Source organism: Cibotium barometz, chromosome 62 (genome assembly GCF_041138505.1).
Source record: "Cibotium barometz isolate CiBa-2024 chromosome 62, ASM4113850v1, whole genome shotgun sequence".
NCBI lineage: Eukaryota > Viridiplantae > Streptophyta > Polypodiopsida > Cyatheales > Cibotiaceae > Cibotium > Cibotium barometz.
The window spans coordinates 3,114,831-3,259,009 of record NC_141107.1 but is presented as its reverse complement, the minus strand read 5'-3'; the positions used below and the strand labels follow the sequence as shown (position 1 = coordinate 3,259,009).

Below are 144,179 nucleotides of genomic sequence, written 5' to 3'. Positions count from 1 at the left end.
TTTATCTCTCCTCTCTCTTGAACCAAACCAAATCAAAAGGGAACCAAACCGAATCAAAAAGTAACCAAACTAGGTCCAAATCTAGTCCAAATTCAACCAAACTGAATTTAGAAAATTCTAGAATTCAGTTAGCTTTGGTTAGAGCTTCCCTCTTCTATAAATAGAACATGAGTCCTTTGAAAAAAATGGAAGAATTTTACTATACTAGAGTTATGCTGAAATAATGCTAATTTCTACTATTCTCTAAAATTCTCTCCAAATTGAAGAAATTGGAGCTTCCCTCTTTCTTCAATCCCCATTGGTGTCTCCATCAACATACTTAACCAATTGATTGGTTGGGGGCCTCTACCGTGAAACAAGAATCAAGCAATTTGTAAGGTAAATGGTGAATTTTGATCTTTTCTATAATTTCTCAATGCTTCTCTCTTCTCAACCCTCTCAAGCTTGAGAAGCTTAATTGGAATGGTTTTTGAATGCTATTAAAGTTAATTGATGAATGGTAGTGAAGAGTTACATAATTTGATGAATGCTATTGAAGTTAATTGATTAATGATAGTTAAGAGTTACATAAATTTCCATTTATGCTTAATTCAAATGGTTTTTATGTGATTTCTCTCTCTCACTCAAGAAATGGTCATACTCATGACCCATTCTTAATCCAAATGAAGCTTTTCATAAAGCTTTTCCTTAATCCAAGATTAATCTATGCTTGAGGCCAAATTAATGGCTTTTTTCTATGCTTTTAGTTTATGTATTTCATGAATATTGATGATTCAATCCATTATGGATTAATGATCCAATTAGGGATCATTCTAATTATTTCCTTAATGATAAGCTTTATCCCTTAGAAAAATTGCGATTTATGAGTCATAGCAGCGAAGCTATGGCAAAATTTTTATAAAAATTACTCATAAAATAATTTCATTCAAAGCATAAAAAGAGGACTTCCTACCATATTCTAGGAATTATCATCCTAGATTAATTGAAAGATATTCATTGTAATCCTAGAGAAATTGATTTTTATATTACATAATTGAATTTCATGCATAGAGGTATGCATAAGAGATGAATATTTTATTATAAAAGAGTTACTTTTAGCTTAATTGAAATTCATGCATAGAGGTATGCATAAGAGATGAATATTTTATTATAAAAGTGTTACTTTTAGCATAATTGAAATTCATGCATAGAGGTATGCATAAGAGATGAATATTTTATTATAAAAGAGTTACTTTTAGCTTAATTGAAATTCATGCATAGAGGTATGCATAAGAGATGAATATTTTATTATAAAAGTGTTACTTTTAGCATATTTGGATTTCATGCATAGAGGTATGCATAAAAGAATTATTATTTTAATATGAAAGTGTTTCTTTTATCATATTTGGATTTCATGCATAGAGGTATGCATAAAAGAATTATTATTTTAATATAAAAGTGTTTCTTTTATCATATTTGGATTTCATGCATAGAGGTATGCATAAAAGTTGATTATTTTATTATAAAAGTGTGACTTTTATCATATTTGGATTTCATGCATAGAGGTATGCATAAAAGTTGATTATTTTATTATAAAAGTGTGACTTTTATCATATTTGGATTTCATGCATAGAGGTATGCATAAAAGTTGATTATTTTATTATAAAAGTGTGACTTTTATCATATTTGGATTTCATGCATAGAGGTATGCATAAAAGTTGATTATTTTATTATAAAAGTGTGACTTTTATCATATTTGGATTTCATGCATAGAGGTATGCATAAAAATTAATTATTTTATTATAAAAGTGTAACTTTTATTATATTTGGATTTCATGCATAGAGGTATGCATAAAAGATATTCTTTTTATACTAAAAGTGTGATTTTCATCCTAGAGGGTGCTGACCATACGGTGCTCAGGCTCTGGGTCGCCTAGGATACCCACGCGTGCATCGAGGAAGATATTGGAACAAGGAGTAAGAGTTGTTTTTCTGAAACCGGGCATGGATCTGGTTGATTGACCTTGCTGGTCTTCAATGGATGAGTCCATGGCTCTTTTTATGGATCTGTTGGTTGATCTTGCTGATCTTCAACGAGAGTCCATCTTGATTTTTATAAGTGATTATATTGCCGAGTATTATGGGCTAGGAACTATTGAAAAGGCCCCTGAGTGGACAGGTGGTGAACGTTCTAGTTGCCAATGATGCCATAGATACTCTGATGAAGGAATGATGGGAAATTTGAGAATCAACCGGATAAATTGGAAGACTGTGATCAATGGTACTATGGTTTCATTAAAGGATTGTTTTAAAGTTAGCTGATGCTAAGAAAAAGGCAATTTCATATTGGGTGTGTAAGTGGTGTGCCTAATTTTATGTTTGCATGAACTTCCGGCTAGGGGACCTTGGAACTCTTTTCCTTGGTACCCGGGACAAAACCTAACCAAATTCCAAATTGGATCCCATCACTATAGTGGTTGGGCGGTTGGCTAACCCATGGGATCGGATGGGGTTAGGCTGGACTGATGGATCCGTAAATCAAGACTCAATTTCTGTTATTACGATAGATAAAGTAAATCTCGAATAGTAATTGTTCTATGGATACGAATCAACGGCTGCGCCTCTTGATGGGGAAAAAAGCGTTGATCCCAATGATCCAAGTGCAAGTTTCTTCCTTGATCTGTCTGAGTATCTTTATAGGTGCAGTCGGATCAGCGTGATCAGTAATGATCTTGACTACATTAGAGTAAAAAGTTATCCTGGTGGAATCGCCCGTGCTTTCCGGGTAAGGGAAGTTTTTCCGGGTTCGGTTTTGGAAAAACCGATGGATTAGTCTCTTGTCCGGATATCCGTGGACGAGGCCCCGAGTGTGAGACCCTTGTCCCACGCGAGAAGTGCTACTTCCGCTGCTAGTACCCTGAATCCGTTGCTCGGTGGGGACAGGGATCTCACACAAGCTATTAGGCCTGAAGATGATTTAAACTAGATACATATGATGGCTACAATTGATATTTGGGGAGCCAGAGGATTTACATGGGTTACACCTAATGGTGAGGAGCTCCTCAAGTTTGTGCTACCTTTTGATATTGAGGTAATTGGTTATAGTGAACTTGAGTTCACATGGGATGACTTTGACACAAGCACCAATGGCAATGAGGAGTCTGAAACAATTACTGGAAGAAAAACCAACTCTTTAGATAGTATGAGCAAAATAGAGCTGATAACATCAAGAAAAGCAATGGGAAGTGAAATAAAAACTGCAGGAAGCAACTCTGAATCTGATACTGAGTCCCAATTTGAAGAAAGGGATGAAGCTCTTTAAACACCAAGGAGTATCTCCAAAAATAATGAAGATGTAAATGCTATGTAGCCAATTATCATAAAAGGCTGCAACAAGAGAGAAGAACTCTAGAGGCAAAGAAGCTACGGAAAGATCTAGCAAGGAAGTTGTTTAAAGAAGTAGAACCTTACCAATTGATTGATGAAACTCTTTATAAAAAGGTAAGGATGACATATTAAGGCACTGCCCCAGCGAGGATTAATACTTATACATCATCAAACACACCAATGGTGGGGGTGCTTTTCACCAGATATTAATGCAAGAAAAATACTCCAATCAGGATATTGGTGGTGGCCCATGCTCTTCAACAATTGTGCACTATTTGTCAAAGGATAGGGTGTGCTCAACCACAAAAGAAGGACATGATGCTTGTGCACCCTCTGAAAGTTCTAGAATCCTTTATGAAATGGGGCATTGATTTTGTGGGACCAATCAGCTGCACCATGTAGCACCAATGTACATTCTAATAGCTATAGATTATGTCACAAAATGGGCTGAAGTAAGAGCTTCAAGAAAAGAGGATAGTATGGCTACAACTAAGTTTCTTTATGAGAATATCATTAGCCACTTTGGTTGTCCTTTCAAGTTGGTGAGTGATTACAGGAAACATTTTATAAATGATGTAGTCCAACATCTCACCAAAATGTTCATGATCTCACAATAAAAGTCCACTCCATACTACCCACAAGAAAATGGTCAAGCTAAGAGGACTGTAGCCACCAAGCCTTGCCCACACTGGGATGGGCCACCACAACAACATGATAGTGTCACACTGCCACATCGTAATAGTGTTACATCGTAACATTGTAACATCATAATAGTGTCACACCATAACACTGTAACACCACCACAATGGGTCACCCCAAAGGAACCATCTAGAAGTAGAGGTGCATGCATTGAGATTGAAGGCACTGCACTAACACTCCAATGGGCATCTCCTAGGGATAGGAGATTCTACAAAAGGCTGCCATTTCAAGGGCATCTACCAAAGATAGGAGATGCCATCGACCTTCCCCTCCCCTCCACATGACTTGCCCACAGCCTCCTCTCTCCCTCTCATGATTCACTCAAGATCCCCCCCCTCCTGACTCGCCCATCATCCCCCATGACTCGTCCATCCCACTTTCCCATCCCAATCTTACAACTCGGATGACTAGCTATCGTTTTCCCATCCCACCACCCTCTCGACTTGCCTACCCCATCCTCCTCCCCTCACAACTCGACCACACACACCCGAATCCAATGACTCATCCCCCCCAACCCTTCTGACTCCTCTCTCTCTCTCTCCTTCACGACCCCTTCCCCACCACTTGCCCCATCAACCCCTTCCCATGACTCGCCTTCAGAGACCCCTGTCCCCTCCATGCAATGAATTCAAGGGTGCTAGCAGCGGAAGTAGCACTTCTTACACGAGGCAGGGTCCCTCACTCGGGGCCTCACCCACGGATATCCGGACAAGAGACTAATTCCTCGGTTCTAAACTTCCCTCGCTCGGAAAGCACGGGCGATTCCTCCAAGATATTTTTACTCTAACGTAGTCAAAAGCCTTAACTAACTGAACTGATCCGACCAAACCTGTAAGTCCCATAGTCAGATCAAGGAAAAGATTGCACTTGGATCATAGAGACCAATGCTTTTTTCCTCATTGAGAGGCACAGCCATTGATTCTTTTCCATAGAACAATTTTTATCCGGGATTTACTTCATCTATCGTACCATAACAGAATTGAGTCTCATTTTAGGGATCCATTAGTCCAGCCTAACCCCATCCAGTCTCGTGGGTTAGCCAACCGCCTAACCGCTATAGTGATGGGATCAGGGAAAAGAGTTCCCAGGCCCCCTAGTTGGATATTCATGTAAACTTAAAACTAGACACACCACTTACACACCCAATATGAAATTGCCTTTTTCACAGATTCACCTGTCTTTAAAATAATCATTTAATGAAACTATAGTATCACTGATCATAATCCGCAAAAATATCCGGTTGAATCCTAATTTTCAATTTTTCCTTCATCGGTGTACCTATGGCATCATTACCAACCAGAATGCTCACCACCTGTCCACTCAGGGGCCTTTTCGATAGTTCCTAGCTCATAGTAACTGGTAATATTTTCACTTATAAAAATCAAAACGAAATCTCTGTTGAGAAGATTAGCAAGATCAACCAACAGATCCATATAAAAGAGCCATGGACTCATCCGTTGAGGACCAGCAAGGTCAATCAACCATATCTATGCTCGAATTCAGAAAATAACTCTTACTCCTTGTTCTAATATCTTCCACGCCGTACGTGTGGGTATCTTCGATGATCCAGAGCCCGAGCACCGTATGGTCAGCACCCTCTAGGATCCTTTGTAGGTCACCTAGTGCTTTACTCATAGGCTACTTTCTTGGTCCCTCATCCACCGTACCGGAAGCTCACCATTTAAATCAAAGAGGCTGGACCTTGGCCGATCTTGCTACGTGAGACGTCCTCCGTTGACTCTCCATCAGCTATTGCAACTTTATATGTTAGGTCTCCACGACCTCATTCACAAGACGATCAAAATGCTTCCCCAGCTTTCTTGACATAAAATAGTCATTTAAAAACAGGTCATAAATACAGTTTCTATAACGAACTCTCGTCTTTCCACATTGTTCCACATCAATCCTCATTTATTTCATAAGTATTCCCATTCTCATCACATCATTTTCCATCTCATCACATCTTTTCTCATTTATCCGCATCAGATCTCATCCACTCACATCTACCCATATCCACATCTTTTCTCATTTATCCGCATGAGATCTCATCCACTCACATCTACCCATATCCACATCTTTTCTCATTTATCCGCATGAGATCTCATCCACTCACATCTACCCATATCCACATCTCATCACATCATATTCATTCATATCACATATCACATCTATCCCAATTTACATCACATCTCATTCACTCACATCCCGATTCACATGACATCACATCTCATTCATTCTCATCCTGATTCACATCACATCACATCTATTCACGTCCATCACATTCATTCATTCATATCCACCACATTCATTCTCATAACCATCCCATCACATGCATTCTATCCACATTATATCACATTACTTCTATCCACATCATATCTCATTCATACACATCTCATCTCATTCATACACATCTCATCTCATTCATCCACATCCATTCATTCATACACATCTCATCTCATCTCATCCACATCCATCCAATCATTCACATGTACGACTACTCACATCTATCCATACATTCATATCTATCACTTCACATCCACATACATTCATGTCACATCACATTCTTTCAAATACTCATCCACATCCATTCTTCACATACACATCCACATCCATTCTTTCACATACATCCACATCCATTATTTCACATACTCATCTAAATTCATTCTTCACATACACATCCACATCCATTCTTTACATACACATCCACATCCATTCTTCATGTACACATCCACATCCATTCTTCACATACACATCCATATTCATTCTTCACATACACATCCACATCCATTCTTTACATACACATCCACATCCATTCTTTACATACACATTCACATCCCGTTTCACATCACATTACATCTCATCCATTCATTCACATCTATCTGATTCACATGACATCTCATCACATCTATTCACATCACATCTCATTCATTCTGGTGTAAGACGGTCCTTTAAGAAAACAGGGCTTCTAAGCAAGTTTTTAGTTTGATTTTCTTTTGAATACAAGAGTATTTCTTGAATCAGTATCCCCAAAACTCCTTGATCGGAGTTCTGAATTTCATACCAGAATTCCTCGAATTCTATAACCTTGATCCACAGATCAATTCGAAGGTTCTCAAATTTAGTTTCACATTTTGTGGGAGTTTTGAGTGTATTTTTCTAAACTGGTCACACCTTCTTTCCTTAAAACTGACGAAAGAGTTTGGTCTTGGTCATAGTCTGATTCAAGGTTCGAGTCAGATAAGATTTTTCCTGATCTATCTTTCTTGAAAAGGTTTGATAATTCAGTTACTATTTTACTAAATTTCTTTCTTTGAATATTCACTTAGCTGATTTCTAAATTAGTTACGAATTCCAATGAGGAATAAATTAATCATTTATCTGAATATTTCGATCTAGATAGATTTCTTGAATTTCCTTTTTACAATCCGTGTGAATATAAAATGATAGAAATTTCTCTCTTAGGGAATTTAATTATTCATTTATCAAATACATATAGAATTTAAACATAGAATTTAATAGAATTCTAATTTTGATATAAAAAATCTTTATGCATCTATTTATGCATAAAAAAGGGTTGTTGCAAGATCAGGGTGTCCAGTTTTATCCAGTTTATGCTGGACTGGGACAATGCTTGGAGAGTAAATTTTGGGGAGCAAGGTACTTAAAATGAGATCAAGCAAATAATAGAAAGTATGCTTGCCCTTAAATTAACCCAATATAACTTAAATTAATATAAATTAGTCTAATTAATCAGAATTAATAAAAAATATGATGAAATGATAAACAAATGATCTTTCCATACTTAAGAGTGATCCAATTTTTTTTCCATAGATGCACCATTACAAGTACACTAGTCCCTATAGGTTTTAGATGATTCACATCAAAAATGTAATTTTACTCAGTACAGTAGTCGTTAAGGTACTAGGGTTTCTAGTATCTGAGACTCTCACTTGCTTGGGCTTTAATTCCAACTCCTCTTCTGCTTTTGTAACTAAATCACTAAATTCTTGGACTTGCTCAATCTCCTTCTGAGGGTCTCAGGAGGATAAGAGCCAAGTTCTATTATATGTGATTTAATTTTAGGAATTATAGGTTCCCATGGGGTCTTCTTTCCTATGCTCTTGGTTTTGGATGGTATCTTCTTGCCAAGTTCAAAATTGGCCCCTGTGTCCAAGGAGTCCGAGTCCTCATCCAAGTCCCTAATAAATACTGTCTCTTGGGAGTTCCAAGATTTGTCTTTTTTTTGTATTGAGGCCACAAATTATTGCTTGAGAATATATTATGCTAGGTGATAGTGTTCAAAGGTGTGGGATCTAGATTTTTTAAGATCTTCCTTTGTTATGAGTAGCTAGTGGCATGTTTGATGGCATAGCTTGGTTGAGCTGAGGAAAATTTATAGGGCATTCTGAAACTTGATGGGGACATTGACAGTTGGTAACATTAAAGAGGCATTCTCCTTCCCATTACATTGATGTCTCGGCCCCTTCCCATAGTGGCAAGTTGGTGAAGCTCCATGGGGTCCTCAAAAAGTTATGGAATGGGTTCAACATCCACCTCATATTCTTAGTAATCAGTAGGCTCCTCAAAGCTTATTTGATTAAGAGGTGTCACCCTTGGTGGAGGTGGAGGTGGAGGTGGTTGTGGTCCTAAGACTGGTGGAGGTAATGGTACATTAGGTGCATTGTGCATGCCTTTTGATAGGAGTTGTTATGTGGGATTCTCAACCATTGCTTAATTTTTTATAGGACTGAGAGTTAGCGTTTGTGTGGTGATGCCAGCAAGGCTAGCTATGGTCTCGTTGTGTTGGCAATAGCAATCTTGATCTTCATGACCATAGCGCCCATAAAAGCCACAATTACCATTGTAAATGAGCACTCAAGATTGGGCATTTGTTGGTGGTATGTCCTTGATGACAAATGGAACACCAATGAAGTTTTCTCCTTGGGTACATGTGCACATTGTCCAAAGCTTTTCTAGTCTTCATTTCCTCTTAGAGAGCTTTTGAGAAGTCAGTCCAAGTCATTTCCACTAAGATATTGCCTTTCACTATAGGTTTTGAAGTGGTGGTACTACAATCTCCCCGCTAGCTACTAACACAACAGACTTGGAATCTGAAGCTCTGACTCTCCTTATCATCAGGTTATCCTCCTTAAGTTGGATGGCATTAGCTGCTGTGACATCCTCCCATGTGGTGATACCTCTAAATGATCGAACCATTATAGATATCTTCATGTTTAGGCCTATGGATGAATCGATAAAGAAGTTGATTATTGGAGAAGCACTCATGTAGAGCACAACAAGAGTTAAAATGCCTGAGACAACTAATAAAATCACTCAATGGCTTGTCTTATTCTCACTCATATTTATGTAGCTGTGAAGACATGCTCCACAATGCTCTCTCATGCATGAACTGCTTTAGGAATAACCATCGAAGACTAGTAAAGATTAGAAGTTCTTCAACTCTCAGGGTCTGATACCAATCACCAACCTTGCCATCATCTGCTGGTGTAAGGCTAAAGGTGTTGGTCTTTGCAAGCTCATTCCTCTCACCTAAGGCCTCCAGATGTCTTCAAGGATCGCCCTTTTGATTGAATTTATGCATGAGCTTTGTGATTTGTGCAGGCTTTCGAGAGCTACTCTATTCGTTATCTCTCATTACTGACCATATACTTTCGGCCACTGCTCTCCCCAATGCTTGTGCAAGGCTACTACATCAACTAGGAGGGCTGCTTTGCTACTGTAGGAAGTATTAGTACAACAGGGGCAACATGTGCTACGAAGGGCAATTCCTCACACAGGCGTACATGAATCTCAGAGGAGTAACATGAGTCCGATAGGTGGGTGCCATACATAAATTCCCATAAGGTACCGATGATGACATATGAGCCAAGGGTGCCATTGGTCTAGTCGTTTATGAGGATGCCCCCCTTGCTTTAGGTCACATTGGAAAAGTAGAAGGAGATGCAAGGAATCAAGAATTTTAGGTGAAGGTTCCTCCTTTTGTGGCCCTAGTAGAGATGATATTGATGTGTTAACTAGGCCTAGAGCCATTATTGTAGGGACTGTTGCCAACTGTTATCGTCATTGTTATGACCTAAGGGCATGAAACTAATGGAAAATGTTACGTGGTTGGTCATAGGTGGTGCCATTATGAGTGGTGTAATACCAATACCATAGAGTCTGAAATTGTGCTAGCAGCATCTTGAGTGGGTACCTCTTTGTAGTCTCGGAATGTGAAGCACATGCCAATAGATTCTTGGAATCTTGAGTAACCTTGAGGAACAATAGCAACAGTCAAGGCTTGGTCCATCATGTAACCAAGGGAACACACAATGAGATGATAGATAGATAATGAATGTGTATTGTACAAAAATGATAAGTATACCCCAAGATGGGTGTATACTAGCACATGGGGGTTAAAAAAACCTCCTAAAGAGGGAAAAAGTGCCCCGGTTGGTCCTAGTGTGTTCACACACATCACTACTACCAATATGGCTACAAATCCCTCTTGGTGGAGAAGTGGGGCATCAATCCCCATGGGGGATTTTTAGCCATATTTGGTAGTGATGTGTGTGAACACACTAGGACCAACCAGGGCATTTTTTTCTCTTTAGGAGGTTTTTTTCCCCGTTTTGGTATGCACCCATCTAGGGATATACTTATCATTTTTGTATAGCACACATTCATTATCTATCTATCATCTCATTATGTGCTCCCTTGATCTTCTACATTGTGTGTGTGTGTGTGTGTGTGTGTGTGTGTGTGTGTGTGTGTGCGTGCATGCGCGCGCCTACAACCCTATTTTCGACATTCGGTATAGTGCCCCGGCTGGTCCTAGTGCGTTCATACACATCACTACCAAATATGGCTATAAATCCTCCTTGGAGTGATGATGTGAACATGGGGTGAGCTGGAGATGTGCAGTTCACCCCATGTTCACATCATCACTCCAAGGGGGATTTGTAGCCATATTTGGTAGTGATGTGTGTGAACACACTAGGGCACCTTTCCCTCTTTAGGAGGTTTTTTCCCCGTGCTAATATACACCCATCTTGGGGTATTCTTATCATTTTTATACAACACACATTCATTATCTATCTATCATCTCATTGTGTGCTCCCTTGAGCTTCTCCACTATGTGTGTGTGTGTGTGTGTGTGTGTGTGTGTGTGTGTGTGCGCGCGCGCGCGCGCGCGCACCCTGAGAAATTGATTGCAAAGGGAAATCTTTGAAGTAATGGTCGATTTCACAGCCATGACATTGTGGTGTCACTAGCAAGCATTTCGTTTGAGGGCATTCAGCCACCCTATGGGGTCCTTGGCAGACGAAACATGAAGATTTGAATTTGAATTTCAAATTTAGAGGGAAGTAAGTGGGAGGCAACTAAGACCCCCTCATTAATGCTAGGTAGGTGGGAAAAGGTTAAAGTTAGAGATTACCTCTAAATTAGTGGATTTCAACTAATTTAGAGGCACTCTAACGTAACTAATGATTAATCTTCTTAATCTCATTGTTAATCACTCTTTAACCATCTTCTTTGCCCTCTAATTACTCCTAATTGGTGAGGAGTTTAAGCATGGAAATTTTATAGGTGGATTAGTAATGTTTAAGCTAATGCAAAGATGTGATTATCCCTAAATCATCTCACTAATTAGGTTTCTAATTAACCCGCTCAAAAGAAAAAAAATTAGACAAAAGAGATAAAATTAGTGCTAATTCTTGCTCTGATGGGAGTGGACTAAACATAGATTTGGGTCAAGACAAATGTTTAGAGCATTAATGCCACTCCAATTACTCTAATTACAAAGCAATTAGACTCAATTTTTTGGTTTTTTGCTTTCTTTAAGTTCACATCACACTAACCAATAGTAAAAATTAAGAGATAGTTTATGGTTTTTTAGGTTTTTTGATGGATTAGTGTTCTATCTGACAACTCTAACCTACCTATGCAAAGGAATTAAGCAAAAGAAACAAGATTAAGCTAAAAATTAAGAAAAATGGTCTAGGTTTAATCAAAAATCCTCTTGATTAGACTCTCTAATCCCCCAAATCTTAAGTTTTTTCACTCAAACAAGTAATAATCCTACTCTAAACACAAAGCTATACATGAATCACAACAAAAACCACGCAAACATCAAAATACATCAAAAAATCAAAAAACCACATGCCAAAGGGCTGTGGAGGCTCCGTCGGATTCAAATCAAAGATGGCGTAGACAAGTAGCAGATTGGCTCTCCCTAGTAGCGACACCACAGATGTTAAGGAAACCCTACCCTAACGTGTCATGGAAGTTGCCTATTTGCTGAGCTTGAGCTACACTCAAGATCTCCACCGTAGCCGCTCGTCACACCGACGTCCTCTTGCACTCGTTGTCACACCGAGGTGGTTGCTCTAATCCAATGGGTGATGCAAGATCTCTCACAAAGATCGTGTGGGATCTCCACGAAAGAGGATCGCATTGGTAGCCCTAATTACTCAAGAAAGAGGGAGAGAGAGGAAGCAAGAAGGAACAAGTGATTAGCACTAATCACTCCCAAACCCTGACATTAAACACACCACATATGCTAGATTAGAGTTGCAAGAGAGAGGGAGAGAGAGAACACTCCACTTCTGTTCCAAAAATGGGAGAATGAGTTACAAACAAGAGAAATTGTCTTTTATAGTTCCAAGCCTTTTTCCACTAGGCCGCCCGAGAGTAAGTGACCCGGGGTGCCCGAAACATAGTTACAAGGCTTTTCGCTATGGTTTCGCCAACTGACTAAGATCCTCTTGTATGTCCTTCAAAGCTCAATACCTGGGAGAGTCTTTAGGGGTTTTCCTCATCAAATGATAGGATTTACAATACATAGTGCCGGTGTTGCCCATTACATAAGTGTGCGGACATAGTTGTCATAGGAATGTGTTAACCAATATGTGGTTAACAAATGGACAGATGTAATGGACAAAGAGATGGCTGCATTGCCTGCATTGCACAAGAATCACACTTGGGATCTATGTCAACAAGAAAGCCATAGGCTGCAAATGGATTTACAAGCTAAAGTTCAATGAGGCAAGAAAGATAGACAAGTGCAAAGCAAGACTTGTGGCTAAAGGTTTTGCTCAAAAACAAGGGGTTAATTATGAAGAGACATTTGAACCAGTAGCCAAGATGAATTCCATCAGGTTAGTCCTTTCTCTCGCCTCTCTTTATAAGTGGAAATTGTAGCAAATGGATGTCAACAATGCCTTCCTCAATGGCCAACTTGAGGAAGAAGTCTACATGCAGCAGCCTCCAGGTTATGTCAAAGCAGGAATAGAGCATCTTGTTTGCAAGGTGCAGAAGAGCTTGTATGGTTTGAAATAAGCTCCAAGAGCCTATCATGGAAGAATTGATGAGCATCTCAAAGCTCAAGGGTTCTAGAAGAGTAATGCAGATTACACTCTCTACTACATGGTGAAAGAAAAGTACATTATTCTTGTTCTTCTGTATATTGATGATCTAATTTTGATAGGAAGCAATAAAGCCATGGTTGCACCTATCAAATCCAAACTCTTAACTGAGTTTAAAATGAAAGATCTTGGATACCTACAGTATATCCTTGGGATTGAAGTAGCCAGGACCATAGTAGGTGGTATCTTCATCTCTCAGTAAAAGTACCTGTAGACTATTCTCAAGATGTTTGGTATGGAGACTTGCAAGCCAGCATCTACACCAATGGAATCCACTATAAAGCTGACAAAGGATGAATGAGAACATTCTTCTGATACTACTTTGTATAGGCAACTCATTGGTTCTCTCATTTATCACTAGGCCTGACCTCTGTTTTGTAGTAAATAGTCTTGCCTTGTTTATGTAAAACCCCAAATTATCTCATTGGTTCTCTCATTTATTTGACTATCACTAGGCTTGACCTCTATTTTGCAGTAATTGTTTATGTAAAATCCCAAATTATCTCATTGGACTGCAGCCAAAGGAGTGCTTAGATACTTGAAAGGCACTCAGCATTGGGGTATCTTATATGCAAGTGACACACTACATCTACATGGGTTTAGTGATTCTAACTATGCAACCTGTCTAATGGACAGAAGAAGCATTAGTGGAAATGCATTCTTTATTGGTGGAGGAGCCATTTCATGGTGTTCTAAGAAGAAGAATACAATTATCCCTTCCTCTACATATGCTAAATAAAAGGCTTTAACCACCTCAGCTTATGAAGCTATGTGGCTGAAAACAATGGTTGTGTGAACTTGATCTTGGAGTTGATGGTCCTACTCCTATTCTTTGTGATAACATATCAGTTGAAGCCATAGCCAAAAATCCAGTCATGCATCAAAGGACCAAGCATATGGAATTCAGATAACATTTCATCTAGGAGAAGATAAGTGACATAGTGTTGTTGCAGTACCAAAGAGAATGTTGTAGACATCTTCACTAAAGCCCTAGGCAAAGAATGTTTGTAGACATCTTCACTAAAGCCCTAGGCAAAGAGCTCTTTTTCAAGCATAGAGTAGGCCTTGGCATGATGGAGCTTCCCTTAAATGAAGGTGTTTGAAGAGTACAAGAAGGCTCCACAGTTGGTCCATACTTGGAGCAAGGGGAGGCTCAATAGTCTTCCACAAAATAAACATGTTTTAGATTTTTTAAAATTTTTCATTTTGTAGGTATGAGTCAACAGTCTAAATCAGGTGACTAAATCATCTATTTGAGTTAGCTAGCTGAATCAGCTATTTGAGTTATGCTAAAGTCGGCTTCCAACCTATGGAGTTTGTGAGAGTCAACTCACTAAATCAGCCTTTTCAATCAGCTAACTAAATCAGTTATCTGAGTCAGCTAACTAAATCAGTTTGTAGTCAGCTATCTAACAAAGGCTCAGAGATGTTGCTGATCTTGAGAGAAGGTGTTAAAAGATAAAAGTTCACACCATCTAAGGTTTGCAAAGCCTTGGAAATATGTCGTATGTTTGGTAAAAGAATTCCTACATCAAAGGAAGAATTATAGGTCGTCGTCTTCTCAAGAGATAATTCTACAAAGCTAACTGATGCAATTTAGCTAACTGGATCAATGACAAGATTATGGAGATAAAGTTGAGATCACAACCTGTCTATCTATGGCGACGAGCTATTCACTTACCGAGGTCATTATAAACGCGCGTCGTCTTATGTATGCAGCTGTGCAGATAGTGAACAATAGTGAACAAAAGCCACATGTTGGAGTGTGTAGTCTAGCCCAACACAGAGCACTGTACTAATTGTAATATCTAAGCTTATTAATCTCCTTAGCACTAGGATAGGGTTTTGGGGATTAATCCTTCCACATTAGAGTCAAAATCTATCATTTGTTATATCCCATCTGATTCAATAATATAAATAGTGTTGATTCAGTTTAGCTTGGTCATTCGATCTGATTGTTTGTCGTTGTGTTGTATTTCCTTGTCCCCACCATTTTGACACTTTATATGGTGAGCATTCATCGCGCTAGCCTTATTTCATTAATGTACACATGGTGAGCATTCATCACGCTGGTCTTGTTTCATTAATGTACACATGGAGAACATAAGATTGCACACTTACACTCCATTCACAACTTTGTGGAGTATATATATATGCTTGAAAAAAAACCTTACAACTCTGCAAACAATAGCTTCATGTGAGACCCCTGCCCCTCCTCTCCGAGGACGCTGGCGGCGGAAGCAGCGTCAACTTCTCACGTGGGGCGGGGATCCACACTCGGGGCCTCGCCCGCGGATGTATGGACAAGAGACTAGCCCGACGGTTCCTCCGAAACCGACGAGCCCGAAAAAACTTCCCTCACCCGGAATGCACGGGCGATTCCGCCATGGGAAAATCTTCTAATAATAGGGGAATTAATCTAACCAGTCAAAGTCTTAACTAGTTAAACTGATCCAACCGAACCTAAAGTCACATGGTCAGATCAAAGAAGAGACTTGTACTTGGTCCATAGAATCATCGCTTTTTTCCTCCTTTAACGAGGCACAGCCGTTGATTCCCTCCCACAAAACAAGGGTCTTCTAACAGGACTAAATCTAACTAACATAACTAATTGTAGCTTAATTGTTTCGCAAGAATCTCCTGATCCAGCTGGCCGGCCCATGGGTTAGCCAACCACCCGACCACTGTATTGGTGTGATTCCTTTATAAAGATTTGGTTATGTTTTGCCGGGTACCGAGGAAAAGAGTTCCCAACCCCCCTAGCCGGCTTTCAAGCAAAATTTAAAGTAGGCATACCACGTACACACCCAATATGAAATTGCCATTTATAACCGATTTGATTGTCTTTAAAACAATCCTTCAATGAAAATCATAATATTACTAATCATCATCCTCCAAAATTCTGAGTCCATTGTGTTACAAAATGTGTCCTCTGGACTCTCCATTGAAGACCAGCTGGCCAACCAACGAGATCCAATATCAAAATTTGATTCACAAAAGTCATTTTTTTAGCCCATCTGAATCTTCCTCGACGCACGCATGGGTGTCCTAGCAACCGCGAGCCCGTGCATCACCTAGTCAGAACCCTCTAGGATCCTACTTAGGTGTCCTAGCACTTGACTCAGGGACCGCTTCGTTGGTCCTCGCCCATCGTAATGGAAGCGCACCATTTTAACCGTACCGAGGCTTATCAAGACCTCAGCAAGCTTTGCCACAAGCGACGTCCCTCAACGACTCCCCGGCAACTGTTGCAACGAACCTCCTCTTAGTAAAACACATGCCAAATGCTTCCTCCAGCATTCTGGCATAAAATAGTCCTTTAAATGAAAAACAGAGGTTCTATGCAAGTAAAATTCCCAGTTTGAGATTGGTTCTACAAAACCCCTTTTTCTTTAATTCCTAATTTCATAATGAGAATCCTTGATCTCTCATCAGGATAATCTACCTATCATTTGACTGATTGTCCAACTAGATTCTTGGTGATTTCGATCAAAGGAAAACTAGTTTAGTTCAATGGTAATCTATTCTTTGTATTTTGGAACTGAAATTGGTCACGAAGTTTTTGCTTGATTCAGATCTAGAGATGGACAAGTAGGTTTACTGTCCGTCCCTCTCTCTCCTAGTCTATCCAAAATCATTCGGTTTAGTTCTAACAAGGATTTTCTTCAGATAAATATCTATTTTAGGTAAATACCAATTTAGTGATTTAACCACATAAAATATATAAAGATATTCTTTCTACCATTTAATTTCTCAACCTTAATTCCCTAGGTAGAATTATGGTGAGAATTCATCTTTTGACACCAAAAATTAATTCAAATCTTTCTTTTCTTAAATATCATAAAAATTTTCTTTTAACTAAATACCAATATCTATTTATTTTTTTAATAAGCTTAAAATTCCTCTTTTTCTCATTTAATGAGTGCAATCCAAATGTCATGGGAATTCCTCTTTTATCATAAAATAAATCTATCTAAAATTCCTCTTTTAAATTAAATAAAAAATATTCAATATTCCAAATATACCAAGAATTCTACTTTTACCATTTAAATGATTGAATTCCAAATATGATGGGAATTTCTCTTTTATCATTTAAATTTTTCTTATGCATAAAAATAAATTTAACTAAAATTTCTCTTAAAATTAAATAAAAATATCCATTAATTCCATTATACTAAGAATTCCACTTTTCTCATTTAAATGATTGAATTCCAAATATCATGGAAATTCCTTTTTTATGATTTAAATTTTTCTTATGTATAAAAATAAATTTAACTAAAATTTCTCTTAAAATTAAATAAAAAGATCCATTAATTCCATTATACTAAGAATTCCACTTTTCTCATTTAAATGATTGAATTCCAAATATGATGGAAATTCCTCTTTCATCATTCAAATATATTCATGCATAAAAATAAATTTAACTAAAATTCCTCTTTAATTTTAAATAAAAATATTCATTATTTTAATATACCTATTTTTCTCTTTTTTCATTAAAATACATGGATCTCCATTATCATGGGAATTTCTCTTTTATCATAAAAAATAAAATTACTAAAAATTTCTCTTTTTCTCTAATTAACTATTTATGCATAAACTATTTCCATGGATATGATGAGAATTATTCTTTTAGCATAGGATGACTAATCCTAGAATATAGTAGGAAGTCCTCTTTTCATATTATGCATAAAAATGACTTATTTATTAATTTCTAAAAATTTTACCATAGCTCCGTTGCTATTACTGATAATTTTTAATAATTTTGAAAAGAATAGAACTTAGTAATACAATTATGATAGATTAACTATCAATAAATCTAAATCCAATTTATGGATCTAGATCATAAGTTCATCATAATTTATGTAACATAAATTTATGCTTCTATTTGTGGATCTAAATCATAAGTTCATCATAATTTATGCTTTTATGTAACATAAAAGCATTAAAAAACCATTTCTTTAGCCTCTAGCTTAACTAGCATAGAGTTTGATTTTAGAATTAAGAATTGCTCCATGAGAAGCATAATTTGAATAGAGAATTGGTTATAGGAATGACCATTCTTTGGGGGGGAGAGATATATACTTAAAAAACATCCAAAATTAAGCATAAAGATAATCTTTTTGTGATTAATCATTAGAATTCATTAGAGAGCTTCATTTGCATTGAAAAACCATTCATTTCAATACTTCTCAAGCTTGAGAGGGGTTGAGAAATAAAAAACATTTAGAATAGCAGAGAAAAAACCATCAAGTCACATCTTATCTCTTGTTTTGCTTGCTTCTCTATTCTTAGAAGAAGCCCCCAACCAATCAATTGGTTAGTATGTTGAGAGGAAAGCTCCAAGGAAGGTTGAAGAGAGAGAGAAGCTCCAATCTCTCCAGATTGTAGAGAATTTTTAGGGGATAATAGAAAATATACTTATTCTAATGTAATACTGGCATGGTCTAGTTCAGAGATGAGAATACAAAAGAATGAGGGTCTATTTATAGGTGAGGGAGGCCACTAACTGAGTCCAACTAAGTTTTAGAATTTTCGAGCTTCAATTTGGCTGAATTTGGACAAGATTTGGACCAATTTAGCTCCCATTTTGATCTAGTTTGATCCAGGAGAGAGGAGAGATAAAATATCTCTCCTCTCTCCTGGACAAGATTTGGACCAATTTAGCTCCCATTTTGATCTAGTTTGATCCAGGAGAGAGGAGAGATAAAGTTATCTTAATATTTTGTAATTAATGATTTCCAAATTAATTATGAATTCCAATGAGGAATAATTTAATCATTTATCTGAATATTTTGATCTCGATAGATTTCCTGAATTTTCTTTTTTACAATCCCGGTGAATATAAAACGATAGAAATTTCTCTCTTAGAGTATTTAATTATTCATTTATCAAATACTCATAGAATTTAAACATAGGATTTAAGAGAAATTTTAATTTTGAATGTAAAAATTCTTTATGCATCTATTTATGCATAAAAATCAACTTCAATGGAAATAACACTTTTATATAAAAGAAATTCCTTTTATGCATCTATTTATGCATAAAATCAATTTAATAGGAATAACACTTTTAAAATAAAAAAATTCCTTTATGCATCTTTCTATGCATAAAAATTAAATTTAATGAGAATAACACTTTTATAATAAAAAAGTTTCCTTTATGCATCTTTCTATGCATAAAAATCAATTTTAATGAGGATAACACTTTTATAATAATAAAAAATCCTTTATGCATCTTTCTATGCATAGAAATCAATTTTAATGAGAATAACACTTTTGAAATAAAAATAAATCCTTTATGCATCTTTCTATGCATAAAAATCAATTTTAATGAGAATAACACTTTTGAAAAAAAAATCCTTTATGCATCTTTCTAAGCATAAAAATCAAATTTTAATGAGAATAACACTTTTGATATAAAAATAAATCCTTTATGCATCTTTCTATGCATAAAAATTAATTTTAATGAGAATAACACTTTTGAAATAAAAATAAATCCTTTATGCATCTTTCTAATTAATATCAGTGATATCCATGCATATTCATAGGTGAATATGTACATGGCGTAATTAGAATATTTCTTTTAGATGCAAAAATGGTGGGAATTACTCTTTTGGAAAAACATAAAAACAAACTTTCTTTTCCACAAAGTTCTGGAAAATTTTGCCATAACCTCCTTTGTATGGCTGACCATTTCTCATTTCTATCATTCTTTATTTAACTTAAATTAACCTAAATTAGATTTATAGAGCTCTAATCTACATAATTTTTCTAAATTCAAGAGAGTAAACAATAAAAAGAGTTTAATTAATCCTTTAGTTAATCTTTCTAGGATTAAGAAAGGCTGAAATGTAAAGAAGAGAAGGGGTGGCCTTTTCCTCAAGGTATAGCATTTGAATTTAATTCAATCAACTGTAAAACATGAAAATCAAGAAAACCATAGATTTAAAATTAAACAAGTAAGAAAATTAACTTACATAGAGCTTGTAAGCTCTCCTTTGGCTTGAGGGATTGAGGGTTCTACTCTTGTTTGAAACAAGAGTGGCCACCAATTCACTTTGGAAAGGATTAGGCCAAAATTAATGGTATTATTAAAAAATTCAATGTAGATAGCTTAGGACAGGAGAGCAGAGTAATAGTGCATAAACACCATTAAGCTTTTACAAAGGGGGAGGCTTCTGTTTATAGGAAAAAGTGAGCCCCTAACCAAGCAAACTGGTTCTAGAATTTTCCAGATCAGTTTGGTCAATTTTTGACCATTTTTGGGTCAGTTCAGCTTACTTTTTGGATCTAGTTTTGAAATAGGAGAGAGGAGAGATGAAATATCTCATTTTATTGATTTAAAATTGGGGGTAATTATGAGAAAAAGGTGCCTACTTCATGAGGGGAGATCCCCACGCTGAGGTGTCAAAATTCAGTTTTTTAATTGTTTTCTTTGGTCCTTAGTCCACTCTTCATCTTATGTGAGCATTTACTAATTTTTGGGGGGTTTTTCTTTTATTCTTCAATTTATCTCCTCCCTACATTTGGATTAATCCTATTGGTCCATAGGAACCTTAATTCAAAATTTTCAGAAGTCTGGACCCTTAGACTATAAGGTCTTTTGTGCACATTATAATTTAATTCTAATGCACATTAGGAATTTCTTTTTGAACTTCTGTTTCGGGGGAGTTTATTTTAATAAGAAGGGATATTTTTTCCATCCAAAGATATCTAAAAACTGAATTATCTCTCTCTAGAACATTTTCTCTCTCTAGGCCAAAACAGGTAGAAACAAGATCTTTTAATATTCTAAAAAGAAGATTGATTACAGGGGAAGAAACTGGACATCTTGAGGGACTGGGGAGGAATCTTACAACACTAAAAATGTGGAAAAGCAATGCGTTTCTAGAGATGGCACGTTTGCGTCTATACATAGATATTTTTGCCTATTCTACCCATGTAGGCTTGTAGACTTGATTCCCTTCGATTCTTTCAACTAGCTACATGACCATATTCTAATTTTTCATCACAAAGTTGTGGCCGAAATAATTTGCTAGTTCTGTTAGGGTCTCTACACAGGGAAACTGTAAGAAGCAGGCAAGTAGCCTCAAGGTGATTCTAGACCTTGAGATGTATATATATATATATCTCTTTATTCTCACTTATGCATATGCAAAGACGCTAGTGGAGTCCTCACACACATCATTTTTAGCAAAGAGTTGTTGTAATTACGCAGAGTTAAGGATGCAAGTAACATCGTGAGACTAAGCAACGTCTCCACCAAACCAAGCAACATCTCTGCCACGCCGCCGGACCAAGCAACACCGCTGTGTAGACACTACCACCGCCGTCAATATCATCCAGGCTAGAAACTCTCTTTCAGTTTTACATAGACCATTACATTACGCAACCTAGTAAGTTTAAGAAGTTGTACACAAAAAGTTACCTAAAAAAAGAACAAGAAGAGTATATAACAATGGCAAATGCTTTAATAAAGAATGTCTTATCGCAATCTCAAGTTCAAAAGACTATTTTCTGTTGTTTAATGTGAATGTGATGGAATTGTATTTTCTCTTGTTTGATTGGTTGTTACCAATCGATCAGTTGTCTTGCCGATCTTATGAGGTTTGATTGGTTTTTACCAATTGATCGGTTGTCGCCGGTCCACCCTAAAGCTATCCTCTCGCTTTGGGGGAACAGCCCACTAGATGCTCAGAGTTAGACCCATCTAGGTGGATGAGCTGCTTGCTTCCAGGTGTGGTGCGAGGGGCAAGTTGTGCAAATAAAAGCCAGCTGAGGGGCACACCCCTCAAGGGGGCAGGTGGGACTTAGTGGAGGCTCTGAGTTTTAAACGTCACCGCGCCGCCATGCCGAGGATGAGGGAACTGGGGACCCACTTAGTAGTCCTCACCAACAAGCAGGTGAGTGATGTTCGGAGTTCCAGACCCCTCCATGAATAATTGCTATCGCAAGAACCATGTCGCCCATGTTGGTGCGAGGATTGCCTGGGAGCACGTGAATAATGTAATGAGCAAGTGATAATATTATAACTGTGTTTGAAGATCCATTTTTTTCAACTATTTTGGAAGAACTGTCTTAATGAATCAGTGATGACAAGAAATAATTAAAGAACCTATTTTTATATGTTTCACAGTGTGGTAGGACCTAATTAGATAACAAAAATGATTGGGTGCATGGGTGGAAAGTGGGTGGATGGATGCCCCGATGGCACCATCCTATGGATGGGTGGACCCGATGAGTCACGTAACTTTCCAACATAAAATAGCACCCAATAAGTCCGTTTTAGGAGAATGACCTAGTGGCCGTGCCGCATAAAAGAAAAGAAGGAAAATGTTTTAGCTTCCATGAACCAAATGTGAACTTGTTCCATCCTCGATCGCGCACATTGAGTACCATTTGATCGGAGGAATAGATTCCTATTCATTTCCCTTGCAAGATAGAGTCAAATCCCTTCGTTTGCTTGTATATCCATGAAGTACATCACTTAGGACTTCATCCTAACTTGCTACCACACGCTCTTGAAGTCAGAATTGCCATAAATACTCTGTCACACCATTACGGGCGCCCGTCCAAGTTGTAGCTTTGGACACTATTGCTTGATATCTTGAATGTATGACCCTTTGGTGTATCTACCATGACTCCTTGATGTAAGATAATGGTAGTAGCTCTTGTTAATCCTAGAATTGGATTAACATTCCCCCCTTCCTGATGATGACGATCGCGTCCTCGTGATCGTGTTGAAGACTTTTGTGTGGGGAGAATGAACAAGCTTTGTCCATGGCTTTAATGTTGAATGACGTTCAATGGTCTTTGTTCCTCCAGAAGGAATAAGAAAAGCTAGTTAATGAATGAAGAGGTTAGTGGTGTATTGGGAATTCCTAAAACGGGGTGGGGGGTTTTGTGCGAATGATCGTATTTTTATATTTGTGTGAGCCTTTTTTTTTTGCTCACTTTGTTTTTGGCAATCATCGATAAGGCTACATGTGATTTTTGTTAGTGGGGACACTAAGAGATGTTAATAATGGGAGAGAAGAGAGAAGGATCCGGAGGAATGTAGACTTAATCATCAGAATGAGATGGTGATTCTCAGTTCCTCATTTGATTCATTGAAGCGACATTCATCATTTGAAGTTAATGGCTTGTGATGATGTCCCTTTGTGTGGCAGGATTCTTGTCAAATGTTGTTGAGTGGGACCTCATCCTATCTTCTTATGCCCATGTGCTTTTTATGTTTTTATGTATATTTAAGTGCTCTTATGAAGCTAATTTACATGAAGTACTAGAATTCAGTCATATAGACTCTTATTGAACTGCTTTATGTTAAAGTAGCCACTCGTCGTTGGTGAGGATTGAAAGAATTACGTCGACTTGCGAGGATAATATGGATATCTTCACTAAGGATTGAAGATCATTGATTTGTGAAGATGGTGGCATCATTTGGAGAGGTTTGTAATTTGAAGGAAAATTCTAGGTAATGGGTTGTACCATTGACCAGGCTTCCGCCCACCATGGCCCCCCCATCTAGATATGTACCTGGAAGTTGTTGATGGTGAGGCATTGGTGCAAATGTTCTCCAGTGTGCATGAGTATGGATTCGTACTCATGGAGCAGCTGCTACACTAATTTAGCCAAAAGAATAGTAAGAAATAAGCTTAACAAATATATAGTGGCTATTGTGTGATATGGCTTAATCCATGATGAGACTTAAATTGTGAAAGTGCAGGTTCTTAAGCCTTGAGATGGAACTCCTTGAATTTGTAAATTTTGACCTCATCTTTTTTTTCTTCACGTGAACTACTAAGAAGTGAAACACAGAGGCATGATTATGTAGACGTGAAAGTCATGATGTGAAGATCTCTAAGACGTGAAAGTCATGACGTGAAATTACAGATGTGAAATTACAGACGTGAAAGTCATGATATGAAATTACAGATGTAAAAGTATAGATGTGAAAGTCATGACGTGAAATAGCAAACGTGAAAGTCGTGACGTGAAAGTCATGACGTGAAAGTGCAGACATGAAAGTCATCATGTGAAATAGCAAACGTGAAAGTCATGACGTGAATATCCAAGACATGAAAGTGTAGACATAAAACTGTAGACTTGAAAGTCTTGACATGAAGATCCAGGGACTGACATAGGTCGTTACTTTACAACTGTGTTTGCACTTGCTTAGGATGGATCATTTATCATTTCCAGAGGGGTGACGAGAGCATTGTTATTTTGTTCTTGATGTGCTCTTAAGTCTCCGTATTTGATCTTGAATTTGTTGCTGAAATGGTGTTGAGGTAGTAGGGAAGACTGTTGATTGTTTGCTTGAATAGACAAGCTCTTGTGTTGGTGCTGGATGCACGAGAGTGGTTGAGGGATTTGCTTGTTGTTTCTTGGGCCTCCATTCTTGTCTAACTATAGGTGAAGTTGTTGGGGTTGAAGTGGATGGTGAGGTTTTCTTCACATTGTTCGATTTTTGCAACCATATGATGGAATTATCATCATAGTATCCTTGTTGTTGAAGTACATGCACATGCATCTATCTTTGATGAACACTGTAACTTGGTTGCCAATGTGCTTGGTGTTGAGGATTCCTTCTTTGTGCGAGCTTAGGGGACTTTGGGATGCACTTGCGGACCCAAGCTTTGGTATTTCTTTGGTAGTACCCTTGTGCTTGTAGCAATGTTTTTGGTACCCACACTTATTGCATTGGTGAAGTTCTTTGAGGAACTCACATAGGCTTTTGTGGACGATGTTGTGGAGTACTTTTCTACTTCCCTTGGCTTTCGAGTGCTACGTTGAGGAAGAGGTTTTGACTGTCGAGGCACCCAAATTTGATTGGCACCTTCATAGTAGCCTTGAGCTACAGCTTCTCCACCCACATTTTGATACTATTAAGATATCTTGATTGTGGTTGTCATGGTGGAGTTTTCTTTTGGGGTGATGTGGAAGGTTTGGGGCCCTCCTTGACTTTGGTTGCCACCGAGGCTGCAAGTTTGAGACTCATGGGCATTGTTGATGATGAGGAGATTAGAGTCTCTTGTTGAGTGGCTGTCAATGATGAGGCCTTTGAGCATATGGTTGTCTCCTTTGATGAGGTTTGTCGATGAAGATATATAGGATCTAAGGTCTTACCTTTGTTTTCCCTGTTAGAGATATATGGTTGGGCTCTGGGAAATTCTTTAGGAATAGCTGCTGATTGCGAGGTTTTGGCATCGAACCTCGTAGGTGAGGATGGGGTTGATGGAGTAGAGGCTTTATCGGAGTTGGTTGTTGATGCAGATGGTAGGTCATTGTGTAGAAGGGCTTTTGTGTAAGAGGCTTGTATCCTTTTGCGTTCATCATCATAGATATCCATTAAAGTTGGGTCCTCTTCCTCGCAGTATGGTATTGTCAACTTTTTGCTGTTGACCATCATGATGACTCTATCGCTAGCAAATCACAGTGGTGCTTGGGCAGCAACAGTCCATTCATACCCCAAGATCAAATCTGCTTCTAACACATATTCAACCACAAAAAACTTGCAAGTGAGGGGGTTAGTTTCAATCATTGTATGTTCAAAGTACCCCAAACATGGCATGTTCAAGTCTTGTGTAAAGGTAATCCTTTCAGGATGTGCCATGAGTGTTAGTTGACCTAACAAATCCCATAGCTTGAGAGTCATGAGATTGTGTTCTCGTGTTGGATAAAGTTGTGCTTGAGCTTTGGTGATTTTATTTGCAATTTCCAATCCAACCAAAATCTTAGGGATCTTTTTAGTAAGATGTGTTGGAAGTTAAAGCTCTTACAAGATTTCGTCCTCCGATAATAGCAATTGTACATTGCATGCAGGAGTTTTCAAGGTGACTGTTTGCATGGATTCATCTAGTGAATATAATGATTCACTTATCCAAGGTCCACCCCAAAGATGACATCATACTCACGGAGGGAATCTAGGGTGACATAACATGTAAATTCCATATCGTTTATCGATTGTTCGGGTAGTGTATCTAAAGTAACCTAGAACTTCAATGTTTTGTTCATTGGTTCCTTTTGCAAGACTATTGCTTGTCGAGGTGAGTTGGAAGTTCAAGCTCTTACAAGATTTCGTCCTCCTGTAATAGCAATTGTACATTACATGCAGGAGTTTTCAAGGTGACTGTTTGCATGGATTCATCTAGTGAATATAATGATTCACTTATCCAAGGTCCACCCCAAAGATGACATCATACTCTCACGGAGGAAATCTAGGGTGACATGACATGTAAATTCCATATCGTTATCGATTGTTCGAGTAGTGTATCTAAAGTAACCTGGAACTTCAATGTTTTGTTCATTGGTTCCTTTTGCAAGACTATTGCTTGTCGGGGTGAGTTTAGGTTGTCCCAATGACACCCAAGTGTCTAGTGTCATGATGTTATGACTTGCTCGAGGCTAATCAATGCGTGTTTGCACTGAACATCATTTCCTTTAGGGAAATCCAATCATACCATGATAGAGTCATCCAAAGGAACCATGGGTGTTTCGGTTATTGTTTCAGCTTCAAATCTCGTGTCTGTTTCATATTCCCATTCACTTTCGTCCTCTATTTGGGTCTCAGCTTTTTCAAAAGTACCCAATGCATACAATGGCACACTTGGCCCTCTGACAATTCTTAATGAGGGCTGTTTGGAAACTTACAAATCCTAACAGTCCTGTTTTATGTAGTTTGTTATGTCCTTGTATAACTCAGGTTGAGCCATTAAAGGTGCAAGTGTTGATATGATTTTGGCTTTATCATCAGAGAAGAGCATTGAGGTTTTGAGAGATTGTTTTAATCTTGTAAGGGAATTATCGAATTCCTTATATGCTTTCTCAAGCCTATAGTTCGTACAATCTATCTCAAAAATGACTCTTCTATAGAGAGTATGTCTTCCTCTTGAAAGAGAAAGAGGTACTCCTCTAGGCTTTGTATCTTGGTTGCTAGTGTAGGTTTGGCATTATGAGGCTCAATCACAGTCGGTGACCCTGTAAGACATTCAACCATGCTAAGAATGCACTCTTGAGTTCGTTTTTTGCATTCTGCATACGTCATGTGATCCTTATTATCCATTTGGGGTGGTTGGGTGGGTTCTAGTTTCTTGATTGGTCTATGTGATGCACTAAGCGAAGAGTAAGCACTTGTCTCATCCTCACTTAGTGATGTACTAGAACTTGTTTCATTCTCAGACTTCCTTTGGTTTGTCAATTCTTCACTATGTTTACCCATGCGACGAGATCGAATTTTCTTTTGGGTTTTTGTATCCTGTGTCGCACATATGGGTGTTGAAGTTTGTGTGGTAGTCTTTGATGTGGATGCTTCTGCATCATGTATAGCTTTTGGCTCTGTCTTGTTTATGTCCCCTTTTGGATTTATGTCCTGTATAGACTCCTTTTCCCTGTCTTTTAATTTGACCTTGGTTTCGACAGTTTGTTGTCCTTTATTTTTCTTGGGTTTAGAAGATTTCGTTTTCTCTTTTGGGTTATGTTTTAAAGCATGTTCTTCTACCCATGTTGAGGTATTGTCTTTTGCTTTTCTTTAACTGTTTGTCGTGCCTTGGCTTGTAAACGTGTAAGCACATTCAATGGCACTCTGGATAATGGCCCATTTTGTACACTTAAGATGTTAAGAGTTATATTTTGTGAGACAAGTTACATTGAAGCAACTCGTCTTGGGCAATCCTAGAACATTGGTCACAAGGTGTCAGTGACTATGGACATAGAAGTATTCCAAATTGTGTAGTCTGCCACTTTGTGAGGTCCATGACAATAGAAACACTAAAGTGTCCGATTAATTGCTTCCTGAGCAATTTCTACCCTTTGGACTGTTTCTGTTTTGTGCACAAGAGATGGAGGTTTTGAGTCCATTGTAGATAAGGTGGGACACTTTTTACTATCATGGTCAAAGGTTTTACAATATATGCAGTATAGAAAAATAGGTGCCTTGTATGCACAATGAGGATTAGGATGGTCATAGTGATTGCATTCAACACAAGGCATTTTGCTCATCATTTTTATAGGCATTAAGGATGTCTGATTTTGAAGGTTTTCATCCTCTCTTAGAGATGTTGGCTGTAAGGTTTTAAGCAAGGCTGCATAAAATTCTAGAAATGTCAATTCCAAGATCGATCTTTCTTTTGCCATTGCTTAATTTGGTTTAGATGAGTAACATCTCATAGCATGATCATCTTCTAGCATGTTGTCATCTAAACGTATTGCTTCTTTACAACATTGATCGAATGTTTTCGGATTGGATACAATGATCAAGTTGTGTAAGCTGTTATTCTTTAAGCCCATCATGAAACATCTTCTCAATTGAACATCGTTTAATTTTTTCCATGACTCACAACGTGAGTCCAAGAGTTTTATCCGAAGGATAAAATCTCTAATGGATTCATGTGGTTGACGCTCAATTGAATAGAGTTCTGTTACTGCACTCCACTGATCACCTTGTCTGGAAAAGCCATGTATAAAGGCCGATTTCAAGGTTTTGAAGTTGGTCTTGATCGTTGGCATTAATGCGATGAACCATCGACTAGCTTTTCCTTCTAACCATAAGTTCAACGCATGTACGTTAGTGGGGCAATTGGGATTTCCAAAGGCTTCACATCTCTGTTCAAACATTTGAATGAATTGAACAGGGTCTGTTGTTCCGTCGTATTTGCCCATGATTTTGGAAATTTGTAAGGCCGTATTTCTATACAAGTCATTGAAGTCGTATGTGAGTGCTCTTGTTTTGGAAGAGACTCACTGAGTCCTTGGGCCAACCCCCTTCCTAGACTAGTCAGTATGTCCAAGTTGTGGGCATCCAGGAAAGGGTTGGTACTTATAGAATTTGCATGAATGTTAGGCAAGGAGCCAAAGCCTGGTGGAATCGAAGTGACAGGGGGTGTAAAACCCGATGACACGCTTGTTATAGGCATGGTCAATGGCATGGGGAGGTGAATTGGTGGCATGGATCTCAATGGCTCAAAGATGTCAGCCATTGGGTTCAATCCTTGTGTAATTGTAGGCAATCCCTCTATTGTGGCCATGTCAGAGTGCCTAACCGCTCCTTAATGAGCAATCACAGTTTTTTTTTCTTTTTATACTTTCCCACAGCCTGTTTACAGCCTCAAGAGGCTTGGTGTACTCTTCATTGGATCAAACAGGTGTCCGTTTGCCCTAATTAGCTTAGGTGCTATACGCACGTAAATGACCTGAGATATTTTTCTGGAAAAAGCGTATGCTAGAAACTTCCCAAATGGAAGAGGAGGTCCTAAAACCTATTTTCCATCACTGTCTCAAGACGAAAAAAATTTCTGAGAATTTTTTTCCTATTTCGCAGCACGTTTTGTAAGTGATGAGTTATGTAAAAAGGTGATTAAGGATTAATCCTTTCACTAATCTTTCTCTCAATTTAGACCCCAATTAACACATTTTCTAAATTTTTAGCCTCTTTGAACAAGATTAATCACTCTTAATGATAAAAACCAATCCATTAAGAGAAATTAATCAAATTCAAGGGTTTTTTATGGTTTTAAGAAATTTTTTGAGAGATTAAGCTACTCCTAATGCTTGCTAACACTCTAATCCAAACAATTTCAACAAAAAATGCACAATTAAACTAAAATTAATGATCTTAGTTCTACGTTTACACTAAGAGAGCTAACATTCACTAAGAAATGCATTCTCTTGCATTGTTTGATGCAATGGATGTAAACTAAGCCTAATAAAAACTATGTGCAAGTCCTAAGAACATGAAAAACCACAAAAACAACAACAAAAACAACAACTTAATCTAAAAATTAAGTAAAAAGTATTCTTTTCAAAAACAAAAAACAAAGCTATTCTACACCAAAATTCACACAAATCACCATCAAATCCACATCTTTTTCATGGAAAACCACTAATCAAGATAATGGAAAATGGGTTATGCATAGATTGGAGACACAATGATGGAAAAAGCCAAGGGATGGTTCCCCGACAACAGCGGCACCAAAAATGTTAAGGCTCACCCTAACCCTCCTTAAACACATCTAAAAAGAGCTTACCTGGTGAACCACAACTGTCGTGAGGATCTTTCCAATGGCCGAGTTCGTAACCCTCGAGGTCTCCAAGCTCTACAACTCCTTTAGAAGCAATTCCACCGCATCTCCCGACGAGCGTTGTCACACCGCCAAGTTACACTACGGGTCCTCGTCCCTCCTCTCACCTCACTTCACTCACAGACACTCACTAGCATGCATTAGGGAGAGAGATTAGCAAGAGGATTAGCAAGAGCAAGACTTAATTACACAATGGGAGAGTATCTTGTATTATGAGAGAAATTCACTTATATACATGGCCATAAGTGTTCACACTCACTTAAACTATGGTCAGCCGGGCACTTTAGGCTCATAAGAGGCCTAATGCTATTACAATGACTATTCTCATAATATACCCATAAAGTACATCAATTAGGACTTCATCCTAACTTGCTACCACACGCTCTTGAAGCAGGAATTGCCATAAATACTCTGTCATACCATTACGGGCGCCCGTCCAAGTTGTAGCTTTGGACACTATTACTTGATATCTTGAATGTATGACCCTTTGGTGTATCTACCGTGACTCCTTTATGTAAGATAATGGCAGTAACTCTTGTTAATCCTAGAATTGGATTAACACCCAGTTAAGTTTTGATCAGATTCTGTCGATCTGTTTCTGAGGCCGTGAGATTGCAGGGAACAGGACACTTCATGGTGTGAAGTGTCAGAAAATGGTTCACGTCGTGAATGAATTTCTGCACTTTCATGTTTTTTAAAAAAATTTGTTCTTAGAATCAAATCTCCTCATTACCTTGTTATGGGTGTCAATCTTTTTAAGGCCTTCGTAGCCTTAACCTGACTATACCAAGCTCTTGAGTTGGATTTGATTAAGGCGTGAGATTGCAGGAAAAAGTTCATGCCGTGAAGGGATAAGGTTTCATGCCGTGAAAAATAATGGGTTCACGTCGTGAACAAAAAATGGTTCACACCATGAAAGTTTCTAAAATGTCTCACGTCGTGAAACGAGTTGGTTCATGCCATGAAGAGTTCTAAAAAAGTTCACATCGTGAACGAATTTCTGTACTTTCACGATTCTTAACCTTGTCAGACCTCGTGGCATCAGAGGTGTCAGGATAAGCTTACATATTTTTGGCAAGGTAATCTGGTGATTTGCGACATTAATCACGACGCTAATGTCGAACGCGGTTTGCGGCGTGAAGTTACAAAAAATGGTTCATGGTGTGAATGTTTTCCTACAATTTCACGTGGGAACTTTTCGCATCATCGCGACTAATGTGGGTGCAAACTACTTATCCAAAACAATTTCCAAAATGATTGTGCCACATCTAAGGATGGAATACAAATTCAAGGCATAGTCAATGGCTCCTTATTTTTTTTGATTTTTGTGAATTTTTGGAAAGGAAGAACAATAGAACACCAACCTGCTCATTCACATTAATGTTTCCAATGATGCAAATATCAAATTTAAATAGAAAAAACAGTGAATAACCAATTTCACATGATTTTTTACTTCCACACAAATCTTATCCATTCATTTCCTACACAATGGACTACCAGAATGCAAGGGCAATCATGAATCTTATGCAATGGGAGCTGAAACTCCAAGAGGAAGGAAGAAACAAAGATGTTTCCCTGGTAGCGGCGCCAAAAATGTTATGGGCTACCACACCTCCAAGAGAGAACTCAATACATTCACCTAAAGAATGAGTAATAGATCACAACCATCGTAGGGCACTTACCAATGCTTCAAACTTGTGCCCCTTGAGGCCTTCAATCTCACTTGTTAAGCTCCAAACCTCCAAGCTCCACCTCTGCTATCACCGTAGAGTCGCTCACACCGTCACATAAGCCAATCACTCTCTCTCACTCTCCCACACAAGCATGAATCATACAAGCATAGAAGAGGCACAATGGTAGAATTCTCTCTCTCTCTCTCTCTCTCTCTCTCTCTCTCTCTCTCTCTCTCTCTCTCAAGACACAAAGAAGAGCTCTCTATAGCACAAGGGGGATTGTGTCTTTTCATTATGAGAAAATGCCTTATATATATTTCGCCCTTATTCACACTTGGGTGCCCAAAACTTACTTAACTAGGCCTTGGATGGCCGATATCTCATAATGTACAATTTTTATAGTGCCGTTTCATAACACTTATTAATGTCCTCAATTGGAGGAGCATACTTGTTAATCCAAAATGGGATTAACACTACCTTCGTCCTAACATCAAATGTGCATGTAAAGCAAGGAGGCATGAAAAAGAATGTTATAATAACACCATATTATGGTTTAACCATGTTTTTATGGTCATTATATATCATGTGGGCAAGATATTCTCATGAAAGACATAATAACAACATATTATGGTTTAACCAAAACTCAGGAATATCTTTTTTCAATCAGAATCCAAATCAACTCATCCGCTCTCAACTAGAGTTTTTAAAATCATATAAACCACATTCGAATTCATCATCTAGATAGCATTTTTGCTTATAATTTCAAGGTCTTAGATTTACTCGTGTATACTGCCAGTAAAGAGCTGCACTTATACCCTCGGTATATACGGGTAGTCACGGTCCTTGGAATTATAAGGTAAATACCATCATGTCTAGGCCTCAAGCAAAAAAGGGATTCTATGCAATTGCATTACTTCCATCTGAAGACCCAATTACTAATTTATGAATTTCAGTCTGAATATCAATTTGTATGAATTTCATCACACATTTCCAACTTTTTACTGGCTGTTACTTCATAAATTTTTGACATTTTTGGCTTCTCGGTTGATCCACTTTAGCCAATTCGCTCTGGTACCAGCTGAAAGATCCCTGCCCCCACCGTGCAATGAATTCAGAGATGCTAGCAGCACCAGAAGTAGCATCTTGCACGGGGCAGGGTCCCTCACTCGAGGGCTCGCCCACGTATATCCGGACAAGAGACTAATCCCTCAGTTCTTCCAAAGCCGAACCCAAAAAAACTTCCCTCGCCCGAAAAACACGGGCGATTTCTCCAGGATATTTTTACTCTAACGTAGTCAAAAGCCTTAACTAAGTGAACTGATCTGACGACCGAACCCATAAGTCCCATAGTCAGATCAAGGAAAAGATTGCACTTGGATCATAGAGACCAATGCTTTTTTTCTCATTGAGAGGTACAGCCGTTGCTTCCTTTCCATAGAACAATTTTTATCTGGGATTTACTTCATCTATCGTACCATAACCAAATTGAGTCTAACTTTTAGGGATCCATCAGTCCAGCCATCCAGTCCCATGGGTTAGCCAACTGCCCAACCACTGTAGTGATGGAATCCATTTAAGAATTTGGTTAGGTTTTGTCCCGGGTACCACGGAAAAGAGATCCCAGGCTCCCTAGCCGGATATTCATGAAAACTTAAAACTAGTCATGCCACTTACACACCCAATATGAAATTGCCTTTTTCACAGATTTAGCTGACTTTAAAACAATCTTTTAATGAAACTATAGTATCACTGATCATAATCCTCCAAAATATCCAGTTGAAACCTAATTTCCAATTTTTCCTTCATCGGTGTACCTATGGCATCATTAGCAACCAGAATGCTCACCACCTGTCCACTCAGGGGCCTTTTCGATAGTTCCTAGCTCATAGTACCCGGCAATATATTCACTTATAAAAAAATCAAAATGGAATCTCCGTTGAAGATCAGCAAGATCAACTAACAGATCCATATAAAAGAGCCATGGACTCATCCGTTTTGAGGACCAGCAAGGTCAAACAACCAGATCCATGCCCGAATTCAGAAAACAACTCTTACTCCTTGTTCCAATATCTTCCTCGACGCACGTGTGGATATCTTCGATGACCCAGAGCCCTAGCACCATATGGTCAGCACCCTCTAGGATCCTTCGCAGGTCACCTAGAGCTTCACTCATAGGCCGCTTCCTTGGTCCCTCATCCACCATACCAGAAGCTCACCATTTAAATCGAACTGAGGCTGGTCAAGACCTTACTACGCGAGACGTCCTCGGTTGACTCTCCGTCAGCTGTTGCAACTTTATCAGATAGGTCTCCTAGACGTCATTCACAAGAGGGTCAAATTGCTTCCCCAGCATTTTTGACATAAAACGGTCATTTAAAAACAGGTCATAAATATAATTTCTATAACAAATTCTCGTCTTTCCACATTGTTCCACATCAATTCTCATTTATTTCATATGTATTCCCATTCACATCACATCTTTTTTCATCTCATCACATCTTTTCTCATTTATCTGCATCAGTTCTCATCACTCGCATCATCTACCCATATCCACATCACATATCACATTTATCCCAATTTACATCACATCTCATTCACTCACATCCCGATTCACATGACATCACATCTCATTCATTCACATCCCGATTCACATCACATCACATCACATCTATTCACATGACATCACATCTCATTCATTCACATCTCGATTTACATCACATCTATTCACATCCATCACATTCATTTACATCACATCCATTTACATTCATCACATCACATTCATTCATATCCATCACATTCATTTATTCATCTCCACCACATTCATTCTCACATAACCATCCCATCACATGTATTCTATCCACATTATATCACATCACTTCTATCCACATCATATCTCATTCATACACATCTCATCTCATTCATCCACATCCATCCAATCGTTCACATGTATGACTACTCACATCTATCCATACATTCATATCTATCACTTCACATCCACATATATTCATGTCACATCACATTCTTTCACATACACATCCACATCCATTCTTTCACATACATCCACATCCATTCTTTCACATACACATCCACATCCATTCTTCACATACACATCCACATACATTCTTCACATATACATTCACATCCATTCTTCATATACACATTCACATCCATTCTTCACATACACATTCACATCCATTTTCATCACATATCATCCACTCACATCCCATATCATTCATTTATATCCTGATTCACATGACATCTCATCACATCTATTCACATCACATCTCATCCCTCCATTCTGGTGTAAGACGGTCCTTTAAGAAAATAGGATTTCTAAGCAAGTTTTCAGTTTGATTTACTTTTGAATGAACACAAGAGTATTTCTTGAATCAGTATCCCCAAAAACTCCTTGATCGAAATTTTGAATTTCATACCAGAATTCCTCGAATTTTATAACCTTGATCCATAAATCAATTCGAAGGGTCTCAAACTTAGTTTCAGATTTGGTGGAGTTTTGAGTGTATTTTTCTAAACTAGTCACACCTTCTTTCCTCAAAACTGACAAAAGAGTTTGGTCTTGGTCATAGTCTGATTCAAGGTTCGAGTTGGATAAGATTTTTCCTAAACTATCTTTCTCGAAAAGGTTTGATAATTCAATTACTATTTTACTAAATTTCTTTCTTTGTGAATATTAACTTAACTAATTTCTAAATTAATTACAAATTTCAATGAGAAATAAACTAATCATTTATCTGAATATTTCGATCTCGATAGATTTCCTGAATTTTCTTTTTACAATCCGGGTGAATATAAAACGATAAAAATTTCTCTCTCAGAGTATTTAATTATTCATTTATCAAATACTCATAGAATTTAAGAGAATTCTAATTTTGATATAAAAATTCTTTATGCATCTATTTATGCATGAAAATCAACTTCAATGGGAAGACTACTTTTATTTTAAAAAAACCTTTTATGCATCTATTTATGCATAAAAATCAAATTTAATAAGAATATCACTTTTGTAATAAAAAAATTTCTTTATGCATCTTTCTATGCATAAAAATCAATTTTAATGAGAATAACACTTTTGAAATAAAAATAAATCCTTTATGCATCTTTCTATGCAAAAAAATCAATTTTAATGAGAATAACACTTTTTAAATAAAAATAAATCCTTTATGCATCTTTTTATGCATAAAAACAATTTTAATGAGAATAACACTTTTGAAATAAAAATAAATCCTTTATGCATCTTTCTATGCATAAAAATCAAATTTAATGAGAATAACACTTTTGAAATAAAAATAATTCCTTTATGCATCTTTCTTTGCATAAAAATCAATTTTAATGAGAATAACGCTTTTGAAATAAAAATAAATCCTTTATGCATCTTTCTATGCATAAAAATCAATATGTACATGGAGTAATTAGAATATTTCTTTTAGATGCAAAAATGGTGGGAATTACTCTTTTGGAATAACATAAAAATAAATTTTCTTTTCCATAAAATTCTAGAAAATTTTGCCATAACCTGACCATTTCTCATTTTTATCATTCTTTATTTAACTTAAATTAACCCAATTTAGATTTATAGAACTCTAATCTACACAATTTTCTAGTTTCAAGAGAGTAAACAATAAAAAGAGTTTAATTAATTCTTTAGTTAATCTTTCTAGGATTGAGAGAGGTTAAAATGTAAAGAGGAGAAGGGGGTGGCCTTTTTATCAAAGGCATAGCATTTGAATTTAATTCAACATCTACAAAGCATAAAATTTAAGAAAACCATAGATTCTTCATTAAACAAGTAAGAAAATTAGCTTACATGGAGCTTGTAAGCCCTCCTTTGGCTTGAGGGATTGAGGGTTCTACTCTTGTTTGAAGCAAGAGTGGCCACCAATTCACTTTAGAGAGGATTAGGCCAAAAACAATTGAATTATTAAAAAAACCAATGTATGGCTCAGGACAGGAGAGTAGAGTAACAGTGCATAAACACCATTAAGCTTTTACAAAGGGAGAGGCTTCCATTTATAGAAAAAAGTGAGCCTCTAACCAAGCAAACTGATTCTAGAATTTTCCAGATCAGTTTGGTCAATTTTTGACTATTTTTGGGTCAATTCAGCTTACTTTTTGGATCTAGTTTTGAAATAGGAGAGAGGAGAGATGAAATATCTCATTTTATTGATTTAAAATTGGGAGTAATTATGAGAAAAATGAGGGGAGATCCCCACAGTGAGGTGTCAAAATTCAATTTTTATTTGTTTTCTTTGGTCCTTAGTCCACTCTTCATCTTATGTGAGCATTTACTCATTTTTTTGGGGGGGGGGTTCTTTTATTCTTCAATTTATCTCCTCCCTACAGTTGGATTAATCTTATTGGTCCATAGGAACCTTAATTGGACCATAATCCAAAAATTTCTAAAAATCTGGATCCTTAGGCTAAGGTCCTTTTGACCTATTTTCAATTAATTCCAATTGCACATTGGAAAGTTCTTTTTGAATTTATGTTTCAAGGGAAATCATTTTAGACACTAGGAGGATTTTTATATCCAAAAATATCTTAATTTTGAATTACTTCCCTCTCTAGACATTTTCTCTCTCGAGGCCAAAACATGGTAAAACAAAATCTTTCTTTTATTTCAGAGAGGGGAATAATTATAAGATCAAAAGGGGAGGTTCTTACACCTGCACACCTCAAAAGCTTGAGAGAGGAATCTTACATCCTACCCCACTTAAAAAACGCGAGATGTCCTCATCTTGCAAACTGGAGGACAACTCTTTCCCTTAAGATCCAATTGATTCTGGGGTTCCTTATAGTCTGGTGAACCCAACAGAATCCTAGGATAAAAATCCCTTATATAGAACTCATCATCAGATAACAATTCTTTTAGAGATCATATCATTCATATCTTTAATACAATAATGGTCCTCGGGACCGAAATTTCCATCTGAATAGTCCTCCATGGGAATTTCAATTATACAGATTTTTAATCTGACATCCCTTAACTTGATCCACTAGGTCAAGTGTTAATAGTAGCAATCTGTCAACACAATTGGAACTAATCTCATAGTGATTTGCTGAAGTCATTATCATCATTCCAGTTACGAACACCATCACAAGGACTCCTCCCATTCATCCTCATTGTGGTTTTGCTCAGCTTACCGCTTTTCAACCAAAACTTAGGAATCATCATTTTTCAATCAGAATCCAAATCAACTCATCCGTTCTCAACCAGAGTTTTAAAAATCATATCAACCACATTCGAATTCATCATCTGCTGGATAGCATTTTTGCTTATAATTTCAAGGTCTTAGATTTACTCGTATATACTACCAGTAAAGAGCTGCAGTTATACCCTCGGTATATACGAGTCCTTGGATTTATAAGGTAAATACCATCATGTCTAGGCCTCAAGCAAAAAAGGGATTCCATCATTACTTTTATCTAAAGACCCAATTACTAATTTATGAATTTCAGTCTGAATATCAATTTGTATGAATTTCATAATACATTTTTAACTTTTTATTGTTACTTCATAAATTTTTGACATTTTTGGCTTCTTGGTTGATCCATTTTAGCCAATTCGCTCTGGTACCAGCCAGAGCGAATTCGCTCTGGTACCAGCCAATTCGCTCTGGTACCAGCCAGCTGCTGAAAGATCCCTGTCCCTACCGCGCAACGAATTCAGAGGTGCTAGCAGCAGCGGAAGTAGCACTTCTTGCACGGGGCAGGGTCCCTCACTCGGGGCCTCACCCCCACGTATAGCCGAACAAGAGACTAATCCTCAGTTCTTCCAAAATCGAACCCGAAAAAACTTCCCTCACTGCCCAAAAAACACGGGCGATTCCTCTAGGATATTTTTACTCTAACGTAGTCAAAAGCCTTAACTAACTGAACTGATCTAACCAAACCCATAAGTCCCATAGTCAGATCAAGGAAAAGATTGCACTTGGATCATAGTCAGATCAAGGAAAAGATTGCACTTGGATCATAGAGACCAACGCTTTTTTCCTCATTGAGAGGCACAGCCGTTAATTCCTTTCCATAGAACAATTTTTATCCGGGATTTACTTCATCTATCGTACCAAAACCAAATTGAGTCTAATTTTTAGGGATCCATCAGTCCAGCCATCCAGTCCCGTGGGTTAGCCAACCCCCCAACCACTATAGTGATGGGATCCATTTAAGAATTTGGTTAGGTTTTGTCCCGGGTACCACGGAAAAGAGATCCCAAGCTCCCTAGCCGGATATTCATGAAAACTTAAAACTAGTCACACCACTTGCACACCCAATATGAAATTGCCTTTTTCACAGATTTAGCTGACTTTAAAACAATCTTTTAATGAAACTATAGTATCACTGATCATAATCCTCCAAAATATCCAGTTGAAACCTAATTTCTAATTTTTCCTTCATCGGTGTACCTATGGCATCATTGGCAACCAGAACGCTCACCACCTGTCCACTCAGGGGCCTTTTCGATAGTTCCTAGCTCATAGTACCCGGCAATATATTCACTTATAAAAAAATCAAAATGGAATCTCCATTTTATGCATCTATTTATGCATAAAAATCAACTTCAATGGGATGAATACTTTCATTTTAAAAAAAAAACTTTTATGCATCTATTTATGCATAAAAATCAAATTTAATAAGAATATCACTTTTGTAATTAAAAAAAAATTATGCATCTTTCTATGCATAAAAATCAAATTTAATGAGAATAACACTTTTGAAATAAAAATAAATCCTTTATGCATCTTTCTATGTAGAAAAATCAATTTTAATGAGAATAATACTTTTGAAATAAAAATAAATCCTTTATGCATCTTTCTATGCATAAAAAATAATCTGTACATGGAGTAATTAGAATATTTCTTTTAGATGCAAAAATGGAGGGAATTTCTCTTTTGGAATAACATAAAAACAAACTTTCTTTTCCACAAAATTCTAGAAAATTTTGCCATAACCTCCTTTGTATGGCTGACCATTTCTCATTTTTTATCATTCTTTATTTAACTTAAATTAACCCAATTTAGATTTATAGAACTCTAATCTACACAATTTTCTAGTTTCAAGAGAGTAAACACAATAAAAAGAGTTTAATTAATCCTTTAGTTAATCTTTCTAGGATTGAGAAAGGTTGGAATGTAAAGAGAAGAAGGGGGTGGCCTTTTTATCAAAGGCATAGCATTTGAATTTAATTCAACATCTACAAAGCATAAAAATTAAGAAAACCATAGATTCTTCATTAAACAAGTAAGAAAATTAGCTTACATGGAGCTTGTAAGCACTCCTTTGGCTTGAGGGATTGAGGATTCTACTCTTGTTTGAAGCAAGAGTGGCCACCAATTCACTTTGGGGAGGATTAGGCCAAAAACAATTGAATTATTAAAAAAATCAATGTAGATGGCTCAAGACAGGAGAGTAGAGTAACAGTGCATAAACACCATTAAGCTTTTACAAAGGGGGAGGCTTCCATTTATAGGAAAAAGTCAACCTTAAACCAAGCAAACTGATTCTAGAATTTTCCAGATCAGTTTGGTCAATTTTTGACCATTTTTGGGTCAGTTCAGCTTACTTTTTGCATCTAGTTTTGAAATAGGAGAGAGGAGAGACAAAATATCTCATTTTATTGATTTAAAATTGGGGGTAATTATGAGAAAAATGAAGGGAGATCCCCACACTGAGGTGTCAAAATTCAATTTTTTAATTGTTTTCTTTGGTCCTTAGTCCACTCTTCATCTTATGTGAGCATTTACTCTTTTTTTGGGAGGGGGGGTTCTTTTATTCCTCAATCTATCTCCTCCCTACAGTTGGATTAATCTTATTGGTCCATAGGAACCTTAATTGGACCATAATCGAAAAATTTCTAAAAATCTGGACCCTTAGGCTAAGGTCCTTTTTACCTATTTTCAATTAATTCCAATTGCACATTGGAAAGTTCTTTTTGAATTTCTCTTTTAGGGGAAATCATTTTAGACACTAGGAGGATTTTTATATCCAAAAATATCTCAATTTTGAATTACCTCCCTCTAGACATTTTCTCTCTCGAGGCCAAAACAAGGTAAAACAAAATCTTTCTTTTATTTCAGAGAGGGAAATAATTATAAGATCAGAAGAGGAGGTTCTTACACCTACACACCTCAAAAGCTTGAGGGAGGAATCTTACATCCTACCCCACTTAAAAAACACGAGATGTCCTCATCTCGCAACTGGAGGACAACTCTTTCCCTTAGATCACTTTTCAACCAAAACTCAGGAATCATCATTTTTCAATCAGAATCCAAATCAACTCATCCGTTCTCAACAAAGTTTTTAAAATCATATCAACCACATTCAAATTCATCATCTGGATAGCATTTTTGGCTTCTCGGTTGATCCACTTTAGCCAATTCACTCTGGTACCAGCTGAAAGATCCCTGTCCCCACCGCGCAACGAATTCAGAGGTGCTAGCAGCAGCGGAAGTAGCACTTCTTGCATGGGGCCGGGTCCCTCACTCAGGGCCTCGCCCACGTATATCTGGACAAGAGACTAATCCCTCAGTTCTTCCAAAACCGAACCCGAAAATAGTTCCCTCGCCCAAAAAACACGGGCGATTCCTCCAGGATATTTTTACTCTAATGTAGTCAAAAGCCTTAACTAACTGAACTGATCTGACCGAACCCATAAGTCCCATAGTCAGATCAAGGAAAAGATTGCACTTGGATCATAGAGACCAACGCTTTTTTTCCTCATTGAGAGGCACAGCAGGTGATTCCTTTCCATAGGATAATTTTTATCCGGGATTTACGTCATCTATCGTACCATAACAGAATTGAGTCTAATTTTTAGGGATCCATCAGTCCAGTCATCCAGTCCCGTGGGTTAGCCAACCGCCCACCAACCATTGTAGTGATGGGATCCATTTAAGAATTTAGTTAGGTTTTGTCCCGACGGGTACCAGGGAAAAGAGATCCCAGGCTCCCTAGAGCTGGATATTCATGAAAACTTAAAACTAGTCACACCACTTACACACCCAATATGAAATTGCCTTTTTACAGATTTAGTTGACTTTAAAACAATCTTTTAATGAAACTACAGTATCACTAATCATAATCCTCCAAAATATCCGGTTGAAACCTAATTTCCATCTTTTCCATCATCGTGTACCTTTTTGATAGTTCCTAGCTCATAGTACCCGAAAATATATTCACTTATAAAAAAATCAAAATGGAATCTCCGTTGAAGATCAGCAAGATCAACTAACAGATCCATACAAAAGAGCCATGGACTCATCCGTTGAGGACCAGCAAGGTCAATCAACCAGATCCATGCCCGAATTCAGAAAACAACTCTTAATCCTATTTCCAATATCTTCCCCGATGCACGTGTGGATATCTTCGACGACCCAGAGCCCAAGCACCATATAGTCAGCACCCTCTAGGATCCTTCGCTAGCGCTTCACTCATTGGCCGCTTCCTTGGTCCCTCATCCACCGTAACCGGAAGCTCACCATTTAAATCGAACCGAGGCTGGTCAAGACCTCAGCCGACCTTGCTACGCGAGACGTCCTCACTTGACTCTCCATCAGCTGTTGCAACTTTATCAGATAGGTCTCCTAGACCTCATTCACAAGAGGGTCAAAACGCTTCCCCAGCATTTTTGACATAAAACAGTCATTTAAAAACAAGTCATAAATATAATTTCTATAATGAATTCTCGTCTTTCCACATTGTTCCACATCAATTCTCATTTATTTCATATGTATTCCCATTCACATCACATCTTTTTCCATCTCATCACATCTTTTCTCATTTATCCGCATCAGTTCTCATCACTCGCATCTACCCATATCCACATCTCATCACATCATATTCATTCACATCACATATCACATCTATCCCAATTTACATCACATCTCATTCACTCACATCCCGATTCACATCACATCACATCTATTCACATCCATCACATTCATTTACATCACATCCATTTACATTCATCACATCACATTCATTCATTCATCTCCACCACATTCATTCTCATAAACCATCCCATCACATGTATTCTATCCACATTATATCACATCACTTCTATCCACATCATACTTCATTCATACACATCTCATCTCATTCATCCATATCCATCCAATCGTTCACATGTACGAATACTCACATCTATCCATACACTCATATCTATCACTTCACATCCACATATATTCATGTCACATCACATTCTTTCACATACACATCCACATCCATTCTTTCACATACACATCCACATCCATTCTTCACATACACATTCACATACATTCTTCACATATACATTCACATTCATTCTTCATATACACATTCACATCCATTCTTCACATACACATTCACATCCATTTTCATCACATATCATCCACTCATATCCCATATCATTCATTTATATCCTGATTCACATGACATCTCATCACATCTATTCACATCACATCTCATCTCTCCATTCTGGTGTAAGACAGTCCTTTAAGAAAAAAGGGTTTCTAAGCAAGTTTTCAGTTTGATTTTCTTTTGAATACAAGAGTAAGTATCCCCAAAACTCCTTGATCGGAATTCTGAATTTCATACCAGAATTCCTCGAATTCTATAACCTTGATCCACACATCAATTCGAAGGGTCTCAAACTTAGTTTCAGATTATTTGGCGGAGTTTTGAGTGTATTTTTCTAAACTGGTCACACCTTCTTTCCTCGAAACTGACGAAAGAGTTTGGTCTTGGTCATAGTCTGATTCAAGGTTCGAGTCGAATAAGATTTTTCCTGAACTATCTTTCTCGAAAAGGTTTGATAATTTAGTTACTATTTTACTAAATTTCTTTCTTTGATTATTCACTTAACTGATTTCTAAATTAATTTCAAATTCCAATAAGGAATAAACTAATCATTTATCTGAATATTTCGATCTCGATAGATTTCCTAAATTTTCTTTTTACAATCCGGGTGAATATAAAACGATAGAAATTTCTCTCTCAGAGTATTTAATTATTCATTTATCAAATACTCATAGAATTTAAACATAGAATTTAAGAGAATTCTAATTTTGATATAAAAATTCTTTATGCATCTATTTATGCATGAAAATCAACTTCAATGGGAAGAATACTTTTATTAAAAAAACCTTTTATGCATCTATCTATGCATAAAAATCAAATTTAATAAGAATATCACTTTTGTAATAAAAATTTTCCTTTATGCATCTTTCTATGCATAAAAATCAATTTTAATAAGAATAACACTTTTGAAATAAAAATAAATCCTTTATGCATCTTTCTATGCAAAAAAAATCAATTTTAATGATAATAACACTTTTGAAATAAAAATAAATCCTTTATGCATCGTTCTATGCATAAAAAACAATTTTAATGAGAATAACACTTGAAATAAAAATAAATCCTTTATGCATCTTTCTATGCATAAAAATCAATATGTACATGGAGTAATTAGAATATTTCTTTTAGATGCAAAAATGGTGGGAATTACTCTTTTGGAATAACATAAAAACAAGCTTTCTTTTCCACAAAATTCTAGAAAAGTTGGCCATAACCTCCTTTGTATGGCTAACCATTTCTCATTTTTATCATCCTTTATTTAACTTAAATTAACCCAATTTAGATTTATAGAACTCTAATCTACACAATTTTCTAGTTTCAAGAGAGTAAACAATAAAAAGAGTTTATTTAATCCTTTAGTTAATCTTTCTATGATTGAGAAAGGTTAGAATGTAAAGAGGAGAAGGGGTGGCCTTTTTATCAAAGGCATAGCATTTGAATTTAATTCAACATCTACAAAGCATAAAACTTAAGAAAACCATAGATTCTTCATTAAACAAGTAAGAAAATTAGCTTACATGGAGCTTGTAAGCCCTCCTTTGGCTTGAGGGATTGAGGGTTCTACTCTTGTTTCAAGAGTGGCCACCAATTCACTTTGGGGAGGATTAGGCCAAAAACAATTGAATTATTAAAAAAATCAATGTAGATGGCTCAGGACAGGAGAGTAGAGTAACAGTGCATAAACACCATTAAGCTTTTACAAAGGGGGAGGCTTCCATTTATAAGAAAAAATCAACCTCTAACCAAGCAAATTGATTCTAGAATTTTCTAGATCAGTTTGGTCAATTTTTGACCATTTTTGGGTCAGTTCAGCTTACTTTTTGCATCTAGTTTTGAAATAGGAGAGAGGAGAGACAAAATATCTCATTTTATTGATTTAAAATTGGGAGTAATTATGAGAAAAATGAAGGGAGATCCCCACACTGAGGTGTCAAAATTCAGTTTTTTAATTGTTTTCTTTGGTCTTTAGTCCACTCTTCATCTTAAGTGAGCATTTACTCTTTTTTTGGGGGGGGGTTCTTTATTCCTCAATTTATCTCCTCCCTACAGTTGGATTAATCTTATTGGTCCATAGGAACCTTTTTTGGGGGGGGGTTCTTTATTCCTCAATTTATCTCCTCCCTACAGTTGGATTAATCTTATTGGTCCATAGGAACCTTTTTTGGACCATAATCCAAAAATTTCTAAAAATCTGGACCCTTAGGCTAAGGTCCTTTTTACCTATTTTCAATTAATTCCAATTGCACATTGGAAAGTTCTTTTTGAATTTCTGTTTCAGGGGAAATCATTTTAGACACTAGGAGGATTTTTATATCCAAAAATATCTCAATTTTGAATTACCTCCCTCTAGACATTTTCTCTCTCGAGGCCAAAACATGGTAAAACAAGATCTTTCTTTTATTTCAGAGAGGGGAATAATTATAAGATCAGAAGGGGAGGTTCTTACACCTACACACCTCAAAAGCTTGAGGGAGGAATCTTACATCCTACTCCACTTAAAAAACGCGAGATGTCCTCATCTCGCAACTGGAGGACAACTCTTTCCCTTAAGATCCAACTGATTCTGGGGTTCCTTATAGTCTGGTGAACCCAACAGAATCCTGGGATAAAGATCCCTTATATAGAACTCATCATCAGATAACAATTCTTTCACAGATCATATCATTTATATCTTTAATGCAATAATGGTCGTCTAGACCAAAATTTCCATCTGAATAGTCCTCCATGGGAATTTCAATTATACAGATTTTTAATTTCCATCTGAATAGTCCTCCATGGGAATTTCAATTATACAGATTTTTAATTTGACATCCCTTAACTTGATCCACTAGGTCAAGTGTTAATAGTAGCAATCTGTCAGCACAATCCACTAATCTCATAGTGATTTGCTCAAGTCATCACAAGGACTCCTCCCATTCATCCTCATTGTGGTTTTGCTCAGCTTACCGCTTTTCAACCAAAACTCAAGAATCATCATTTTTCAATCAGAATCCAAATCAACTCATCCGTTCTCAACCAGAGTTTTTAAAATCATATCAACCACATTCGAATTCATCATCTGGATAGCATTTTTGCTTATAATTTCAAGGTCTTAGATTTACTCGTATATACTGCCAGTAAAGAGCTACAATTATACCCTCGTCGGTATATACGGGTAGTCACGGTCCTTGGAATTATAAGGTAAATACCATCATGTCTAGGCCTCAAGCAAAAAAGGGATTCTATCATTACTTCCATCTGAAGACCCAATTACTAATTTCAGTCTGAATTTTAGTCTGAATATCAATTTGTATGAATTTCATCACACATTTCTAACTTTTTACTGTTACTTCATAAATTTTTGACATTTTTGGCTTCTCGGTTGATTCACTTTAGCCAATTCGCTCTGGTACCAACTGAAAGATCCCGTCCCCACCGCACAATGAATTCAGAGGTGCTAGCAGTAGCGGAAGTAGCACTTCTTGCACGGGGCAGGTTCCCTCAATCGGGGCCTCGCCCACGTATATCCGAACAAGAGACTAATCCCTCAGTTCTTCCAAAACCGAACCCTGAAAAACTTCCCGAACCCAAAAAACACGGCCGATTCCTCTAGGATATTTTTACTCTAACGTACTCAAAAGCCTTAACTAACTGAACTGATCTGACCGAACCCATAAGTCCCATAATCAGATCAAGGAAAAGATTGCACTTGGATCATAGAGACCAATGCTTTTTTCCTCATTGAGAGGCACAGCCGTTGATTCCTTTCCATAGAACAATTTTTATCCAGGATTTACTTCATCTATCGTACCATAACAGAATTGAGTCTAATTTTTAGGGATCCATCAGTCCAATCATCCAGTCCCACCGTGGGTTAGCCAACCGCCCAGCCAACCGCCCAACCACTGTAGTGATGGGATCCATTTAAGAATTTGGTTAGGTTTTGTCCCGGCGGGTACCAGGGAAAAGAGATCCCAGGCTTCCTAGTCGGATATTTATGAAAACTTAAAACTAGTCACACCACTTACACACCCAATATGAAATTGCCTTTTTCACAGATTTAGCTGACTTTAAAACAATCTTTTAATGAAACTATAGTATCACTGATCATAATCCTCCAAAATATCCGGTTGAAACCTAATTTCTAATTTTTCCTTCATCGGTGTACCTATGGCATCATTGGCAACCAGAACGCTCACCACCTGTCCACTCAGGGGCCTTTTCGATAGTTCCTAGCTCATAGTACCCGGCAATATATTCACTTATAAAAAAATCAAAATGGAATCTCCGTTGAAGATCAGCAAGATCAACTAACAGATCCATATAAAAGAGCCATGGACTCATCCGTTGAGAACCAGCAAGGTCAATCAACCACCAGATTCATGCCCGAATTCAGAAAACAACTCTTACTCCTTGTTCCAATATCTTCCCTGACGCACGTGTGGATATCTTCGGCGACCTAGAGCCCGAGCATCGTATGGTCGTCACCCTATAGGATCCTTCGTAGGTCACCTAGCGCTTCACTCATAGGCCGCTTCCTTGGTCCCTCATCCACCGTATTGGAAGCTCAAGACCTCTGCCGACCTTGCTACGTGAGACGTCCTCCGTTGACTCTTCGTCAGTTGTTGCAACTTTATCAGATAGGTCTCCTAGACCTCATTCACAAGAGTGTCAAATTGCTTCCCCAGCATTTTTTACATAAAACAGTCATTTAAAAACAGGTCATAAATATAATTTCTATAACAAATTCATGTCTTTCCATTCCACATCAATTCTCATTTATTTCATATGTATTCCCATTCACATCACATCTTTTTCCATCTCATCACATCTTTCTCATTTATCCGCATCAGTTCTCATCACTCGCATCTCCCCATATCCACATCTCATCACATCATATTCATTAACATCACATATCACATCTATCCCAATTTACATCACATCTCATTCACTCACATCCCGATTCACATCACATCACATCCCGATTCACATCACATCCCATCTATGCACATCCATCACATTCATTTACATCACATCCATTTACATCACATCCATTTACATTCATCACATCACATTCATTCATTCATATCCATCACATTCATTCATTCATCTCCACCACATTCATTCTCATAACCATCTCATCACATGTATTCTATCCACATTATATCACATCACTTCTATCCACATCATATCTCATTCATACACATCTCATCTCATTCATCCACATTCATCCAATCATTCACATGTACGACTACTCACATCTATCCATACATTCATATCTATCGCTTCACATCCACATATATTCATGTCACATCCACATATATTCATGTCACATCACATTCTTTCACATAGACATCCACATCCATTCTTCACATACACATTCACATCCATTCTTCACATACACATTCACATCCATTCTTCATATACACATTCACATCCATTCTTCACATACACATTTACATCCATTTTCATCACATATCATCCACTCATATCCCATATCAATCATTTACATCCTGATTCACATGACATCTCATCACATCTATTCACATCACATCTCATCTCTCCATTCTGGCGTAAGACGGTCCTTTAAGAAAACAGGGTTTCTAAGCAAGTTTTCAATTCGATTTTCTTTTAAATACAAGAGTATTTCTTGAATCAGTATCCCCCAAACTCCTTGATCGGAATTCTAAATTTCATACCAAAATTCCTCGAATTCTATAACCTTGATCCACAGATCAATTCGAAGGGTCTCAAACTTAGTTTAGATTTGGCAGAGTTTTGAATGTATTTTTCTAAACTGCTCACACCTTCTTTCCTCGAAACTGATGAAAGAGTTTGGTCTTGGTCATAGTCTGATTCAAGGTTCGAGTCGGATAAGAATTTTCCTGAACTATCTTTCTCGAAAAGGTTTGATAATTCAGTTATTATTTTACTGAATTTCTTTCTTTGAATATTCACTTAATTGATTTCTAAATAAATTACAAATTCCAATGAGGAATAAATTAATCATTTATCTGAATATTTCGATCTCGATAGATTTCATAAATTTTCTTTTTACAATCTGGGTGAATAAAAAACAATAGAAATTTCTCTCTCAAAGTATTTAATTATTCATTTATCAAATACTCATAGAATTTAAACATAGAATTTAAGAGAATTCTAATTTTGATAAAAAAAAGTCTTTATGCATCTATTTATGCATAAAAGTCAACTTCAATGGGAATAACACTTTTTTAAAAAAAAATCCTTTTATGCATCTATTTATGCATAAAAATCAAATTTAATAAGAATATCACTTTTGTAATAAAAAAATTCCTTTATGCATCTTTCTATGCATAAAAATCAATTTTAATGAGAATAACACTTTTGAAATAAATATAAATCCTTTATGCATCTTCCTATGGATAAAAATCAATTTTGATGAGAATAACACTTTTGAAATAAAAAAAAATCCTTTATGCATCTTTCGATGCATAAAAATCAATTTTGATGAGAATAACACTTTTGAAATTAAAAAAAAAATCCTTTATGCATCTTTCGATGCATAAAAATCAATTTTGATGAGAATAACACTTTTGAAATAAAAAATAAATCCTTTGTGCATCTTCATGTGCATAAAAATCAATTTTAATGAGAATAACACTTTTGAAATAAAAATAAATCCTTTGTGCATCTTCTTGTGCATAAAAATCAATTTTAATGAGAATAACACTTTTGAAATAAAAGTAAATCCTTTGTGCATCTTTCTATGCATAAAAATTAATTTTAATGAGAATAACACTTTTGAAATAAAAATAAATCCTTTGTGCATCTTTCTATGCATAAAAATCAATTTTAATGAGAATAACACTTGAAATAAAAATAATTCCTTTGTGCATCTTTCTATGCATAAAAATTAAATTTAATAAGAATATCAGTGATATCCATGCATATTTATAGGTGAATATGTACATGGAGTAATTAGAATAATTCTTTTAGATGCAAAAATGGTGGGAATTACTCTTTTGGAATAACATGAAAACAAACTTTCTTTTCCACAAAATTCTAGAAAATTTTACCATAACCTCCTTTGTATGGCTGACCATTTCTCATTTTTATCATTCTTTATTTAACTTAAATTAACCCAATTTAGATTTATAGAACTCTAATCTACATAATTTTCTAGTTTCAAGAGAGTAAACAATAAAAAGAGTTTAATTAATCCTTTAGTTAATCTTTCTAGGATTGAGAAAGGTTGGAATGTAAAGAGGAGAAGGATCGACACACGCAATAACATTGCATCTACCTCAGTGAAAGAGCTAGGCATGCAAATCATGGATCAATGTACTCTCACAAATGATTAGGAGTATGAATCATCCACAGAGACTCTTGTGGATTTCGGCACAGGCCAAGTGTATGGTGTTCATTGGAAGGGATTCTCCAATCCATATCCGGAGCCACAACAGAGGAAGAACGGTTGCAAGGTATCTATGATTGTATATATAAGGTCATTGAACATGAAAGGATGGAAAGACCCATGGCACAAGTTGGGACATCCAAAGCAAGGATGCCCATAATGAGTGAAATGGTAACACCTCCTGTGAGCCTAGCGAAATCCTACTTTTGTAGTATCACCTGGCTATACCATGGACCAACCCACATCCTCTAACCCACATAGGGACTCAAGGGTAGACTAGCATGAGCTTCACTTTCTTACATCCCAGAGCTGCCCTTGCCCAAGATAATAATACTAATTCACTGCCTCCTCGAGTGGATGGCATTACAACAACTATGGCACCTAGGACTGATACAGAATTGCCTCTGAGCCACATGCCCACACCGTTACTATGGTAGCACACCACTTCACACATGGAGTCCCTTATGCCTAGCACACCACTTCACACATGGAGTCCCTTATGCCTAGCATATCTAGTTTGACCATTCCCAGAGGGGTCACATCTTATTCTAGTGCACCCATGACACATCCCCTCCCTAGAGTAAGTGGGCTACCAGCTCCTGCTGTGAGACCAACTGCACCTAATGCACATATGGCTAGAGCACATGCCTTATGTCGCACATCTACCCCCACTAAGTTTTAGACCAATGCATCCTCATGTAGTGCCACGTGTTGCACCTCCACCTACTCCTATCATTGCTCCAGTTATGCCAGTACCAGCTCTACCCATAGACCCAGTTACTTTTTCATAGGCTTTGGGAAGAGCAGTATAGCGGAAAGCATAGCACCTATTGTGAGAGATGGTGGTTGACAGAGCCATGGGAACGCTGCTCAGATAGCCAAGCTAACCCACAAGTTCACTAGCAACAATGGTGATCCTAGGAGACACTTGGAAGTATTTGATGCTCCATCATAGCCACAAGCAACAACATCTCAACCCAATGCGGATCAAATGACACAACAACCCATTATAAGGGGGATTTACAATGCACAATCCACCTCTTTAGGACCTCAACCACCTCCCCCAAGGATCACACCTCTTAATCAAGTAAGCTTCGAGGAGCCTATTGATTACCAATAATATGATGTAGATGTTGAACCCACCCCCCACCTCTTTAAGGACCCCACAAAGCTTCATCCTTCATGACTATTATGTAGTGGATGGCAGGGAGGAGTCAAGCCAGTTTACCAACTTGCTACAATGGGTAGGGGTCGGGACATTAATGCCACAACTAGAAGAAGGCCTCTTACCACTGTCAAGGTCCCCATTGAGTTTCAGAATGCCCTCTCAAATTTCCCCATCTCAACCAAGCAGTGCCTTCAAACATGCCACTGGCTACCTATAAATTGTTGTGGCATAGATCATTGGATTAAGGACTGCCCCAACAAGATTGTGGTGATAAGTCCACAAATAGAACCCATCATCACATCCATAAACATGCCACCCCTATAAAATGTTGTGGCCATAGATCATTAGATTAAGGACTACCCCAACAAGATTGTGGTGACAAGTCCACAAACAAAACCCATCATCACACCCATAAACATGATTGGGGTAAGTAATCAAACTCAAAGGCAGATCCTTAAAAATCTAGAGCACACACCCGCCGTTGAATGCTATCACCCGGCTACTATAGGCCCAAAACCAACATGTTCTCAAGCAACGATATGTAGCCTCGGGAGCGGAATCTAAGAAGAAGAAGAAAAACATGAGAAAAAAGTCTGTTAAGGATGGGAAATTAAAGGAAACCAAAAAGACAAATCTTGGGACGCCTCAAGAGCCAATCTTCATTAGGAACCTAGATGAGGAACCTGCACACAAAGACTTATTCTGAAAAGGGTAGGGAAATACCCCCAAAACTAGGAGCACGGGGAACGAGACCCCACGGGAATATGCAATTCCTGAGACTAGATCACATATAACAAAACTTGGCTCTTATCTTGACCCTCAGAGGGAAATTCAGCAATTCCAAGAATTTGGTGATTTAGTTACAAAACCCCAAGAAAAGCTTGAACCCAAGCGAGAGTCTCAAATACTGTACACCCTAGTACCTTAATCCCTACTACTGAGATTCGCAAGCCTCTAGATGTGCCGAGTGTCATCATGGAAGAGACTGAGGCCTCCACCTCTCATAGTTTAATACCTAATTAGTTTGATCCCTGATTAGTTCAAGGGACAACTACCATACGAAAACCCTGAGCCCATCTCGAAAATGGATTTTCCAGTCTCACCGGCACCTGCTTATGGAAAGGAGGTCATGAATGCACCTCTAAATATCCCCAAATTGTTAGAATTTATGGCCTCACAAAGCAATACAAGCGATGAGAGCTCAATCCGAGATGGAGTTCTCCTTTATGGGGAGAACTCCATCTCGGATTACCACCATTTACTGACATGCATAAGGCCCGTCCCCCATATACAATGGAGACACCTTGAGTTGTACCTGAATCAATAGTCTAAGTGGAAGAAGAAAATACCAAATCCATTGTTAAAATCCACTTAATAAGCTGGGTCAATATTTCGAAGGTGATAAATCTAGTGTACTATTACCGATTTACAGCCAAGGGCATCGCAATAATGGGAGTCCTAGATGGTGGTGAGGGAGTAAGCATAATCACCAAGAAATGTTGGGAGAAGATTCCAAGCCATGTCTAGAAGTCTCGGACATCATTTGTTAAGATGGCATGCTAATGGGACTGTCGCTAACCTATTGGGGTGCTATAAGATTTGAAGATCAAGGTTCTTAAACATCGGGTCAAATATACCTTTATTATTATGGACTTTTCCAAACAACAAAAATCATATGAAATGATCTTTAGGACACCCATTCATGAGAGAAGCAAAGATGGTACATTACTGGTCTAAAAACCATGTATACCTCCAATTCAATGATTCCATCATCATGGTTAATCTTGTGACTGGTGTGCGCTTTTGCCACATAGGTCGTAGCTGGGGACTTGCCGGACACCGTATGCGAGCCACGAATGGCTGCAAGCATACAACCAGGAAGGCAAGCTCAAAACAGAATGCAAAAGGTGTGTCACTCACCGCTCAACCGCCGCCTTGAAGGATTCCCGCATCGTAGCCGTGAAGAAGGAGCCGCCGTCGCCGCTCTACCGCCTCTCCGCCGCCGCCGTGCCGCTACACAGTGCTCGATCGCTCTCTCACTCTCTCTCTCTCTCTCTCTCACACACGCAGGAGAAGGAAACCAAAGAGATAAGGCAAGAGCACTCTTGTATTCACAACACCTGAGAATGAGGATTTTAGGGTTACATTTGACTCTTATAGGTGACTTGGCCGTTCACACTTGGGTGCCCATACATGGCCGGCCGACCCTAACCCTTATCCTACTGATATCCAAGGTGCGCCTCTCATCGGCGATCACCCAATCCCTTCATCCTTAACATATGGTGCCGACAAGCCCGGCCCATGACTCAGAATATTTAAATTAATGACGTAAAATATAGTACGTCGCAATGTCCGCCATGGGTTAACATGCCCCCCTTCTTGATGTAGATTCCGTCCTCGGAAGCTATAGTATGGTAAGCTCGAGAGGGTTGTTGTGGTAGACCGTCTGCAAAACAGGGAAGTAGAGTGAAGGTATGCTGGAATTCAAAAGATATAAAGTGTATAAATTCAAGCATGTGAGACCACAATGGATGTTGCTATGAGAACTTAGTTTAAGGGTCACATGAGTGAGCTAGTGTAGCAAATTAATAGGAGTTTAAAATTATTGAAAGGAATTCAAGAGTTAGCAAGGTGTCAAAAGTTAATCAAGGTTTATAACTGTCCTAAGTCAAGGAAAATAACCAAGCTTAATAAATAAATAGATGACCATACTGTGTCTACTCTAAGAACAAGTTAATACCACGCATCTAGGGACACAAGAAACATCAGAGTTACAGGAGCCTTTTGCCTTTATTTATTTATTTTTTTAATGCACGTGACAATTTTTACACACAATGGCAACCTTCCTAAGGCAAAACTAACATCGATCCTGGTACCATGTTTAACACAAGGCATTATCCAGGAATCTATTAGCCCACTTTAGGCAAGGCTACCCCCTACCAACCAAGGCATCGGTCGAGAGTAGAATACTCCTCGCCTACCAAGTATCAATAAGGCGATAGGCCAACATTAAAGCACATCATAGACTTGTATTGCCATTTATTGTAGGCTTTTTTTTTTTAATAATCTATTTCTTTTGATCTTCGCTCCTGAACTATAATTTGTTTTGCATCCTTTCGACAAAGGGGTAATAGCTATGTCCTAGAGGTCAACACACACATGGCCAGGTGTCAAACATTAAGATGGTTTGACCCTAGACCTAAGACAATCGTATTCCAAGGTTAACTAAAGACGTCATGCTGCCTAGGAATATTTCCAATAAAGTTAAGCTCATTAATGATTTACACTAGCATGCAAGCAACTTCAAAAACTAAGTAGTACATTGACAATTTCCATGTGGTCATGCATTATAGTTTATGCAATTGATTGAACAGTAAAAACGAAAGAGAGTGGGTATGGAAGAATTACACCTATAATTGGAGATCTCCTTGATTTGACGAGACAGCTTGCAATTTGATGTAGATATATTTTGATGAACGTTGCGGCAGTCTCAGGACTTGAAAGCGAACCCACCTCAAACTTTTCAACCTGTACAATCAACTAACAAGCACTATACCTCGAGAGGCACATCAGTGTGAAAATTTCAAGACTTGTTTAAGGAATCTAAACTAGAAAAAACTTGGAAACGCTAACCTACCTACCAGTCACCACACTACTACTGAGGATACGGTAAGAGGATGTTGTAGAGTCCTGGCTCTAGCCCTAAGGCTAAGCCTCTATCCGCATCATCCAAACAAATAAAGTCAACCTCAGTAGTGCCATGAGTTTCATCCGTCCATTCATCATTGTCAGATATTTCATTTTCATTTTCCCATCCACATAAACTCATCAAAAATGTAACCATGCAAGGATAGTCATCTTGTGGAAAAGGAAAGCATTGGGCTATCGGGGATATGTCCTCTACGGAGTAGGGGTCAGTCATGGTCAATAGGCGAATTAGCCATTCTAATTCTTCAACATTTTCTTCTCTGGCTAGTACATCTATATGATCCCATTCAGTTTCAATAACAGGATAGCACATGTGAAATATCTGAGAAAGGTATAGATGATACCTCTCAGCAAAGGTAAGAGTGGATAAAGTGTATGATGATCGGGCATCTGCCATATCTGCAAACACAGATATAGCATCAGTAGGTTTATGACAGGTCAATCTAGTTTTTGATTGTATACGGATATTTCTCTTGTTTTTGTGCTCTTGCTCTTTTTACTATTTTTTGTTTTTCTTTTCTTTGTTTTTTTTTTAAATGTATGAAGCTATATATATACATCCCCTTGAATTTGGCAATTACATGGTCAGGGGAGAAGGTTATAAGGAGGAAGCATTAGAATGTCGAGCGTGAGTACATGCTCCCCCTTTCCTTGGGTAGATCATATTATTTGCAACGATGTTGCAGCCTCTTGGAACCAATTTGTCCAGCGGGTCATAGGTTGTGATGTGGGCAGATAGCTTTTTATGACCCTTGTGGCTACATCCAATTGCAGAGATGGTAGCATACGCTCCCATTGACGAATGGAGGAAATGGTTTCCGACGATACTATTACAAGGGGAGACGTAGACTCATCGGTTTTTTGTTGGGTGTTGACAAGAGTAGGTGTAGAGCATGTAGAAACTTCTATATGAGTGTGTGCCTGGCATGAGGAGCTAGAAGCTTCATGTGGCTCCCCCCTTCCTGAGCTAGGTGGTAATGATCGATATCGTTTGGGAATCCAAACTAACTCTGGAAGAAGTGGTGCAGAGCACTCTATTACCTTTCCCTTACCACGGTCTTGAATTGTCATTGGGGTGGCAACAATTGGTTTGCAAGGTTTTACAGGTGATGTAGAGGGATTCAACTTATGTTTAGGGACCCAAATCTGGTCATTCCCCTCATAGTACCCTTGGGCGACTAATAATTTTTTAGGGATCCATCGCGATGTTACATTGCCCTTTCTCGGGTGGGTAGCTGCTTTCCTTTTACGAGGCTTCTTGGTGGCTGAACGAGATTGAGCAGGGGAAGTAGCTGTTAACGAAGCTTTGGGGACCCATTTGTATGTACTCTTTGGCATAGTAAGCGAAGCTTTAGGGACCACCTTGCCTGTTTCCACTCTTGGCGTTGAATCGTTAGAGGGGTGGCCAACAATCGAAGATGGTTTTGCCACTGGACTTTGTGATTTTTCATTATCTAATATTTGAGTGGATGACTTAGGTGCGGGATTTTGAGCGGTCAGACCTAGTGTTGGTTCTTGCGTTGTGACTTGTCTGGTTGCCCAATCGATATTGCACTTGGTGGCCATCATCCATTTGCGCCCTAAGATTACAGTCCCTTCCATGGTACCAGCAGGCATAACCAAAAAGCTTTGAATTATGGTTCCCTTGTCATAAGCAACCGGAGTGTGCAGAATTCCTGAGACAGGGGTTTTCTTCTTGTTGATTCCTTGAACTTGGATAGAACTCTTGGATAAAGGTGGTTTTCCCAGTTGACACCACACGCCATATGATAGCAAATTGTGTTGAGCTCCTGTATCCAATAATGCATTATACAGCACCTCCCCGTAAGGACTCTGTAACTCAATTGGGTATCTTAGAGGTGGGTCAGATTCCAGTGCATCCTCCTCTGCTTCCTTGAAAAATACTTGCGTAATTCCCAAGTTTGCTTCTCGTTGTTGCCTAGCACGCTGTTGACGTTCTTTGGCTTCGACTCTCGCTTGTATCTTTTTAAGCTCAGCTTGTTCTTTAGCTGCCTTCTTTTGATGGATTGCATGTAACTCCTCCTGGCTCAGGGGGTCATAGTATCGTTTGAATTTACTCCCATTAAGGAATCCAATGGTTTCAACTCCGTCGAGAGTCTCCACTCTGATGGTACCTTGCGGGGTAATTTCACATACTCTATATGGTCCCTTACCAGCATATTTGAGCTTCTTCTTTTCGTTTCGCACTCCATACATCAGGACTTTATCCCCAACCTTGATGTCCTTGTCCTTTAGATGGCGATCAAACCATTTTTTCCTTCTATCCTTCTCCACAAGGGCATTGTATACAGCCAATTGTCTTTCTTCGTTTAGCTGCTCAAGGATATATAGACGCTCTACTAAGGGATTACCATCCCAACCCTCTTGAGTAGCAACACGAAGACTAGGAATGACAAATTCCCACGGCATGACTGCTTCTTGGCCATATACCATTTTGAATGGTGTGCAATTAATAGCCACTTTGTACGCAGTACGATAGGCCCATAAAGCTGTCGTAAGCTTTAGATCCCAATCCGTGCGATGAGCTTCAACTGTCTTTGTCAAAATAGAGATTAAGGTCTTGTTGGTACTCTCGGCTTGGCCATTCGCTTGCGGATAGTAAGGAGTAGATTTATGATGGGATATCATGAAATTTGTTGTGAGCTCCTTAATCACTTCATTTATAAAATGCGTACCATTGTCGCTCACAAGTTCAAAAGGACAACCGAATCGTGTGATTATATTTTCAAAGAGGAACTTGGCTGTTATCCTCGCATCTGCCTTACGTGTCGCTTTCGCTTCAGCCCATTTGGTGATATAGTCAGTGGGCCACAATAATATAGCGAGATTGTGTGTTTCGGGCCGCTGGGCTAATTGGACCTACAAAGTCTAAACCCCACTTTTCAAATGGTTGGTTTACTTTGATTGGATGTAGGGGCATCTGATCTTTCCATTGGGGTTTCTTGTATCGTTGGCATTCATCGCAACCCTTCACAAAGAGTGATGCATCTTGGAACATAGTGGGCCACCAATACCCTGATTGTAAGATCTTTCGCGCAGTTAAGTCTCCTGAGAAGTGACCACCGGCTACGCCCATATGTGCCTCTTGCAAAATGTATAGATACTCATCCTCTCGGGCACAACGCCTAAGAACGTCATCCTTTCCTCTTTTATAAAGAGTCCCTGCTATCAGGCAATAGGGTTCGCATTCTTTGATCAGCTTTCGAGCTAGATCTTTACGAAGCTCCTTGGGTGGAAAGCCATTAACCAAAAAGTTAACAATCTTCTCACTCCATTCAGGCATTGTCTCCACCATGAACAGGGAAGTGTCCGGTAAGTCATCATCAACCCCCGTAGGAGCTTCACCATTAGGTATGCGAGACAAATGATCAGCCATGACATGTTTTTTGCCAGGTCTCACAACAACAGTGAAATCAAACTCAAGAAGAATCAATAGCCATCGTGTGATTCTTCCTGTGGAGCATGGTTTGTTTACCAGATACAACAATGCTTGATGATCCACAAAGAAAACAAACTTGGTGGCAAGCAGGTAATAACGAAATTTCCTTACTGCATATATCATTGCCAACCCTTCTCGCTCCGTAGTGGTGTAGTTCATCTCAGCATCGTTTAACTGGCGACTGGCAAAGCTAATGGGGTAGTCTAGCTTGTGTTCTCCAGGTTGAGTTAAAACACACCCAATAGCAAAGTTTGATGCATCAATATGCACATGGAAGAGTAAATCCCAGTTAGGCATTCTCAAGATTGGAGCACTCACCAAGGCCTTCTTTAATAGCTCATAGGCACGGTCACATTCTTCGGTCCAACAAATAAACTCGATGAGAAGCTTATACAATGGTCGAGCTATCTCGGCGAAGAAGAGAATAAACCTTCGATAATAACCAACGTGGCCCATAAAGCGTTGGACTCCCTTGTAGTTGGTGGGTGGGGGTAATTCCAGAATGACCTTGATTTTACTCTCGTCAGTGGAAATCCCATTTTTGGACACTATATGCCCTAAGATAACTCCGTGTTTAACCCAGAATTGGCATTTGAAAGGATTCAAGGAGATGCGATATAATCTACACCTTTCAAATATTTTTCGTAAACACATCAAGTGCTCATCCCAAGAGGAATGAACACAAAGATCATCTAAGAAAGCTTCACAGAAGTCCCTTAGATATTCCTTAAAGGCCGTGTTTATCAATCGTTGGAATGTTGCAGGTGCATTGGTCAAGCCAAAAGCCATGACGCGAAAGGCAAACACTCCAAACTCCGTGATAAATGCTGTTTTAGCTTGGTCCTTGACTGCAATTGTGATCTGATTGTAACCCGAGTACCCATCTAAAAAGCTATATGCCTCCTTGCCTGCCACTCTTTCAAGCACATGTTCAGAATATGGCAAGGGGTAATGATCCCTTCTGGTGGCTGCATTAACCTTTTTGAGATCAACGCACACTCTGAGTTTCCCATTCTTCTTTGGCACGATGACTATCGGAGAAACCCATTCTGAGTGCTCAATTGGGTATATGAATCCACATTTTACCAGCTTTTCAATTTCCTCTTGTACAATCTTTGCATACTTAGGATTCATTGGGTAGGGACGTTGCTGGACTGGTTTAGCAGTGCTAATCATTGGAATTGTGTGTTGCACCACCGAGGGTGGAACACCCTTCATATCATGATATGTCCAAGCAAATATGTCCTTGAATTCTTTAAGAAGCTTCGTAAGTGCAGCTTCTTCCGCCTTGGTGAGGTCTTGAGCAATAAAAACTGGTTTAGACTCCTCACCCGGATCTGCTAAGTCTATCTCCTTAACTACCGCAGGGCCATCGTAGACACCGCTACTCCCATTGGTAGGCGTTCGTTGGGCTTTTGTGTAGACTACTTTACGTTCCCCTGTGGTGAATGATTTGAAATGCTCGGGTGCGGGGTGTAAGTCTACTGGTTCTTGTTGTGCCCGGTTTTTTTCTTTTAATTCCGCCTCCTTTTGTTGTTGAGCCAACTCTTGGTTTTGCTGCCTTCTTGCAGTACGACTTAGTTTTGGCTTCTCTTCGATTTCTAATTGGGCGACGTCATGAGGTTGCGGAATACACCACATGACACTTTGGAGGTATTGTCCCCAATTATCCGCTATCTTCCGATGAGCGTCAATGGCTCCTACATAACTAAGCCATTCTGCAGTGGATCTCTCCTTATTTATTGCAGTTCGTACATTAGCTCGATAGCGTTGGCGCTTATGTCTCGTTTTCTTCTTACCAAGTTTTTGATTTTTGTTTCTATCCGATTCGGACTCACTTGGTCGATCTTCACTTTCGGATGAACTGCACAGGAGGCCACTGTCCTAGGCCTTGAGCACCTTGCTTCCACATTTGGGTGAATATTTGATTCATTTTTCCCATCAGGCTCAGGGTCAGTTTCTTCTTGAGATTCATACTCAGAATTGCATTGGTCAGAGTCTTCGCTACTTTCAGTGTCGGTGGAGTTTGCCACTTTCTCGCCATCAGGGGTCAAGTGCATAACACCTATCATGTTTATTGGCACTAACGGTGGCATATCTTGCCCCTCAGGTGTTACCCAACTTGTGCCTCTATTTCCCCATGTGTCTATGGTTGCCGCTAGGTGTACCCAATCCACGTTATCCGACTCAATCATACCCGGTAGGACATCCATATAAGGAGAATCTTTCCCATCATCAGTCTCTTTTTTGCATGTATAGCAATACCTTAATGGGGCGGAATGAACAGTGGTATCCGATCGATTATCGATGATAACCTTGCTTCCTAAAGGATGTGCACGACCATTCTCAAGATCAACTCGAATGACAGAGTCCTGGAATTGTAAGTAGACATGGTTTTTCGACCAGTCATGCACCATTTGTGCTTCCCTCATGAAAGGACGTCCTAAGATCATTTGATATGACATAGGATGCTTGGAGAAATCCATTACAATGAAGGTATGTTTTACCTTGTATCCCAGGACCTTGATCTTAAGGTCCCTTAACATTCCAATAGGTTTAGCTATGGTTCCGTTTGCCATCTTAACCACTATGTTTGTGACTTCGAGGTGAGGCCTTCCCATAGATTCCCAACAGTTTTTAGTCACAATGCTCACTCCAGCACCACCATCAAGGATTCCCTTTAGAGTTAATCCCTTGGTAGTAATGGGGAGGGTGGCATTAGATTCGTCACCTTCAAAGTACTGTCCCAACTTGTTAACAGGTATTTCAACGACCGAATCTTCATCTAAGTTGGGTTGTAGATCCCAATGCTCCCCTTCATCTTGAAGCGTGTCGGGTCTATCCATATTTGCAAATTGTGGTAGCCCCGCCTTTAGTTCTCCATTGAGAAATGCCCAAAGAGCTAAGAATAGCTCAGGATCTCCGTATAATTTAGATATGATCGTGGTTCTGATCTCAGAGGACATGAAATCCATTAGCTTAGACACATTCAACGGTACTTTTCGAGACATCGCTCCTTGACTAGGAACTGGTGAAGATGGAATCACTTCCTCTTCGATGGGGTCAGGCATTCCCTCACTAAACATTCTTTCCAGCAAGAAGGGTGTTTGCCCACTTCCTGATGTCCTATCCTCACTTTCTTCCCGAATGATACTAGGTATAGCTAACGGTTTATGGTTCCTGTGAGGCTGAACTTGCGTAGGAAACACTGTGTCTGGAATTTTGATTTTTCTCGGGTTTGGCTCCAGTTCTCTTTGTGTTTCTTCCACCAAACCCCTTAAGTGTTGCACTTGTTCAATCTCCTCAACTGGGTTTGGGTAAGTTCCAATCTTTTTCTTGAGGGTTTTTGGCCCACGTGGCTTGTCTTGGGGAGTCTCAGTCAGTTTGGGTGGTCGAGAGGGCATTAACTGACTTGGTTGTGGGACCGAGGAAGTTTCCTTCTGTTTTCCCTTATTTATGTACTCACTTGATTCTCCTTCATTGAGCTCCCGAGTGGGTTCCTCCCTTAAGGTAGTGGCTTTGGTCCCCATGGTTTCTATTGAATCAGAATCATCTTCAGGATCATTCATATACACGGGGTCGTCTCCTGTCCCTATGTTGGTCTTTGAACTGGGCTTGGAGCTCGTGGCATTAAGCGATCTCTTTCGTCGTGTTTTCTTTTTCTTTGCCTGAGCGATTGATGCAGTATCCCTCTCTTCAAGAATGTAGTTTTGATTTTGAAGCATTGACCGTGTAACTACATTCGCAGGTACAACGGGTGTGGTTCTTCGTGCTTGGTTGGTGACCTCAACCAAATTCAATGGCGTAATCTTGGGTGCATTAGGATTATGTGGACATTGAGCGATCAAATGATCTATGCCACAACGATTACATGTAAGTACCGGCATTCCCGATGTGCTCCCTTGATTTGGTTGCATCTGAGTAGCGATCTTTTGTAACCTATTAGGGCACTCCGCTACACGATGTGGTCCACCACACTCGTAGCATTGAAGAGGTGGTCTCCTCGCCAAGGTATTAAGGTTTTGCCCCCTTGTGGCGAGAGCAGCCGCTTGATATACAGGCTTAACTTGCCCGAAATGATCCTCCATGTAGTACTGGGGAATCATTTCAAACGTATCAATCCCGTATGGAACAGTGGGGTCTATCTCCTCTTCATAATCCCCACATGCACTATGTGACTCACAACCCATCTGGTTTACAGGGGCAATCCTTGGTGGATGTGGAGGTTGTGGTCCTAGCACTGGCGGTGGTAACGGCACAGACTGGACTACATTCGGATTCCTTGGAACTATGTGCTGTGGACGGTTGCTCGATAGGTTGTACAGGCATTAGCGCGGGTACTTGAGGTGTGTTTGACCAAGCTAGTGGTGCCTGGTTTGCCAACATTCGCTTAAGTGTTAGGCAATCTTTAGATTGATGGCCGTACTTACCACATGCATTGCAATTCCCATTGAATTTAACTCTGAATGTGGGACATTCACTCGTGCTATGTGGTCCTAAGCACACCGAACACCATTGTTGCTCTCTCCTTGGGTACATATGGCTATTCTGAGGAGCTCGATTACCCCTAAAGTATTCTTGGAGAGCCTTAGTAAGGTCGGTCACAGACATTTCAGATATCTTGGGCTCCTTGGCAATAGGTTTTACCGTCATTGGCTCGTGCCCAGATACTTGCGAACTAACAGATTTTGTTTCTGAAGACACCTTTTTACCTACAAATCATCAAGTTGTCTTCTAACTGGATTGCATTGGCAGTGACTGCTTCCCACGTTGTAAGACCTCTAATGACTAGGCCATTGTAAATGTCCTCGTGGCGCAATCCTCGGATGAATCTATCGAGGAGTTGGTTGTTATTGAAGCGTTCATCGGGAGTGCAGCGAGAATTTAGATGCTTCAATCGACTTATAAAGTCTCTCACTGACTCCCCTTCCTCGCGTTTAGCTTTTTGGAGTTGAGATGCTACCCCCCAAAGCACACCCTCACGTATGTATTCTTTCAAGAACAATCTCTTGAGAGTGGGGTAGTGAGTGCGCTCTTCAACCCTTAAGGTTCGATACCAATCTCCGGCCTTCCCACTCAAGGTTAAGCCTAAGGCTTTACACTTATGCAGCTCATTGTGCTCTTCCAAAGAATCACACACGTGTTCAAAGACTTCAATGTGCTTCCTAACATCCTCGTTACCACCACTGAAGTTTTGAGTGAGCTTAGCCACTTGTACTGCCTTGCTTCTAGGTTCTCTCTCAGGCATGCCCCGCATGTTTTCCGCAATGGATCGTCCGATCGTCTGAGCAAACGCTGCGAGATCACCTAAGTGAGCAGGCATAGTTGGTGGAGGCCCTTCTGGGATAGCCTGGCTGATAGGAGTTGGCGTTGGTCTGAGTATGTTGGCAAATGACGTAGGATATGATATGTGGCTAGGCCTAGCTCCCCTTGGATAATGGTTATGATAAGGTGGTCGTGGAGCATACGCCATTGGCATACTAAGAGGCGTAGGAGCTACATGAGCATGAGTAGCGATAGGTACATATGGTTGATAGGCACTGGCACGCACTGTTGTAGGTACTGTTCCACTAGGTAGCGGCGTCGTACTAACTACAGCGGTAACAGGTGCACTTTTCGTTATGCTCATCATTGGGGTCGGCATTGTGGATTCGTTAATGGAAAGTTGAGCCAAGGTTGGAAAACTAAAGTTACTGCTCGTGGGCTCAACCTGCATTGAGACTCCAGGCGAAACAACATACGAAGGGTCTATGGGACTCACCGAGGATTGTGATAAGGTTGGTTGTTTGGCCTTGCCCGTATCCAAAAACCTCATAGGACCAGTGGAAACTAGGTTCACTCCCCTATTTTGCCTCTCAAATTGGATAATCCTATGAATCACCTCACATATCATGTGCTGTTACTCCTCTAGATTAGTGGCGCTAGATGTAGATCGTAGGACTTCTAACCAACCTACATGGTATGTGTAACCTGTGTATAGGTCAGTTAGAGTCTCTGTGTGTAGATCATATTCCCAATTTTCATTGAGAAATATCCCATCTAGACTTGGTGTGCCAAACGGTTCTCTTGAAGTGGACGCAATGTCACTCCTTATGGATTGGCTTCTAGGGACCTCTACTTTAGGAAGAGCATCGGAATGTGGTAGCTCAGTAGGGCCCTCATTAAACGAAGTGGGTAGAATATCCACATGGACACTCTTTGGGAGGGTAGGGTCTACATAAGATGTGAATGGCGAATCTACTACCCCTCCTTCCTCATTTACTTCGCTTGTCGCATGTTCAGAGCGTGTAGCTCTACTAAAGGTCTCTATTAGACGACTAAACATGCTAGATCCGGGTTGTGGGGCCCACACTGGCATGTTTTGGCTTGTCTCCTCAGGGTTCTTGGTAGGGTGCCCTTCCATGGCTTCTGAGTCAGAGGATGAGTCACTATCCACTATTCGTGGATCTTGGGTTGCACTCCCTTGGGTTCCAGCCGAAGGCCAAGATGCCAACGTGGAGGGATGGTGTGAGCCTGCGTAGACTGAAACGCTTTCTAGTGGTTCAGGCTCTAGCACCCGACCAGAACGTAGATGCATGTGACGTGGGTACCCTACGTGCGTTGGTAACTACCCTTGAAACTCACACAAGTGGTTTCTTAGGTGTTTCGCACCCCGTTTTTACTTGTTTTTAGATTGTTTTTAACTCGTTTTTGACCCCCTTACGTACAGTCGAACTTGGACTAGGGCGTGTGATAGCTCGAAACGAGCGTATCATTCAAAGGGTCCTAGTGTGCTTTACAGCACCGTGTTCGCCTATCTAGAGCTCCTGTAGTCCTCAAAACAATCCGTTTCCCTTGGGGGGAAGGGGCAAAAGCCTATTTGCTTGTGGAGGAAAGGGTGAGGGCTTTATCCCATATGCTCACTTTACTCCTTGGGGAGTGGGCTACATATAGGGCACAACTTCCCATAAGCTCTCACTTGAAAGAAAGCTATGGAGGCTCACTCTCCTATATATATATATCAAAAGACCGAGACCGAGGCCGGGGTCGTGGGTCAATTGGGGTTCTTTCTTTTCAAAAAAATTTTCTCCAATTAGAAAAGCTTTCCTCTCCACACATTCGGTTCTTTCTTTGAAAATAAAATTTAATTTTTTCTTTTTTTTTATTTTTTATTTTCTGTTTTTTTTTTATTTTCTGTTTTTTTTTAGATAAGTTTTTTATGGTTTCCTTAGGGTTCAGCCTTGGCCGTGGCGCAGTTCGCACACACAGCACAGATCTGGGGATTCAGAAATCCCTCTCACACGCGCAGAAACCAGATAACAGAACGCACGTCCACACGCGGAGTGAAAATATAACAAAGAAACAGAAATGCAACACAGAAACACCTTAACAACAAACACACAATCGCTTTCCTACAGTGTAGATTAAACTTCACGCAGCAACCGAGCTGCAAACTGGAGCTTGGTGCAGGGCAACTCCCCGGCAGCGGCGCCAAAAATGTGCGCTTTTGCCGCACAGGTCGTAGCTGGGGACTTGCCGGACACCGTATGCGAGCCACGAATGGCTGCAAGCATACAACCAGGAAGGCAAGCTCAAAACAGAATGCAAAAGGTGTGTCACTCATCGCTCAACCACCGCCTTGAAGGATTCCCGCATCGTAACCGTGAAGAAGGAGCCGCCGTCGCCGCTCTACCGCCTCTCCGCCGCCGCCGTGCCGCTACACAGTGCTCGATCGCTCTCTCACTCTCTCTCTCTCTCTCTCTCTCACACGCAGGAGAAGGAAACCAAAGAGATAAGGCAAGAGCACTCTTGTATTCACAACACCTGAGAATGAGGATTTTAGGGTTACATTTGACTCTTATAGGTGACTTGGCCGTTCACACTTGGGCGCCCATACATGGCCGGCCGACCCTAACCCTTATCCTACTGATATCCAAGGTGCGCCTCTCATCGGCGATCACCCAATCCCTTCATCCTTAACATATGGTGCCGACAAGCCCGGCCCATGACTCAGAATATTTAAATTAATGACGTAAAATATAGTACGTCGCAATGTCCGCCATGGGTTAACAACTGACGACATACATCCTATGGGTAGTGGAAGACTTTTTGAAAACCGTTCAAACACCACCACTCATTCATCCCCATTACAATATTGCTACACTTGTAGAGAAGAAACTGAGGCATGAAAGGATCCAGCCCACAAGGATGCAGACAAACAAGCTATTGAGCCTAAAGATGGTCTTAACTGGATACATATGATGGCTACGATCAATAGCTGGGGCGTTAGAGGATCTACATGTGTTACACCTGATGGTGAGGAGTTGCCGACGAAGGTCATTCCCCTAGAATGATTCATGCTCTACCTTCTGATACCGAGGGGGATAGGTTATAGTGAACTTGAGTCCACATGGGATGATTCAAGCTCAAGCACAAATAGTGATGAGGGGTCTGAAATAGAGACTCAAAGCGACACCAACTCCTCAAACACCATAAGAAAAATAGAGCTCACAACATCCACCGAATCTGATACGGATTCCCAAACTAAAGAAAGGGATGAAGTTCATCAAGATGCTAAGGTGCATCTCGAAAGATGGCAGAGACGTAAACTCTATGTGAGGAATCATCATAAAAGGCTGCAAAGAAAGAACCACTATTGCCTAATGGCTCCAGTACATGGATGCAGCTGACTTACTACATCATAAAAAGCTACAAGAAAGAACCACTACCACCCAATGGCTCCAGTACATTGATGCAGTTGACTTACATTGAAAGTTTATAGATGATTAGGGAGAAGAGTTACAAAAGTTTATAGATGATTAGGGAGAAGAGTTACAAAAGGTCCAGTATTATAGACCACCCCCAAATAATATAGCTAAGGTGGAAGTATTTGAAGAACCAAAAACAAGCCGCTCCATTAAAAGGAAACAAAATCGTGAACTCGCACAGAAGGAACGAGAGGCTAAAGCAATTGATTGCGCCTAGCACCTGAGCATTACAAGTCAAACACTAAAGGGGAACGCAAGTTAGTATTTGATAATGCCAACAAATGTAACCCCACAAGTGAAGGTGGAGGCCTGCATAGGTCAAGGAAGTAGACTTAGCTGACCAGGCCTGCAAAGGTCAAGGAAGTAGACTTAGCTAACCCAGGGGAAGATCATAAGCCTGTCTACATATCCAAAGACTTAAATAAGGCCGAGGAGGCTGAACTTGTAGCTCTCCTCAAGGAGTATAGGGATTGCTTTGCGTGGACATACCATGATATGAAGGGAATTCCCATGGAAGTGGTTCAACACACCATCCCCATGGTACCCGAAGTTAAACCAGTCCAACAAGGACCCTATCCAATGAATCTCAAATATGCAAGCATTGTCAAAGAAGATATCGATAAACTTATTGAGTGTGGATTCATCTATGAGATTTAACACTCGAAATGGGTCTCACCCATTGTGGTTATGCCCAAGAAGAATGGACAACTTAGAGTGTGTGTTGATCTCAAGAAAGTGAATGTTGTCATGTGCAGGGATCACTACCCCTTGCCATATTCAGAACATATGCTCGAACGAGTTGCAACAAGCAAGGAGGCCTATGGCTTTTTGGATGGATACTCAGGCTATAATCAAATTTTGATCGTCCCTGAAGACCAAGCCAAAACAACATTTGTCACTGAGCATGGTGTATATGCTTACAAAGTTATGTCATTCAATCTAACCAATGCACTAGCCACGTTCCAAAGACTCATGAATACTTCTTTTAAGGACTTCTTAAGAAAGTTTTTTGAATCTTTCTTGGATGATTTATGCATTCATTTATCTTGGAAAGAGTACCTAGAGTGCCTAAAAAAGGTGTTTGAAAGGTGTCGATTTTATTGCATATCCTTAAACCCTTACAAATGCCAATTTTAGGTGAAACACGGAGTTATTCTTGGGCTATAGTGTCCATAAACAGGATTTCCACTGATGAGAGAAAAATCAAGGTCATCTTGGAATTTCCCCCACCCACCAACAAACTACAAGGGATTCTAGAGATTCATGGGCCATGTTAGCTACTACCGTCAATTTATTCTTTTCTATGCAGAAATAGCTCATCCTTTGTACAAGCTATTGATTGTATTTATATGGACCGAGGCGTGTCAACAAGCTTATGATACACTAAAGCAAGCCTAAGCTAGTGCTCCAATCTTGCGAACACCTGACTAGGATCTCATCTTCCATGTACACATTGATGCCTTTAACTTCACAATTGGATGTGTCCTACCATAGCCAGGGGAACAAAAATTGGACTATCCTATTAGTTTTGCAAGTTGGCAACTAGATGAGCTTGAAATCAACTACACCACCACCGAGCATGAAGGGTTAGCAGTGGTTTATGCTGTAAAGAAATTTCGGCATTACCTTCTTGCTAACAAATTTATTTTCTATGTTGTAAACAAACCATGCTCCATAGGAAGGATCACAAGGTGGTTGTTGATTCTTCTCAAGTTTGATTTCATAGTAGTTGTGAGGCCAAGAAACATTTCATGGTGGAAACTAATGGTGAAGCACCCATTAGGGTTGATGAGTTACCAGATACTACACTATTTAAGGTTGAGGCTATTCTAGAATGGCATGAGAAAATCATTAACTTTTTAGCAAATGGTTTTCCAGAAGGAAAGGAACTAAGGAAAGCTTTAGCAAGAAAATTGAAGAGAGCGCACCTTACCAACTTATTGCCGCCGAAACTCTTTATAGAAGAGGTAAGGATGACATACTAAGATGCTGCCCCAAGGAGGATGAATACTTATACATCATTGAACAAGAACACCAAGGGGGACAATTCACAGGCAACATTACAGCAAGAAAAATGCTCTAATTGGGATATTGGTGGCCCACCCTCTTCAAAGATTATGCACTATTTGTCAAGGGATATGACGAATGCCAACATTTTATAAAGCCACAAAAGAAGAAAATGATGCCACTACATCCATTGAGAGTCAACAACCAACCTTTCAAAAAATGAGGCTTAGATTTCATTGGTCCTATTAGTCCTACTGCACGTGGCACACAAGCACACTTCTTCATTGTTGCCACAAATTATGTAACCAAATGGGATAAAGCAAGAGCTTCACGAAAAGCGGATGCCATGACAACTACTAAGTTTCTCTATAAGAACATCGTTACACACTTTGGATGTCCATTTCAGCTAGCTATAGTGAGTAATCAAGGTAAGCATTTTATCAATGATGTAATCAAAAATCTCACTAGCACATTCATGATCGCTCACCGTAAGTTAGTGCCATATTACCCACTATCAAAGCTCAACGCACTGACTGGGAGTTTAAGCTTGTAGTAGCTTTATGGGCCTATCGTACATCATAAAAAGTTACAATTTGTAAGATTCCTCCCCAGCCTCTCAAAATGTCCATGTCCATATTCCCCTGTAAATCAATTCCCTTTTCTGAAATATAAGAGATCTTGTCTCTGTCTGTTTTGGCATAGAGAGAGAAAATATTCTAGAGAGAGAATATTCAGATTATGAATATTTTTGGATAGAAAAATAACTCATCTTATTAAAATAAGTTCCCCTGAAACAGAAATTCAAAAAGAACTTTCCAATGTGCAATTAGAATTAATTGAAAATGGATATGAAGGACCTTAGCCTAAGGGTCTAGATTTTCAGAAATTTTTGGATTATGGTCCAATTAAGGTTCCTATGGGCCAATAGCATCAATCCATGTGTAGGGAGGAGATAAATCCTATTTGTAAAAGAAGATACCCAAAAATGAGTAAATGCTCACATAAGATGAAGAGTTGAATATGTACAAGGTTTATTAGTAAAAAACTATGAGTAATATCAAAAAAATGAGATAAATTGAGTATCCAAAAATGAGTAAATGCTCACATAAGATAAAGAGTTGAAAATGTACAAGGTTTATTAGTAAAAAACTATGAGCAATATTAAAAATATGAGATATTTTGGGTATAATCATTCCATTTTGACACATATGTAAGGAAGGGGAGTCCATTAAAGGAGGTGCATATTTCACATGCTTGAATGAGTTTTAAACTCAAAAATAATGTGACATTTTTATCTCTCCTCTCTCTTGAACCAAACCAAATCAAAAGGGAACCAAACCAAATCAAAAAGGAACCAAACTAGGTCCAAATCTAGTCCAAATTCAACCAAGCTGAAATTGAAAAATTCTAGAAATCAGTTAGCTTTGGTTAGAGCCTCCCTCTCCTATAAATAGAACATGAATCCTTTGAAAAAAAGGAGGAGAATTTTACTATTCTAGAACTATGCTGAAATAATGCTAATATTTACTATTCTCTAAAATTCTCTCCAATTTGTAAGAAATTGGAGCTTCCCTCTTTCTTCAATCTCCATTGGTGGCTCCTTCAACATACTAAACCAATTGATTGGTTGGGGGCCTCTACCGTGAACAAAGAATCAAGCAATTTATAAGGTAAGTGGTGAATTTTGATCTTTTCTATAATTTCTCAATGTTTCTCTCTTCTCAACCCCTCTCAAGCTTGAGAAGCTTAATTGGAATAGTTTTTGAATGCTATTGAAGTTAATTGATGAATGGTAGTGAAGAGTTACATAATTTGATGAATGCTATTGAAGTTAATTGATTAATGATAGTTAAGAGTTACATAAATTTTCATTTATGTTTAATTCAAATGGTTTTTATGTAATTTCTCTCTCTCACTCAAGAAATGGTCATACTCATGACCCATTCTCAATCCAAATGAAGCTTTTCATAAAGTTTTTCCTTATTCCAAGATTAATCTATACTTGAGGTCAAATTAATGGCTTTTTTCTATGCTTTTAGTTTATGTATTTCATGAATATTGATGATTCAATCCATTATGGATTAATGATCCAATTAGGGATCATTCTAATTATTTCCTTAATGATAAGCTTTATCCCTTAGAAAAATTGAGATTTATCAGTCATAGCAGCGGAGCTATGGTAAAATTTTTATAAAAATTACGCATAAAATAATTTCATTCAAATCATAAAAAGAGGACTTCCTACCATATTCTAGGAATTATCATCCTAGATTAATTGAAAGATATTCATTGTAAGCCTAGAGAAATTGATTTTTATATTATGCATAATTGATTTTCATGCATAGAGGTATGCATAAGAGATGAATATTTTATTATAAAAGAGTTACTTTTAGAATATTTGAATTTCATGCATAGAGGTATGCATAAGAGATGAATATTTTATTATAAAAGAGTTACTTTTAGCATAATTGAATTTCATGCATAGAGGTATGTATAAGAGATGAATATTTTATTATAAAAGAGTTACTTTTAGCATATTTGAATTTCATGCATAGAGGTATGCATAAGAGATGAATATTTTATTATAAAAGTGTTACCTTTAGCATAATTGAACTTCATGCATAGAGGTATGCATAAAAGATATGGGAAGTGATAAGATGTGATAAGATGCATATGAGATGAGTTAGGATGTGATAAGATGAGTTAAGAAGTGATAGGATGTGTATGGGATGAGGTAAGAAATGTATGTGATGGGATAAGATGTATATGGGTTGTGATAGGGTGAGATTATGGATGTGAATGTGGAGGTGGATGTATGCATGTAGATGTGAATGTGAATGTGAATGTATGGATGTGAATAAGGATGTGGATGTAGATGCATGGATGTGGATGTGGATGTATGCATGTAGATGTAGATGTATGAATGTGAATGTGAATGTGGATGTGGATGTATGCATGGAGATGTGGATATATGCATGTAGATGTAGATGTATAGATGTGGATGTGAATGTGGAGGTGGATGTATGCATGTAGATGTAGATGTATAGATGTGGATGTGAATGTGGAGGTGGATGTATGCATGTAGATATAGATGTATGGATGTGAATGTGAATGTGGATGTGGATGTATACATGGAGATATGGATGTATGCATGTAGATGTAGATGTATGAATGTGGATGTGGATGTATGCATGTAGATATAAATGTACGCATATAGATGTGGATGTATGGATGTGAATGTGCATGTAGATGTGGATGTGAAAATAGATGCATGGATGTAGATGTGGATATATGCATGTAGATGTAGATGTATGAATGTGAATGTGAATGTGGATGTGGATGTATGCATGGAGATGTGGATGTATGCATGTAGATGTAGATGTATAGATGTGGATGTGAATGTGGAGGTGGATGTATGCATGTAGATATAGATGTATGGATGTGAATGTGAATGTGGATGTGGATGTATACATGGAGATGTGGATGTATGCATGTAGATGTAGATGTATGAATGTGGATGTGGATGTATGCATGTAGATGTAAATGTACGCATATAGATGTGGATGTATGGATGTGAATGTGCATGTAGATGTGGATGTGAAAATAGATGCATGGATGTAGATGTGGATGTATGCATGTAGATGTAGATGTATGAATGTGAATGTGAATGTGGATGTGGATGTATGCATGGAGATATGGATGTATGCATGTAGATGTAGATGTATAGATGTGGATGTGAATGTGGAGGTGGATGTATGCATGTAGATGTAGATGTATAGATGTGGATGTGAATGTGGAGGTGGATGTATGCATGTAGATATAGATGTATGGATGTGAATGTGAATGTGAATGTGAATGTGGATGTGGATGTATACATGGAGATGTGGATGTATGCATGTAGATGTAGATGTATGAATGTGGATGTGGATGTATGCATGTAGATGTAAATGTATGCATATAGATGTGGATGTATGGATGTGAATGTGCATGTAGATGTGGATGTGAGGTAGTAATGCCTTGGGAGTTCATGATCCCTAGCTTAAGGGTAGCTATAAGTGAAAAGCTTGATGGTAATGAGTTGGCTGACCGGCTATTTGTTTTAGAACAACTCACCGTGAAGAGAGACAAATTGCAATGCAAAACATGCTGACAGAAAAGGACCGAAGAGAGAAGTGGTTTGACAAAAATCTCAAGGATAAGGAGATCAAGGTAGGAGACATTATGCTTATGTATGGGGTCCGCAGTGAAAAGAAAAAAGCTTAAATATACCAAAAAGGGACCATTCAAGGTTTGTGAAGTTACTCCACAAGTTACTATACGTGTTGAGACTTGACGGAGTTGAAACCGTTCGTTTCCTTAATGGAAGTAAGTTTAAAAAATACTATGGGCCTCTTATACCGAATGATCCTTATATGCTTTACATGATAAGAAAGCCACCAAGGAAAGGGCCGCTCAAAAGAAAACACAATCCCAAGAGGAGGTAAGAGAAAGACGAGCCAAACTACAAAAACGACGAGAAGGAAACCTTACACTTACTACACAAGCCTTTGTGGGAGAAGTTGAAGGGGACACATAGGAGCACATAGTGCCTCTACGAACATCCATTCAATTGCCTAGCCCTTATGGTGGTAAAGGGATTTATAATGCATAACTTGATGCAAGGGCTAGTCAATCTAATTTCCTTCAATTCATGGAACCAGTTGGGAAAACCCCAACTCATTAGATACCTCCTTAAAGGTGAAAGGTATCCATGGTAGAAATACCAAGGTTTTTAGGCTATTACAAACATAGATATAATGTGATGGAAGAAACTGGTGGTAGACTTCTTGGTTATGCCTATCTAAACTAATAATACTTAGTCGAGGCTGCAGGATGTATGATTGACTGGTCGACAGGGAGGGTCTCTATTTTGATGACACCGTAAACTGAACAATCTTCTCAATAAACCCCTGCCACCTCTCACTATTCTCGAGGGTCGCAAATAGGAGGAAGCTTCAATGTCCACAAAATCTATGGAAGCTTCAACCCCCTCCACTTCAGCGTCCAATATCTAAAATACTCTTGATCCTTCTACCTCCACACAACAACAGACACCTGCATATGAAAAGAACAAACAGATTCGACGAGCCACAAAGTGGCAACCCAAATCTACCTGGAAATGGGTTCTCAAGGATTCTGAGATCCATACCACCCCAACCGACCAAGAAAGGAGGACCTCAACAAAAGAATCGGCGCATAGGAAGTCCAAATTACAAGTTACTCCAAAATGGATCCCCAAGCTCAAGGCTACTCTACGAGGATAACCATTGTATTTGGATACCAAAACATAAAAGTATAATCCTAGCCTCACTGCCGCCACTTACCAATTCCCAAACCTCCTCATCAATGATGGATAAAGGCTTCAATAGCTCAAATGCCAACAAAGTAGACTCAGATTGCCAAGAATGGTACTATCAAGGACAACTGAGTATTCCCCATTCCCAAAGCCACTCACGCTATTTTTATGCACCACTAGGGGAGAGATGTTGCGGAGCCACCTTTGTGTGAACCTGTTCTACCTACAGTTCCATCCCCTTGCACCATGTGTTACCTGTAGGCATCCCATGTTGTACGAGTGTCCCACTTACGTTGGCAATGTAGAATGTATTTTAGGTGCTATACGGGACAAGATTATCGCAGTCCATGGTAGGAGAGACACCGTAATGACACGATCACGAGAGTGCCGTTACCCAATGAGAGGACCCCAAAAAGATAGAACTGAACAAGAGGACAGGACTATCGTAGTCCATGGTAGGAGAGACACCACAGCAACACGATCACGAGATTGCTCATTACCCAATGAGAGGACCCCAGCAAGATAGAACTGCACAGGAATCTTGTAGAGCAATGGAGGAGGCCAAGAACTTATGGACTTACACCATTAGATATGGCATATTCGTTTCCACTTCCTTGTTTCTTCTTGGGTATAGTGATTTCCTAGACAGCTTAACTCACGGTAGCTACTTAGCTAACTTACCTATAGTACCCATGCCCTAACATAGTGAGAAGGCACTCATACCATTACCTAATAGACCAGAGGACACATATATATATGGAGCACACTCAAGTGAGGGGGAAAGTCAAAATGACAATGAATCGGAGAGCAGGCTTATGCACTATGGTTATCTAATGATGGGCTTTCTAGATAGTATGTTTTACAAGTTATTGAGGTGTCGTCATGTAGATCATATCCAATTACAACATGCAGTGGACATGCCACCTCGATATGGATAGGATTTTCTTCATTGCCCAAGTGTATTCTAACCCATCCTCACCTCTTGTTTATTGTTTGTGATTCTCCGTTTATTGTTTGTTTGAGTGCTTGCATGCATTGCATTTATTATTTGTGATTCTCCATTTATTGTTTGTTTGAGTGCTTGTATGCATTGCTAGTATCTCGTCTATCAATTTTCTAGTTCTTACTTGGTAACATTTAGGCTTTGGTCTCCTAACCAATCTTCCCTGAGATCAACCTTAGAGTATGCCAAGTACTCCACCTGAGATCGACCTTAGAGTATGCCAAGTACTCCACCTTCCTTAGTGTGCCCTCTGATTGTAAGGTGACACTAGTTTATTTATTAAAAAAACAAACAAACCAAAAAGAAAGGATTAAAAAAACCCATAAGTAGATAATCACTTAACAGTTCCATTTAGGAGGCTAGATATTAGCTAGAGATGGTTTCACCAAAGGGTAGTGTGTGTCGAGACTAAGGTCAAAACCCGCGGCATGCTTTTTGCTCCTTCTTAGCTTAGATCGAATTTGGAACAAGCTTCATAGTACCCTTGTCTTAACTAGAAAATTTGACCAGTTGTTAAATATCATTCCTCACACTGCATAATTGGTGTTTACTCTTGGTTCCATGTTGCCTTGTAAACCTTCCAGGACCTCCGACATTTCATACATCTAGCAAAACAGCCTCGACCAATATGCATTGACATATTTCAAGGATGGAATCTACATCAAGAAGGTAACCTCATCGGACACCTCTCTAGCGTCATTGTCTATTTTACGTGTGCAATCGTTGCTTGTCATCAATGAAAGGCATGCCGCAAGATTAGTAATGGAGATTATATTCTTAGATCAGGTGTTTGCAGCATAAGCTTAGGCGGCCGTGGATAGCCATGGACTTATTTTTTAAGTATGACGCCCAAAGTGTGAAGGCTATGGACCAAGATAAGGGTCAGTGTGTATACTCACCATTCATTCTTTTATGCTAATTCAAGAGAGTGCTCTTCTTCTCTACACACTTATGCTATTGCTTCCTTGCTTGCCTCTTACTTGTTTGAGCTCTTGTGTGCTTGCTTGCATGTGTGTGAGAGAGTGAGTGTGTGATTGAGTGAGACAGGAGGGTTGAGTTGCTTCCATTGGAGTGTGGCAAGTAGCGTTGGAGTGTGTCTGCGCGGCAATAAGCTCTCCTATGAGAATCCAAGCACAAGCAATCAAGGTGAGTAACACATCTGGTTTATGCAATTGTACGCTAGGTTATGGTAGATTAACCTCTCGATTTGAGCTGTTTATGCTCCCGAGTGCAATGAGGCAAGACCCCACGACATTGGCTAGTTCTTACACTCTTTTTATGGTGCAAGGGCTTCCAATAGACCTTATTATTCAAATGATACTACATTCACTATATTATAGCTTTTCTATATTATTTTTAGCATTTAGGATTTTGCATTTTATTATATGTGAATCAAGGTACCCTTCTTATGATTTCTCACTTGTTTTTTTTGGCCTCTTATGCAAGGCTTAAGCATTCACAATGTTTTGGGTCTAGTGTTATTCCTTCATCTTCAAGTCAACAATGATATTTATTGATTAGCCTTTGTGGCCTTGTTTAAATAGAGATCAACATAGACTACAATTACTAAAAAATAAACTAAACTAAACACTATGTGTCACATTATTATGTTGCAACAGTCACACCCGCTCTTAACGATTACAAAAACTAACCAAATAAAATAAAGCTTTTTTTCTATGAGATTTATCGTATTGTATATGTTAGGGTTTAAACCTTTGGCCTTTACATTGACAACAACCACTAAAGCAAGTGAAAAGAATTCTAAACACCTCCCAATTAGAGGAGGTAGTGGGGGGATGAAGGTGTGGTTGGTAGATGGCAAAAAGTATACCACCAGGATCATAGAACCATAAGAAGGTTGCAAAACATATATGTCGATCCTCCCACTACTTGTGCAACTTCTATTGTTAGAGATAACTAAGCATCCCAGAGGGCTTGGTCATGCATGATGATTATTATGTGCTAAAGCACATGGACTCATTCTTGGATGTGAAAAAGAAAATTTTACGTCTTCAGCCTTGGAGTTGTACAATAGTGAGATTTAAAGTTGTATAATAGCAAGACTTTGAGCAATGCTCAAAGGGATGCTCAAAGGGAGTTGAGCTCTTAAACCATGGTCTAATGTCTCTATAAGATGTCTTTACAAAGAAGTAGTGTGTGTGTGTGTGTGTGTGTGTGTGTGTGTTAACCATCTTTGTTGAGATATCAAGCTCAACTAGTGCTGTGGGCATTTCTTGGGTAATAGCTTCCACAACTTCACCATTGGCATCGTATGAAGAGCTCAAGAGGCAAGCAAGGAAGTAGTACATGGGTAAGCATAATTCCATGTCTTTTCCTCTTTAATTTTGGAGCAATATCTTTGGGTAGTTGTGAGAGCTACAGGCAGACAAGGAAGCCACTATCTTTGATTGTGGCATCCTCATGGGTGAAGGAAGAAGACCCTGTTGTGTTTAGCTAACTATGTTAACTGACCAATTTTATGCGTTTCAGGCGTTTTGGCTCTACAAGTTTTTCGTAGGCACTCTACAAAAGTGTCGATTTTGACTGTGTATGCCCAATTTCTAGTTTGGTGCAAAGTAATAGCAAAAGTTTGGTTACATGACAATCTGTGTAGAGAATCTAAGATTTTCAAGTTGTTAGTAGATATATTTTTGTGTAACTCCATATACAATTGTAGTATAACAAGTGTATCGCCCTGTTTAGAGATTACAATTTTGTTGTAAGTGTAGAAGTATTTAGAATAACTATTTAGTAAGTTGATGTGCAGGTAGAATAATCTAAGATTTACAAGTTGTTGGTGGATATATTTTTGTGTAACTCCATATACAATTACACTATAATAGGTGTACGGCACCGCTCTATGTTGGAAATTATAAATTTTTTGTAAGTGTAGAAGTATTTACAAAAACTATTTAGTAAGTTATTGCCAGGTAATCATGTCTGACAGTCTATCCTCCCAGATTATGAGCAAGAATCTAGACAAGAAAGTTCATGATGACTAATTTCCTTATTCGAAAAGGATATTGGGAGTTCATCTCACAGGTAATAAAACTAGAGATTGCTGAAGAAAATCCCACCCTCTAGTAGGTTCATGCATATAAAGCATGACATGAAAGATCCAGAAAGGTGCTGTATTGGTTAACTGTCACTGTGATAGACTTTATGCTAATTAGTTTTTCAGAAATCTATTAGATTTCGAGAGAACTTTCCAGATTTTGAGGAACTAATTACTCTCCTCATCCGTTGATGTGGTAGGAGATGAATATTGGGGGAGGTTCATCCTCTAAAAATTCACATAAGCATGCCTTCTACTCAGATACAAGTAGAGGTAGAGGTAGATCATCATCTAGAGACTAAGGTGCAAGCCGTTTCAGAAACAGAAATCGTGGGCAGCAACAATAGGACCCTAATGTACAAACAAGTGGAAGAGGCCGCTCTAGAAGCCAGGGAGCCAGAGAGGTCGAGGTGGTTGGAAACAAAATAAAAATGTAAATAGCATGGAGTGCTATTACTATGGTAAACCAGTCATATTCCAAACCAGACACATTGTAAAGGATTTCTATAAAAAGCAAAATGATATAAAAAGTGAAAAGTTGTAGCAAGGCAATTATGCATCAAGTAAACACAATAATGACATAAGTGAGCAGTGTAGCCATTTATATGGTAGTGACATGTGGACATGGCTAATAATGGTAGCCATTTAATTTTCCCTCTTTATGAGGTTTTTTTTCCCCCAAGCGCATGTGCACGATCTTATAAGTGTGTGTAAGTGACCTTATCAAGTCACTTCACTTGGACTTCACTCATTCTCATCAATCTACTTTGAGTGTTGTGCTTCCATCCATCTCTCCTTAGTTTCTATGTCTACGTGTGTGTTGTTGCTTTGATCTCCACTCCAACAATTAGTATCAAAGCAAGTTCTCTTGGCTCTCATGCCCTTATCACCTTCTTTTGAGTTGCTCTTTTGATTGTCTCAAATTGAGCTATCCTCTTAGGTGGATAAGGTATACCATATAGTGTGATGTTAACTACGTTAACAGTTGCTAACTACATTAACAATATTTTTACACATTTCAGAGTGTTTCGGGCGCACGTGCTACATCTATGTGAGTGTTGCTACTTTGATCTCCACTCCAACAATTGGTATCAAAGTAGGTTCTCTTGGCTCCCATGCCCTTATCATCTTCTCCCAAAGTTGCTCTTTTGATTGTCTCAAATTGAGCTATCCTCTTAGGTGGAGAAGGTATACCCTATAGTGTGATGTTAAATACGTTAACAGTTGCTAACTACATTAACAATATTTTTATGCATTTTAGAGTGTTTTAGGTACATTTTAAGGCTTGTTTATATGGTGTAAGATTTCTATGGGCATCCCGAGGGAGTGTCAGTTTGAACTACTTTTTTTGTTCAATTTTGGGCAGCATTTGTTTGGTGTGTAGAGAAGGCTATTGTCATCTTTAACATCGCATCTTTGAGCTCATCTTTAATAGCCTAAACAGCATCATTAACATTATCATCATTTTCTACATTCCTGCTAAGGATCATTTCTACACTTTGTAAATTTTATACACTTTATAGGTTTCCTTTGTCATCTGTGATCTATGGCAACCATATCAGTTGCATTTAGTGGGCATTAACAAGACCTACAAGTAGTTGTGATATTCATATTTTGTGTTAGAGATTGCAAGCTAAATGGCAGGTAGTGATGTATTTGGTATGCTTTCCCCTGTGAGAATAAGCTTGGTGAGATCAACTACCAGTTGTGGTCCTATATGATACGTCATGTATGGGTTGCCAAAAGGCTTTAGAATGTTGTTATTAGCATTGAGGCATGTCCTATCTTGCCAACAGTAATACATGTATTTTGAATGGTGATATGAGTTCTGATGTAATTGTGGCATCTTTGTTGTCTCCATACTTCCCACAATGAAACAAGAAAGTGGGATGGTAGGGATGTATAGCCAAATGATTACTCATATTTGCTTATGTAAAACTACAAAGCATGCTTGGGGAATGTTCTACACTTTACCAACCGTAACGAGGGCACGAGTGGCCTCCTTATGTAAGTAGTTAAAGTCCGAGTATATGAATGAGGGAGATTTAATAGATGATTTCCTCACATGATTAAAGATCTCACGGAGCATCTGGCATGTATTGATGAGGCCTATCCGGATAGTTTTTTGGTGTCTATTGTTCTCACAGGTCTACTAGATATACGAGGGTTTTGTATCTACACTTTGGACCATGATGAAGGGTACCCTTACTTTTGATGAGTTGGTTGTTGTACTCTTGTAAAGAAGAGAAATGTCGATAAAACCAAACTAGTATGCATGTGGGAGATCAGACATTTAGTGCCAGTCAAAAAGCCTTTTATTAGGGTGAATATAAGCCAAAGGAAAAATTAACCCAATCTTTTAGAAAGGATGGGGAGAAGTAATCATAAGAAGAAAGGAAAATGTAACTACTGTTGGAAGCCACGCCATTAGATCAATGAATGTAGAAAAAGATTGGGGGATGGAGAAGGAGAAGAAGAAAGAGTCAAGCATGGATGTGGCTAATACATCAGTACCAAGAGAAAAGAAGGAGTCAACGAACTATGCACAAGATGATTGGTCATTCATTATGCACTGCAATTATGGTCCTTCTATCCATGATGTATGCACGTCAATGGCAAGCATGGATGTGGCTAATACATCAGTACCAAGAGAAAAGAAGGAGTCAATGAACTATACACAAGATGATTGGTCATTCATTATGCACTGCAATTATGGTCCTTCTATCCATGATGTATGCATGTCAATGGTAAATCAACATATATGGTACTTTGATAGTGGTGCTAGCAAGCACATTACTTCTCAGCGTTATTTATTTTCCTTACTTGATTCTGCTCCTCAAGGAGGCACAAATAACTCCTCATATCCAGTAAAAGGAGTTGGTAAGGTTTTTATCACTATGGCAAAATGGTGGAACAATAACTCTCTTAGAAGTATTGTTTGTGGTAGGCATTAAAAAGAACTTGCTATTACTAGGGCAAGCCTAGTGGTTAGATTTATTGATGATAGGTGTACAATTTATGATTGGAGTACTCTAAGCCATGGGCTTTACAGGTTGGATAGGTATGAGAGATTAGCACATATAACGCTTATTCAATTCTGAGTTACTGCCACACATGCTATGAGTGACGCAGAGCTATGGCATGCTTGCATTGGTCGCCCTTGTCGAACATGTATACGAGGGGTACATTTTGGGCAAGATGTAACAAGCATCATTCCTCGAAAGATGGATCAGCTAGGGCTATTCAAAAATTACAGCTTAATGCATAATGATGTATGTGGTCCCATGAAGACACCATTGATCGGGGGATATGTGTGTGACCTTTACTGATGACTACTCCACGCACACCTAGATATATCCATTAAAAATTAACAGGTTTTATATATTTCAGACACTTTGTTTCTATGACTGAACTTGGCACCCTTTATACAAATCGAGGAGGGGAGTATATGTCAAAGGAGTTTCATGTATATATGGCTGAAAGAGGCATAAAACATCAATGCACAATACCTTATACACCTCATCAAAATGGTGTGGCTGAAAGAGGCATAAAACATCAATGCACAGTACCTTATACACCTTAGCATGTGGCTGAGAGATTTGTTCTTGCTCTCAGTCACACCATTTTGCTAATTTTTGGCCCATAGAAACAAAGTGTATAAAGAATGTAAAAACCTCTGAATTTGCCTTCAACGGAAACATCCAAGTGTGCTTGGAGTAGTCTTCAATAAAAGTCACAAAAGTAGATATATCCTGTGATGTCCTGAACGGGACCACATACATCACTATGTATAAGCTATAGTTTTTTTAACACTTCTCCTAGTAAGGTATCTCAATCAGAGATAGAATAACAGGGTCATGAGGAGGGAGGCACACTACTAAATCAAGTGTCAAGGAAGCTAAATCTGATAGCAATTATTGGAATAAGGGTTAGGGTTGCAATAATGAACACACACAAGATAAAGAAGCTTGAGAGCACACAAACCCGCTAGATTAGAATGAACAAATGTGTGCCAGATAAAAAAGATAAGCACACAGCCTAGAATGAGTAGATAAGAGGGTGTACATACGCAAGGGGGAAAAAACCTCAATTTACAGAGTTTACATCCAAGCATCTAATCCCACTAATTTCTCCTTGATTCACTCCACCTCTTTTGCTTGATTCTCTCCACCTCTCCCAGAATATCTCCACAATTCCTAAATCTTCTCATGCTACCGTTTATTCTCTCCCAGTAGATTCTTCTCACCTTTTCACAGGTTCTCTCACATTTACACATTCTCTTTTACAGCCCCTAACCAAGGCCTTATTTCTACACACACACCCTATTCACTTGTATAATTCAACAATAAGAAGGTATATATTGTAGGGTGTATAGAAAGTATAACTAAATCTAGCATGCCACAACTGGGCATCTTTTATTGCATTAGTCGTGTCTGGACTTTTGGAAATGTAGTGACAACACCTTGATCTTAAGAAATGACATTTATTCCCTTTCTATGAGAGTCTAAGATTGAGACAACAATACCAAGCCAAATGGAGCCAAGTCACAGCCTCTAAGGCTGGCGCAATCTGCGCTGCTGCTCCTTGATGGCCTACAGCCCACGTGGCACAAGGGAGGGTGAAGGGGGGCTCAATAGGGAGCCAATGAAGCCACGAGTCAAGCCTTAGTGCCCCTTAAGAGGCCCAACTGGAGATATGAAGCAATGAAGCTTCAATGGTGGCTGCCCCTTCTTTTCTCAGACCTGCAGACTGAAAAACTGAAGAATCAAGCAAAAGAGGTGGAGTGAATCAAGGAGAAATCAGTGGGATTAGATGCTTGATTGTAAACTCTATAAAAAGATAAGTACACAGCCCAGAATGAGTAGATAAGAGGGTGTACATACGCGTGGGTGGAAAAAATCTCCCAATGAGAAGAAAAGTGCCTCGGCGGTCCTAAGTGTGTTCACACACATCACTACCACATAATGCTAGCCTCATAATTTTTCTTAGAATCAGTCTTCCGCTGGAAATTCTTGTCATTATTCTTGGTTGCTAAATCTTAATCACTATAAGGACTCACAGAAACATTTTTTTTTGCAGCTGTCCTTTTCAAGAATAACTTCATCAATATTCAGAAGTTGCTCTCTCGAGACTTGTAAATTTGTTAAATGTTCATTCATGGACCCCTTCTCCAATGTGAGAGAACTTATGAAAAAGTGAGAAGAATCTACTGGGAGAGATTAAAGGATAGCATGAGAAGATCTAGGAAGTGTGGAGATATTCTGGGAGAGGTGGAGAGAATCAAGCAAAAGAGGTGGAGTGAATCAAGGAGAAATCAGTGGGATTAGATGCTTGGATGTAAACTCTATAAATTGAGCCATTGGCCTAATGAGAATTTGCTAGTTTTTTATTATCAGCAATGTGATGAGCTATGGTGGATCAAATGCTAGAATCAACATCATTAACAAAGTGATTCGATGATAATTAAGACATGATTAGTGAGTAATTAACTAATAGCTTAATGTAAGCATGGAGATGTTGATTCTAGCATTTGATCCACCATAGCTCATCATCACATTGCTGTAATTTTTACACTTCTCCTAGTAAGGTATCTCAATCAGAGATAGAAAAATAGGGTCATGAGGAGGGAGGCACACTACTAAATCAAGTGTCAAGGAAGCTAGATCTGATACCAATTATTGGAATAAGGGTTAGGGTTGCAATAATAAACACACAAGATAAATAAGCTTGAGAGCATACAAACCCGCTAGATTAGAATGAACAAATGTATCCTAACTAGTCTATCTTTTAAGAATGATACCCGTTGCATCTTGCCCATAATGCACCCCTCACATACATGTTTTTTGATGATAGGGTTCTTAAGCTTTGGCAACTCTGACACCATCTCTTGCCTTTTAAGGTGCAATAAACTATCAAAATTCAAGGGACCAAAGCGGGCATGCCATAGCTCTGCATCATTGATAGCATGTGTGGTAGTAAAACTAAACAAGCTTTATATGTCAATATCTCATAAATGTCTAACCTATAAAGCCCATGGTTTAGAGCACCAGATATCATGGTGGTGATGTCTCCATCACTTCGGTCATAAGCTGTACATCTGTCACATCAACAAATCTGATCTCACTAGGCCTGCCCTAGTAATGGAGAGATTGACATGCTTGGCACTAACAAGACTTTTGAGAGAGTGATTATCCTACCATTTACAATAGTGAGAGAACAACCTTACCAACTTCTTTTTACAAGGAGTTGTTTACACATGTGGCTCCTCCTCCTTGAGAAACAAACTCAAGTGAGGAAAATAAATCACGTTAAGAAGTAATGTACTTGCTAGCACCACTATCAAAGTACTAGACATGCTTATCTGTCACTGCATACATCATGAAAAGAAGGATCATAACTACAATGCACAATCATCCTATGCATAGTTTGTTGATGCCTTCTTGCATCAGCCACAACCATGCCTGACTCTTTGTTCTTCTCCTTCTTTAGCCTTTTTCTGCATTCATTGATGTAATTGCCTGGCTTCCAATAGTAGTTGCATTTACCTTTCTTCTTAGGCTTATCAACTAAAAGACTGGGGTAATTCTACCTTTGGTTTATATAGCAGTCCTGAGAAAAAGCTTTACCTTTACCTTTTTGATTGATAGGAAAATGCCTAATCTCCCACACCTATACTACTTTGATTTTGCAGAGATTGCTCTTCTTACAAGAGCACTACAATACCCTTCATCATGAGACGAAGTGTAGATGCAAAACCCTAGCATGAATCCGGTAGAGCTGTAAGAACTGTAGACACCAAAGAACTATCCAGATAGGCCTCATCAATACATGCCAGCTGCTCCTCCCTGAGATCTTTAATCCTTATGAGGAACTCATCCATTAAATCTCCATCATTCATATGCTTGGACTCTAGCTGCTTATGCAAGTAGGTCACTCATATCTCGCTATGCACCTAGGAATGTATCCCAAGCATGCTTTGTAGTTTTACATAAGCGAATATGAGGAATAATGCTCAGTTTCATTGAAAATGCCACTAATGCATGTGCCTCTTCATGGAAGGCACAGAGGGGAATGTCCTAGTTACATTAGAACATATATCATCATCATCCAAAGTACCTATACTATAATGTTGTGCTAGCAAGACAAGGCATGCCTCAATGCCATTATAAAGCCCTTTTGGCAACCTATATATGGTGCATCATATGGGTAGTTAGTCTTGTCGAGTTTATCCTCAACAAAAAGGTACTATTAATGCCCACTGAATACAACCCCAATACGGCTATCAGTAGATCACTATGATGATGGAAAACCTAAAAAGTGTATGAAAAATTATAGTGTAGAATGTGGAAATGATGCTTAGCAAGAGTGTAAAAATTAATGATAATGTTGACGATGACGATTCTATTAAAGCTATTGAAGATGAACTTAAAGATGCAATGTCAACGATGACGAGTGACAATGCTATTGAAGCTATTGAAGATGAGCTTAAAGATGACGGGTGACGATGATGTTGAAGCTATCGAAGTTAAGCTCAAAAATGTGATGTCAAAGATGACAGATGATGATGCTATTGAAGCTATTGAAAATGAGCTCGAAGATGTCAAAGATGACGACGACCCTAGCTGCACACCAAATGCTGCTTTTGTTGTGAAGAATACCCAAAATCAAACAAAAATAATTCGAATTGATACTCCCTTGGGATGCCTACAAAAACCTTATAGCATACAAATGAGCCTTGAAATGCATCCACAACAATCCAAAATACGTAAAAATGTTGTTAACAACACACTATAGGATATACCTTCTCCACTTAAGAGGATAGCTTAATTTAAGACAATTAAAAGAGCATCTTGAGGAGAAGATGATAAGGGGGTGAGAGCCAAGAAAACTTGCATTGGTACCAATTATGGGAGTGGAGATCAAAGTAGCAACACACACTGAAAAGATGCAGGGGAGAAGAGAGCTTGAGCTCTTGCAAGCACACACACACACTCACAAAACCCTAAAAGAGAGTACACAAGGTGAGAGGCTGAAAATCTTCTTCTTCTTCACACAACACTCAACACACCATATACAAGGTGAGAGGCTGAAAATCTTCTTCACACAACACTCAACACACCATATACAAGGTGAGAGGCTGAAAATCTTCTTCACACAACACTCAACACACCATATACAAAGATAAGAGTACACACTATATGAAAAGGTACTCAACCAAATACATACTAGGGTTCTCTATAGTGTGAACCCAACTAAATGAGCTGGCGCTATAACTATGCCAGTCACACAGCCTGTCATCCCACTGGCCGCATATCACCCAACCATGATCTCACCACTGGCCTATCATCCCACTGGCCGCATATCACCCAACCATGATCTCACCAACCATGCCAGTGGTGTAAGTGTGGGGTCTATCCCCCAGGCGGGTCATCAGTGTCCACCGCCTCACTAGATGAGCTCGATATCTCAACACTCCCCCTTGAGCTCAACTCCATCTCATGTACACCAAAGGAAGCCCTAAATCTGCGGATCTTCTCTGTACCCAATGCTTTGGTGAAGATGTCAGCGACCTGATCCTGTGTGTGTGCTGACATAAACAAGGTCAACGTCTCCTGCCAAAACCTTCTCTCTGACAAAATGGTAGTGGACCTCTATATGCTTCGTGCGAACATGAAAAACTGGATTCCTGACCAACTATATACTGCTAATGTTGTCACAGAAAATGACAACTTGTCTATCCACTAATAAAACCAAATCTGCAAGTAGCTTTCTCAACCAAGCTACCTCACATGCTGCCATAGCAACACCTTTGTACTCGGTCTCTGTATTGGATAGAGCAACCGTAGGTTGCTTCTTGCTGCTCCAAGTCACAATAGCACTCCCCAAAGAAAACATGAAGCCACTAGTAGATCTTCTATCTAAGATACTACTAGCCCAATCAGCATCTGCGTACCCATGTACACATATCTCTTTCCCAGTTTCATAAAATAGTCCACAATGCAAAGTAGACCTCACATACCTCAGTATGCGTCTCAATGCATCCAAATGCGACTTCCGAGGAACCTGCATAAACTGACTCACCAACCCAACAGCATAGCTCAAATTTGGCTTGGTGATCGTCATGTAGATCAAGCTTCCTACTATGCACCTATACATAGTAGGATCCTCCAAAATCTCTCCTCAATCTGCACTCAACTTGCCATTCTAATCTAATGGCACTGAGATAGGCTTACAGCCTGTCATACCATATTTGGACAACATGTCCAAGCCATACTGTCTGTGCAGTAATCCAATACCATGTGGTGACCTAATCACCTCAATGCCCAAGAAATATCTGAGCTCCCCCAGATCCTTCATCTCAAACTTATGTCTAAGCAAGATCTTTACATCAAAGATCTCTACATCATGGTCCCCCGTAATGATCAAGTGATCTACATAGATGACAACAAGCACAACCCCTCTATCAATGTGTCTCACATATAGCGAGAAATCTGAATTGGCTACATGAAAGCCAATAGTGATAAGATATTCAAAAATCTTGTCAGACCATGCTCTTGGTGCTTGTTTTAAGCCATACAAGGCTTTCTTCAACCTGCAAACATGCCCGGAATGACTCACATCCTCATAACCATGTGGCTGCAACATATACACCTCTTCCTGCAAATCCCAATGCAAGAATGCATTCTTTACATCCATCTGATGTAAAGACCATTGCTTTGACGTAGCCACTACTATCACAACTCTCGCTGTTGCCATCTTGGCAAAACTGGGCTGAAAGTTTTCTCATAATCAATGCCATATGTCTGCGCATATCCTTTGGCTACCAATCTAGCCTTGTACCTGCTTATACTTCCATCACTGTCATGTTTTACTTTGTATACCCACTTGCATCCAATGGCTTTCTTGCCTTCAGGCAATTGCACTAAATTCCAAGTCTCATTTCCATATAGTGCATCCATCTCCTCATCCATAGCTTTCTCCTAACACACATTTCCAACAGCCTCATCAATGCATGTGGGCTCTACAACCTGTACAACTTTTGCCATGTATGCATAGTGATGTGCCACATAACCATCATAGGTAAACCTCTGCACAGGATTCTTCACTCTCCCAGATCTTCGCAGCTTTGCATTCATGGCTTCCATAGCCTTCTTCACACCAGGTGTTCTCATAGCTGGTATCCCAAGATCCTCATCAAGGCTCATCTCTGAGCCACTAGACTCTTCATCAACATGAATGCCCTGTAGAAATGTCAAGCATACTAAGGGGCTCAATCACTTTCTCTTTGCCTTTATATGATATACTATCACATTTGCAGGACTGGTATTACGACGCAACCTGCCACTCCATGGTTTATCAACTGAACCACTAGATGAGGACTCTCCTGGTCCACTCAAAGACTATGATTGCTGACTTGCATTCTGTGCAACCACATTTCCACTCACATCAGCCCCAACAGCTCCTTTTTCAGCAGCATACCAGTTGATCATCTCATCAAAAACAACATCCCTGCTTACCCTCAACTCACGTGTAGCAGGGTTATAACACCTGTATCCCTTTTTCTCAAGGGAATACCCAATAAACACACATTTTTCAGCTTTTGGATCCAGCTTAGTTCTCAGCTCATCTGGCACATGCACATATGCAATGCATCCAAAGACTTTCAGATGAGACAAATCAGGTTTTCTGCCAGTAAAACTCTCCTCTGGAGTTACATCATGTATGGCTGCAGTTGGAGTCCTGTTCATGATTTAAACTGCTGTAGAAACAGCCTCAGCCCAATAGCTATGCGGCATATTCTTCTCTCCCACCATCAATGCTCGCGCAATCTCAGCAATGTGTCTGTTTTTCCGCTTAGCAACTCCATTTTGCTGCGGAGTGTATCTGCATGTAAACTGTCTCTGAATACCATTCTTCTTCAAAAATTTAGAGAACCCAGTGGAGAAGTACTCTCCCCCTCCATCTGACCTTAGGCACTTTACATGTTTCCCTGTTTGCTTTTCAACCATAACTCTGAAATTCTAAAAATGAGTGAACACCTCACTCTTCTCCTTCATGAAGTATACCCACACTTTCCTTGTGTGGTCATCAATAAATGTCACATAATACCTGCAGCCTCCCATAGACATGGTCTTCGTAGGACCCCATATATCTGAATGCACAACATCTAGTGCATTTTTGCTCACATTTCTGTCATGTGGAAATACATGCTTTGTTTGCTTTCCAAATTGGCATGCTTCACATATTTTCTGCATACCTTCAACTTTAAACTTTGGCAGCCTTGTCACAATTCCTTTAGTCTGCATAGACTTCATTCTCTGCACATTCACATGTCCAATTCTTTTATGCCAGATGTCTGTGTCTGCAACAATTCCTGAACCATTTGCAAACATCGCAGCACTCACTTCAGGCATGTTTACATTCAATGTAAACATTCTGCCCTTTCTGTTGCCTTTTGCAACAACCAACCTGCACTTGTCTTTAAAGTCTTCAACATAATAACCATCAGGGTTAAACCGACGAACCTGCAAAACCTGCTCAATCATCTGGCCAACTGAAATCAGATTCTTTGTTATGTTCAGAACATGAAGTACATCTGCAAGGTACTTCACTTTGCCATCCTGCATAAACAATGGCACATCTCCAACATGGGCAATTGGATGAGTAGTATCATCCCCTGTTTCCACAAAGCCTGGTCTTTCAAGGTTTTTCATCCCGTTGAACCACTCCCCATGACTTGTCATGTGGTTTGAAGCACCTGAATCAACGTACTATACATCATCTTTATGTGCTGCTTCGACATTTTCAGACATGGCATTAACGACATGCTGTATAACAAACAACCTTTCATTATCCTCATTGTTTCTGCTCAAGGATGCATAGTTGTTTTGCTGCAATTTTCCATTTTGTATGTCAGCCTGCTTCTTATGAGACAATCTGCCTGCACATGTCCAGGCTTACCACAATAAAAGCATCCACGTGTATCATTATACTGCCTTTGCCAATTTCCACGACCTCTTTGACTCCCCCTGCCTCTGAATTGGCCTCTTCCACCTACGTGTTGTTGTTGTTGTTGTGAATTCTGGGACTGTTGTTGTTGTTGCTGCTGGCCATAATTCTGATTACCTATTCGGCCACCTCCTTGGCCGCGTCCACGGCCTCCTCTACCTCGTCCTCTTCCTGAACTTGTGTAGAAGGCCTGTTGCTCTGAATTGTTTTTGTTTTGTAAAGACTGTTGTTCTTCACCCAAGCTCTTCTCTTCTATAATCAACATAGACACCAAATCTGTGAATTGGGAATGTTTTCCCGAGTCTAATAGACGTCTTGAACGCCTTGTATTGTGGCTCGAGACCACGTAGACAGACTTCCACCTTATCATCATCATCTACTAAAACGCCAATAGATGCAAGGGATTCCACAATACCCTTGATCTTCAATGCATAGTCATTCACAGACATACTCTTTTTCTCCACAATATGAAGTTCATTCTTCAACTGTATCTTTCGTGCCTTGGTATTCATTTCATAGAGTTTTACCAAGGTGTCCCACGTCTCCTTGGGGGACTTGGCATCCTGTATGTGCCCAATCATGGTGTCCTGTATACTGATAGAGAGCCAATACATAACTTTTGTGGCTCCTTGGTTCCAATCCTTGAACTCTTTCACATCTGCAACAGTCGGATTGATCTCCGGTATCTCCGGTGCCTCTTCATGCCGCTCACCTTCTATGTAGTCCCAGTAACCCTTTCCCATCAAGAAATTTATTAACCTGAACCTCCAAGCATGGAAGTTGTTCTTATCAAGCTTCTCAGCAACAATATGGTTTATGCCATCATTTGACATCTTTCCAGACACACAAATTTACCAGAAACAGCACTCTGGTTTATCATGCACAAACTGTTGTATTTTCTGCAGCGGTACTGCTGTACTACACTCAAATGTCACAACCAGTGACCTCAATGTGCATACATACACCCAATGGCAAACTGTTGACCTCCTTGCAGCACACACAATGTCTGCATAACCAATCTGTCTTCCTGCAGTTCTTAAAACAGAGTTCTGCATAGAATCAATGACTTACTCGCAGTGCTCGAAATCGCCTGCTTTCTGAAAAACGGAGGTCCTAACGCGCCCGAAACGCGTTTCCGGCCCGCAAAATTTGTCCAATAGGACGGAATAGTTGTCTTATAACTTTATTCCCGCGAAGAAAGCTCCTCAATCAGAGATCGTTTGCCGGTGCCTCCCGTAGAGCTCCCGACAAGGGTGTAGTCGCCAACACAAATAGGGAAGAGTAGATGAAGCTCTTACCCTCGTACCGCTTCCTGTGCTTCTCTTGCTTGCAGCTCAGCCCTTAGCATGAACCAGGCTACCATGAAAAGATGCAGGAGAGAAGAGAGCTTGAGCTCTTGCAAGCACACACACACTCACAAAACCCTAAAAGAGAACACACAAGGTGAAAGGCTAAAAATCTTCTTCTTCTTCACACAACACTCATCAACACACCATATACAAAGATAAGAGTACACTCTATATGAAAAGGTACTCAACCAAATACATACTAGGGTTCTCTATAGTGTGAACCCAACTAAATGAGCTGGCGCTATAACTATGCTGTCACACAGCCTGTCATCCCATTGGCCACATATCACCCAACCATGATCTTACCAACCATGCCAGTGGTGTAAGTGTGGGGTCTATCCCCCAGGCGGGTCATCAGTGTCCACCGCCTCACTAGATGAGCTCGATATCTCAACAATAGATACAGCAAGCAAGGAGAGATAGGTGAAAGCACAATACTCAAAGTAGACTCACTCAAGCATATGTACACACTCATAAGAGTGCGTACATATGCTTGAGTGAAAAAGCCTCCTAAAGAGGCAAAAAGTATTCCGGTCCATTATTAGCGTACGCCTACACATCACTACCATATAAATGGCTATGGGATACAACTTAGAAAGCAAAGGTCATAGACTCTATCATTCGACCCACAAAGCATATTTTGGTGAGTATATATGTTGTCTTTGTTGAGAGCTCAGTTCAACCCATGCTTTAAAGCAAAAAAGAAAAATGTATGCTTACATAACATCTTTGATACACTCCTAGCTTTCTACAATGTCGGGTAGCCATATGTGGAGCAAATGAATGCTCCAAAAGTGTTACAAATCAACTCATAGGCTGTAAATCAGCTAGAATTTCAATACACATACCAGTCTTTGATGAGGCAATTATCAATGATGCAATGCATAAGTAAAGAGCAACCATACATACGTCTAAGAGTATGCCAAAATGGTTGGTACAGACATTGCAAGACAACACATGACACGTGTAGGTTCTCATCATGTATCTTATTCTTTTGTAGATCGTGTTCTCATTGCTAGTATATGCAATGAAGAAGAACTTGTTTCCTTTGAGGAAGCATAGGAAAATGTTCATTGGATGTGGCCATGCAGGATGAGTACGACTCAATCCTCATAAATGACACTTGGTATTTAGCAGATTTGCCTTATGATAAAAGGCCAGTGGCGACCAAAGTGGGTTATAAGCTTAAGCATAATGCTGATGTAGCATTGTGATCGCTAAGGTAAGGCTTGTTGTAAGGAGTTATGCTCGAGAGAAGGGCATAGATTATGATGAGACCTTTGCACCCACCCCTCATATGAATGTGATCAAGTGTATTATTGCATTGGCAGTGCATCACGATTGGAATTAGTTGGGGATATCAAGACTTCCTTCTTAAATGGTGAATTGTATGAGAAGGTTTATTTTTCTCATTCTCATGGTTTTGTTAAGAAGGGGCAGGAATCTAAAGTATATAGGTTAAGAAAATCTTTATATAGTATTAAGCAGGTTCCTAGAGCATGGTATGAGAAGATAAACACATACTTGGTTGCAAATAGTTTTTACAACAATCCAACTGAGAATACCCTCTATATAAAGATAAACACATACTTGGTTGCAAATAGTTTTTACAACAATCCAACTGAGAATACCCTCTGTATAAAGAGGAGTAAATATTATTTTTTGGTCATCATTTTATACATTGATAAAATGCTACTCACAGGCCCTATTGAGGAGAAGATCTCAACCCTCAAGGCTAAATTCCCCATGTATCATTTGAGATGATAGATTTGGGCTCATTGCATTATTATTTGAGCATACAGTTTATCATGATGATGGTATTGTGATGTTGAAATCAAAGTAGATATAGAGGCTGCTTACAAAGTTTAGCCTTAAAAGACTTTAAGCGTATTGCTCTACACTAGGTAGGTGCTAGCCTTAGTCTCCAAGATGAAGGTGAACCATTTGATGCATCATTTTATCAGGCTATTGGATGCCTCATCTATCTATGTATTACAAGGCTAGACATTCAATTTCAAGTCTCCTAGTTGAGCAAGCTTATGCAGGCTCTAGGAAGTAAGCATTGGCCTTGGGGTTAGGCAACTTTCCTACATCAAGACAAAGGTATTCATAAAAGTAGTTATGAGACACTTAGTTATGCATAAGGTGCCATCCAGCCTGAGTGGAAATGTTCTAAACATTTCTAATGTGTACCTTAAAGGTCTTAGGATTCTTTGGAATCACATAGCATTATTGATGCAACCCTACTTCAAGAAGTACATCCCATAAGTAAGGTGTTTTCATTACATTGTAGATGTGATGTATGCTTTACCAATATATTGCAACAATGCAACGAATAATTATAGAGTTGTTCCATGGACAAGAGAGTTTTAAATTCTTGGTGAGCTTATCACAAAGGTAAGCTATAAGTGGTGATTATGAGTAATATTAGTGTAATTGGGAACTTTTAGTATCGTATATCTATTAGGTTCATAACAAGGGCTGATTTATCATATAACTTCCAAATATGAATGTCATGGGATGTAAATGGCTTGAACCTATTGCTACAAATTTGTAAAGTCTATTTTCAAGTATCTAGTGTTCTACACAAAGTTGTGAATGGAGTGTAAGTGTACATCCTTATGTTATCCATTGTAAAATGTATTTTCTAGTATATTATTCCACTCAGCCTAGGGTATTGCTCCACAAAGTTGTGAATGGAGTGTAAGTGTACATGCTTATGTTATCCATTGTATAAATGTATTTTCTAATATACTACTTTGCTTGGCCTGGGGTATTTTTAAGTATATTATTTCACTCAGCCTAGGGTATTTCTCCACAAAGTTGCGAATGGAGTGTAAGTGTACATGCTTAGGTTATCCATTGTATAAATGCATTTTCTAATATACTACTCTGCTCGGCCTAGGATATTGCTCCACAACATAGCAGTCATATACTTGCCTCATGGTTGGAGTGTCCTCTACATAAACATTTGTAAAATATCCCATCTTTGCATTTTGGTGAGTTTTTTTATAAAATAAGTATTCAAAGTAAAATATGGAGACGTTACACCAAAGAGGTGAATATGTAAAATAAGTATTCAAAGTAAAATATGGAGACGTTACACCAAAGAGGTGAATATGTAAAATCCATGGGGATACCATAACATTATCTTTTAATATGGGTCCCAAGTTTAACATACACATTGTCTATGATCCATAGATTTAATTCAATGACATTTTGTAAAGAAAAGGTCAAATTTCTTGCTGCTATGTTACTCCATGATCCTTCCATGCATTTTTGCGGAATGCTTAAAAATGTAAAGAATTTTTTATTCATTACATTTTTGTGGACTACTTCAAAATGTAATGATTTTTTCCTTCTTATATTGAAAAGCCCAAGAAATCATATTTTTAAGGATTCCCACAGGCCTTTGTCCCCATGATGAGGGATGTATTTGCATCATTTTTTAATGTCAACCAAATATGCTCTTAAGATGTTTGTGGGTAAGTTAAGACTAAATTTAAGAGTGGACTCAATGATCTAATGCGTTTGAACTTTGATGTGATTGGTGAGAAATATGTGTTGATTAAACTCTCATTACCTTTATTAGTTCCACATATGTACTCATTAAGCTAGCACATAAATTTGTGATTTCTACGAATATACATGAAGATGTGTTAGTGAGCCATCTAAAATCATTCTTATGGAATTTAAAGATGCCCATAAGAAAAGAAAGCATTGAGTGATTGATATCAATGGTTGGGATTAGTTTTACCATGTCATGCGATATAATAAAATAATCTTGACATGTAAGTTCTAATAAAATATTTGCCATTAAATCTCTATTTTGCCCTTGTCAAGATGCATTTTTTATAAATAAAGGCAGGGTTATTTGGAGCCTTATCCAAACCACTAATAAAGAAGTTATTGAGTAAATAATTCAACTCAATTCTTACTTCCATTTTGGTCAAAAAATAATTATTCTCTTGAAAATGAGAATTGAGATTATTTATTTTATTGGTGATAAAAAGTTTAAATTGGGATTCTAGCATTTTTCATTTTTCATAATTATTTTTTCAAGTTAAGTACTTAATTTAGACTAACACATGATATATCAATGGCTTATAAGGTCTTGAGATTATATGGTTGAGACCTTTTTTCAATTATTTCCTTGGCAATAGATTTTTGACAATATGTGGGTCACATGTAACAATGTGACTTGAATTCGAAAGAAAAAAATCATTGTAATGTTGCCCCTTTGTGTGTGGGGTGTGGTGTTTGTAAAAGAGCATGTGGGGCCTTGAGAGGAGTCCTCTCATCAACTAGGAATTAGTTGTGCAATTTTTTTTTAAAAAAAAGAAAAAAATCATTGTGTGCGTTTTCATGTGATGTGTTTCTCTTGAAGAAAAAATTTCTTTAGAAAATTTTGAACAAAGGCCCCATGCAAATGAGATATCATCCATATCAGGCTAGTGTCTGTTAATTAATTAAACAGGCCTACCAGCCCGGTTAATTAATTAGAAACCTTAGTGTAGCTAAGGCTTACAAGATTTCGTCTCTCTCTCTCGATCAGATATATTTCGCTGCAAACGTTTTTTTGGACCCATATTTGCACCTCTCTAAGGTTTTTTCTTCTCAACTAATTAATTAATACGAAAAGAAATACGGACCGATTTTGGAAACAAAAACTGGATAGTTTTGTCCTTATTTTTGATTGATTGAAAAATACTGTTTTTCTAGCCTGGCAAGTGCGGCACTTTTTGCCCTGGCAAATTGAATAATAATAAGTATGCTGTAAAGTTGTGCGGAGGGAATTTGGTCAAATTTGGTGTTCACCTTACAAGAACAGCAGCATCTTTTCTTTTCTGACTCAAGGGTAAAGACAAACAAGCCACAGAGCTGCAGAGCATCAGAGCCTGGTACAAATCATCGGACCCAGCATTACGTGGCAGCTGATGTGGCCATGAGGCCAATGACATGGAGCTGATGTGGACGTACAGCTGGCCCACGTTCTCAACCAACACTGTGTTTCCTGCTTGATAGGCATAATACCGCGCTCCAAATGGGGCCATGATTATCTTCGAGCGCAGGGAGAGGGAGGCGCTGCGCCTGCTGCTGCTCAAAGCTCAAGCTTTCACCATGTAAGCCAACACGACCCAGCACGGCCCACCCCAATCAACACGTTTCCCTTGTCGCTCCACCCCATCACACACGCTAACTAAAGCTTCTGCCCCCTCTTTCTCAGTTCTTGTGAGCTCTGCCATGCCCACTCTACGGCATCCAATGCACTTCTAGTCATGGCCCGCTCTATGATTGCTTCCTTGAAATTCAAACGTTATACATAATCATTCATCTTGTTGGGCCGTGGAACAGATCTAAAACATTGATTGTTGCTTTGTAGCCGCCAAGAGCATGCAGTTCAAAGGGGTTGCCCAGGACCCTGAAGCAGGGAAGATGCATCTCTCTGCAGATCCACAATCTTTGAAGACACATCCACCTCAAGGACATGACATCAACTCCAAACGCAGGTACCCACCAAAACCCTGGATATGCACGTGCACGCACAACTTCTTACCTTTTGCAACACGGCATTTGAGAATTACTGCATATGCCTCATCCTGGGATGCTCAGCACTACATCTCTGTGCACACACCCCTCAAACTGAGGTGAACATTGGGGATAAGAAGCAGTGTTTGATGGTTTCTTTGTCTGCATGCTAGCAATTCTCCTTGAATGCGTCCATCTTGCATTCTGTTTGCCTCCTGATGTGAGGGATATTGAGAATATTTTCTGGTGTTTTATTGAGTTATAGTCTTTTTTGGTCTTCACTCACTTCTCCCAAACAGCCTCTTTGCAGCATTTGCTTATGGAATCGCTTCTATGGCAATGGTTTTCATCAACAAGGCAGTCCTTCTGCAATATCCACACTCCATGACTCTCCTGATTCTACAGGTTTGATATGGTCTAAATCGTGAACTCTATATCTATGAATTATTCTTCACCCTCTATTCACACCCTGACGCAAGTCGGTTTTTGCAGCAAGTCTCAACTGCTGTATTGATCTACCTTGGTAAGGTGTTTCAGCTGTGCTTGTCACTGGCTTCTTTTACGGCAAGGCAAAACCTTCTACCGAGGTATTACCTTTTGTAGGTGTTATATATATCTCCTCAGAACAGTCAGTTTTGGAGCACATACTAGCCTATTTTTAGAGAGTCGCAAAGGGTATGCATCATGCATGAGAGGTGTGAAAATTGTTCAGATCAAATCATGGAAAGGCGGGGCATCTTGAGTTGTATGTAATACACCTGGATTCATCATTGCATATAATGGCCCTTTTAGCATATGCATGCATCGAAGCCATAGATGCATGGTTGTCTACTTCAGCATTTTTCTTATATCAAGTGGATTGAGGCGTTCAGGTCCAGCACCATCTCCAGAAATCTGGATCTTGGTGTAGATACTGAGCCAGAGATATATTCAGCTTTTGATGGCAGTGGGGATGACTCCTGGAGTGCTGGCATACAGCTGGTGAAGCAAAGAAACAGCGTGAGTGTGTGATCCAGTTAATAAACACTATTGTGGATATGAATAACAGGGCAGGGCTGGCTTGGCAATAGCGTGGGCAGGAGTCAAAGGGCAGGCAAGAATTGGTCTGCCCTGTGAATGCCTAGAGTGGGAAGGGTAATCAGCTAGGAGGTTGATCCATGACCTGCCTTGTAGGGGATAGGCAGGCTGATGTTATGTGAATCGGGATAGATGTGAATGAATGTGATCGCTTGTGAATCGAGATGAGAATGAATGGTATGGGATGTGAATGGATGTGATGTCATGTGAATCGGGATAGATGTGAATGAATGTGATGTGGTGTGAATGAGATATGTTGTGAATGAATGTGATATGGTCTGAATAAGATGTGATGTGAGTGAATGTGATGTGGTCTGAATGAGATGTGACGTGAGTGAATGTGATATGGTCTGAATGGATGAGATGTGAATGAATGTGATGCGATGAGATGTGGATATGGGTAAATGCGAGTGGATGAGATCTGATGAGGACGATATGAGCATATGAGTCACAGTCAATGCATACCCATCATGTGCCACAGATTTGTCTCTTCTTTGGTGTCACTTGTATAGCAGGCAAACCTTGCTGCTTTTTCTTCTTCTCACTGTTAATCCTCTTCCTGCAATCTTCAATGACATGTCTTGATTTCCTATAGTAGTTACATTACTTCTTCTTTTCAATCTTCTCCTCCTTAGGCTTAGGTGGATCTGGACGCCCTTATGCTTAGCACTAGATGAACTAGCCCTAGATTTACCTCTGCCTCGATTAGAAGCAGCCATTGCTTGATCCACGGCCAACATAGATGACCTATTTGTCCTGGACTGTTCTTTGCTGAGCAAAAGCCCCACAAGGTCATCAAAAGTAAATGCATTTGCATTGTTGTTTGCCAACAACCTCAATGTGGTGCCAAAAGACTGATAGGACTCAGGCAAGCCATGAAGTATTGTAGAAACAAGATAACTGTGTGACAAGACCTCATCAATGTTGATGAGCTGCTCCCATAGAACTTTTAACACGAGTGAGATATTTATCAATAGAGTCACCCTCAAGCATGTGATCGGACTCTAGCTTCTTTCGCAAGTAAGGTACACGAGCATCATTACGACCTGAGTACCAAGTGGCAAGCGTATCCCATGCACCTCTGGCTGATGTGTGCATGAACGTATATGCGGAATGATATGCCTCTTGTACGAGAGTGCTATCAACACACGAGCCTGGGCATCGCCTGCATCCCATCTACTGGGTGAACGAGAAGAATCTCACTGTCAACCGGAGTAGTAGGAGGTGAAGGTGGGCGCTCCTCAGTGCCACACTAACATACGGCCATACATTCGTTGCCACAAGTACATGTTTCATCATGTACGACCACATCGGATAGTTGGTGCCATCCAACTTATCCTCAACGGACAACATGCCAAAGAGGTCAGTGGTTCTTTTACAACAGTAAACTGAGACAGACAAGAGGTCAAAATATGACTCGAGCACGTCTGCAATAGAGTCAAAATGCCACAAGTCTGCTATACATGCATTGACCAAAGCACCTGTGAATGGAGCAAATACTGGACCACAATGCTAGGCAATACGAGCCCAATACAGCAAACTGTCTGACACGTAATCAGAAAATCCTGATAATGGGAACCACAACGTAATACATACACTGTAATGTAGCCCCAAATGTGTACATGCACTGAGCTAAACCACAAATGTGTACATAAAACACTGTAATCCTGTAATCCTGCAGCTGGAAACTGTGAAAACATGTAAAGATTTGGGGGAAAGGCCCAAATGTCGGAAAAAACACTTGTTCGGAACCTGGAAAAATTGGGGGAAATGCCTGAATGTCAAGGAAAAGCACTTGGAACTTGTAAATCCCTGTAAATGTACCTGTAAACCTGTCAATTTCTGCCCAAAATCCCCAATTTTACACTCAAATGTGCTGTAATCCCAATGAAATGTGTTCCAAATAGGCAGAATGCTGCAAATTTAAGGTCATTGTCGAAAACCCCCAAATTTTAGCAGAGAATTTTGTCCGATTTTGAAACTTTCGGGAATGGGAGGCCGCAAGCTACTGCAAGAGAACACGTGCAGCACAAATGCAACATGCAGGCTGCTGTGGAGGCACGCGCAGGTAGCAGATGACGCGGGCTGGTGTAGAAGGCGAGTGCGACCTGCAATTTACGGCCAGTACAGTGCTGTACGTGCTGTATGGCAGAGCTGCTACTATACGGCCACCTGCTGCAGAGTACGGGAAAGCTTGCAAACCCTAAAACAGGGTCTGTAGGCTGTATGGCAGAGGGCTGAAGGGCTGTACGGCAGGGTTTTGATGTTGTACGGCATGTTTTGCAGGTTCGAGCTGAGATAGAAGGGGGGCGCGAGCTGATTTGAGAGTGTGTGGGGGAAATAGTGGGCGCAATGTGCAGGTGAGGCTGAGAGCTGGAAGCTACCAATGTTGGATGGAGTTGGAGCACTCTTGCACACACACGCAGAGAGCAAGCTTGAACAGAGAAAATGTGAAAGAGAGCTTGATGGTGGAAAAGTACTCAATAGATAATGATCTGAAAGTACAAGGACCAAGGTGTAAGTAAGTGAAAAGACACTTACACCTGTCCCAAGGCCTAAAAGGCCTAACAGTCTGAAGTGTGTTCACACGAGCAAAAAACCCTTGCCAGCACAAGGTAAAAAGTGCCCTTGTGTAGGACTTGTTCACACTAGGACTTCCCAGAGGCCAAAGGCTAACAGTACATAGCAAGCTGCTCTTGGGGCTGATTTTGTAGTTCACTTTTCTGTGAACGTTTCTTTTTTATGACTAATGAAGGACCTTCTCTTGGAAAAAAAAAAGTGTGTGACATCTACTCATAGGGCCATCTTTTTCCTTGTATTTGGTGCAGGTTTCTCTTTCTGTCCTCTTGACTGGTCTTGGAGTAATCATTGCTGCCTTGGGAGACTTCTCGTTTGACCTAATGGGATACACTTTGGCTTTAACATCGGTTGCTTTCCAGGTTTTCTTGTGTGATTGGCAACACACACGATAATTTAACACCTTTTTTTGGGATGCTTTTTTGTGCTATATCTAACCATTTTGAACGATGGCAGACTGCATATTTGGTCTTGGTGGAAAGGTCAGCTGCAGAGGATGGTCTCTCTTCGATTGAGCTGATGCTTTACAATTCCGTTCTCTCTCTTCCTTTTCTCTTACTTCTCATTTTTGGCACCAAGGAGTTGCCGCTTGCTGGGGTGCTGCTTCTACAAAAGGTGAGCTCCATCTACCCGCTTGCATGGGTGCTTTTTGGGCAAAGAGTTTGGCTAATTTTCTTGGACATATAAATTTCCCCACCTCTCCCTCATGCACTCCTGCATGCTCAACAACCTTCATCTCTCTCTTTAAAAGAAAAGTGGTTTAGAGTCATGTTTCTGCTGCCTTTTCTCCTAAACCGACCTTCCTTGCATGGTAACAATGCTGACTTTGGCTTGATTCTTGTTGAAATTTGAGCAAAATGATAAGCTATGGTGGATCAAACACTAGAATCAACATAATTAACAAAGTGATTAGCAAGTGATTAAGACGTAATTAGTGAATAATTAGCACATAGATTAATGTAGGCATGGATACTCAAAAACCAGCAAATTCTCATTAGGGCTATGCCTCAATTTATAGAGTTTACATCAAGCATCTAATCCCATTGATTTCTCCATGATTCACTCCCAGAATATCTCCACCTTTTGTCTGATTCTCTCCACCTCTTCTCTTTTCCCTGAATATCTCCCAGAATATCTCCACACTCCTAAATTCCTTCATGCTACTCTTTATTCTCTCCCAGTAGATTCTTCTAACCTTTTCACGGATTCTTTCACAATTACATCTCCTCTTTTACAGCCTCTATCCAAGAGCTTGTTCCCACACACACCCTATTCACTTGTATATTTCAACACCTCCCCTCAAGTGAATAATCCTAGCACACCTAGACCCTGTATCAAGTTTCCCTCTTACTTGATAGCCCGCGACCAGTGCCTCAAGTCCCTAAACTCCATAGTCCTTGACACTCTCTCTCTCTATGTGTCCAAGGCTACTATAAGTGCCCATGACCTTGACTAAAGTGCTCACACATACATCTACCACTTGGCCTACATCATCGGTGGCTCAGAGGTGGTTTTACTTTGTTGGGGCAGGTTACATTGGGTTGTGAGGTCTCTCTCTCTCTCTCTCTCTCTCTCTCAGAAAAGATGATCCGACTCCACTTCCCTTGGAGCCTCCATGAAATTTGCCGATGTCGTTCCTTCTTCACTGGGTTTGCTGTAGTAGTCTCTCGCCATGTGTCCTGGCTTTCCACATTTGTGGCAAGTGAAGGTCCTCCCTCCTACTCTGCCTCTTCCTCGTCCTCGTCCTCGAGAGAATCCTCCTCGGGTGAAGAATGCTTTTTCCTCTCCTGCTGTTGAGTCGAGCCCTTTCTTCTCTTTGCCTCTGCTCTCTTGCTCTAGTAGAGCTGCTTCTATCTCGTGTATCTTCAGTTCAGGTACATTCTTTAGTGTTGCTACAATGTTTTCATAATCTCCTTTGTCCACACTCTTCAAAAGTACAGCTAATGCTTCATCATCTTCTACCTTTTTGCCAATAGCTGCCAGCTGTTGCTTAATGCTTTTATATTTGTTCAAGTGTGTGATTAAAGGTTCACTTTCCTTCATGTCCAGTTTGTAGAATTGCATTAATAGATTTATCTTGGAATTTTTTGCTTGTGTACCAAATAATTTATTGAGTTCATCCCATGCATCTTTTGCCCACTGTATCCCTGTGATATGATGAATGATCTCATCATTTAAACTGAGTGCAATAAGTCCCAATGCTTTTTCATTCCTACTCTTCCACTCATTTTCTCCTCATTCATCTCTCCCTTCAACTAATCTCCACAGATTTTTCCTCATCAGCAAATACATGGTTTTTGTTTGCCATGTATAAAACTGTTCCCCATTAAATTTGGCTATTTCCTGTGCTGAATTCATGGTGATGTGAAGGGGGTCTTACCTCTTGATCCAAATTCAAGATTCAAGGGCAGTGTCTACCCTTTTACAACTCAATCTGGTGTTTAATAGATGATTACAATAATTTTATCAGCATAAAATCACCAGAAATTACATTAAATTAAGGGTAACCAATTTGTACGGGATGGTTGGAGTATCAAACCAACTCCGATTTGCAATCTGAAGTTATAGGGATCTGTATCAGATACCTAATGGTTAATTTGAACCCTCAATTGCACCAAAGTACAGTGATTAGCACTGATTAATCACTGATTAGCAAATTAATGCTCTGTTTTGTGTGCAGAAAATAGAGTATGCGGGGAGTCCAGATCTGGTACCTTCCACTTCAAATGAGCTCAAATGCTTTCAAAGGCATCAATAGCAATGAGTCTAGTAGAGGATTAAGCCAAGAAACACAAGATTTGACCAAATAATGAAAGCTTAATCTCTGTTTTACCAAAGTCACCTGCAGATTTGATGAAGAGCTTGGATCTCTCTGTAGACTTGATGAAATTGATTTCTGTCTTCACCAGCTTGTAGAGCATGCTTGATTACCCCTTGGGCTAGGAGGAATTGAAGCAATTTGATTGGAGCAAGGAGAAATCTGCAGTTCCCTTCAGAAAAAACGCGCCGGCCAAAAACGTAAAATCTGCTTCGTTTCTGCGCGGTTTGCTACGCCGTCTTGCTGAGCTTGAAGGTAAAGATGTTAGCTAGCTTGTGTATAAAGCTTGTGCCCTAATTTTGTGTGTGCAAGGTGCTAGAGACCCTCCACTGGCTGGGGGTGAAGGGGAAGATGAAGAACTCACTAAAAATTGATTTTTTTTGCTAATTACCTACTAATCCTAATTAATTCACTAACGGGCTCATAAATCTGGTTGATTCTAGGCATGGCTCTGATACCATGTTGAAATTTGAGCAAAATGATGACCTATGGTGGATCAAACACTAGAATCAACATAATTAACAAAGTGATTAGCAAGTGATTAAGACGTAATTAGTGAATAATTAGCACATAGATTAATGTAGGCATGGATACTCAAAAACCAGCAAATTCTCATTAGGGCTATGCCTCAATTTATAGAGTTTACATCAAGCATCTAATCCCATTGATTTCTCCATGATTCACTCCCAGAATATCTCCACCTTTTGCCTGATTCTCTCCACCTCTTCTCTTTTCCCTGAATATCTCCCAGAATATCTCCACACTCCTAAATTCCCTCATGCTACCCTTTATTCTCTCCCAGTAGATTCTTCTAACCTTTTCACAGGTTCTTTCACAATTACATCTCCTCTTTTACAGCCTCTATCCAAGAGCTTGTTCCCACACACACCCTATTCACTTGTATATTTCAACAATTCTGTAGTCTTACAGCCTTCTTGTGCATTTTGAGAAGACTAATGCCACATGCATCAGGCCTCAGATGCATGTGGCATGACTACTGAAGCCATGTACAGCAGCTTAGCTTAGGAGAGCTACAGACCATATTTGACAAAGGGACTAGGGCACTAAGTGCGCAAACATGTAGGGATGCACTAGGTGGAGATTCGAGAGCAAGGAGGAGCAAGTGGGAGTCCAGAATCAGCCTGAAACTTGCAGCAAACAGGAGCATCTCCAGGGCCCATAAAATCAAGCAATAGTTTTTGCAGATTAGAACATTACTTGGCTTGGTTTTTGTGAGAGCAGAGTGAGGTATTTGATTTAGAAAGTCTCAACGTTGTACTTTCACATCATTATATCAATAACCTGCAAGAGGGTGAGCAACATGACAGCAAAAAGCTGAACTTGATTAATGCTAATTAAGCAAGCTGATTAATGCTAATCACATGCATAGTTACGTGAACTGCAGGTGCACAATTGACAAGACAAGGTAGACCTAATCTAGTGTTTATTGTTAAAACATGAATATATACAATAAAGGTATAGATCCAAACTCAGGTTTTTATGTATGCTGTGCAAACCTGCTACAATGCATAATCTCTGGTGTAGTCCTCCACTTGAGCAAGGAATTTACCCTCTTGGAAGATGGACTCCACTGATCCAGAAACCCCATCTGCTGCCTGGGGAACTTGCACTGCAGACTATGTGAATGACCTTGACTGACCTGCCTTTAAATAGGCATCTGTGAGCTGGTCGTCTTGTAGGACTGACCCACAACCCAATAAAGTGATGTATATGCTATCCACATTGGGCTTGACCATGGCCGCTTGGTACCCACTTGTCCGGGTGTCAAGAACGCTGCCATATCTCGCCTTGGACTCTACCTTTTAGGCAGCTGCAGCTTAGGATCAAGTCCATGTGCATCCGGATGCACGTGACATCCCCTTTTGCTAAACTTGGAGCATTGGGGCACATAATGCACCTTTGCTCCACTTCTGATCCCGTCCATTTGTAGGCTGTGCTCCAAACTCTCAGGCTTGCATTCCATTGGAACTTCTGCAACACTTATCTCATCTGCCTCCATACTTGATTCGGAGAAACACACTTAAAGGTCCTCGGATAATTGTTGGCCTTCTTGCTCTGGCAACTGCGCCCTCAGCTGGCCTTCTTACATAGCATCCTCCAGAGGCAACTCCAAAATGCATAGGGTCTAATTGAATCTCAACTTGGTGAATCCAGTGTGGTATTTGCCAATTTCACCACACATGATGCCAACTGACTTGTTAACTTCTCTAAGTTGTTTGATAACTTTTTCGTTAGAGTTGGGCCTCATGCTCCTCCTCCTCCTCTTCTTCTTTTTCTTTTGTGCATTTGACCGGAGAAGCTGCGTCTGAAATCATCTGAGCGGTCAAATTTGCACCCAGCCTCAACCATACTGCCGTCGGGTAGTCCTCAGATACCGAACCTGGGTCCACTCTCTGACCTGACTGTTCTACCAGCTGAACTACATGCCCGTTGGTAATGTTCATCTTCTTGTCTGTACCAGGCTTCACGTTCTTCCTTTCCCCATCTGTATTGGGCTTGATGCTCTTCATATTCTTGACGAGAGCATAGTTGCATCAACACTGCTTTTATAATGAAAACTTCGTATACACGTATGCATAAAGCATGGAAGAGAATCTGGTTTAAGATGTATGGAATTATCTCAACAAGGAGAAGCGCCTATTCATGTGTATGATATGGCATATTAGTTTGCATTGACCTATTCGATAATTTCTAGAGTGGCTCTTCTTGTGTATAAGCCTTTTCATATTTATGATATGGAATGATGACATGGTGTATTAATCTGTGTCGACAAAAGATAAAGAACAGATTAGAACTAGATTAGGAGCTCTGCAACTTCATGGGCAAGGAAGAGGTGGTGGAATGGACCAGAAGGGCTGTCGGCCAGCAATGATGGAGAGGATCTGGTGTCAGCTGCAGCTAATATGATTTATGGGTCCAAGGATCTGACCGACAGGTCTGCCAGTCCACCCAATCTTCCAGGGCCTATTTAAGGCATTTGCATGGTTCATTGTGATTCATTCAGTCCTCCATGGGCTGAGTCATAGATTAGGGTTTAGACTAGGTAAGGTAGACCTTTTCATGAGGCAGCCTATGGCTACAAGACTTGTACACCTTTTTGTACATTTTGCATACATTGAATACTCAGCTCTCTCTCTCTCTCTCTTTGTACAAGACTTGCGCGCCTCTGTCTTCGCACCTCTGCCTGCTCTGTGTGTAGGCAGTCGCCTGTCTGCCTCTGCCTCCCTTTTCCTACCCACCGTTGCTCAAGCCCCCAAGGCAGGAACTAGGGAGAAACATGTCTCAATCCCAGGAGGGAGAACAGGATGGTGAAACAATCTTTCACACACCCACAAAGGCACCAAATGCCTACCAAGGAAGGGATCATGTCCCCTGGCTCACGAAGGCTTGCGAAGATGGTCCGATGAGATGAGGCACTTTATGAGGAGATCAACTGCACATAAGCATAGTAGCGACACGTTTCAAAAACGCGTTTCAAAAACGCGTTTGAAACGTTTTGGAAACGTTTCAAACCTTTCCCAGAAGTTTGAAACGCGTTTCAAACTTTCCCATCTTGGCATGTGAAAAATCAATACCATATATGATATTTATATGCCAGAATATATGGGATCATTGATAGCATTGATAAAATGATAATATGTTGAATATATGCATGCTTGTATGATGTATCAGGATTTAGTAATAAGTATGTACTATCATCTATGCATAATGGGCCCATGGCCCATGGGATAGCAAATGCCAAATATGCCAAGGCAGTCATCCATGTTCAAACTTCAAACTCAAAGTTTCAAACTTCAATCCTAGATAAAAACAATGCAAGAAAGAAATGAGCCATGGTGTATGCTGAATATGTACAAACTACAAAGTTCAAATGTCAAACTTTAACTTCAAAGGTTGCAGGCTGCAGCCTGCAGGTTTCAATCATGATTCATGAATCAACAATCATAGATAATACTAAATAGACAAATCACATGACAGAGAGTCTCAATGGTAAATGCTCATCATAAGTAAGCTCAAGAGTCAATAGTAAATAGTCAAACACAATCCGTGTCACATGTGACACACAGTACATAGTACAAAATAAAGTAGAAAATAGAACCAGGAGTCAGGACTCAGAGTTATCCTCCTCAGACGGAGACGACGACGACTCCTCATGGTCATCTCCATCCTCTGATGTCTCCGACTCTGTGCCGGAAGAAGACTCTGCCTCAGCTCCATAATCTCAGGTTCTGTAGCCGTAGCACTCGTAGAAGCTCCATCTCTAGATGCATGCACTCGTGTGATACGAGCTGGTGCCATCAACTCCTCCGTAAAGCATAGCATAGATGTCACGCTCCTCCTGAGGAATATCCGGTACATCCTTCACCAACTCTATGTCAATCTTGTCGACATTCACTTGGCGCAGCTCGATTGGATTGCCTTGTTGCTCAATTAGACGGAGGTTGCAATGACAATAAACCAACCGTTCTAATTGAGCACTGCTCAATTTTTTCCTCTTCTTTGTGTGGAAGAGAGCCCATGTGCTCCAGTTCCTCTCACAAGGCCCAAAGCTGCAATCTTGTGAGAGGACTCGCAATGCAAGGCGTTTCTGTCATAGAAAGGACATAAAACTTTGTAAGTAGTCATGATAAAGCACTAACCTCCCATTGCATCATGATTCATGGCTATTATTGATGTAACATTTGAATACTAAACACTTACCAGTAATGGAGTACCAATCCCATATTTCTCCCACCATGAGACTGGCTGTAGCTGTGTCTCTCTTAGTAGTGCGGTGGGTCTTCCAAACACACGGCTCCATTGCGATATACCAAGAGCTCATCCTCCAATTTTCTCAAGAGATTAATATCACCTCTTGTCCACCTCTGGATGTACTGTTGCCACCCTTCTTCCAACTCCTCGTTGTTGAACTGCTCCTCATTACGCCATAGAGGATGCAGTATATGGGCAACTGAATGGATTGGTCTATGAAACCAATTCCATCTACGGTTCCAAACCTCCCTGATATCCTGGACCCTATTCATAGACCAAGTCACGAATAACGATTCACCAACAACCAAAGCCAAATAAACCCGACAAGTACAAAACTAGAAAGACATGCATATTGCATATTACATACCTCTCTGCTAATAGAACTGTGCACCGATTCAGGGCTTCTCCAATACGGTCCATGAACTCGTAAAGGAGACAAGAGTGCTGCCCTCCATGTCTGTGGTGCGAAGGACACTGTAAAGAGGCTGAGTGGCCTTCACAAGTGCTTTGACATCATCCCACCAACTCTCTCGCATCACAGCACGCACAAATGCCACTGCCTTGGGCTGCTCTCGATCCTCCCATGCCATCCACTCTCGTGACACAACTGTGCGGAGTAGCCCTTGCTAGACTCTCACTAGCCTCTCAATCACAATGAACATGTACGCAAACCTGGTCTTTGAGGGCTTGAGCAACTCTAGATCACTATGGGCACGGTCATGGTTAGTTAGTACGAAAGGTACGATACGGTACGGTACGATAAAATACGGTACTAATTGGTACCTTAAAATTTTTTGAGGTGCGGTACGATATTAGTACTTTTAAAAAAAAAAAATACTTCCTAAACTTAAAAATTGTAGACAAGAAGTTACAAAATAGTAGAACCATGAACATAATGTCATCATGCCATTAGAGTACAAAATTGCTACAAAAGGATAGGCCAAAAACTCATGGCATGGGCGACCGCCAACATGCGTACATACATGATACTACATACTACAATACATCATCGATGGGCTAGAAGGAGATAGATGCCCAATGCCTAGAGAGCTATAACATATCAAAAGTCTACATCATCACCAACATCTGCATGATCATCAACATGATCACTACTAGAGTGTCCATCAAGAGAGTTCTCTGAAGAGGACTCTTCGAAGGTGGACGAGACACTTTGGGGATCATTCTCGCTAAGTAGGTTGCCATCATCATCAAACAAGGGCTCTCTAGGCAGTGGGGTATCATCATGAGGGGGCAATGGAATATCATCATGAAGGCGGGGATTGGAGCTCGAGGATCCTCGTCTCACATATGTGCGAAGGCTACCCTTTGCCGATACCGAAGGAGGCGGCCTATGAACTCCAACTGCTCGGCCCCGTCCATGCTGACTCCTAGTGCTGCGAGTATCTGCTGCCACAAGCTCACTATAGAGCTCCATGAAGATTGCCTCCTCCTCCTCATCAGGCAATATGATCGCTTGCCTAATATGGCAATGGCAAGTGCACACGCTCCTGACAAACAGCTCCCTATAGGCTGCAAAGGGCGATGAATGGCTCTCTAGAAGACTGAAATTGCTCCACGCAACAACAACAACAACAACAACAACAACAACACCACCACCACCACCACCCAAAAAAAAATATCGTACGGTATCGTACGAATCCGTACGGTACCGTACCATACAGCAGGTACGTACGGTTTCAGTCGTACGACGTACGGAACTAACCCTGGGCACGGTACATGTAGAGGACTTTTAGCCTCTTGGTAACAAACCTCACCATGCTCCGAGCTATAGCAAAGATCTCAGAAATCCAAGGGATTTTAGCAACATCCTCTATCATGAGGTCAAGACTATGTGCTGCACAAGGAGTCCACACTATCTCTGGGAACTCATCCTCTAACATTCTGTCCATGGACACACAATTAGAGCCATTGTCAGTAATCACCTGCACCACATGCTGAGCACCAATCTCTAACATTGTCTGGCGTATGTGTTGCCATATAAAGGCTCCTGTCACCACCGTCCCTGGAACTGAAGCATCAATGGCACGCATAAACATTACGCCCTTGCAGGAGGACACCAAAATGTTATAAACATTCCTTTTCCGCATATCTTTCCAACCATCACATAATATGGTGCATCCATATTTATGCCATGTTGCCTTCAAAGGCTCCATCTCAAGCTGTACAAGATCCCTCTCATCTCTCAAGTGCTTCTTGCGTAAGGAGTCATATTTGGGACCCTCCCACTCATACCCAATGCGGCTAATGGCTCTCATGGTCTTCTTCCATCTTGGAGTGCGCACAATGTGAAATGACAAAGCACACTGAATAAACAACCTTGTCAATTCACGGGTGGCCTCAGCAACTGCTGCTTTCTGAAAACGAGCTTTAATGCTTGCACTCTTCAAAGAAGGCCTAATGGGCAAGGAAGACCTGTGGGCACAAGGAGCAGAGGTAGAACCTACAGCCGTTTGACTCTGCATCTCTTGTTCATCACCCACTCTAGCTCTTTTGGTGACATCCTCCTCCTCTTCCTGCATGTCATCATGTCTGCTTCCAAATCCTTTCATGGCTGCTTCTTGCTCCCTCCTCCATTGTAGAAGAGAGGCTTTGATATCCTGGGGCACTTTATCACAAGCACCAATGCCTTTGCCTTTTAGACCTGAAAAATGAGCCTTTATCCTGTTTGCAGATCCACCTGAGACCTTATCACAATACTTGCACTTCCATTTTTCAGTGCCTGAACCCCCATACTTGCCCATGGGAATGACATGAGTCCACATTGAATCTCTAGCACGAGGCATTTTGGAAGCCTGGAAGGATGTTGCCCAAATTTCAAGTTTTGAAATTGGTGCAAAAATCAAGCAAAAATATGAAAACAGACAAGTACCAACCTTGCTAGCACGGTGCACAGGTCCCGAGGGGGCGGGTGGCGGAGAAATCACACGAACGAAGGCAAACGTGGGGAAGGACAGTCAACTTTCTCCTCTGTACTATGCACGGCGTGTTTTTTTTTGCTCTTTGGAAAGCGACTGAATCGACTGATATGACCCGTCTTAAATAACATTAAAAAATAAAAAGCCAAGTTTGAAACGCGTTTCAAACTCCCAGACGTTTGAAACGGGTCTGCTAAAGTTTGAAACGCGTTTCATAGCAACTATGCACATAAGGACAGAGATGAGCACCATGCGACAAGAGCTTGAAAAGGAATGGACTGAGCAGATGCATGCCCAAAAGAAAGTGATATACGAAACGCTGAAGGAAGAGATACATGCCCAATTGAAGGGCGAAATGCAAGCCCAAGTACGGGTTGAGATTGAATTAGCCCAAGCCTTGATGCACACGGAAATGAAAAAAGAGATGCAGAAATGGAAGGATGACATGCTCCGGGAGATTGGCACAATGGTTGAATCGTATGAAGGCACCTTGAAGACATGTATGGCTGACCGTGAAAAAGACATCATAGAAATGCAAAACACTTTGGAATCATGTAAGGCAAAGGTGGCTGCAGGTGAGAAGGAAATGCATTCATGGGCTGAAATTGCCAGTGCCACAAAGAAACAAATTGAAGAAGTCAGCCCATGGATTGAGTAGTAAAAAAGCATAAGGATACACCAGTCAATAAAGTAGAGGTGATGAATGCTATATTGGAAGAGGAAGCCAAGAGACGGGCACGTGCCTTACATGTACGCATAGTTGGTTGGGAAGATAAGGGAAATCCCCAAGAGGATGCAAAAGCTCTTGCAACAAAAATTGGAGCCATTGATGTACCCATTACTGGAGCATGGCGAGTAGGCAGAGATGAAACCAGGGCGAAGATATTGATCATCAGGTTTGGTGACTTGGAGAAGAAGAAGGCCTTCCTCTCCAAAAGGATGGTCCTTAAGGGGGAAAAGATTTATTTGGATGAGGACCTTACACCGGCACAGATAGCACACCGGATGGAACACATGCCGCGTGTGCTTGAGGCAAGGAAAGAGGGGAAATGGGCGGTATACAGAGATGGCCCAGTCATCATTATAGAGAAGAGGCATGCCCGACAGTGCGCGGCCTATGAGACCTTGTGATTCACGGTGTGGAATTGCAATGGAGCCCTTAGAACAGATGCTGATACTTTCAGACACAGTGATATTGCTATGTATACGGAGACCCATCAGTGCACAAACAAGATGCTTCTTGACGCGCGGGGTTATAGATGGGAATCAATGTTCCGTCCTCAGCCACGCACAGTGGAAGGCACAAGAGGATCTGGAGGAGTGGCGATACTTTTCAGGGAGGAGCTTCGTGACAAAATACATGTGGTACATAGAGATGCAGATGCAAGGTACATGTGGGTCCGAAAATGCAAAGAGGTGCTTCGCGAGCTATATGTGGCGGTATGCTACTTTCCCCAGCCCACTCCAGGTTTGCACCATCAGGAGATTCGTCCTATAAGCCACCATATGATGATATCATGAGGTTTGTGAGCATGGGAGACATATTACTATTGGGAGACTTTAATGCACGTACAGGCACAGAGCAGACAGAGCAATATAATACTCAGGAGGCTATGTACCGGGAGATCACGGAAAAGGTTGTAGGGTTGCAGAGATCAACACAGGATGAGGGGGAGATTACAGATTATGGCAAGCATTTTCTCACACTCGGGAGTGTACACTGTACATGGGTTGGTCATATACAATGGCTTATCGAGATGGCAAGGATCAGATGCTCTCACACACTAGAACTCTAAAGGGGAAGCGAGCACAGTGGACTACTTGATGGGATCTCCTTCATTGATACCTGATGTGTGGGGTTTCATGATTTCCAATCAGCCCATTGGCACAGCAGCCGATCATGCATACCTGAGTTTCACACTAGTAGGTAGATCCTCGAGAGATGGACCAGCCACTCATCTACCTAGGTACTCGAGATATCACTTTTACACGTAAGACAGTTGGGGTTTACCGAGATGCAGTATCTAATGGCTGGTTTGCTTTAGACCCGCATAGCCCTCTGGACGAGATTACGAGAGGATTGGCAAATGTACTACATGCATCCACCTCATATGCGTTTCCCTGCACTATGACCCCCCCCCCCCCCCCCCCCCCCCCCCCCCCCGCGGAGCACTGCCCCACATAACAGTTGGTATGATGGTGAGTGCTGTGAGACACGGGCACCATAGTTACCAGGGGACGGGGACGGGGACGGGGACGGGGACGGCTAAAGGTAGGGAACGGGGACGGGGGGTGGGGACGGCACTCAAAATTGTTAATTTTAGAGGAGTAAAGAATCAAGATTAATCAATCAATAACAACAAGCTTTCTAACTCCAAAAGTTATGAATCATGATACACATTACATTTAAAATTAAATTACGCTACGAGGTGCAAGAGTCAAGAGTCAAGACTTGCAAAGTCGGAAAAGAAAGACTTTAAAGTTGATAACATTAAATAGATATACTCAAAAGATGTTGGGGCCTAGGCGATACAAAATATAAGTCACTCGCGGGCCTAGGCGATACAAAATATAAGTCACTCGCTCTCATACTCTGCGCTCCCAATAAGAGAGGTGCTAGCCTCATGATCATGAGTGCGTGAAGTGTGGATGGGGTTTGTGTCATCCGATGAAGGCTCATGATGAGAACCATCTGTCCCACCCTCCTGTGCAATAGTTGTAGCTGCCTCCTCCTGTTCCATCTCCCACTGTGTAAAAGTATCGGCATTGCATCTTGCACTCTTGCCAAGCATGCGCAAGTTTGCGCTAATGAAGACAAGATCATTAGCTCTTTCCACCCCAAGCCGATTTCTTTTCTTTGATGAAATGTGGCTGTAGGAGGACCATAATTGCTCTAGGCAAGAAGAGCTAACGGACTGGCTCAAGATCCGGATCGCCAACTGTTGTAGCTCTGGTCCATCTGATCCGAAGTCCTCCCACCATAATGCTGCACCAACCTTGAATCTGTCCTGCTGCGCATCTGCACATCCATATGAGCCTTGAAATGCCCTGTAATTAGAGAGCTGGTCTCTAATTTTGCGCCTGATTTCTGCATCCGGCGTGAGGCGATCCAAGATGAGTCTCCAACCGTTGCTCACCTCTTTATCACCCTCCTGCCCTTTTCCCTGAAATTCTGGGTCCACCATAAAAGCAGCTGCATGTAAAGGAGAGGAATATGAGCTCCATCTCGCCACACAAAGCGAGTGGATCTCCTCATATCTATCTACGTCTGGCTCAAGCTTCTCAAGACTCTCTATCATCTGGTCCATGGCTTCATATACTTTGCCGATGCATGGCTGCATAGCATCAACAATCCTGAGCAAGTGGACAATGGGATGCACCATGGCGTCAGTGCGCTTGAGGTCCTCCCAAAAATCAGCATCGTCGACCTTTTTCTTGCATGAAATCCCTACCTGTGTACGTGCAAAAGATGAGGAGCAAAACTCATCACTGATGAATAGTTGCCGCACGGCACCCTGACAATCCTTCAAGCGATGCAACATAAGAAAGTTGTATGCAAAGCGAGTGTCCGAGTACTTGAGAAGGACCTTTGTGGACCTCTTCCCAAACTCGGATCGAAGGTATGTGTGATTGTTGATGAAGGTCACAATTGCACATGCATCATCAATCACCGATTCAATCCATGACAATTTCCCAATATCTTTCAAAAGATTATTGAGACAATGTGCCATGCAAAAAGAGACGGTGATTTGAGGATAAATACTCTCAAGAATAGCTCCCGCTGCCCTATTTGTCGCCTCACCATCCGTGACGAAACCGATCACACATTCGGGGCCGATAATCTCGACAGCACTACTCCACTCAGCAGCAAGTACATCCGCACTCTTTCCCGTCCCTGAAGCATCATGTGAGGAGACAAAGTACATCTCCCCCCGTGAGTATGCCACAAGGCCATGGATAGACCTTTTCCGTGTGTCACTCCATCCGTCTGCAATCAAAGAGACTCCATTGCGAGCCCATTGTCTCTTTGTGTTTGCCGCCGCTTGCTCAACAAGGCGTTTCTCCTTGTCAAGCATAGTGGTCCGCAAGGTTTCGGAGGATGGAGGTGTGTAGTGAGGACCGTACTCGCCAATCTTCTTCACCATCGTTTTGAAGTAGTCGGACCTATTTATCATTTCAAAAAAAAAGAGGGCAAGTAATTAGAATGGCAAAATGGTGATCCGTGAATCAAGACTCGTGAGACATGATGATGAAATCATGTGAGTGAAATACGTACCGTGCCACACGAAAAGCAATGTGGTCATGAAAAAAGAAGCGGGCCACCGCGGCATCAACCTCCTCCTTCTTTTTGGGATCCCAACTCCCCTCAAGAGTACTTTGCCGACGAGAGAGAGAGGGTGGACTAGGTTGCGGCATTGAGAAGGCGGCTTGTGTGAAGCCACGAGTAGTGCCACGAGGAGGACGTGGTAGAGGGGTAGATGAAGATGCACCACCACCCGATGTAGAACCTGATGTTTGGGTTGGAGTGACATAAGTGTTGGGATCCACTCCACGCACCCTTTGGCTTGCATTCAAAGCTTGATGGGCGGCAAGCTTTGCAAGAAGCTCCTTTCTTATCTCCGGTGTGACCCGCTCACAAAATTTCACCTCATGACCGGGCTCATGCAACAAATGGGCCCTCACCCTATTGGCCCCACCCACACGCTTATATGGGCAAAGCTTGCATGTCCATGGACGTGCACCCCCCGCATGAGTAGGAGGCTCGAAGTTGACCTCATCCCACCATGACCACCCATCCGTTCTACTCCTACCGCCCGCACGAGAAGAGGATGCCATGAATAGTTAGTAACTTAGTAGTAGTCTAGTAGAAGAGGGTGGAGAGAGCTTAGAGGGTAGAGTAGGAGAAGAGGTAGAGGGAAGATTGAAGTAGTCTAGTAGAAGAGGGTGGAGAGAGCTTAGAGGGTAGAGTAGGAGAAGAGGTAGAGGGAAGATTGAAGTAGTCTAGTAGGAGAGGGTGGAGAGGAAGGTGGTGGAGTAGGAGAGGGAGATAGTGGAGAGGAAAGCTTGAGTAGGAGAGGGAGATGGTGGAGAGCCTAGAGGTACATCATCATTCATGGAAGGCTTGAGCAATGAGTAGAAGAGGAGTAGCATAAGCCCATTATATAGCATATGGCAGCTCTCTCTCTCTCTCTCTCTCTCTCTCTCTCTCTCAAACGGCCAGCCTCAAACGGCCAGCCGCCAACGGCTAGTAGCCGTTGCCCGAAAAAAAACCGGCTACTTTTCTGTAGCCGTTGCGCCGTTGCAGGCGTCCCCCGTCCCCGGCTGACAACGTCCCGCCATCCCCTCCGACGGGGACGGCCGTCCCCTTGCCACGTCCCCTCCGTCCCGTCCCCTGCGCCGTCCCGCCTCCGTCCTGCGCCTGCAGTTAATCGGGACGGCGTTCCCACGTCCCACGTGGCCGTCCCGCCGTCCCCCTGTCACTATGACGGGCACAGCTACAACGTGAGATTGCCATTGGGACTCACACGCATAGACAGGCCAGGATGATCTTTCGGCGCCTTTTGCGGAGGAAGAAACGAGCAACCTGACTAAGTTAGAGGAGGAGATCTACCAACTCTTCCTGGGGAAGGACACCAAGAGGGCATGGAAGATGTTTCAGGAGAGACATCCTGGTACTCCAATTACTGCACCTGAGGCATGGCATGCTTATGCTAGAGAGCTATATGATGCACCAGGGCAGCCTGCTATCGCCCACCCTCTTTGGACAGTACATTGATGTGATCTCCGATTATGTAGACAGATTGGGAGGCCCAGGGGCATGCCTGGCAGGGGTGTTGATACCCATCTTGTTATATGCTGATGATATTGTTCTAATCTCAGACTCTCCGGAGGGATTACAGAGACATCTAGATGCATTACAGGCATTTTGTGGGGATAGTAATCTGACAGTGAACCTTGGGAAAACCAAGGTTATGGTGTTTAACACCACACAGGCATGGGTGACGAGATCAGAGCCTTAGTTCACTTTCCGAGGGGAGCCAATTGAGTAAGGTCGGTCATATGTCTACTTGGGAGCTACTTTCACAGGGCTGCGTTTTTCCCTCAAGGAGGCAGCAGTAGCTATATTAGCTCGAGGGGATGCAGCCTTGGGGGCACTTGAGAGGTAGTGTGCACACGTACAGTTTCAGGAGCCGTGCACCAAATTGTGGCTGTTTGATACACTTGTCACACCGAGCCTCCTGTACGGAGCTCCAATTTGGGGCCCCAGCATACATCACAGATCTTAGAGAGGGACGGATGAGGGATAGAGGCATATGGTGAGACCACTGATTATGATGATTGCCCGCATGATTCAGAGCAAATCATCAGTACCACATGAGATTGTTCGGGCTGAGTTGGGTGCCGTACCAGTAAATAGTGACCGAGTCCCTATTCCAAGCAGTTACCTTTTTACAGTGGCTATGGGAGCTCCCTCAGCAGAGGTACTTCCGATTGGCATTGGCCTCATCCATACAGTTGGTAGAGGATGGAGATACTCATTGCTGGTATGCTGTGCTCTGTGCGCACCCACTTGCACGCCTCTATCCGCTTGTCTGTTCTGCTTTGTGCGCACCCACCTGCGCGCCTCTGCCCGCCTGTCTGTTATGCTTTGTGCACACCCACTTGCACGCCTTTGCCCGCCTCTCTGCACTGCCCATGATGTAGCACGCATGCTGCTTTGTGCGCACCCACGGGCCACATGCGCCTCTCTGCCCGCCTGTCTGTTCTGCTTTGTGGGCACCCACCTGCGCGCAACGTGCTTGCTTGCTGTGTGCGTGACAATCACCTCGCCTCCCGCGCCCGCCGCTCTACGTGCACCCACCTACATGCTTGTTTTTTCTGCTCTGTGCGCACCCACCCACCCGCGCGTGCGTGCGTGCGTGCGTGCGTGCGTGCTCTGTGTGTAGGTAGTCGCCTCGCCTCCCTTTTCCCTCCCACCCTTGCTCAGGCCCCAAAGGCAGCAACTAGGGGGAAACATGTTAATCCCACGAGGGAGAACAGGATGGTGAAACAATCTTTCACACCCCCACGAAGGCACCAAATGCCTGCCATAGAAGACTGAGGGAAGGGATCATGTCCCTTGGCTCACAAAGGTTTGCGAAGATGGCCCGACGAGATGAGGCCCTTTATGAGGAGATACAGCTGCACATAAGGACAGAGATGAGCACCATGTGACAGGAGCTTTAAAAGGAATGGACTGAGCAGATGCATGCCCTAAGGAAAGTGATATACGAAATGCTGAAGGAACAGATACATGCCCAATTGAAGGGAGAAATGCAAGCCCAAGTACGGGTTGAGATGGAATTAGCCCAAGCCTTGATGCACATGTAAATGAAAAAAGAGATGCAGAAATGGAAGGATGGCATGCTCCGGGAGATTGGCACAATGGTTGAATCGTACGAAGGCACCTTGAAGACATGTATGGTTGACCGTGAAAAAGACATCACAGAAACGCAAAACACTTTGGAATCATGTAAGGCAAAGGTGGCTGCAGGTGAGAAGGAAATGCATTCATGGGCTGAAATTGCCAGTGCCACAAAGAAACAAATTGAGGAAGTCAGCCCATGGATTGAAGTAGTAAAAAAGCATAAGGATACACCAGTCAATAAAGTAGAGGTGATTAATGCTACATTGGAAGAGGAAGCCAAGAGACGGGCACGTGCCTTACATGTACGCGTAGTTGGTTGGGAAGATAAGGGAAATTCCCAAGAGGATGCAAAAGCTCTTGCAACAAAAATTGGAGCCACTGATGTACCCATTACTGGAGCATGGCGAGTAGGCAGAGATGAAACCAGGGCGAAGATATTGATCTTCAGGTTTGGTGACTTGGAGAAGGCGGCCTTCCTCTCCAAAAGGATGGTCCTTAAGGGGGAAAAGATTTATTTGGATGAGGACCTTGCACCGGCATAGATAGCACACCGGATGGAACACATGCCGCGTGTGCTTGAGGCAAGGAAATAGGGGAAATGGGTGGTATACAGAGATGGCCGAGTCATCATTACAGAGAGGAGGCCTGCCCGACGGTGCGCGGCCTATGAGACCTTGCGATTAACGGTGTGGAATTGCAATGGAGCCCTTAGAACAGATGAAGGATACTTTGAGGATACATTCAGACATAGTGATATTGCTATGTATACGGAGACCCATCATTGCACAAACAAGAGGCTTCTTGACGTGCGGGGCTATAGATGGGAATCAGTGTTCCGCCCTCAACCATGCATAGTGGGAGGTACCAGAGGATCTGGAGGAGTGGCATTACTTTTCAGGGAGGAGCTTCGTGGTAAAATACATGTGGTATATAGAGATGCAAATGCGAGGTGCATGTGGGTCAGAGTATGCAGAGAGGAGCTCCGCGAGCTATATGTGTTGGTATGCTGCTTTCCCCGAGCCCACTCCAGGTTTGCACCATCAGGAGCCTTATACGCTACTATATGATGATATCATGAGGTTTGCGAGCATGGGAGACATTACTATTGGGAGACTGTAATGCATGTACAAGCACTGAGCAGACAGAGCTGTATGATACTTAGGAGGCTATGTACCAGGAGATCACGGCAAAGGATGTAGGGTTGCAGAGATCAGCACAGGATGAGGGGGAGATTACAGATTATGGCAGGCATTTTCTCACACTCGGGAGTGCAGATGGGTTGGTCATATACAATGGCCTATTGAGATGGCAAGGATTAGATGCTCTCACACACTGGAACTCTAAAGGGGGAGCGAGCACTGTGGACTACTTGATGGGATCTCCTTCATTGATACCTGATGCGTGGGATTTCATGATTTCCAGTCAGCCCATTGGCATAGCAGCCGATCATGCATACCTGAGTGTCACACTAGTAGGTAGATCCTTGAGAGCTGGACCAGCCACTCATCTACCTAGGTACCCGAGATATCAGTTTTTACGTGAGACAGCTGGGGTTTACTGAGATGCAGTATCTGATGGCTAGTTTGCTTTAGACCCGCATAGCCCTCTGGACAAGATTACGAGAGGATTGGTAGGTGTACTACATGCATCCGCCTCATATAGGTTTCCTTGCATTATGATCCCTTCCACCCCCCCACCCCCTAGCACTGCCCCACAGAACAATTAGTATGATGATGAGTGTCGTGAGACATGGGCACAGCTACAGCGTGAGATTGCCATTGGGACTCACACACCTAGACAAGCCAGGATGATCTTTCGGCGCCTTGTGCGAAGGAAGAAACGAGCCTACCTGGCTAAGTTAGAGGAGGAGATCTACCAACTCTTCCTGGGGAAGGACAACAAGAGGGGATGGAAGACATTTCAGGAGAGATAGCGTGGTACTCCGATTACTACACCTGAGGCATGGCATGCTTATGCTAGAGCGCTATATGATGCACCAGGAAAGCCAGCCACCCCCCCTCCACTAGGAGCTAGACCGGCTAGGAGCACCTTTTTTACTAAGCGGATGGTGCTAGATGCACAGGATCATGATGGGCTAGTTGGAGAGCACTTGCACTTCTCATATGCGCCCGATACTTTGGCTCCGTTGATTGTACATGTGTTTAATCGTGCCATTTGTGAGCGTTTCCCGACAAGCTGGACAGAGCATATCATTGTACCACCCTTTAAGAGTGGGGACCCCATGGTACCAGGCAACTACATGATGATCATGATTGGTCATTACTTGGCCAAACTATATGGCTCTATATTGGGGTCGGAGCTGAGCCGTTGGGCAGAGAGGCATGGTCATCGAGCACAGGGACAGGCCGGTTTCAGGAGAGGATTTACTACCTTGGATCACATACTGACACTTCGGGCACTTATTGAAGAGGGCAGGGCACAGAAGAGAAGGATATATTGTTGCTTTGTGGACTTCCGCAAAGCCTTCAATACCATGCCACGTGCCAGTCTTATGCACAGATTGTATGACATTGAGGTACTTGAGGATATGTAGTGGGGGATATATGCTTTGTATGAGTCTGTGAGACAGGCAAAGTCCGAGCTCTAGGCGGACTATCCGATATGGTAACCTTCACGATAGGGGTGAAGCAGGGATGCCCGCTATCACCCACCCTCTTTGGACTGCACATTGATGTGGTCTCCGAGTATGTAGACAGATTGGGAGGCCCAGGGGCATGCCTGGCAGGGGTGTTGATACCCATCTTGTTATATGCTGATGATATTGTTCTAATCTTAGACTCACCGGAGGGATTACAGAGACATCTAGATGCATTACAGGCATTTTGTGCGGATAGAAATCTGACAGTGAACCTTGGGAAAAACAAGGTTATGGTGTTTAACACCACACAGGCATGGGTGATGAGATCAGAGCCTTAGTTCACTTTTCGAGAGGAGCCAGTTGAGTACGTCACATCATATGTCTACTTGGGAGTTACTTTCACAGGATCGCGTTTCTCCCTGAAGGAGGCAGCTAGCTCGAGGGCATGTAGCCTTGGGGGCACTTGAGAGGCAGTGTGCACAAATACAGCTTCAAGAGCCGCACACCAAATTGTGGCTATTTGATACACTTGTCGCACCGACCCTCCTGTACGGAGCTCCAATTTGGGGGCCCAGCATACATCACAAATCTTAGAGAGGGACGGATGAGGGATGGAGACATATGGCGAGACCACTGATTATGATGATTGCCCGCATGATTCAAAGCAAATCATCAGTACCACATGAGATTGTTCGGGCTGATTGGGTGCCGTACTAGTAGTGACCGAGTCCCTATTCCAAGCAATTACCTTTTTACAGTGGCTATGGGAGCTCCCTCAGCAGAGGTACTCCCGATTGGCATTGGCCTCATCCATACAGTTGGCAAAGGATGGAGATACTCATTGCTAGTATGCTCAAATGAGATCATGGTTTGACACCTGGTTTGCAGATTGAGGCACTACCACCCTTTCAGTACAGCCTGGATTGTCCATTTTTGGATCTCACCCGCTCAGAGCAGAACCGCATGATTAGGATGGATATCGTTAGAGTGGACACAGAGAGGACATGGACTAGTTCCCTTGAGCCCTTAGGCACGAAAATGGCTCATTACAAGAGCCATTTTCTGCACCTCTGACCAGATGATTTTATCACCCGCCACATGATGTACACCTATCACATGGGATACGTTGTGCCATTGGACAGATCCGGACCTCATCACACCAGCTGCGGATTGAGACAGGGCGATATGTGCATCAGATCTCGAATGATCGCATTTGTCAGCTATGCTACCAGGAGGCAGAGATAGAGGAGCACTACATTTGCTGATGTACAGTGTATTATGAGTCCAAGGGAGATATCAGTGCCTCTTCCGAGAGGGTTTTGGGCCGTTACGTTGAGTCATGGAGTTTGAGGATCAGAGATGCCTGGGATTGTTCCTACTTGAGCTCAGGAGACACAGAGAGACCCTGGCAGACAGGAGACCGAGCCATGATGTACCTAGACAGAGGATCCTGACAGATTTCTTCAGCACCAGCACCAATAGCCGAGCCTCCATCGGGCCATTAGGGCACTAGCCACGCTCCCAGGGAGTCACCATTGATAGAGCAGTCGTGCTATGTTGTGCTTGTTGGCCACGCCCACCAGGATCCTGACCACGGCATTGTCACCATCGCCAGATCAGAGCCATTATTGCTCGGCATCGGAGGCGCCTACCTCGCTTCTACGACCTCTCCATTCTAGACAGCCCCATGGTGGAGATATTTGATCCGAGGAGAGGGCAGCACTTCAACTGATCAGCATACATGGATCTACCTGATATACATTTTCCAGTATTTTCTACTCAGTATCATCTAGGAGTCTTACTTACAGTTCTTATAACTGTAAGACAGTCAGTTTATTGTACTTTTCAGTTTCATTTGGTTGTTCTCTTTGATGAGACACCAACTTCAGATGTACTCTCAGTTTTGGTCTCATAGGCCATTATGGCCTCTTAGAGACGTTAATATATCATTTCATTTCATTTCTCTCTCTTCTCTATCTTTTGTATGCGCTTTGCATCAAGCATGTTCCAGGATGGTGTTGAGGCTGAAAGAAGACTCCTAGAGCTTCCGCATGTGACACAAGGTCTACCTTGGGGAAGATCTCACACCATTACAGCTTGAACAAAGGAAACTTGTCATGGTAGACGTCATGGAAGCACGCAAAGCAGGTAAATGGGCTGCGTACAGAGAAGGTAGAGTTATTTTCCTAGATCAGGATCCTAAATAGGGACGTGGAGTCTATGAAGCCATATGCAAGCTGAAAATGGCACTATAGAATTGCAATGGTACAATGTGGTCAGCTGCAGGAGGCTTTGCTGAGGCCTTCATAGGTGGAGATGCCATCTTCTACACGGAGACCCACCAGAGGCTGGAGAGAGAGGTTTGGATCTGTATGGGAGTCTGCCTATCGTGGAGAGACGTGGACCTGTGGAGGGGTGAGAGGTTCCAGAGGGATGGCTGTCCTCTTCAAGCCACACCTCCGAAATATACTATCAATGGTTAGAAAGGATGAGGAATCCAAGTATATGTGGCTGAGGCTTGAGGAGTGGTCATGGTCAAATAGTACACATAGCTTTATGTTACTTCCCTTCCGACACATCCAGGTTCTCCCCCACTGATGGGCAGTCCCCTTACTTGGCTTTAGACGTAGACATTGTGGAATTTTCTACACAAGGGGAGATCCTCTTGTTAGATGGTTTTAATGCACGGACCGGAAGTACCCAGATCAGCCTCTTCGATTTTGAGCAAGATCATATCATTTTACAGGACATAGACATAGATGACGTGGGCTTCAAGAGGAGATCCAAGGATGGGGGAGCAATAACAGCATATTGCAGATTTTTCCTGGAGTTCGGGTCAGCTCATGGGCTCATCATATATAATGGGATGGAGAGGTGGCCAAAGTCTAGGGACTTTCTTGTTTTCCTCGTAAGGGAGGAGCTAGCTTTATAGACTATTTGATGGGATCCCCAAGCCTCACCTTGCATATATCAGAGTTCCGCATCCCACCTCACCCCTTAGGTGCTGACCATGCCTACTTGGCCTCACTCTCTCGGGTTCCTTCCCCAACATCTGGTTCCATCATACCCAAAAGCTTAACACCTCCAACACCAGCCATAGTATTGCTTCACCGACCCCGACCCCGACCCCGACCCCGCTCAGCCAAGGCCATCCATAAGCTTCAGCCTGGGAAATCCAGGGACCATGAGGACCTTTCAGCTGAGCACATCACCCATGCTTGTGACACCATTGCCCCACTTCTAGCTGAGCTATTTAGTAGGGTGCTCTGTCATCGTTTCACACCCTCTTGGTCCACCAACACCGTAGTGCTGATCCATAAAGCTGGTGACCCCATGAACTCTAACAACTACCGCACTATCATGCTGGTGACCCATGAACACTAACAACTACTGCACTATCATGATGGGGCACACACTTGCAAAGCTATATGGTTCAGTTTTGGAGGCTGAAGCTAGGTCACATGCGGAACGTCATGGCATGAGAGCAAAGGGGCAAGAAGTTCAGACGCTTCTACTTGACATTGGATCACATCTTCACATCCAGGGCCATCATCGAGGAGGGATGGTCGAGAGGCAAGATCTTTTGTTGCTTTGTGGATTTCCGCAAGGCATTTGACATAGTCCCACATGCTCGCCTTTTCCACTGGCTGCAGGAGTTGGGTTTCACTGAGGAGCTGATTTGGGGAGTGATGGCATTGTATGAGACAGTGACAGGGAGGTTATGGATTATCTGATCTGATCACCAGTGATATCGAGGTGAAACAGGGATGCCCACTTTCACCTACACTCTTTGGCCTCTACATAGATGAGATCTCGGACTTCATTGATAGATTTGGAGGGGCAGGTATTGTGCTTCTTGATACTTTGGTGCCCATATTGTTATATGCTGATGACATCATGTTGATTTCAGAATCTATGGAAGGTTTCCAGAGACACCTAGATGCACTACAAGCCTTTTGTGAGCAGCGGGATTTGACAGTTAACCTTTGGGGAAAACCAAGGTCATGGTGTTTAACACTTCACCTGTGGGGATCAGAGGCACGAGTTTCCTGTATGCTGGGGCCAAGGTGGAGATTGAGAGTTCTTATGTGTATCTTGGGGTCACCTTCACAGGATGACTTTACAGGATGAGGCTAACTGTAGATGCCAGACTAACCAGAGGGTATGCAGCACTGGATAAGTTGGAGAGTGTGTTTCCAGGAACCCAGCACGAAGACCTGGCTCTTTGACACTTTGGTGACTCCAGCAGCGATGTGTGGTGCATCCTTTTGGGGACCCAATCTAGGAGGGGATGACTGGAGGAGAGTGTAGAGAGGCGTCACGTGATGATGCACTCATGAATGATTAGGTGCAAACCATCGGTTCCCCATTCCATTGTCCCGGCAGAGTTTGCAGCTACTCCCCTAGTGGTGGATGCCCTTTTTAAGACAGTTACCTACATTCAGCGAGTGTACACATTGAGCAGAGACAGGCTCTCGAGGTTAGCTCTGGAGGAGTCCTGACGGTTAGCAGAGACAGGCTCTTGAGGTTAGCTCTGGAGGAGTCCTGACGGTTAGCAGAGACCTGGAATGGAAAATCTTGGTATGCTAGGGTCACGCAATGGTTTTTGGCAACATGAATTTCAGATTGACCGTCTCGCCCCGTTCGATTACAGTCTTGACTCCCTGTTCCTCCCACACATCCATCATGATATTAACCACCTCATTCACACTGATCTCACAGGACTGGAGGTACACACCACATGGGTGGACATCTCGAACTCTGTCTTGAGTGCTTTAAATCCTTGCCATCTGATCTTCATCTTACCTTTCTTTGATTTTAAAATTTACATTTTTCATTGTAGAAGTCTGAAAAATAAAAGCGAGGCATTGGATAAACAAGAGCCTTTTAAGGGCTTTCTAAGAGCAGCTTGCCATCAGCCATCTCTTTCTTTGGCTCATCATATTGCAAATATAGTTCTCTAGACATATAGCAGTGTTGCTCGCATTCATTGTGATTTGCAGTTGTTGGATGTTCATGTTCTGAGAGAAACAAGTGATTTGAGTCTCCTCCATGGGCTCTGGTATATGCATAACATTTTTATTGCTAATCTTATTCATTTGCGAAGTGCAGATCAAAACATTGGGGTTTTTTGTGCTGCTGGTCATCTCTTTATTGATGGGAATAATCTTGAACTACACAATGTTTCTCTGCACGGCAGTAAACTCTGCATTAACGACGACCATTGTTGGTGTTCTAAAAGGAGTTGGTACCACGGTAAGTGTTATGTATGTGCGGTGGGGGAGGGGGGGTGGTGTGTTTACATATGTGCAGTTTCAGTGTTCCCCTTTACTGCTTTTACTAATGTTGTAAACTTGTATTTTACATCTTGTGTTTCCATCAGACTCTAGGTTTTCTTGTCTTGGGTGGTGTAAAGATACATGCTCTGAATGTAACTGGTCTGGTAATCAACACAGCTGGTGGGATTTGGTATTCAATTGCCAAGTATAGCCAAAAACAAAGGAAAAAGATGACCAAGCATAGTGATGAGCAACCACCTGTTTTGAAATGGACCTCTTGATTCATCTAGTGTCAGTATGCTCTCAAAATCCTATTACCGATAAGTGTAATCTAAACAAACTGTGAAATATTATTATTGCCATTCATTGGGGATCCATTATTTTACATATTCCTGGTCCCAATTTACATTTTTGTATAGATTTTAGTGTTTGTTTGACTTGGAGACCTAGCATTTCAGACCACTTTTTGTGTTTTAACAGTTCCACATGACGACATCTAAGTAAACCAGTGTATACACCTTTCAGTCTATCCAATTTTGAGTAATTATTGGTTTACCTTATTTTTTCCCGATGTTTTGATCATCTCATGTTAATCTATGCATCATTTGTTGTATTAGTGTGTTAGCAGCCCTACCCTAATAATCAGAGGCTTTCTGCTTGTGACAATCACCCAGGTTTATCTTTGGCATGAGAAGCTACTTAAGCTCATAAATGATATTGATTTTGGTTTCATGGTTCTAGTATTCATAATGTAGTAAATGGATCAACTATCAGCTTACAATGATAACTAGGTGTCAACAACATGTTTATGAAATGGCCGATAACCCTAGCTTGTTTGCTTAATCTACTGGATTGATAATCACCAAGTGTACATTAGTTCTTAATAATTTCGATATTGGCCACATAATTGTCATTTTTAATACTTTTACTTGCTTGTGTAGGGAATGAACATGAAAACCCCAATGACCTGATCAAGATTGAATGTTCTACTTGATGTTTGGCCATATCTAAGGATACATATGGTCTTTATAATTTCTATTTTGGTTGCAAATTATCTAACATTGAAATAGGGCCCTCCAATGGAATCATTTTTGGTTTCTTGATTCTGGTACTCATAATGAAGTAGGTGGTTTAACTATTTGCTGACAATGATTGGATGTGTTAATCATTCGGTAGGTTAACAGGGTTTCACCCATCCGACCTATCGTAAGGCGCTTTGACAATGACAATTGGATGCGTTAAGCATGTTGTAGGTTAATGTGGTTTCACTTGCCCGACCTATCGTAAGGCGCTTTGTCATCTTACCCGTTCGAACATGCACTTACCTTTTATAAGGCGGGGTTGGAATACATAAAGTGGCCTTTCCTTGTGCTTACTGTCAACAAAATAGAAATTTCTAAGGACTTCATGTACATACTTGCTTAGGAGTAATAATAGAGGTCATACCATTTTTAAGTTTGGTCAGCCTAGTGTGAAAACTAGGCATTTGTATATAAGTCAGTTTTGACATTAAGTAGTACACAATCATTTTCTTGCAATAGAATACTTGTGAGCTCTTCTCTTCTCTACTCTTGCTTGCTTGTATGGTATTGGGATTCTTGCATACTAGATGGATGCTTGCTTGAATGGATACTTACTTGAATAAGTTTGCTTGTAGGTTTCCCTCTTCCAGTATCTCCCTCTTTTTTGAAGCTTCATAATCATCAAGAATCAAAGTGCTTGGGCTCATCTACTACAAGGTTTTCATTTGGTGCATCTACCACAACTCTAGTAGCTTCAAGACATCAAAAGAGGGAAACATTGATCAAATCAAAGCTCCACAAATCACCCAGCAAGCCGTGGAAAAAATCTCAGTAGCAAAAGAAGGGTAAAAACTATTAAAATAAGATCACCAAGATTATCATATGTTAGATGACTCAAATCATAGATTGATCTTGAGTCATTAACAATCCTTGATAAGCTTTGTTAATAAGATGCATCTACTAAAAAACTTGTGTTAATCAAGCAAAAGTAAAATACTAAGCATCACACAAAGAAAGACTTAAAGCTAATCACAATGCGAGAACCCAAGCTCTCCACAAAGGATCACTTAGTGTTGCTCACAAAGAGAGATTACAAAAGCTAGAGCTCTCACACGTATACCTAATATAGTGTGAGTATCTCAATTAGATAGGTTCTCATGAAGGAGGTGTCTAAACCCACTCGCATGACCCACTTGACCATGTGTCCCCTATCCTAAGGAGGTTTCACCAATGTTGGGGTTAACGTAACTAACCATGGTACCACTAAGTGACCATAGAAATGTGAACCTTAGACTTTAGCCTATATTTTGATGTAACCTATCACAAAGGATTTATGTGACTATACAACTCATGTATATAGATCACATTTTCAACACCCTCTCTTGATTTACATACAAACCAACATGGTGTGTAGATTAGAGTATTGTCACAAAGCACAAAACAAATTTGTCCACTGGCTAGAAATCACAAAGTTACAATGAGCCACAAAGGCTTGTTGAGTGTTACTAAAATGGTCTTTCACCTATATTTGCTTCATGTTTTGAAGAAGAAGTCATCTTTGGTGGATTTCCCCTTCTCTTTTTTATCCTTCTTCTGTTTGGAGCAATCCTTGATGTAGTGTCTCTTCTTTTTACAGTAGTAGCAAGGCCTTGGAGTCTAAGTCTTTTTCTTTTGAGGGCTTGTTCAGTTAGATGTGGTGTTGGTGGTGCTAGAGTAGTGGCTGTTGGAGTGAAAGACTTTGTTGCTTACAATCTTGTTTCTTCCAAGATAAGGGACGAGGCAACTGGCACAAGAGTTATATTTGGTTGGTTTGAGATGACACACATTGTTGAAATGATGCAGGCATACTACAAAGAAGAACAAGGACTGCTTCTTCTTTTCCAAAATACTGACCCCTGCTCCACTAAGTTGGTCCATTAAGCACCTGACATCATTTATATGAGAAGCTACAGATGTCTACTCATCTTTTCCTAACCTGTATAATTTTGTTCTTAGAAACACTCGTGTGGCTGCATTTGTTTGACAAAAATTGCTTTGAGATGAATCCATGCTTCATTTGAACTAGATGATGAACTTACTTGATGAATTTGGTTATCAATTAGAGCACTGAAATGCTTTTGAATCACTTGTCTCCCACTTACTCACCACATCAGTTCTAGATTTCTACTTGAAGGTTTTTTCCCCGATCCAATTATAATTCCCTATAGTTCCTTATCAATTAGGGCCATTTTTGTTTTGATAGCCCAAGTGTGATACTTGGATCCATCAAACCTATCAGCTTTATCAAAGAAACCACCCATATTTCTTATCATGATGTAAAGAAGAACCTTTTATAAAAATTAGGGCATGTACAAGGAGAGTGTGATGTGAATGTGAATGCCACGATCCAACCTAAAAACTTCCTTCCCCGTACAAATGAAGATTTTTATTTAAAAAATCTGAGAAACTGAAGCTTTTTTCTTTGAAGTAATAGTGGGGAAGTTTGGTTGTTTGATTTTTGTTTTGGACTTAATGTTAGTTGTTCACATGAAGATGTTGACTTTGTCATCTTGCTCCTACACCATTTTCAAAGTACAAGTCCTCTTCACACCAAGTGATCACACATAGATGGTAAATGCCCCTTGATGAAAGTAATTTGATTGTGCACAAAGCAACCTTAGTTTTTCTCTTTTTGTTTAACCTTAAAAGAAGTGTTGATGGTGGTGAAATTTTAAATGGTTGTAGTAGATCAAAGAGTGACGTCTACAGAAATTTTTCACGTGATGCTTAAGCATAGCTTTTGCAGCGGGCATTTGTTTTCCCTCTTTCGTGCATCTCCTTGCGCAAGACCTCCTAATATTGAGGATCTTTATAATGCGATTCCTTGCCCACTCATCAGAAAAACACGTGTGTGGTGGGTTTGGGAACCACTTATGCATACACTACACTACAAGCATGAAGTCTTTGTCTTTCTGTTCTTCCCATGGCTTGAAGGTGTCCTTATAGGTTTGGTCGACTAAATGACGGAAGGTATAATAAACCCTATATCTCGTGTCATCCATATAGGGCCCGTCCTCCTCATCAAGGATATAGTAAATCATCCCACCCTCCCCGAGCATGTCATCTATCACCATAGGAGAAGGTGATCATGCACCTCCCTCAAAGCATCCACCCCCCCCCCCCCTCGATCTCACCGACGGCTCTGAGCTGCCCTCGAGCTATCACCACCTGAGTGGCACATGAGGATGCCTCATGTTCGGGAGATGGCACTGTGCATGGGATAGGAGTGCGCTGAGCACTAGGAGGAGCTGAAGGGCAAGGAGTAGGGAAAGTGGAAGTGTGAGGGACATGCAAAGTAAAAATGAGAGGGGTAGGCAAGCTGGTGGGAAGCATGGATGTGGGCGACTGTGGGATAGCTAATGTGCCAGGCATATACAAGGCAGGGGATAAGCCCAAGCGACTTAATTGCTTGGCCTTGTACTTAGAGTTCATGCAATTCCAAGATACATGTGCCTCTAAAACACGTTGTCGTGACGTGGGCGGAATAGCCAGGAAAGTACGAGACTTCTAGCTGTGAGAGTTGGTACCAAACCTAACAAGGAAACTCACATTCAAAATTTCCCAAAAAGCATAGGACAAATCCATTCTTGAATTCGTGTTCCAATTGCTTATCCCTTTCCAAGCATAGATTCACTGGCTTCTTTTTCCAAAACTTTCCAGCTAATCACATGTAGGCATAACATAACCTTTAAGTGTTTCCAACATACATGTGACCCTTTTCATTCCATACATTCACTGTCACCATTCCCAACATCTCATAATATTCTTTATCACCTGAAAATCTGGCTTAAAATTCCAACAACTCACAAACACAGAATGATATATGGCATAACTTTAACATATTCACATGATTTTAAAAGAAATCCATGGCCTGCATTTAGATCCACTAAGATAGAATCAAAGTCAATTTTCATTAGAGTCCTTGCTGTATTTCTGACTCTTTGATTCCATGTCCCTTGATGCAATATCCTCACATCTCTTCATATCAAACCACCTTTTTTTTACAAAACCTTTGAAGGTTTATTGGCACCATGTATTTACAAACGTGGTAGGTAGGAAAATAAATGAAATTTTATCAAGTTTTTACTTATCTGAAGGTGGGGAAAAGCGATTTCATTCGATTTTCTTTGAAAAATAATCTTCCCACACTTCGCTGCAGATGGCGCACAGCCGGCGCATAGCTGGTTTTTGTGAATTTGAAGAAGGCATATCAATAGATAGTAGTAATTCTGCTCTCTAATTCAAGCCCCAACACGCCATCGACAGTCACTGATTGCATGAAATGATTCACTCTGGTCGAACACGCCTCTGTCCCTCGTTTTTTTTCTGCAGACCCCCTCTGATCAGCACCGCCTGCCAAATCTCTGGTTTTTTCTCCTCTTTCCCGCGAGGAAGTCGGCGCCCATACCACCTTTTGCAGCTAAAATCGCGCTTTTCCCATTTTAAATTTTCTCACTGCGCCTACCATTCCACGCGTATATTTTTCAAGTAATATTCATTAAAAATCAACTTTCTCACACCATAGCCTTGCTAAGGTTTCCCACACCACATCAAGGTAGGCTTCATTCGGTATCCTTATTGCATATACGACCTTGCCATCTAAAGCATACGATCAAGACCACAACCATTATGTACCATAAAGTCCTCTGTCTCAGTGCTAATATCAACTCAACCATGATAGGCACAGCTTATGAGCAATTCACCATCTCATGGAATCAATAAAGCAGTCGAACCTCAAGCATAATCCAGTCCTATCAAGGCACAAGGTCTCTGCTAGCTCCAAAATTCTCCATAAGCATAAAAAAAATCCTCCACAATTCACACCACGCTGTCAAAGGCTTCGAGACCTGGCTCAGCCTCCGCTCGTCTTATTGAACCTTATCTACAATATGAACATATATACTCAGGCATCATATAATGACTGATCATGGCACTTAACCCCATGCATCTGGATTTGTATTTGATGGCGTCACATGCATGGTTTCACGCCATAGACGTGCCATGGCACGACATCCACCCCCTCTAAACCTGCACATCCTCTGGTATGTGCCAAATCATCATCAAGGTCCACATATAACTGGATGTCGTCTTCATCTTCTGCAGTTCCAGGAAGATCATCCTCTTCCTCTTCAACCATATCCATACTACCACTGTCATGCCTCTCATCCTGAGTCTCTTGTGAATTAAAAGGATCACTATCATGCCTTCTTTTAAATATCTTGATTCTTTTGCCAGCCACAAGATTCTTTATTTCTGTTCCATCAAGCTCACACAGAGTATACGTGGCATTTCCATGCACATGCTTGACAATGTAAGGGCCAAACCATCTTTTTGCAGAGTATACGTGGCATTTCCATGCACATGCTTGACAATGTAAGGGCCAAACCATCTTTTTGCAAATTTTCTTTGAACAGTGAATTGGTTGTCAAGGCTACTATCATACATTAGAACCCAATCACCTTCTTCAATAGGTTTTGGCCGGAGTCTGTGTCTACTATCAAATCTTTCTTTATTTTTCAGCCTTGCATCTTTCAAGCGAGCTTTAGCAAGCTCTACATCTTCAGGCCTCCTCTCTAACTGTCTTATTCGCAATGCAAGGAGGTCATCTCTGCTCAATCCTTCCACCCAGGACAATACATTCCAAGTTAGAATTACTTCTTCAACTGGCATCACTGGCTTCTGACCATACATTAATTTTGCAGGCATGTAACCTGTCACTGAGCTATGAGTTGTACGGTCAGCCCACAAGGCATATGGTAGCAGCTTTGGCCACTCTCTCATTCTTTCTCTGCATGCCTTAGCCAAAGCTTTAATGATTGGAGGATGTCCTCGCTCACTTTTTCCATTGCCCTAAGGATTGTAAGCACATGTTAGGGACAGTTTGATACCAATTCTAGAGAAGAATTCCCTTGCTTCTTCAACATCTAGCTCACCCCTATCTGCTGTTATTTTCCCAATACAACCATATCGGCAGATCACATCTTCCAAAAGAAATTTGCATATTGTTTCCGTACTCTTTGTTCTAAGAGCACGTCCTTCTACCTGATTTGTTAAATCTTCTCTTGCAAGTACTATATACCGCATCTGCCAAATTCCCAAAGGCATTGTAACTAGATCCACTACCCATTTGTAGTGCATGGCAGGTGGGTAGGTTGGTTGCAAGCCATCACGATGCCGCACATTTGAGTACATTTGGCATACCATGCATGTTTCCACATATTGGGAAATATCCTTGTACATTCCTTTCCACCAATATTTTTCCTTTATTTTGGTAAAGGTGGCCCACACACTTCTATGTCCAGCCCAGAGACTCTCATGGAATTCTTTCACAAGCTTTCCTTGAGTCTCTTTATCACATATGACTCTCTATGGCATAGCATTCCTCTGCTTAGGATGCTTCCAGAGATACCCATCCTTTAGGAAATAACCATATGCTTTTCTGCGGATCCTCTTAAATTCTGAGTCGGACCAATTTTCTTGCCTTGTCAGAGTACTCAAATATTGACCAATAAGCAACCAATCTCCTTCATATATTTCCTCAATAAAAGACTCAAGTGCATTTGATAGGCAAATATGATCCCCTTTTGCACATGCTATAGTATAGAACTTTGTACCCACATCATCAATGTCACTAATCATCTCTTTCTCATCTTCATACCTGGCTCTTGATAGCATATCTGCAACTGGATTATCTTTTCCCGCAATATGCTTAAACTCAGGATTTAGTGACTTAATATAAGCAATCCACCTAAGCATAGCAATATCTGGAGTGGTACAACTTGCTATCATCCCAAGAAGTGGCAAGCAATCAGTTTCCACAAGTACAGATGCCCCAATAAGATATTCTTTTTCACATTTTAGAGCAGTGACTATCCCCCATAACTCTCTCTTGATCTGTGGATACTTTCGTTGCCGAAAGCTTAATACCTTTGCTCCAAATCTAATTACATACCTATGATCATCCTCATCATCTTGCCCTACTGCCCATCCTATCCCAGTAGGACTAGTATCAACTATAACAATCACAGGCCTGCCACACTCATAATCTGCCTTTCTCAAAGTGGGTGATGATTGGAGCAAATATTTCAGCTTCCGCATAGCTTTAATATGTACTGCACTCCACAGAAATTTTTGATTTTTCCTCAAAAGTTGATAAAGAGGATTTGCTACATGTGCATAATGTGGGATCCAAATAACATAAAAGACACATGCTCCAAGAAATCTCCTCAGCTCTGTAACATTAATGCATGTTTCCTTCATTCTTTGTATTGCATCTATCTTGGCTGGACAAGGTCGGCGTCCACTAGTACTACAAAGATGTCCCACTATTAGCACTTCACCAACTCCAAACAGCCCAGATAAAGTAAGATTCACTTCTTCAAGCCTGGATAGAATCATGTCACAATCCTTTATATGATTTGCCACAAACTTGCGGCACCCCTTTGAATCCAAATCCCCATCTTTGTCTTTCTCATCACAGCCCTTTATTGGCACATCATCCAAAAATGGCATAGTTTTTTTGTGGTATGAAGTCTCGTAAGACTTTATTCATTCCATTCATCATATGTGCCACTGAGTTAGTGGCTCCCTGTGGTAAGGTACACATCCTTACTAATCCCAAAGGAGTTCTCATTGTGGTCAAGTCCCTGCTTTGTATATCCAGCTGGAACTGATCATATCCCGAATACAGATCACCCATAGAGTATATAGCTTTCCCTGCAAATGCTTCTGCAAACTCATCCACAATTGGACCTGCTCCCACATTCCTGATTGTGACTTTGTTTACAGGTTGCATGTCTTGAATAAAGCGCAATGTCCCATTTTTCTTTGGTACAGTAAACCATCTGTTGGAATATGGGGCACATGAAGGCTCCAAGATTCCCATCCTGATCTTTTCTTTTAGTAATTCCATCAACTTTGGCAAGAGAGCCTTTGGTACTGGAATTGGCCGCAGGTTCCAGGGCACATGTGGAACAGTAAAGATCACCATTGGTGCTGTTACACTTGGATCAACACAGCCTATCTCATGCGGCTGAAAAGCAAAGGCTTTCCCATGTTTTACAAGCATCTCCTCAAAGCATTCCCTTTCAACTGGCAACAGAAAATCCTTCTCACCAATCTTCAGCTCTTTTAGAGTTTCTTGAGTAAATTTATGCCCAATTTTCTTCGGATCTCTAAGATTTGGTTGCATAGAAGCTTCATCTATCTTCTCCTTGCTTCCTGGTGGCAAGGGCAAGGCAACTGGTTTCACCTTCTTTGCAACCGTTTTGTACTTTGTATCAACATGAGCATCCATCTCACAATTCATGTTTTTACATTCCACCCCCTCAAATTCCTGGATTATATCATACATCTCCACAGATGACACCTCTATCATTTCATTTCCACCCTGTAAGCATGCTCTTCCCATATCAAAAAGCACATCCATAGTATCTACAAATGACACCTCATCAAGCACCCCTGAAATAAACTCATTCTTCCCCAAAAGACCACACTGCTCAAAACTTTTTTGTTCATTTTGTATATGTTTTCGCATGTCACGCTTCAAATCCTTGCTTTTTACAAAAACCAGTGACCCATAGCTGGAGAATCCCTGAAAATTTGCTGAAAAACTATTTACATTGATTGAGTCCTGCGAGAACTCATTTTTCCTTGTACCATTGGAATCCCGCCTTACAATGGCACCTGGCCAAAATCCCTCATCTCCCTGTAATTCATGAATTCTCTATTTATCTTTGGAAGTGACTGTGCCCGAAGAGACTCACGATTCCTTTCATGGTTAATACAAACTGTCAAAAACTGAACAGCTTTTTTGCCATCTTTACTCCTTATTCTTGCATATGCTGAACCATCATCCAAAACCTTTGTTTCCATCCTTACAGTAGCTGTAATGTAGGGTTGCCCAAGGATAAGGGGATACGATGACATCTCCTGAACAAAGAAATTCTGATCATCCTTCACATCCCCTATAGTTACCCTTACATTTGGACATGCTGCATAAAGCTCTCCAGATGAGTTATTAGCTGCCTTAATCATCCACCCATGATCCACATCCATTGGCCATTTACATTTGTTGTAGAGATTTTTAGCCATAAGATTTATTTCAAACCCATGATCAATTAGAGCGACATATGGCTCTTCCAAATCACCTATCTTGACAAGGGTTTCAGTGGTTGCTCTTGCCCAATGGCTCCTGGAGTAATGACTCTTTGTAAGAACTTCTTTTTCATCATCTTCTTCCACAAAGCGCACTTGTCGTGCCCCATCAGCAGAGTGATTACATTCCACCACATTTTCTCTCTCTTCCTTCTTTTGTACCTGTACTCCATGAGTCTTGGAAGTGCTTGCCTCCCCTTGTGATGGAATAGATTCAATTATGGACTGCCTTTTCCTTTGTATAATATCAATTATCTCATCATGAAATTCTTTCTTTGCAATCCCCAATAGTGTGAATTCCACCCTGCTGTTTAGAATCCTCTCTTCAAGCACCTTTTTGAGATCTGTGTTGCAGCTTCAATATCAGATTGAAGCTTGTAGAGTGGACTTTTCCCTTTACCCTTTTCCTTCATTTTTGCTGGCACTTCTTCCATTGAAACATCCTGTGGAGGTCTGCTATGCTGTGAAGGCATATGTGATGGCCCAGGATCCTTCTTTTCACTTCCACGTGTAACTCTTTTTGATGGCCCTCCTTCCTCATTTTCTCTTTTACGCTTCTCCTCTACCTGTGCCTCATTATTTTGGCATTTGGCAATATAGGCATGAATAGATAAAGAATCCACAGGCTCCTCCCAGCCAGTCTCAAGACGTATACAATCACCTGCTTCATGCAAAGCTTGCTTTGACACTTTCTTTGACGCAATTAATTCCATTGTTGATGGCCAAAAATCCTCATTCTCATAATCCTCATCATTCTCAAATCCCTGCTTTAATTGACCAACCTTTAATCCATAGGTTGCTGCCTCAACCATAGAAATGGCATGACTAGCAGCCATATCCTCTACCAGCTTTTTCATCCCTCCTTTCCCAAAGTTTGTGCTCAATGGAAGACCAGTCTCTGTAAGATGGATTTTCCCATCTTTGAAAAACACAAGTTGATTTTTAAGAGCTTCTTTATAGCTAGCACAATCCTTCTTTGCATGTTCTGGGTCATCACACCATATGCATCTATATGTAAACCCTTCTTTGCTTTGAGGCCTTTGCATAGAAGCCTGCCCCAATGGTAGACCTTTTTCTTCAATCCTGGACATCTTCAATTTTAGGTCACGCATACCCTTGATAAGCTCATCCATCGGCCCATCTATCTTTGGAATTGTAGCAGCTGGTTTGGGTAGATTCTCAGGGGTGACAGCAGTTATGGGGGTTGCAGAGCCCATCACCATTTTATCCCTCCTCCGCTGCCGCTTTGCTAACATAGTGACTGCATCCTCAACATCATTCCAATCACTCTTTAATCCCTGCTCTGTATCCTTATCCTCAAGGAGGATTTCCAATTTCTCCTGGAGATCTTTCCCAGCTGCTTGTAAGAAGAGCTCTGTTTTTTCTCTGTCCAAAGTTGCACGCTCTATTCTTGACAGCTGGGCATAGCGCTTCTCAAACTCTCTTAGCAATTCTGTGGCAGAAATTCCCATTTTAGGTTTTGTGACCCATTCCAAGAAAGTTCGTTTGGTCACTCGCTCAGAATCCTCCATGAAATATTCATCCTTTAAAGCAAGCTTGAACTCCTCCCAATTTCTGCCACCATGTGCTGTCTGCAATCCTCTTATGCGCTCTCTTATTTCAGGAACACATACCAGCTCGAAACTTCGAACCATATCCTCCTCAGTCACCTTGTTTAGCTCCATCTCCTTTATATAATTGCGCAGGTACTTTGTAATGTCCTTCCCATCAAATTGATCCATCTTTTTCACAACTGATTGTAATGCTTTGGTCGTGGAAATTTGTCCTCTCTCAGCAGCTTGTTGCTGTTGCATGTACATGGTAAACATCTGAAACATCTGCATAACCCCAGGGTCAAAATGAACCCCCTGACCCTCAGAATTCTCAGCCATAGCTTCTCTGTATATTTCACCACACTCTCACCCCAGCAGTTTCACGTCGGGTTCACCAAAAGGCTATCGTGACGTGGGCGGAATAGCCAAGAAAGTACGAGACTTCTAGCTGTGAGAGTTGGTACCAAACCTAACAAGGAAACTCACATTCAAAATTTCCCAAAAAGCATAGGACAAATCCATTCTTGAATTCGTGTTCCAATTGCTTATCCCTTTCCAAGCATAGATTCACTGGCTTCTTTTTCCAAAACTTTCCGGCTAATCACATGTAGGCATAACATAACCTTTAAGTGTTTCCAGCATACATGTGACCCTTTTCACTCCATACATTCACTGTCACCATTCCCAACATCTCATAATATTCTTTATCACCTGAAAATCTGGCTTAAAATTCCAACAACTCACAAACACAGAATGATATATGGCATAACTTTAACATATTCACATGATTTTAAAAGAAATCCATGGCCTGCATTTAGATCCACTAAGATAGAATCAAAGTCAATTTTCATTAGAGTCCTTGCTGTATTTCTGACTCTTTGATTCCATGTCCCTTGATGCAATATCCTCACATCTCTTCATATCAAACCACCTTTTTTTTACAAAACCTTTGAAGGTTTATTGGCACCATGTATTTACAAACGTGGTAGGTAGGAAAATAAATGAAATTTTATCAAGTTTTTACTTATCTGAAGGCGGGGAAAAGCGATTTCATTCGATTTTCTTTGAAAAATAATCTTCCCACACTTCGCTGCAGATGGCGCACAGCCGGCGCGTAGCTGGTTTTTGTGAATTTGAAGAAGGCATATCAATAGATAGTAGTAATTCTGCTCTCTAATTCAAGCCCCAACACGCCATCGACAGTCACTGATTGCATGAAATGATTCACTCTGGTCGAACACGCCTCTGACCCTCGTTTTTTTTCCGCAGACCCCCTCTGATCAGCACCGCCTGCCAAATCTCTGGTTTTTTCTCCTCTTTCCCGCGAGGAAGTTGGCGCCCATACCACCTTTTGCAGCTAAAATCGCGCTTTTCCCATTTTAAATTTTCTCACTGCGCCTACCATTCCACGCGTATATTTTTCAAGTAATATTCATTAAAAATCAACTTTCTCACACCATAGCCTTGCTAAGGTTTCCCACACCACATCAAGGTAGGCTTCATTCGGTATCCTTATTGCATATACGACCTTGCCATCTAAAGCATACGATCAAGACCACAACCATTATGTACCATAAAGTCCTCTGTCTCAGTGCTAATATCAACTCAACCATGATAGGCACAGCTTATGAGCAATTCACCATCTCATGGAATCAATAAAGCAGTCGAACCTCAAGCATAATCCAGTCCTATCAAGGCACAAGGTCTCTGCTAGCTCCAAAATTCTCCATAAGCATAAAAAAAATCCTCCACAATTCACACCACGCTGTCAAAGGCTTCGAGACCTGGCTCAGCCTCCGCTCGTCTTATTGAACCTTATCTACAATATGAACATATATACTCAGGCATCATATAATGACTGATCATGGCACTTAACCCCATGCATCTGGATTTGTATTTGATGGCGTCACATGCATGGTTTCACGCCATAGACGTGCCATGGCACGACAACGTTCCAAATCTGGGTCATCTACGGGTATGGACACGGCATTAGAGGACCCCCCTCCATATATCTGATCTTGGTCCTTGGCGATGATCCCCATGATGGCCACATCTATATGCATAAAAATATAAAAACATATCTCAATAAAGCATACATTACATAAAAAGCTTTATGCATAAAAAATTACATAGCTCACATATGCATACATAGCTTACATTATGCATGTGTATGCTCTATGCATTAAACTTGAGACATTTTGCATAATGCAATAAGATTGAGACATTATGCATTACGCTTAATGCATTAATGTTTATTGCATTATGCATAATGTCTCCAGCATCATGCATTAAGCATATGCTTAATACATTAATGCATATTACATTATGAATTATACATTAAGCATAATACATTAATGCATAATGCATAATGCATTATGTATTATACATTAATCATAATGCATTATGCATTATCCATTATGCGTAATAGCAATAATGCATTATGCATAATGCAATATGCAATATTCATTAATGTATTAAGCATATGCTTAATGTATAATGTTTGAGACATCATGCATAATGCATTAACCATTAATGCATAATGCATAACACATAATGCATGAGCATAATACAATATGCATTGTGCATTATGCATTATGTTTATGCATTCAGCTATCAAGCGTAATGCATTAACGCTTATGCATTATGCTCAATGCATAATGAATAATGCGCTTAATGCAGAAGCATAATACAATATGTATAAAGTATGATGATTATGCATTAATGCACAATGCATTACGCATAATGCATTAAGCATTAATGCATAATGCAATATGCATTATTCTTAATGCATTATGCTTATGTATTAAGTATGCTTATGTATTAAGTTATTAAGTGTAATGCTTAATGCATAAGCATAATGCAATATGCATAAAGCATTATGCTTGTGCATTGAGCAGTATGATTGTGCTCAATGCACAAGTATTAATGCATAATACATTATGCGTAATGCATAAGCATAATGTAATATGCATAAAGCATTATGATTATGCATTAAGCAATCAAGCATAGGCAAAAAAATTCTAGAAATAATCCCCGGCACCTGAAGGTGCAAAAAAAATATAAAGAGCTCGGTAAAGGGATTACCTCTTATCCTTTTTAGACACTTGTACGCGATTGAGGGAGTTTGGAGAAGATTTCCTTGACCTAGCCAAAGAAGAGAACCTAGCCACAAAAAGAAAAAACTGAGTAAAGTTTAAGCCATAATGCTTATGCCTAATACTTAATGCTTATGCTTATGCTTATGCATAAGCATAATGCAATAATACATAAGGCTAATGCATGAATGCATAAGCTTATGAATGCATTGAACATTAAGCTTATACTTAATGCATTATTGCATAAGCTTTATGCAATAAGCATTATGCATTAAGCACTATACATTAATGTTAATGCAATAATACATAAAGCTTATGTAATAATGCATTAAGCATAGGCTTAATGCATTAAGATTAATTTATGATTGCATAATTTCACTTAATTAATTATTGCATTAAGCTTGTGTTTAATGCATTATTGCATAAAGCATTATGCAATATTGCTGCTGCAAACCTTATGCAATATTGTCGCAAAACTTATTCAATAATGCGTTATGGATTAAGCTTAATAAATTAATGCATTATGCATTAAGCTTAATTCAACAATATGTAAAGCTTATGCAATAATGCATTAAGCATAAGCTTAATGTATTAATGCATGAATGAAGCTTATGAATGCATAATGCATTAAGTTTATGCTTAATGCTTATGCATAAGCATTAAACATAAGCTTAATGCATTAATGTATGATGAATTAAGCTTAATGCAAAAATACATAAGCTTAATGCATGAATGCATTAAAGCATCAAGCTTATGCTTAATGCATTATTGCATAAAGCTTTATGCAACAATACATAAAGCTTATGCAATAATGCATTATGCATTAAGCTTAATGCATGAATGCATTAGCTTATGAATGCATTAAGCTTATGCGCTTAATGCATTATTGTGTGATATTGGGATCACATTTTGTGCTTCTTCTTTTGTGATATTGGGATATTTTTAGCTCTCAAGAATTCTCTCTAGAATGTCTAGTTTTTATCATCAATTTTTTAATAGAAGATGGGTAAAAACATCATTTTTTCATCATATTTTGCAAGGTTTTGACACATGACCTCATCATATAACTGTGGAGGATGCACATGTTTTTTTGTTGAGCACAAACAACAAATTGTTCAAGCTTTGATCTTTAAATCATTATCTCTGGTGTGTTTGCAAAAAACTACATCTATTAATAAGAGATTAGTGCTAATTAAAATCAAATTTTTGAGCCATTAAGGATTCAATTCTACCATTGGGGTGTTGCTAAAGCCTTGTGCAATGTCAAATCCATTTCCCCCCTTGGTTGGGTGCTTTAATTTTCTCTCCTAAAATAGGATATTATATGGTTTGATAGTTTTTAAAAGTGGGAACTAGACACTTGCATTGGGTTACTCCATTACTAAGACCTTCCCATACCCATAAAGAAATCATGACAACTCCACTCATAGTTGAAAAATTTAATGGAGATGGTTTTCATACATGGCAAGTAAAGCTTAAATTTGCACCCATGAAGGGTGGACTATGG

At 40.4% G+C, this 144,179-nt stretch overlaps 2 protein-coding genes and 1 pseudogene across 3 annotated transcripts; 1 reads left to right on the top strand and 2 right to left on the bottom strand.

The window, feature by feature from the left end:
- Positions 1-97,696: 97,696 nt before the first annotated feature.
- Positions 97,697-128,420, top strand: LOC147604019 (UDP-galactose/UDP-glucose transporter 7-like; annotated as a pseudogene). Its single transcript, XR_015265395.1, has 8 exons — positions 97,697-97,934; positions 98,195-98,321; positions 98,640-98,745; positions 98,833-98,927; positions 102,246-102,356; positions 102,451-102,609; positions 127,641-127,784; positions 127,912-128,420. The product of XR_015265395.1 is annotated as a UDP-galactose/UDP-glucose transporter 7-like (transcript).
- LOC147604021 (uncharacterized) lies at positions 111,304-112,704 on the bottom strand. The gene is made up of 2 exons (XM_086795271.1): positions 112,480-112,704; positions 111,304-112,398 (listed from the first exon to the last, which is right to left on the bottom strand). Exon 2 carries the CDS (start codon positions 112,387-112,389, stop codon positions 111,304-111,306), a length of 1,086 nt encoding a protein of 361 aa, XP_086651397.1. The 5' UTR covers positions 112,390-112,398; positions 112,480-112,704.
- On the bottom strand, positions 114,759-117,741 carry LOC147604020 (uncharacterized). Its single transcript, XM_086795116.1, has one exon. The coding sequence runs from the start codon at positions 116,694-116,696 to the stop codon at positions 115,098-115,100; it is 1,599 nt and encodes a 532-aa protein (XP_086651242.1). The 5' UTR covers positions 116,697-117,741; the 3' UTR covers positions 114,759-115,097.
- Positions 128,421-144,179: the final 15,759 nt, after the last annotated feature.

Bases quoted from the DNA above. Each gene is read 5' to 3' on its own strand.
- LOC147604020 (XM_086795116.1), bottom strand. From the start codon at position 116,696: ATGATAAATAGGTCCGACTACTTCAAAACGATGGTGAAGAAGATTGGC.
- LOC147604021 (XM_086795271.1), bottom strand. From the start codon at position 112,389: ATGCCTCGTGCTAGAGATTCAATGTGGACTCATGTCATTCCCATGGGC.